Here is a 121,401-nt window from a genome sequence, read left to right as displayed (position 1 = left end):
TTTATAAAAATAATATTTCAAGTAAAGATTAAGAGTAAAGAAACAAATTATTTAATAAACTATTTTTATTTTGTTAAATAAAATTATACAAGTTTTCTTACTTCTCTAGTAAAAGGTACATATTCTACAATACGATCATGAATTAATAAACAATAAGCAGTTACGCCTGTAAGGGATTCCGATGCTTCAATTTCCAATTGAACATCCACTGTTGAGGCTGTTGCCGAATTGTTTAATGAAAAAATATAAAATTAAACATTACAGTTCATTTAGTGTCATAAAGTGTTCAATTTGTGAGCGTGTGATACAAACTCTTAAAAATAAAATATATAAACATTTTATTGCAACAGGTACATGGAATTAGTATAATACAATATAAAAAATTGTACAAAACTAAAATAATACAAAACATAGAACAATTAAATGTACACCAAGTGAATATATATATATCCAGATGGATAAAACAAAATTGAACTTAATACGTATAAAAATATTAAAACATTATACAAACCAAAATTTAAACTTGATGATAAAGTAAGAATATCTAAATATAAATATATATTTAATAAGGGATACACACCAAATTGGACAACAGAAATATTTACAATTTCAAAAATTTTACAAACCAATCCAGTAACGTATCAATTAAAATATGAATCAAACAATATAATCTTAGGTGGTTTTTATGAACAGGAAATTAAACTAACAGATTTTCCAGACACCTTTCTCGTTGAACGTGTTATAAAAAAAGTTGAGGATAAAATGTTTGTTATGTAGTTAGGTTTAAATTCAAGTCATAATTCATAGATAACATTGTAGCTTATGAGTTATAAGCATTTTAAGTTTATATTGGCGGAGTGTAGTGGTGCGGGGTTACCCCGCAAAATTTTTGTCCACTACTCTGCATGTCTAAACTTAAAATGCTTATAACTCATAAACTACTCGTCCAAAATTCGATTTTTACGTATCAAAATACTTAGAAAAATATTCTGCTTTGGAATATGAAATTAAAACTTTAGATTGTCATTCAAAAAAGTAAAAAATTGATAAGGATAAAAAATATTTAAAAATATAATTTTTTAATAAAAACGTTGGTTTTTGAACAACTTGAAACTATGTAAAAAAATATTTTCAAAAACATTAGTAATTTTTTAATAATGAGTGTTCAATGATAAAAGAATCACCCGGTATTATTTTTTTATCTTCTTATTATATTTTACCTTTTCACTGTTTTTTTTTTTTTTTTTTAAACAATAAAAATCTGTTTATTTATATGAAACGTTTAACAATTAAAAACATTAAATAATACCTACTGATAGATAGCGCTTTTTGTTTATTTCGATTGTGGATATATAAAGTTTTTTAATTTATAGTGACCATAAGCCAATGTATTAATCCCATCATCCATTATATAACGTTTATCATCGTTGGCGCTTAGAACAAGCTTAGTCATAGTTTTTGAATGAACAATATGTTTATTTGATTGAATAAAATTCATTTTTCTGTGAGTTTGTTTATCATCAAAAGTCAGATGGTTTATAAATGCGTTTAATATATTCATGTAATTTTCAAATTTCATATAATATTTAATTATATACTTTTTGACACCTTTTGCTTTTTTCCCCTCCACACCATGTATAGTTTTATACGCATATAATTTCGGTCTTAATGAAACAAATTCTTTTAAAATTATTCCTTTCGTTTCATCCTTAAAATATCCCGGGTTGATTTTAAGACTCTCGCTAAAACAATAATAATCTTTAGGATAATCAGATGTATCAAAATATGGAAGTAAACTATTTTTTAAATCATCGAAAAAATTTGTTGCTTGGATAGCGTATATCAATGAATCTGTATCCGAATACAAAGAACTAATTTCAGTACCATATTTTTTTTTCATTACATTTTAATGAAAGTCATACATAAATGTTTTTGAAACATCTAAAATTGCAAATCCTACATAAATTGCCTTGTCAAATTTAATGATTTCCTTACGCTGATGAATAGACATACAATTTTCAGTATATATTGTTCTGTCTTTAAAATTAGTTTTAGCCATTAATTTCCTAGCTTTTTTTTCTGATGAAACTTATAGAAATTTATAGAAGTCCTTGTGCGAACATTTTCCATACATTTACCGAAAACGCTATTAATTAACAACTTCCAAAAATTTTTTTTAAACTCGTTTTTAGCTTCAACTCTCATAGTTGTACACAATTCAATGAATGACGCCATCCATTTCTTTGTGAAAAGCGGATAGCTCGATGAATTTTCGTTACCTTAATACCGTTTACAATCACCTGTAAAAACACTTATTTAAGTCAAATGGCTGATTTTTTACAATTTTTTTAAATATCAATATTTTTGTTAGGTAAATTTTATTATAGTAATTTATAGTTTATACCTACATCACATATTATAAAAATAAATACAATAAAAAAAATAATTAGATTTTAACATGCACTTATTTAAAAATGTTCGTATAAAATATTTTTAAAAAACTTTATTGTTATTTGAAATTACAAGGTTCCTAACATAAACTAGATCGTAATTTACTTAACGAAAATATTGATATTTAAAAAAATTGTAAAAAATCAGCCATTTGACATAAATAAGTGTTTTTACCATATCAATTTTTCTAAAAATCATATTTACAAATTGGCTATATTGAATATTTTGAAAAATATTTTATAAATTACACCCTGTATATCGGGTAGATCTCAAAAGGCTCCACGGTTATGTTTCTAATAATATTTCCATCCTGTCAGGTGTCCCACAGGGTGGTCATATTTCACCACTACTTTTTACTTTATACATGAATGATGTTGGGTTAATTATTAAACATGCACAGTTAAGTATGTTTGCAGATGATTTAAAGCTATATTACAATATCAATTCATTAAGCTCTAAACTACAAGAAGAATTCGACAATTTTAAAGTCTGGTGCTTTAATAATGGTTTACAGTAAACATTAATAAATGCAATTCTCTTTCTTTTTATCGTAATATCAGAAATACTCCGTAATACTCCGCTCAATATTATTTACTATTCCGATAATTACCCTTTACAAAAGTCGACTCTATAAAGGATCTTGGAATTATTTTTACAAGTTCACTCACTTTTTCTGCTCACATTCAATCAATTATAATTAAAGCAACCCATTCACTTGGCTTTATTATCAGAAACACACGTGATTTTAATAACATTGTATCGTTAAAAACTCTTTATTTTGCTCTAGTACTTCCATCACTTGAATATTGCTCCATTTTGTGGAACCCTTATTAACTTGTATGGATAACTAAAATTGAAAGAGTTCAAAATAAATTCCTAAGATTTATTAATACAAAAATTCCTAATAATTGCATAATAATTGATTATTGGTATGTACCCCTTAGAAGACTGGTTAATAATATCAATTCCCTAAGCTCAAGACGTTTATATTTTGACGTCATATTCATTTACAAAATCTTACATGGCACAATAAAAGATAGCTTTCTGCTCAGCCAAATTAATATATCAGTTCCCACTTTTAGTTCTAGAAGCCGGCCGACGTTTCACATTTCTTATCACAAAACACTATACAGATTTTTCTCCCCTATTAACAGAGCACTAGTCTCCTGTAATAACTTACAAAATAAATTTGATATATTTCATTCCTCTCAAAAAGCGATACAAAATAATATATTTTCTTTCTAATAATTTTTTTCTATTTAAATATGTCGAATATAACTAATCAAACCAAAATGTAAATATATTTAATTAATATTGTTGTATTTAATGCTATGATGTTTTATGTAATATGTTTTTTTTTTTTTTTTGCTCAAACTTATTTAAGTATTTAATTCATTTTGTACTGATTGCCTTCGGTCGTGTATTTCAAACAAATAAAATTATTCGTCCCATTAGGTTTAGTGGGGCCGATAATTATTAAGGCAAAATTTTTAATGCAGGAAATGTGGAGGTTAAAAATTGACTGGGATAATCCAGTACCAACTAAAATGCACGATAAATGGATAAAATATTTATATGAATTGGAAAGCATACCGAAATTGTGTTTACCGTGTTTTTTATGTACGGGGTATAATTGTGATATTGAGATTCGAACTGCCTGCCTTGATCCGTGGTGATAACGTCGGGAACGCCGAAACGCGGTATGTTTTCTGTCCAACCCGTGGAAGTCGGCCAGCAGTCAACTGTGTTTGGGTTTTTTATTATAGTTAATAATGTTATATCCCTTTATGTTATATACACATCGTATTGATTTGGTTATCGCAGTTTGGCAGTTAAGATAGGTGCGTTACCTATACAACATACATGTATATAATACGATGATAATCTCACGATAAATTGAAGCGCGATGAAATTAAACGAGCGACGTATTGCTCACGATGAAATAACCACGACGAAATATTCGCGATATGATACTACACGATTATTAAGCCGGGATCCCACGACTCGTGTATTTGACGAATATCCACGAATACTCAAATAATCGGAAAGTTATACGAATAGCCAAGTAGACCATTCCCACAACTCGTACATTTAACGAATATCCACGAATACTAGAATAATCGGCAAGTTATACGAATAGCCAAGTAGACCATTCCCACGATGTGTTTTATATTCCCGCAAACGCACCTTCCGCGACCGCCACGAACGAGATAGCGGCAGTCGCACATGTTCGGCTCCCGGAATTCTGGAAGCATTCCCCCAAACAGTGGTTCATTCATGCCGACGCCGTGTTTCACTCGAATCGAGTGCGGAGCGACTACCCTCGCGTCAACTTCGTGGTTGCCGCACTCGACGAAGACGGCATCCGTGCGATCTCCGACCTCCTCGGAGAGTCAGCGACATACGCCACATTGCGTACAAGGTAGGTGAACACGTACCTCATTCCACAATCAATGCGCCTACAGGCCATCATCCAAACAGGCGGTTTGGGTGACCGCACGCCATCACGCCTGCTGCGAGATTTGAGGGCCCTCTACCCGGACGACATGAGCGACGTCCTGCTCGAGCAGTTCTGGCTCCAGAAACTTCCCTCGTCAGTCCGCACCGTCATCGCTGGGCTGTCGGGGTCTCTCGACGGGTTGGCCGAACGCGCGGATCGCGTGATGGAGGCGGCCTGGGGCAGCGAGCTTGCGGACATCCACGCACCGCCTAAACGTCGTTTAGCCGCCATCTTTCCAGCTTCAGGCGAGCTAGAGACAGAGCCGACCCGCGAGGTCACGGCCATCCATGCGCAACGTGACACAGACGCGCGTCTTGGCGCTATCGAGAGTGCGGTCAACACCATCACAGCACAGCTGGCCAATCTTGCAGCTCAGATTCAACCAGCACACGCGTTCCAGGGATACGCGCCGCAAATTCGGGCGCAATCGGCACAGGCGCCTCAGCCACCCGCGCAAGCACCCCGCGCTGTAAAAACACCAGGCTGGTGTTACTATCACGTGCGTTACGGCCAAGAGGCACGTAAATGCCACGACCCGTGCACGTTCACCCCGTCTACGCGGAAAAATCCATAGGGCGGCGGTGTTCGCACAACACCTCGCCGCACGACCCCCCCCCCCCCAAATCACGCCGACTCTTCGTCACAGACACCCGGACCGGACGTCGATTTTTAATCGACACCGGCGCGGAAATTTCGGTCGTCCCCCCGAACGCAACAACATTTCTACAGCTTAGAAGCACCGACATCAAACTAGTAGCTGCAAACGGCACACAAATCAAAACATCCGGGCCTCAAGAACTACATCTCAACTTCGGTCTCAAACGACTCTACACTTGGTCGTTCGAGGTAGCCGATGTAGCCCGACCGATCATAGGTGCTGATTTTTTGCACTACTTTGGTTTACTCATCGACATACGAAACAACCGACTCGTCGACCTCAATCAAAAAACGTCCATCCAAGCAGTCTCCGTCATCGACATCGCAGACACCACCGTATGTACAATCGCGCGAACATCCCAATGGACGTCGCTACTGCTGGACTACCCCGAGGTCATGCGATAATCGCCGGTCCCGACCAAGTACACGATGTCGTACACGAGCTTCACACGACCGGCCCGCCACTTTTTTCACGCCCGCGCCGTCTACCTCCCGACCGTCTTCAAGTGGCACGTGCCGAATTCGAATTCATGCGACAGAAAGGTATCTGTCGGCCATCGTCGAGCGCGTGGGCCAGCCCGTTGTTGCTGGTCGCCAAAAAAGACGGCACGTTCCGACCGTGCTGCGACTATCGCCGACTCAACGCGGTCACGACACCCGATCGCTACCCTCTGCCACACTTGCATGATTTTACGGCCTACTTGGCCGGAAAAACTATTTTCACCAAGCTGGACCTCGTGCGGGCATATCATCAGGTACCGATCGCACCAAAAGACGTACACAAGACCGCCGTCACGACCCCGTTCGGTTTGTTCGAGTTTCTCGTCATGTGTTTCGAATTGCACAACGCCGCGCAAACTTTTCAACGCGTAATTAACGATATTTTACTCTGGCTAGACTTCGTTTTCGCGTATATCGATGACGTATTAATCGCCTCACGCGACGAGGGCGAAAATTGCCAACACGTGTGCACCGTGTTCGATCGACTGCAAAAGTACGGCATTGCGATCAATCCGGCAAAGTGCGTTTTTGCGACGAATAGTGTGCTGTTTCTCGGGCACGTCATCGACAAGGACTCGTTCCGACCCAACGCGGAACGCATTGCCGCTATACACGAGTGGCCACGACCGAACACGAAAAAGGAGCTACAACGGTTCTTAGGGTCATTTAACTTCTATCATCGCTTCATTCCTAACGCCGCCGAAACCCAAGCACCGCTATACGACCTCGCCGCCGAAATTAAAAAACGCGACGGAATACTCCAGTGGACGGACGCAATCCGCGCCTGTTTTGACACATGTCGGCAAGCGCTCGCAGACACCGCGCGGCTCGCACATCTACTTCCGAACGCGCCTCTACGTCTTAGCACGGACGCGTCAAACGCGGCCGTCGGAGCCGTGCTCGAACAAAAATCCGGCGACCAGTGGCATCCGCTCGGGTTTTTCTCTAAAAAATTGTCCCCCGCCGAACGTAGATACAGCACATATATGACAGAGAATTACTCGCCGCGTATCTGGCCACACGGCATTTCATGCACACAATCGAGGGACGAAGTACGACGCTCCGCACGGATCACAAGCCGCTCACGTACATGTTCACGCTCAAGACTGAAAAAATTATTGATCGACAGGTACATCAAATTTCATTTCTGTCGCAATTCCTGAACGCCGTCGAACATGTACATGGTGACGAAAACGTCGTCCCTGACGCGCTGTCGAGGCTCGAGATCGCCGAAACGACCGAATTGCCGTCGTTACAGCAGTGGTCACGTGATCAGGCCGATGAACCGCAACTGCAACACCTGATCACCGACAGTTCAATGACCTCGCTCCGGTTGCTGGCACGAGCTACGCGCGACGGAGTGCTTTTTTCCGACTACTCTACGGGCAACGCGCGTTTATACGTGCCGGACAAACATCGTCGACTCGTTTTCAGCGCCATACACGGACAAGCGCACGGCGGATGTCGCGCAACGTTACGACTCATCAAGTCACGTTACTGCTGGCCGGACATGAACCGTCAGATCACGCAGTGGACCCGTTGTTGTGAACCATGTCAACGTGCAAAGGTAAACAAACATATTTCGTCTACTATCACGCCTTTCGCGCCGCCCGAACGACGTTTCGGTACATATACATGTCAATTTAGTTGGCCCCCTCCCGCCGTCCAACGGTGTTAAATATCTACTAATCGTTGTCGACCGATTCACTGATTCACACGATGGCCCGAAGCTTGGTCGATCGACAACATTTCCGCGCACGCAGTCGCGCGTCTCCTCGTCACGAACTCGTCACAGCAGAAAGAATTATTAGGATTGTAGATGACTACTGAAATAAACCAATTTGGTTCTATTTGCCTTCAATTTTGATGTCCAAAAACATTGAATATTTTTATTTTTATTTATTTATTATTGTATTTTATATTTTATATTATTATTGTATTTAACGATTGAACTTTTTTTTTAAATTATTAAAGTAATGAAGCTTAATAAACATTAATAAACATTTTATAAGAAAATCTAATTTATTTATTTATTTGATACGATGATGAATATTGCGATGATGTGTCATACACGATGATATGCCACGCGATATAACGTATTCGATAAACTGTTACACGATGAAATGTTGGCGAGGATGCTTAGAGCGATGAACTAGTGGCGATGAATTGACGCACAACGAATAGGCTCGCTATTAAATAGCCACGATGAAAGGACGGTGTACCGATAATCCAGTACCAACGAAAATGCACGATGAATCGATAAAATATTTATATGAATTGGAAATCATACCGGAATTGTGTTTACCGCGTTTTTTATGTACGGGGTATAATTGTGATATTGAGATTCATGATTTCGCGGACGCCAGATTAGAAGCCTATGGCAAGTCGCACGTGTATATACGTACGCACGACGAGTATTAGTGGCGTTTGTACGTCGCGTGAATTTAAAGATGCGCCCTTATTACGTATTATGACTATTTTCATAATATATTATGAGAATTATTTATTAAACCTATTATAATACCAAAATATAAAATTCCGTCAAAATAAATAAAAATAAAAAATATATTTTACTGTCCATCATTTTTCGTGCCCATGGCCCTAACAATAAATAATTAAGTTACATTTTAAAATAACTGTTCGCTAATAGTTTTTAATTTACATAATATAATATGAATACAATTTAAGTTCTATTATTTAATGTCAGTCGTCAATGTAAAAATTACATTTTTTATAATTTCTTTATTATACTAATCGTTTAAACTGCCTAATATGTCTAATGTAAATTTTAGTCATACTCATACCTACCATGTTTTCTGTCTATTAGGAGATAGTAAGTTGATTTAATTTTAAATAATTATTTAATTTTAATCGATTTATAATTTTCATTTTAAATATTTTAAATTTAAATATTATGTTTATATTGTATACAACATGATTGAAATAAGTAGTGTAATTTTTTTTTTTAAATAACTGTTTCTATTCAATTTTCCGATTGTCTAAAAAAAAGCTGTTGGTTATAATCTATTATAATTAAATATTAACCTTAAATTATGCGTTTATAATGTTTAATTCTATGCATGGCCTGATAGTAGACAATATATAAGTATGAATATGTTATAAGTATAACTATGAACTCTGTTTCAAATTGAGTTCAAAATATTATTCTACCCTTATTAATATGTTTAGAAATTTATATTCTACCGAAAAACTTGATATTCCATTGGTATAAGTGTAATAATGCATGAAATGCCTATAAAATTAAGGAGACTTCCTTATTATAATGAGCACAAACATCGAAAAATAAGTAGGTACAGAATGTCAGTAGCAAATTATTAAAGTAAGACTCACTTTTAGTCGTTTTGCTGGCACCCCCAATAAAGATTCCTTGTAGTTTATTAGGATTGTAACTTAAAATATGATCCATGAATCAGCACAAACGAAATCTTTAGTAGTTATAATTTTTAGTCTAGAGGTGGGATGCTAGGAAATTGAATTTTTTTAAATTATTATTTTGTAAACTAAGTGCAATCAACCGGTACTACAGCTATTGAAATCTGTTACTGTTACATTCCGTTATGGAAAAGAACCCATATCTTTATATGTGATAGTGGCCATTTATGTTTATCTTCTAATTTAATACGAGTTTTAGTGAAAAAAATACTATTATGAACTAAATATTTTAATTTTGTTCATATTTATTTGCTGTAATTAACTAATAAATTATGAATAACCTAATCTTAAATTGTTTATATCAATCGAATACTTATACCGTAAACCTAAATTTAAATCATGCGTTTGCTTGACTTCCATCGTTTGATCGTTGTAAAATTCTTCGAAATTAAATGTCATATTAGGTCAGTAGAATGTAATTGTATGTTCACAGCCAGCTTTTACACGGTAAAAAAAATTGTTCAAGAAATGTTCCGCTCCGAGATCACCGATTTACCGCGTAACACAATACGGTGATTACACAAAATTGTCCGTCTGTTTGCCGATTGCACAAAAATATTTACCGTATCAACTATTTTTTCTATTAAATGTTCCGTTTTTTTTTTTTAATGTTTCAATCAAATTTTGATAATTTTTATAAAAATAATATTTCAAGTAAAGAACACAAATTATTTAATAAACTTTTTTTATAAAAATTTAAAAAAAACTGAGTATAATAAAAAAAATAGTTGATGCGGTAAATATTTTTGTGCAAACGGACAATTTTGTGTAATCACCGTATTGTGTTACGCGGTAAATCGGTGTTCTCGGAGTGGAACATTTCCCCTTGAACAATTTTTTTTACCGCGTAAAAGCTGGTTGTGAACATACAAATACATACTGCTCAATTGTTTACCGTAAATATTATGTTTTCTGTTATAACCAGGTCAATTTTTAGTTTGAATTGTATTATTTAAAGCTATTTTATAGCTATTATCTAAATAATTATTCGTATTATATTTTGTCTAACGTTGTTTAAATGCCCTTTGTAGTTTTACCACCATGTATTATTTGATTTGTTATTCTGCTTTTATATTTTTATAACGTAATTATTATGATTCTTATTGTTCATACGACACCGCCGTCACATCACTCTCAGCACCGCTCTTGTGTGAATAATTGTCAATCGACGAATCCGCCGCTTCATCGCCGGAGCCATCACCATGGTCGTGTGAGACTGCGCCTCCCATGGGGGGAGGATGTTTATCCCCCCGCGATTTCGCGCCATTCATGGCACTACCGGTTGGCACAAGTGCACGTCGGGTGTGAACTTTACGTACACGTCTTCCCCCCACTGCCACCCAGGGCTATCCAAAATTCCAAAAGCGATACTAACGCTCTGGGTGGCCGAATTTCGTTCGGGCTTCTACAACTATTTGCCGCGTAAATTAATTTCAAACATGTTGTTATACGAATATTATTATTTCTCTTTTATATTATGTTAAATACGTATTTTTGAAGAAATAAAATACGTAATATTACAGTGCATGCAATTTATTTATACAAATTTATAAATATAAAATATAAATGTTATATTATTACACAAAAAATAATAAATAATAAATAAAAATACTTAAGTTTTATACAATATTAATTGTCATCGTCATCGTCACTTGAACTATCGTCGGGATTTATGGTAAGAATGATGGGTTCCATAATTTCATCACTTATCCCTTCCTTCACCAAGTCTTTGTCTTGAATTTTTGCACAATATTCACCGCATTTTGCCCAATTTTCTTTCGTCACCCCATCTATGGCATTATTGACCAACACTTCTACGTCCGCAATTTTGAAGGAATGATTTTTTTTAGCGACTTCTACCTTGATTTGTGCCCAAATCATTTCAATAGGGTTATACTGGCAATGATATGGTGGTAGTCTCACCACTTCATGACTCATTTGTAAAGCTATCTCGTCTAATTTATATTTTTTTTCTTTTGGCATCGACAGTTTTACTTTTTCCCGTAGTTCACACAATTTTTCTTCGAGAGAAAATTGTATCGATTTTTCTTGTAGCCATTTTTGAACATCTGCCTTTCTAGTATTAGTCTTAGGGTAGTCTTCAGCTAACATTGAATGTTATGAGGCATTGTCCATGACTATAATACACGGTTCCTCCAAATTACCTAACATTTCAATGAACCATTTTTCGAACACTGTGGCGTTCATCTGTGAATGATAGTCTTCCGAACTACCTGACTTGCACCGAAATACCAGTTTGGAATTTTGAAAAAAACCAAATGACGGTGACCCAGCATGGTACACAATGATTCTACCACATTTCCCTATGGGTACCTTGAGTCCTTCAGTATTATCTGAATTTTGCTAAATGTACCCACGGGTATGGTTTTGATTCACCCACGTCTCATCCAGATACACAACTGGTCTAGAATCGTTATTACGTCTAAACGCATTCATCTTTCTTAAAAATTTTACTCGAGAAGCAACAATGTCAATTCGTTCCATCAAAAATGTACGTCCATCATTACACTTTTTGTATTTAAAATATAAATTTTTTAAAAGAACTTTCATGGAAGATTTTTAACCCGGGTAGTTGGTTTTTTCGCGCATTGCTGCTAATATTTTTGAACTTGTAGGAAATGCATGATTGTCGTAGAAACTATGAACGGTTCTCCTAACAACTTCGTTGTCAAAATCATCTAGATTAGTAGCATACTTTACTCGTTTATAACTTTTTCTAGGCAGGGATGAGCAAATTACCAAAAAAAAAGTAATTAAGTATAGTGTCCGTCATCTTCTTCTAATTTTTTTCCTACTGCACAAATTTGCTTGACACTAGCAACGCTTACACTACATGCTTCGGCAGTTACTTCACGAGTTTTATGGAAAAAATTAACGAATTCAGGAATATTTTTGTCAATAGCCAATACTTTTAAGTAATTGTAAACACTAAAAATTACTTTTTTCGTTTGGGAATGAATATCTTGTTTAGATTCCATTATAAAAAAAAAAATGTTATAAATTTATAACAAACAATATAACACATTTTTTAAAAAAAAACACGCAAACTCGTAAAATACTTATAACACAGGAAAATCGATAAAACGAACACACAAACTCACAGGTCAATGGTTGTGGACATACTAGCCGCTAGCGTATTACGACTACTACTCCTATTGTCCTGAAACATCCGGCAGGATTACCCACTTTTTTTTATAAAGGAATGCAGCTGGCTATATGTATAATTCAAAAGGAAGGATCATATTGTTGACGCGCAGTCGATGATCAGTGTGATTTTATTTGCATCGCGGGTGATGAAATTGTATGGCCAGATAGTGGTCATACTGATTTGGTTGTGGATCCTTATCATATAGTCAATGCTACAATAAAAAAAAAAACGTGTTGCTTAAAGAGATTTGAAAAATCGTAGGGACGGGCGTAAAAAAACGTCAGCTGGCTTTTTGAAAAGCGCGCCAATAGCTTCAAACGGAGAGCCCCTGATTACACTAAAATACACCACTAGTAACGTTGCCGTCGCGGCTCATTTTTCGCTGGCCGTACTACAGTTCTTCGATTAATTGTCGTTTACGAGCAAGGTTTTTGATCAATTGGCACGTATTGAACTCGGAGTTCAGAAACATTAGAGTTCCTACAATATTATGTTGTTAGTAAAGTATTTTTTATCACTCAACAAACATACATTTTTGCAGGTTACATCTTCTATTTTTTCACGTCATCTCTGAAGATCCATTCTGTGTTTCCAATAATACCCTTCACTTTGACCTTAATTTACCCATCGTTACTGAATTAGTCATGCTTCACTATAAACGATTTAATAGCAAGCTGATCCATAATCTAATTTCCCTTGTCGTCCAACCATCACGGAAAATCCCCATAAAAAACTAAAAAGACAATTGTGTCGTGACCTGCTTACCTAAAAAAGTGCATTACTACTATTCTTGCATAAAGTGTTTAATAAATAAGTTTATAAACTTGATTATAACTTAAGTTCGTTATACCAAAATAAAAAATACTTCTTTCATGAAATTGTTTTCGTAGAATAGTATGGTTGTTGCACAGATATCTGCATTATCTTTCTATATTTATACATCGCATATGTATTAATATGTTGTCAACTAAATTATTTCTAATATTTTATAGCTCCGTCTACATCGTATTTCATAAGTACGTAATTTTTGTGTTTTTTTTACATTGCATTAAATACTTGTGTGAAATCTCGGACGAAAAGTCAGAGGACAAAAATTCCATTTAAAAAAATTCTAAGACACATTTCTATTGTCAGATTAAAAGTCCAAAAATATAAATTATTATTTATAAAAACAAAAACATTTTTAAATAATTATTTATTTATTTCATTTGATAATTATTTCTTCTAACATTATATTTTCTTAATATTTATAGAAAAATAGATCGATAATAATTAAAAATAAATTTGTTTTTATTAAGCAATGACATACAAGATGTGCGGCTGCGGATTCCCCTGATGGCACGTAAATGGCGCGGGATATTGCCGGCAACCTGTAAGGCCGGATAATTACAAGGTGGTGGATGGATTTGTAAGGAAAAAGACTCGGATATTATAATTTTAGTGGACTGTATTGAAACTAAAGATTATTACTAAATTTACAGATAACGGGACGGGGGGGTCCTTAAATCTAAGACTATATTAACAGAATGAATTTTACAAAACATCGATATTTTTAATAATGACATAAATACAAAATGAACATCACCGGATTTATCCCTGGTTGACCTGACGATGTCCGACGATGTAGTTCATGAATAAGCATGGAGAGCAGGCGGCGAGGGCACACACGAGACGCGAGTACAAATGGCGACGGGCCGTGGACGTCGGTGACGGCGAGTGGCGCACACACGACGATAGTACAAAACGGCGATGGGCCGTGGACGTCGGTGACGGCGAGTGGCGCACACACGACGGTAATACAAACGGCGATGGGCCGTGGACGTCGATGGCGGCGATGGCGCACACACGACGTGAATACAAACGGCGATGGGCCGTGGACGTCGGTGGCGGCGAATGGCGCACACACGACGTGAATACAAACGGCGATGGGCCGTGGACGTCGGTGGCGGCGAATGGCGCACACACGACGATAGTAAACGCGACGTTTTTAATAATACGACAACGCGAGGTCGATGGCGGCGAGGGCACACATTACGACGACAGTAAACGCGACGTTTTTAATAATACGACAACGCGAGAAACAGACAAAAACGTAAAACGAAAATTAAAAAGTAACGTTTCACATTTTAACAAAAGAAAACACGAGAGCGAACGAACGTACACACGAAAAACAAAAAAAAACGATATCTTATCATAAGATAAGAATATTGTTAAGAAGAGGCAACGCCGGGTGCACGGTAATGATTAACGGGTGAAACGACGTAAGCGCGACCGGTTCGTTGACATAAACATTGCGGGGCGGGATCACAAGTTCACCGCGACACTCGTCAAGCGCTGATATTACCGTACCCAACACAAGATTTAAAAATTCTTCTATATTGTCAATTCATACTTAGTATTTTTTATTTATTATATTCGGCATCAACAACGAGGGTATTAGCCATCGTTACATTTTTTTGAATTTGCATTAATTGCTTATCAATTGACGCAGTCCTGTTGTGTTGACAAAATTAAAAATTCGTTGTTCGTCTCAGGAGTGCTAGCATCTCGTATAGTGCCTCCGGAAGTTACAGTTCGAAGAACCTTTCAATGAATTGTCGACATTTTGTCAGTATATGCATGACTGTAATGATTGTTCCACACGTTGCGCATGATTGGGGGGGGGGCCTTCATTGGTCATGAGGTATCCGTGAGTCATGCGGGTGTGGCCTATTCATAGGCTAGGTGGACGAGTATTACCTCGTCCCTTCTGGACATCATGAATGGTTTGTGCCATGATAATATAGAAGGTTTTATCTCTCTGAATTTATTGTTGTTACATTTAGCCCAGAAGTTTTGCAGTTTTGCTATTCATCGATGTACAACAATATCTAACTTCAATATTGATAATGCTGTCATATTAGAATCAACAATAACAGATCATTTTCCTTCATTTATTCAAATTACCCCTAATAATATTTCAAAAAATAAAAGTAAAAAAACTATAAATGAATCAGATTTATATAAATCATTCAACAAAAACACCTTTAAATCGCTAATAAAAAAGGTACAATGGCAAAATATGCTTAATCTAACTTCTTCTGATAAAACAATTGAATCTTATACTAATATACAGTAGAAAAGGCGTATAATAATTCAACCCGAAATGGCATATTTAAAATAAAACCATGGATTAAAACTCAAATACTGAATAGCATAAGAGAAAGAGATATATTACACGCCCAGTCGAGGATAAAACCTTACAATTTACAATTAAAGGAAAAATTTAAAAAATGTAGAAATTATTTAAATAGTGCCATCAAAAAAGCTTAATTTGATTTTTACGGTGAAAAAATTAAAAAATGTAATAACGACCCCAAATTGATTTGGAAAACTATTAAAGAAAACACACAAGGTAATCCAAATACTAAAATTAAAACGTTACATATCATAGATATAAATAATACTACATACACAAATAAAACGCAACCTTTTAAAATAGCAGAATATTTTGCGAATATAACCTCAAAAAGTGCAAACAATTACATTAATACAACCGAAAGTTTCTTAGAAAATATAGATCCATCAGGATATCACGGCTAATCCTGACCTTTGTTCGATTTTCGATGCGTCAGAATATATCTGTATGTGTTGCGGGCAAGATTGCAGCAGTTCGCAATGAAGACCATTATAAATATTATTATCTGTAGTATTTTTGTTGTGTAATGATAGACTTAGGTGTATTATATTTTTATTAAAGCGCCATGGGAGTACGTTTAATACAGTGCTTAGAATTTTATTGTTGATTAAGGTTTCGTTTTTTATAATGAAATTTTGTTGTCTTTCATATAGTGGTCTGAGATGAGATGAATTAATTGGCTTTGCCTGGTAGATTTTTTCGAATGTTATTAGATCGCCTATGTTATTATTATTTTTTAAATTTTTTAAATTTTCTAAATGCCTTCTTATTTTCTTTCGCTATATTGTCGCATTCTGCGTTCAACCATGGAACAGTTGATCTTATTCTTTTGTATTGTGTTTTACCTATTGCTGAGTGAGTGGTGAGAATTAAAGCATTGGTAAATGTTGCAATATCGTCATTAATATTAAAGAGAAAAGGTTGCTATTATTATTACTTAATTTTAAAATGAAAGTCTAGCAATGAAATTGTTGAATACCGTTTTCTATAATAACTAATTTATTATTATTATTGTATATATTTTTCTAGGAACTTTAGGTACGTATATTTTTATTTGGATTATTAATATTTTATTTTGTTTGAGATTTAAATATTGTATTTGTATTAATAATTTCATAAATCAGCTCCAATGTCAGGTTGTTATACCCAAATAAAATGAATTATCTTTCTATCTATTTGCGCGATCGATAAACATAGAAGCGGCGCGACAAAAAAATAAAAAAAATAGTTGGTACCTGTAGCGGTCCGGGACGAATGCCGCGTGGTAGTTGTGTCGGGATGGGGAAAAAAAATAATAAACTAACACGATTCGATTTGTGGTGGTGTCGACCGTTTATTTTCGAGTGTAAACAAAAAAATAAACATTCGTAAATCACAGTACCGCGTGAATGTGTAACACACACGGGGGTATCCGAAACGTGAAAAGAACTCTCGCTCAAGAGTTTCGGTTATTGTTTTGGTAGTGGCTGTTCCGAGCGGATATGCTTCGGTCCATCTACTAAATAAGTCCGTGGCGACCAGTAAATATTATTTTCCCCTACTCGTACATGGGGCTGTTCTTGAGGCCAAATGGGAGGACTCGGAATTGATACAGACCTCGATGCTTTCGGAATGCGGTGTATTTTTGAGCGTTTTGGTTAAGTGGTACTTGCCAGTATCCCGACTTAAGGTCCAAAATACTGAATATTTTTGCACCACGCATTTGACGTATCAACGTATTGAGGTGCAGCATTGGGTAAGCGTCGGACTCAGTGACGTCATTGAGTCGTCTGTAGTCGATGCACAGTCGGGATGAACCGTCTTTCTTTTTTGATAAGACGACGGGAACGGTCCATGGCGATGTGCTTTGCTCTACAAGTCCCTGTTGTTCCATATCCTGTTCCGTGGTATCAATTATGGTTTGTTTTGCCTGTGGGTAGGGATATGGTTTGAGCGCTATTGGTGTTTGGTTCTTTAGGAGTATATCGTGTTCGATTAATCTGGTGCGACCTACATTACCGCTGAAAACGTCCGAATAGTTGCAAATTACTTCGGTTATTTTCGCGTGCGTGTGTGTGGGTCTCCGAGTATTACCAAATTATCGATATCTAGTGTAGGGCGGGGGTGGATAGTCCGGCCCTTCCAGCATGCCGTTGTTCTCCTATGAGAACCTAAGTGTATCGTGCTTGTTGTGTAGGTTAGGTTAGGTTAGGTAGTCCCAGGTGACTTCATTGTGGCTGCGTTCGCCGATTCCTTGGGGCTGATAGAGGGGCGGGAACCGACGTTCTTCGGGAGGGGGTTGGGGTCGTGTATTAACGTGACCTTCGCCTCTGAATCCGCCGCGAGGAAGATTCGGGGTTGGACCGTGCGTACGGACGTGGAGAGGTTAGGTTAGGTTAGGTCGCGCGTCCTCGGTGATCCCCCGGTGGCGGTGGCGGGTGGTCGGCGGCATCCGGGTTGGCGCACTACCCGAGTGGACGCTGACTTCCTGGCCGCGGCCATAATTACCGCGGAATGGACGGGAGTGACTCTGCCCACGGCGGCTCCAGCCGCCTCCGTGGACGCCGAGACCGAAGCTGAGAGGCTAATCGGCAGCGTGGCGGCGGCCTGTGACATGGGTCTCCCCCGAAGGAACCCCCATCCTCGGGGGAGACAACCAACTGCCCGCTGGTACTACTATCATCGGATACGCAGACGACACGCTCGTCGTGTCGGAGGGGAATATGCTGTCAACCTTGCAGGACCGTGCGAATGAGGCTCTGGCCATGGTCGCCCGCCACATCGGGGACTTGGGGCTTCAGCTGGCCGTCGACAAGACGTAGGCTGTGGTCTTTAGGGCCCAGTACGGCCCCGCCGACCTGGGGCTGTGCATTGGGGATCAGGCCGTCCAGATGTGTGCGACTCTCAAGTACTTTGGAGTCGTGCACGAAGCTAAGGGGACGTGGTACGGCGCGCACTATCGCGCCGCGGCCGACAAGGCCAGACGCGTGATGGCGGTTCTGCGCGAACTGATGCCAAACATTGGTGGCCCCCGCGAAATCAGGAGGCGTCTCCTGTTGGGCGTCGTACACTTCAGTAATGTTGTACGGCGCTCCGAGATTCGGAAGGTTAGGTTAGGTACGTGATTCGCGTGTCACGGGGTAAAGGTGGATTCACACTGCTCCGTAGTCCGTTATCCGTGATTTCCGGAAAAACAATATCTGTGATTTCTCAAAATTATAAATTTTTCATTTTTGAGGTGAACATAACGATAAGTAGTGGTAACTGGTAATTTCAGATAAATTTAATGCAAGTTTACTTAATGATTCACTCATGAACCGGAATGTATCAACGAATTTAATACTATATCTACGTGCGATTTATTTACTAAAGGATATATATTTTTCTGACGAATTAGCAATAACGTGAATATCTTTATCATTACAACCAAGTTCCCGAATTATGAAATGACTATCGTACGATAAATTATGGAAGAAAATTGGTACGAATGAGGGGTTAGTTATTTCAAAATTACATTGAAGACAAAGACATTGTCTATATTTACAAGTAAAATGACAGTGATCTTGAACTTTAATTAAATTATTATTTTTAAAATGTCTCGATCATTTTCCACAAAACTTAGTATTTTTAAAATTACTTTCTTCTTCTTTAGTTAATTTATTCATCGGTTTATTTGTATGATAAATTTTATTAATATTATTTCCAATAACAATCATATTTTCCATAAATTTTTTGCAGCATTTTCACCTCTATAAATTACCACCTTTCTCGGAATTTTGAACTGTTTTACTAGTTCTTTTGATATAACATCATAGTTAACTTTGACATAAAACCCATAGTTCATAATTTCATGTAAATGTGTAGCATAAGTTTTAGATTTTTCGCATCTATTTAATTCACTAGACTTCTTTTTAGGAGTTAAAATACATTCAAAATCTGCATAAATGACAATTGGTATTCTCTGTGTATTTTTATAGTTTTTAAAATAAATAAAATCATCATCCCCCTTTTCAAACATTATTGGTCTCTCTAATTGGTTCTTTCTACAATTATGCTGGTGTTCACTTAACCCTTTCTTACCCCAAAGTTTGCTTTTACATGGCTTTTCACTAAAAGTAGTAAAGCATCTTTTACATATAATTAATCTGGAACAGTTTTTAGTTTTCTGACTTCTAATAAATCTTGAAAAATTTTTATATAATAATAATGTGATGTGTTATTATTATTAAACAAAATTAAATCAAAATGTTTTTTTATTTCAGTATTACAAATATAAAGAGGGAAAATATGTTTTTTATCATTTAAACTATAAATATTAATTGATACATTATTTATACGTTCAAATTTTTTTATCTGACAGATTGGTGTAGGAATTTAAAATCTAACCCACTTTTTTTTTCTAACATTTCAAAATATTTCTTATTAAAATAAGTTTTTTTTGAACGATTATCAAACTTTGATAGTGTTGAATATTTAAAACATTTAACATCATTATTTTTTACATTTATGACTGCTTTTTTATCTTTGATATATTCAGGAAGATCTAGATACGTTCCTCCTCTGAGAGGATTTACTATATTAATTCTCAATTGTAATGCATCTATTGTTTTAAGTGACCAGCCAGAAGCTTTTGCTAAAAATCATCTTCTTCACTTAATAATTTATTGAACATCCCATTCAGTAATTTATTAAAATCAGAGAAATTACATGCAAGTGTATTAGAGGTTTGAAATGCTATGTCCTGTACTTTTTGTGTGATAATTCGTTCGTATACATTATCTACATGCAAATTAAATTTTATAGATGTTTGTAGACATGATTCCTTTAACTTTGGAATTATTTTGTCTAATGTATAGTTAAAAAAATGTGTAGTCTAAAATTTTAAATTATTCTTAACGATAAAAGTTATTGAACATTTTTTAAATCGTTCAATTTCAAATAGTCCTTCATCAACAGATGTCATTCGCTGACGTTTTGTAACCATTTTTCTTTTCATAATTAAACTGAAAATAAAATAAATGAAACAAAATATACAATAATAAACAATAATAATATTATAATCACTTTATTAATATAAATCAGAATTTTACTAAATATAACAAGCCTAAGCAACTAATTTTTGAAAACAAAAAAGAAATTAATTAACTTAATTATTATTTAATATATCATATAAATACGACAGATGAGAATTAATGCTTTGTTGGCATCGATAACCAATATAATTTAATTCAATCAGCTTTAATTTCTTTTTTTTTTTCAATAAATTTACTCTCGTTGACTTTAGGTTTGATTTTCTGATTTTGATATTAATGTCATAGATTAATTTTTTAAATTTTTTTTCATCTATCTCCGCATGTTTTTCACTTTCAGCAATTTGCTGTAATATTATTTCAAATTCATTAGTATGTTAAATCATAGAAACATAGACAGAAAAAATCTAATTATCAAATATGTTAAACAGCTGTATTGTATATAATTTAATTTTTATCTGAATTAAATGAACTTTATAAAAAAATAAAAATGAAGTTTAAAATGTAGGTACGCATATTATATATTACTTATAACTGTGTATTTGTTGTATACTAAATTTATTTTTTCTCCTGTCTAATGTTAAATGAATATATACAATTTGTTATAGATAGATATTTTTTTTATATCTAATAGCAGCCAGTCTTATTGAATACTTATTAGAATTAGAATATTATACTACCTATTTAAATTATTAAAAGTTAACTCAAATTGAGATATTTTTATCTAAATATTGAATATTATACTATGATAATCATGAAGTTTAAAAAATATAGGTACACACATCATATATTACTTATATCTGTGCATTAGATTTATATAATTTATTTATTTATTTTTCCCTTGAATAATGTTAAATGAATACATACAATTTAATTTTTATCTAAATTAAATGTACTTTATAAAAATATAATCATGAAGTTTAAAAATGTAGGTATACAAATATATATTACTTATAACTGTATATTTGTTATATACTAAATTTATTTTTCCCTTGAATAATTTTAAATGAATACCTACAATTTAATATAGAAAAAAATTTAATAATCTAATATATTATTAAGCAACTGTATTGTATATAATTTAATTTTTATCTAAATTAAATTAACTTTATAAAAAAAACATAATCATAAAATATAGGAACACATATCATATATTACTATAACTGTGTTCAATGTTATATACTAAATTTATTTTTTCTCCTATCTAATGTTAAATGGATACATACAATTCGTTATAGATAGACATATTTTTTATATCTAATAGCAGACAGTCTTATTGAATACTTATTAGAATAAGAATTTTATACTACTTATTTCAATTATAAAAACTTAGCTCAAATTGAAATATTTTTATGTAAATATCGAATATTATACTATGATATTATAATATTTTTTTATATTGTGGTGTTAATGGAGGAAAACCGTCTCAACACTAACAGCCAACGTGTCTGACAGAAAATCGGAAGGTTTAAAAAGAAGCAAAGAACGAATTCAAATAACAATAGTTTATTGCACAGCGAACAAACAATACTTTATAACCATATAATTATTACTAACGCGCGAGTCGTTACGACAGCGGTAGGTACTAGGCAGTTCGATCGAGAAGAACAACTTTAAAGCATACCGGTCGCAAGAAAGGAAGTGAGGAGCCGCGGCGAGCGATGGTGGCTTCGAGCCGGTAACGGCGAAAAAGCTATCGCGCGCGGCGGGAGAAAAAGTGTACGAAAAGTCGTCGCGGGCGACGTAACAAAGAGAATAAATATACAAATACAATAAGTTAAAATAATTCACGCAGTGAATAATACAAGGAACATAGACAAAAAATACAAGTACAAATAATTCAATGTTAGGAACAACATGGTAACGACAATAATAAACGGACGCGCTAGCGTAAGTGGTGATAACACGTCGTAATCACCACATTACTCCCCCTCGGCGAGAAAAAAACGGACTCGTTTTTTTTGGGGAAATTCGATCGATTGCGCGGCGTATGAGTGGTCGGCGACTGGGTCTTCACGCGCAACAAACGCTGGTTTGAGCCGGTCGATGGAAACCCACGTCGTTGATCGGTGGCGTTGTACCTTGAACGTTTTTTCGCGGCGTTCCAAAACTGCGAAAGGTCCCTCGTATCGTGGCTGGAGCGGCGGCTGGACGGAGTCGATTCGAAGAAAAACATGACTAACTTGGCTCAAGTCGTCTGGTACGAACGTAGCTCGTCGTGTGTTGTGGTTGGTACCGGGAGTGAAACGTACCTGAGCCATGTAGTCGCGGAGAGCTGCTACCAGTCCGGGCGGAGTAGGTTCCGCGGGCGCGGCATGAAACATCTCGCCGGGAAGTCGAAGTGTCGTGCCGTAGACCAACTCGGCTGGAGCGTATTCGAAACCAGCCTTTACGGTGTTGCGTAGAGCGAGCAGAACGATTGGCAACTTCGTTAAGACCACTGCGCCGATCCGTGCGCGGTGAGCGCGGACTTGAGCGTCCGATGAAAACGTTCGACCATACCGTTTGACTGAGGGTGGTAGGGCGACGTTCTCGAGTGCTGAATGCCGAATGTCGAAAAAAGTGAGCGTAACAACTCGGACTCGAACTGTCTTCCCTGATCGGTCGTGATGATGTCGGGAACGCCGAATCGAGCGATCCAGTTCGTGGTTAGCGTCTGTGCGACAGCGTGAGCTGACATGTTCTCGAGTGGCCAGGCTTCCGGCCAGCGAGTGAATCGATCGATGACGGTAAGCAGGTACTTACAGTTGTTGGACGGCGGCAACGGTCCGACAAGATCGACATGAATGTGACCAAATCGTCGTTCGGGCGGCGCGAAAGGTGTGATCGGAGAAACGACGTGTTTGTTTACCTTTGCGCGTTGGCATGGTTCGCAGCACCGTGTCCATCGCGTGATGTCTTTGTGCATGTCCGGCCAGCAATAACGAGACTTGATGAGACGTAGAGTGGCGCGGTTTCCGCCGTGCGCTAATCCATGCAGCGCGTTAAACACTCGACGTCGAAGTACGGACGGTACAAACAAACGAGCGTTGCCGGTCGAGTAATCCGCGTAGATAACACCGTCGGGTGATACGCGCGGTTGAAGGCGGAGGGAACTCGTATTGGTACCTGTGATAAACTGCTGTAGCTGCGGGTCGGCAGCCCACTGTTGCATCGTCGGCAGTACAGCTGTTTCGGCGATTTCGATTCGTGATAACGCGTCTGGTACGACGTTATCAGTGCCTTGAATGTGCACGACGTCGTGTATGTGTTGCGATAGAAACGAAATTTGACGCACCTGTCGATCGATTGTTTTTTCTGATTTGAGCGTGAACATGTACGTCAGCGGCTTGTGATCCGTACGCAACGTTGTTCTGCGCCCCTCGATCATGTGAATAAAATGCCGTGTGCCCAAAAAGGCAGCGAGAAGCTCTCGGTCGTACGTACTGTACCTCTGTTCGGCCGGCGAGAGCTTTTTTGAAAAGAAACCGAGAGGTTGCCACTGATCGTTGACGCGTTGCTCGAGAACGGCGCCCACTGCCACGTTAGATGCGTCGGTGCTGAGGCGAAGGGGGGCGTTCTGATCAAGATGAGCGAGCTTGGCGGTGTCGGCGAGAGCCTGGCGACACGCATTGAAGGCGGTCCGAGTGTCGTCGGTCCATTGTAGCGGTCCATCGCGATTTTTGATTTGCGACGCAAGGCTGTAAAGGGGCGCTTGCATCTCGGCGGCGTTCGGAATAAATCGATGATAAAAATTTATTGAACCCAAAAATCGCTGGAGCTCCTTCTTGGTGTTGGGCAGCGCCCATTCGTGTATCGCGGCAACGCGTTCGGCGTTCGGACGGCACGTGTCTTTGTCGATTACATGCCCGAGAAACAGCATTGAGTCGGTCGCGAAAACGCACTTCGCCGGACTGATTGCGACGCCGTACTTTTGAAAACGTTCGAGAACGGTACGAACGTGTTTAATGTGTTCGGCTTCGTCGCGTGAAGCGATTAACACGTCGTCGATATACGCAAACACGAAATCCAGTCCGCGTAGTACGTCGTTGATAAAGCGTTGAAACGTTTGCGCGGCGTTGCGCAGTCCGAAACACATGACGGGAAACTCGAACAAACCGAACGGCGTCGTGACCGCGGTTTTGTGTACGTCGTTCGGGGCGATAGGCACTTGATGATAGGCCCGTACCAGATCGAGTTTTGTGAAGACGGTCTTACCGGCGAGATTTGCCGTGAAATCGTGTAGGTGCGGCAATGGGTATCGATCGGCGACTGTTACTGCGTTAAGTCGACGGTAGTCGCCGCACGGTCGGAACGTACCATCTTTTTTGGGCACCAACAGAAGTGGACTGGCCCATGAACTCGATGACGGCCTGCAAATGCCTTTTTGCAGCATGAAATCGAATTCTTGACGTGCGATCCTTAGTCGATCGGGCGGAAGTCGGCGTGGTCGGGCGAAAAGAGCTGGTCCCGTGGTATGCAGTTCGTGTACCACTCCGTGTAAAAAATCTGTCGGCACAGGCGATTCACGCGTGACTTCGGGGTAGTCTAGAAGTATGGCGGTCCATTTCGACGGTCTGGCGATGGCACATATCGTGGCACGGGGCGATACGGTAGCGGGCGTAATTTTCACCGAACTCTTTACCGCGAGGTCGACGAGGCGGTTTCGGCGGATATCGACGAGCAACCCGTAGTAGTGCAGGAAGTCGGCTCCGATAATCGACCGTGAAACGTCGGCCACTTCGAAAGTCCAGGAAAATAGTCGTTTGAACCCGAGGTCGAGATGTAGTTGTTTTGGCCCGTAGGTTTTGATTTGTGAGCCGTTTGCGGCGACGAGTCTTATGTCAGTGCTCGTATTTTGGCCGATGTTTGGCCGTAAATTTGTGGGGCGAGGCAACACCGAAATTTCCGCGCCGGAGTCGATTAAAAATCGACGTCCGGTACGGGTGTCAACGACGAAGAGTCGATGTTGCGGTCGCGCGGCGAGGTGTTGGTGTAACACCGCCGCCTCATGGATTTTTCCGCGTCGCGGGCGGGAAAGTGCACGGCTCGCGACATTTACGTGCGTCCGCGCCGTAGCGATCATGATAGTAGCACCATCCGGTCTTTGGGTTTCCCGAACGTGATTGTGACTGTGATCGGGAACGATCTCGTTGATGACGCGGAGCGCGGTCGGCGTGGGCGTGCGTTAGAGCTGCGGCTTGCGACGTCGCGAGGGACGCGACTTGAGCCGTGAGCGCGTGTATCGCGTTCTCCAGCGCGGTGAAACGCGCGTCTGAAGACTGCGCCAGGACTGGCGCGACTTCCCGCGGCTGGTCGTCCCGCTCGCATGATCGTGCGACGGCAAGGAGCTCGGGGTCGGCGCATGCTTCCCAAATCCGATCGGCGCGCTCGGCGAGAAAATCCGTGGTGCCTGACAATCCGGCGATGACGGCCCGTACAGCGGGGGGTAGCTTGCCGAGCCACAAGGCTCCCAGAGTGCTGTCCATCATGCCGTCGGGGTAGACCTCTCGCATGTCACGTAACAGACGAGACGGTGTGCGGTCACCCATGCCTCCTGGCTGTATGATGCGTTGCAAACGTGTCGCCTGTGGAACGGTGTACGTCGTGATCAGCCGTTGTTTGAGAGCGTCGTACGAGGCGTCTGCGCCCAGCAGGTCCATGACCGTGCGAACGCCGTCTTCGTCGAGGGCCTCGAGCACGTGGTTAACGCGCGTCAGGTCGGAACGGATTCGTTTGTTTGCAAACATCGCGTCGGCGTGCACGAACCATTGCATCGGGGACTGACGCCAGAAAGGTGGCAGGTGTACGCTGCTGACTGCGGAAACCTCGCCACCGGACGCCACCGTCGTGGTCATGAGCGACGAACTCGTGGTCAATGCCGCCGTTGCCGTATTAGGGCCCGAAATCGGTAAAACGGTGGACGGTGCGGTAGTCGACGCGCCTACGTCGGAGAGCATGTCAGATTACTCGGATGACGACGGATAAAAACAGAAGCACAACGGAAAGACGGTCTGTCTAAACCTCGGAACACGAGATCACCAATGTGCGGAATGTCGCGTAAGAATCGTGGGGGCGAAACACGTGACACGACGTCGAAACGCGGGCGAGAGCCAAAAAACGATGGGACACAAGGCGTGTGTACTCGGCGGCGGTTTCGACACGTGCGTCGTTTGTTGCGAGGTCACCAATGTGGTGTTAATGGAGGAAAACCGTCTCAACACTAACAGCCAAACGTGTCTGACAGAAAATCGGAAGGTTTAAAAAGAAGCAAAGAACGAATTCAAATAACAATAGTTTATTGCACAGCGAACAAACAATACTTTATAACCATATAATTATTACTAACGCGCGAGTCGTTACGACAGCGGTAGGTACTAGGCAGTTCGATCGAGAAGAACAACTTTAAAGCATACCGGTCGCAAGAAAGGAAGTGAGGAGCCGCGGCGAGCGATGGTGGCTTCGAGCCGGTAACGGCGAAAAAGCTATCGCGCGCGGCGGGAGAAAAAGTGTACGAAAAGTCGTCGCGGGCGACGTAACAAAGAGAATAAATATACAAATACAATAAGTTAAAATAATTCACGCAGTGAATAATACAAGGAACATAGACAAAAAATACAAGTACAAATAATTCAATGTTAGGAACAACATGGTAACGACAATAATAAACGGACGCGCTAGCGTAAGTGGTGATAACACGTCGTAATCACCACAATATTATTGATATCAAATATTATAAAATAATAAATATCGCTTTCGGTGATAATATTAAGCGGTGATAGTACTGTTCTATGGTGATAGAGACGGTACTGAGATAGATAAGAATATACTGGAGCGCGGACTCGCCCATGCTCGTATGTTACGAAAAACGGGCCGACGTATTTTTCGTTACCCCCACTCCTGTATGGCAAGAAATTGAACTTCCATACCAATAACATTGAAAGACTACACACTTTAACTTGACATAACTTTGGGATAAATGGTCGTTACAATTACATTTTATTAATTATATAAAGTAATTGAGACTTTAAGTTTATTTCCATATAAAAATGGTTTCGTCATGTTCGGCCTTTGGGTGTACAAACAGATGGAACAAGGAAAATAAATTAAAATCTATTCAATTCCATAGGTGAATATTATCTAATTATTATATTTTTAATTTAATGTAGGTAGTCTTGATTAATATATTTTTAATTTTTTAATTTAAAATGATGCTGTTTATTTCTGCAAGTAATAGGTTCTATTACTGTTGTAATAAAATATAAATTTGTATCCAATTGAAACCCTGATTTTAATATCTAGATTTCCACTCAAAAAACCTGAGTTGCTACAAAAATGGGTGAATATGATAAAAAGAAAAAATTTTATTCCTACAAAAAACACTTTTATATGTAGTGAGCACTTTACACCCGATAATTATCGAATTCGCCCTGGAGCAAGTGTAAGACTATTGAAAGAAAATGCTTATCCTACAGTATTCAATAGTTTTCCTAAGTATTTACAAAAAAAAATGCCTGTAAAACGCCGTCTATTAACCAAAAATAATGTAAGCTTTTAAAAACAAATTGATATATTTTTTTAAATTATTAGTTTTAATTATTTTATTTATTGCTTAGTTAACTGAAAAACACAATTTAAATAGTACTTCATGTAGCTCTACATCAATGGAAAATAGAGAAGATATTGTTGATCATTTTCCACCAGAGGTTGAGGTGTGTAGTTCCTTTATTAATTACTTTTTACTGTTCTTTTAATTATATTATAAACTAAAGTTATTATATATAATTATTACAATGCTCGTTTAAATTGTTTTGTAGAATTTTGCTGATAAAAGTGTACAATGTGTAATAACTTCTCCAACAAAACAAAAATTAAGACAAAAAATCAAATCTTTACAACAACGTTTAAAGCGAAGAAATTTGAAAATTAAGTCCTTGAAAGGTCTTATTAATAATATTAAAAAAAACATCCCTACATCTGATGAGATAGCTTCACAATTAGATGATAGATTTGGTGGGTACTCATTACATATATTATTGCATGAACGCAAATGCAAAACGCTTGGTAAAAATGCTGTACGCTATTCCAAAATTATGAAAGACTTTTCAAAAACATTATTCTTTTATTCGCCTAAAGCTTATGCTTATGTAAGAACACTGTTTACATTACCACACCCTTCTACTATTCGTAGTTGGATGAGCTCTACACACTGCGAGCCAGGTTTTTTAAGTGAAGTTTTTAATTATTTAAAAGAAGAAGTGAAAAAATTTGATTGGCTACAAGATTCAATGGCAATTAAGAAACAACTTATCTGGGAATCAAGCACAGGAAAGTTTTTAGGAAATATTGAATTTGGTGATGGATCAGAAAATTCAGAATTGGCTACTGAAGCATTGGTTTTTCTTGTTGTTAGTTTGACAAAACGTTTTAAATGTCCTATAGCTTATTTTTTTGTAAACAAAATTAACAGTAGTGTTTTAAGTACACTAATTACTTCGGCTGTTTCAAAGCTTTATGACATCGGCATACGTATATGGAGTGTTACTTGCGATGGGGCATCATCAAATGTACAGTGTTTTAAAAAGTTGGGATGCAATTTTAATGTTAATGAAAATGATTTTAATTGTAAATTTACAGTTGGTGGTAAGTTAGAATGTAATGCTATGTTTGATGCATGCCATATGTTAAAGCTAGTAAGAAACTCTTTGGCTGATAAAAAGCTCTTTAAACATAGTGATCATGATGGTATTGTACAGTGGAAATTTATAGTTGCTTTAAATAATTTTCAAAATGATATTGGGTTAAAATTTGCAAACAAATTAACATCACAGCATGTATATTACAGAAACAGCATTATGAAGGTAAAATTAGCAGCGCAGTCCTTAAGCAGTGGTGTGGCAGATGCGATTGAATATCTACAACAAAAAGGTGAAAAATCATTTCAAAATAGTGAATCAACTGTTTACTTTATTAGACAGATTGACAGGCTTTTTGATATATTAAATTCTAGAATTCCCTTTGCAAAAGGGTACAAAAGTCCAATTAATGCTAGTAACATAAAGTCTATTGAGTCAGTTTTTAATAATACTATTGATTATTTAAAAACATTAAGGGTTGAGGAATCCCCTGTATATTTAAGTGGTAGGAAAATGTTTGTCATAGGATTTATTGTTAACATGAAAAGTACCTTGGACATGTCTTATAAACTATTGTATAAAAATCAGAACCCATTAAAATTTATTCTCACATATAAAGTCTCTCAAGATCATTTAGAGCTTTTTTTTGCTTGTGTGCGTTCTAGAGGTGGTTGTAACAATAATCCTAATTGTATTCAGTTTAAACATACTTTGAGGCAGCTATTATTTACAAGGAATATTACTGTTAGTAGTGGTAACTGCTGTGATTTTGATGCACTCGAAGATGACATTTTAGAATTTCGCTCTGAAAAAAGAAGTATGGTGAGTGTACAGGAAGAAACAACATTTGATGATGATGAAAGTGAAATTCAAACTTATTTAGATCAACTTGATAATTTACAGTTAGGAGAATATGTTAATGATATTTTAGATTATATTTCAGGATATATTATAATTCGAAGCATGGTAAAAAAAATATCTTGTACTTTTTGTATTAAAGCATTAACAAACCATCAATCTGATCATACATATGCAAACTGTTTAACATTTACTTCTTCTGTTAATAGAGGCAAACTGTTTATTGTTTCAAAGGCCATTTCTTTAATTGTTCAACATCTAGAAAAAGCATTTCAAATTATTGTTGTGAAAGAAAAAGTGTTACATAAAAATGTATCCTTAAATATTTTTGAGTGTGCTAAGAAAAGTATTCTAGCTAAGAGTAATAATTTCTTTTTTACTGGATTCCATCCAATCAATGTCGATCTTGGTGCTCCTAGTCATGAATATACATTATTTAAAGCAATTAGTAAAAAGTTTATTAATATAAGAATGCGTCACCATCAAAAAGAATACAATATTCGTGAAGTACAAAAAAATAAATCTTCATTAAGGGTTAAGCTTTCTAAATTAGTATTATTTAAAAATTTATAAATGTTTATGAGCACAAGTAAATTTATGTACTAATTAATATTTTTGTATAAATTACCTGTACAAGTTATATGTACCTATATACCTAACAATATTAAAAATGTTACATTATTATTTTGTTATTAATAAAAATATTGTTCAGAGTTTTTATTTTTATTTTTTGCAAATATGAGTTTGAAGTACACATGAAAACAAAAATTTTGATACCAAAGTTAACGTAATACGACCATTTATCCCAAAGTTATGTCAAGTTAAAGTGTGTAATCTTTCAATGTTATTGGTATGGAAGTTCAATTTCTTGCCATACAGGAGTGGGGGTAACGAAAAATACGTCGGCCCGTTTTTACATCAAAGTCCGCACTCCAGTATATTCTTATCTATCTCAGTGAGAGACGGTATATATTTTAAGGTTATGTTCGTTAATAGTAGATTGCTGATGTGTAATAAAATGTAATTACTATCTAGTGATTACTATCTTATAAATATGATGTTAACATTTTATCATATAAACATAGATAATATTATCATAAAAACTATATTATTATAATGATGATGTGTTTAAATCATTGTTATTCTGTTTCTAGTTTTTTTTTTTTTTTAAATAGGAGTAAGATTAAAAGTTTTAATAAAACAATAAAATAGGTAACTTACATAGTTAGTATTGGAGTATTCTTAGTCTGACTGATGACTGTTTTCTGAGTCTGGCTGGCGGTTGCTCTTCACTGTTGTTGAAGATGTTTTTGTGTTTTTGAAGGTCGGCAACTGTTTTGCTGGAGAGTCGAGGGACGAGGATGGTTGCTGTTCTGATAGCTTCTTGGTCTGTTTGAACTGTTAGAGCTGCTGGTGAACTGATGATTTTATGATTAAAAATTGGGTGTTTTATACTAGAGTTTAACCCTCTCTTTGAACGTTGAATATTAGATACCTCTCATAATCCTGAGGTGATTGTACATTATATTAGGTACTTAATACCAGTTTATAAAAATACCATTCTCTTTTGTCCATGTAAGAACATGTTTGTAGTCTTTCATGCAAATTCTTATTACATTATTATATGAGAAGTCTGTTTGAGTATATACATTCTAATTTATTTTAGATTATATTTGATATTATAACCAGTCCATATAATGTCATGTTCATATATAATCATTTTTTTTTTTTTGAAAATGTTTTTCAGGTCATTGCTATTAACCTTTAACGTTTTTATATCTGAAATCCGGTTCTCATGAGAGATGTATATATACATACTAATTATTTTTTTCATTCTAATAAATGTTAATATTATATATTATACTATTATTATTGATTATATTATTAAAAATGTTTGCTGAAAAGTCTTTTGAGGTCATTAACGTTTCTATATAAAATCTGATTTTCAAGGTGGTTGGTGGGTGATTATTTTAGATCCTGTTTCTTTAATAGTTCATATAATGCCATTGACTTGTGTTCATGTAAAACAAGTTTGTATAAAGGTTTTTCAAGTCATTGCTATTAACATTAGCATTTTACATATCAAATTATTGTGGTAGTGGCTAATATCTGTGTATAAAAAGCTAGTGTAAAATCTTTAACGTTTATCAGTCTTCAAGATTTCAATTCAGTCCTCAACACAGTCTACAACGCAGCTCAAAAATGTCTTATAGAACATCAATTATTTCTTCAGAATCAGAGGTAAGTAAAGTTTTTTTAAAAAACCAAATAACAAATTGGAGGTCAGTCGTAACACTACTCAACGTTATGGTTATAATTATTAAGAAACATACATAAAAATAAAATATATTTCTTTTAGATATCGGTTATAAAACCACTTGTACATTTTTAAATAAAAAAAAAATATATTATTTTTTATGTTTCATAGAATGAACATTTCAGTGGATCCGTTGACTCTAAAGTTAAACCGTTAGCATCAACATCTAAAACAAAAACCACTTTAAAACGTGGTGTTGAGAAGACGAATGAAAAAAAATCTACAAATAAGAAGCAGATGAAAATGGTTGGTCAAATTATTTTTTATTATAAATAAAATATATATATATACAGGTGATTTTTTAAGCATGCTCACCCCACTTTTATGCTTAAATTATGCATATATTCAAATTCTGATTTCTGGAATTTTTAATGAAATTAAAGACGATATTTTAGAGTACTTAGATTTTTCACAACATGTAAGGAGTATCCTGTGGCGATACCAACTTTGGTTTTTCAAATGAGAACATATATTTTTTAAAGCAAAACACGAATCAGGTAATTTTTCTGAAAATTTTGACGTATTGTAATCGAAATTTGAACGAAAACTTCCAGAGTTATTCTACTTTAAATACTTAGGAATAAGGATAATAGTCTATTATACTAAATAATTTGTAAATTAATACGAGCTCGATCATTATAATTCGCTATGCAATATAAAATATGTGTTAATAATTAATACTTATAACTAAATGCTTATGGATTGAAATTACACCTCAAAATTTTCAAAACAAAGGGATTATGTAAAACAATAAGTATCCTTTTTATTTTATCGAGTATGATATCTAATAGGTTAATTTTGTTAATTTTCATAGCATGGCCATTACCTAGAATAAAATATCAAATAATCGTCAGTAGTCGGTAACACATGTGTGAAATAATATTATGAACATGATTCCCAGTTCTAATATGTAATAAATCAATTAGAAATACATATTGTAATACAAATAAATATGGCTACCTACTACACATGTATCCATATTTTCACTTGTCCGGTTAATTGCTTCAAGATTACGCACGGGCTATAAATTTAAGATAAGAGATAAAAGGAAATGAGTAATTGCCGTAAAATATAAATATATAATAAATTGGAACAGACCACAATTAAAGATATTATACAGGTAACACATCCGCCCTATGATAAACGACTTATCACTTATAGTGATATTAAACAGCTGTAAAAAATACCTACCAGCGCCCATGTGGATATTTATTTCTAAGGAATATTTCCGCTTGGAGCGCTATACCTCATGTTTTTGCTAGTAGTGTGCTAAAAATAAACCACAGAGTAAGATAGATAATATTTTCTATTTCCCCTTATCAAAATTTGATAGGGCTGGTAAAGTTTTATCAAGTTATCATTGATTATAATTTACCATAATGTCCATAGACCATAATACAATACAATACGCATTATGCATGCAGGCATGCTATATAGGTCTATGTACTCAGTCTTATTCACATGTGCACATGTGCTTAAAAGTGATTCACTAATTTACAGTAAAATATGATTTGCAAACGGTTCAACTTAACTTGAGTTATTTCAGTAAAGTATCAACATTTTGATATTTTCAAATAATTTTATAATTGTGTGATAACCAGAAAAAAAAATAAGTTGATACTCATCTTTTTGAGTAGACCTAATTTACCTGCAAATTCATTTTAAAGGGTGAGTTATTATACCATTATAAAAAGGATTGACTTAAATGTATTTTGATAAATTAACTTCATTATTTTTAAATTTAAATTTATTTTACTTTCAGTAATGTTAATATTATCACTGCCAACATTGATATTGCTATTATCTTGATCAAAACTTGCATTTTACTACAAGCGACTGTAGAGAAGGTTTTCTGAAGAATTTGATCGCATGGCGTTTACAAAGTTAATAAATTGTGTTTGATGTGTACACATATATTGCACTTTGAAGATGATTACCAATGTTTCTTCATGTATTTGCATATAGTTGTAAGTAAAATATTTTTATGCTTTTTTTCAATTAATATCAAACATAATTTTATCTTATATATTTGATTTCAGGAAAACATAATACCTAGTTGTTATTTTTTTTTTTTTGCGAAGCTCATACTTAAATCTTCAATTAAAATCAATATAATTATGAATATTTAAAAACTTAAAAAAAAGTATTGTTACTTTTTAACATTTTATTAAGTAGGCACTGTATTGCAGCGTTATTTTAAAATGTAAGTAGTTTTACCTAATTTTATAAAAAGTACATTAGCTTAAAGACTTAAATAAATAAATTTTAGTTAATTATATTCATTGTTTTTACTTTCAGAATGGTTAAATGTTATCTAGCAACGTGGATTCACTATTATTTCACTAAAATCTTGCACGTGACTACACTCTACAGTGATAGTTTGAAAGAAAACTACTAAGGAATTTAATCTTGTAGTGTGTTAACAATGTTCATTTATTTCTATATTAATGTATATTGCACTTCAAAGATGATTATCAATGTTTCTATGTATAATACATAAATAAGGAAAATAATTTTGGTAAACACAAGTATATTTTCATTTTCAACTAATTCTAAGTTTCATTTGAAATTGGAAATCTTTTTATAAAAGTAGTTATCATATTTTAAGTTGTGCATTAATATCAGAATCTACATAAGCAGAATATTGTGGTTTTTTGAATTTAAATTTTTTAGTTGATTCATTTAAACAATTGTTATATTTTCAAAGATATCATAGACCATAAACAGCTTTATCTATAGCTATTGAAATTGAAATAGTGTATCACATTAAATTGTAATTATTAAACTGCACCGTAAGCACAAAGGTTTATATTATAGTATTAATGTGGTCACTTTTTGATATTTGGTAGTTATAGGTTTTGTTAGTTAATGTTACTGATAAATGTATTGTTTACATATATTTAATATTTTTAAATATTTATGACAATTAATTAATGACAAGAGTTATATTAAACGAATATATTTTTTCACTAAATAAAAGATAATAATATTTAGTATTATAATTACTTATATTTTAACAAATGTTCAAAATTTTGACCATTTACTTTTAAGCACATTTCCATTCGTTTCAACACTTCATGGTGGGTTACTTTTAATAACATTTCTCTAGGAATTGAAGCACAGGCGTCTACTATTTTATTTTTAAGTTCTTCTATAGTAGCCGATGGGGTTATATAGACAACTTCTTTTAAGAAACCCCAAAGAAAAAAATCTAGGGGAGTCAAATCTGGACTACGGGCTGGCCATTTAATTTCTGGACTATATGCACCTATTTATTAAAAGAAAAAAAAATTCTGAAATAATTAATTTGTCTTTAAAAACATGAAAACATGATTACCGATCCAGTTGACTCCAAACATTTCTGTTAAACATTCTCGAACTATGTTACTAAAGAAAGAACCGTGTAAAAGTAAATTCTTTTGAATCCTTGAAAAAGTAAAACGGCTAGGAATTGTACGGTCACCATAAAGTTCAGTATATAACCTAACTGCTGCTATAGCATTATTATTACACTGTATAACATTTAAGCATATCCATTTTTTTCTTCGTTAGAATATGACATGATTTAAATTATATTGAAAAAAATGAGTATAAGCTCGTGATGTTACTGATATTAATGCTCAAAAAAAAAAAAAGGTATCTTGTAAACCAAATGTCATTGAACCATGGACACAAATAAGTTGCACCAATAAAATTGCTTGGGTGCATTACAATGTAATCAAAGTGGTGTCTGCTATTAATTGGTAATTGATATTTCCCCAAAATTCTTTAAATAAAATGAAAATATACTTGTGTTTTGTTTAGCGTGTAAATACATTTTTTTGTACTTTTTTCACATTTATTAGAAAAAAAACAATTTGTTAATGATTTAAATTTGTATGTAAAAATGTTTATATTAAAAAAAAAATTGTTTTTATTTAAATTTTAAAGTATTATTCAATACTAATACATATTGCATCTAAATTGTATGTTTGGGTTTTTTCTCATTTGTAAATTATTACTCCATAGAAGCTGTATTGTGTATTATAAACATTGAAAGATAATAAAAAAAAATATTTAGATAGAAATAAAATGGTCTATACTTTGTTATACATATAGAACATAATCTACCCAACCTAACCTTTCAATATAATGAAAATAAGTAAAATAAAGAATCTAAATACAGAATACAGACAAGGAACTAACAATCATAAATGATGAATTGTATCAGGTAATTATTTTATTAAAAATAAAAGTGAAATAAAAATAAAAATAAATGGTATTCAATAGCACAACATATAAACTTGTCAGGAACTTCATACGGTGAAAAATAAGCTCGAGCTTAAGACCTTGGAGTTGAATGATGCTTCAAGTTTAGTGGAAGATTATTTAATATTTTAACTTTTTTAAATTGAAGTCAACGAGGTAAAATCTCGAACAATTTTCTAACTGTTTTTTATTTGTGATAACAACTCTTATCATGGCGACACATTTAATATAATCACAGAACAATAATATTCAGTTCTTGAATATAATACAAAATTAACAAAATTAAAATAAAACACCACAGCTTGTGGTGGGTGCATAGAGTAATCTCTATGGGTGGGTGTAACATATTTTACTGTTTAATAGTATACATATATCTTAGTCCGTGCGTATATCTTAAATCGTGGTCCGCGGTGTTATCTCCACGGTGATTGTGGAGATAATATCATGTGGTAGTGGTCACGGTTTAAGATATACCGTGGTAGTGTTATCAAAATAAAATTGATATTATCATTATTTTAATTTTTTTTGTTTGAACATAACCCAACAAAAGTCCACCTTTCTAAATTTTGATTTGATTGGTGGAGTGAATGAGTGATAGAAAGGACAAAACATTTGATACCAATCACAGATATATGTATTATGTACACAATATGTATATGTATACAACAAACTAGATAGCCATAGCCGACAACTTTTAATAACTGAAGTCTGGTTCGTGGCTTATCGCAATTATTATTGGCAATTATCTTTTATCTAAACGCCGATATCTAAATTTACTTACCTTACCCGATCTTCGAGCATGTGCGTAATCTGGAAGCATTTTCCTGGATGTGTATAAATATCGATAAGTACATGTGTAATAGCTAAGTAATGCCTACGATATTACAATATGTATTTCTAATTAATTATTACATATTTTAACTATTTTACACTCGTTTTACCTACTACTTACGATTATTTAGTATTTTATTCGAAGTAAATAGTTATGCTTATACCTATAGGCTATAAGATAACATAGGTAGACGATAAAATAGAAAAGAAATTATTTTATACATATTTCCTTTGTTTTTGAAAATTGTCAGGTGCAATATTAATCCATAAGCATTTAGTAATAAGTAGTAATTATTAACTAATATTTTATATTGCATACCGAATTATAATTATTGAGTTCGTATCCATTTACGAAGTATTTAGTATAATGGACTATTATCCTTATTTCACAGTATTTAAAGGAGAATAACTTCGGAAGTTTTCGTTCAAATTTCGATTACAATACGTCAAAATTTTCAGAAAAATTAGCTGATTCACATTTTGCTTTAAAACATGTATGATCTCATTTGAAAAACCAAAGTTGGTATTGCCACAGGATACTCCTTAAATGTTGTGAAAAATCTAAGTACTCTAAAATATCGTCTTTAATTCCATTAAAAAATTCCAGAAATCAGAATTTGAATATATGCATAATTTAAGCATAAAAGTGGGGTGAGCATGCTTAAAAAATCACCCTGTATATATTTTTTTTTTTATTATATATATATATATATATATATATATAAATTATATTTTTCTTTTATAGAATGCATCATACAGAGACAATGTTGGTGATCGTTTAAGATCAGAAGAATATGATGAGGAAGTTTTGAATTCGCTAACTTTTCGACAAGTTGACGGTTTAATTACGATAAAAACTACATTTGAGGAGAAGCCAACAGATTACTGGGTGATAACACATTATAAATGTTCAAATATTGAAAATGTTCCAGTTAATGATAGGTAAATAATTTATCATTAATTTACTATTTTTAAACTATTGTTAATCTTTTTCAATAGGTATTTTTATTATCACTTCTTTTCATGTTTTAAAAAAAATAAATAATTATAGGTGCAAGTTTAGTGAAGCTGGTGTTAAGTTGTATACAAGCGAAAAGTCAAAAGACCAGACATTGAATGTTAGCTTGAATCAGACCATGCAGTCAATATTTGACACGACGCTACAAGACCCAGGACGTCGTAATAATAGGCTAATTATTATATGTTTTTTTTTTTAAAAATGAGTTTTTTATTGAATAAACAATACAATATATTATATAAATATTTATTTTATACTATTAAATCCTGAAGTATTAAGTCTGACATTGTATTAAAATGGTATTGTAATATTTAATATAGGAATGATGTGTCATCGTTTTGCAGATGAGTGTAATAACTAAAATCATAGTTTTGTATATACAGTAGAACCTCGATTATCCGAACCTCCGTTATACGAACCCTCTATTATCCGAACTATAATTAGTGTATCCGAACATGAAAATTCATATCCGGCCTGTCGGCCGGTTATCGAATTTATCATAACTATCGTTTTTGGATTATTATTAGTACAGGTTATGTATGTATTTTACGTGCGTCGATCATTAGTAGATAACCAAAACGCAACGGTCTTATCTAAACGACGTCCTCGTGTTTTAAATCCTCGTGTCAAATAAAAATTGATAATTTTGTCAAAAAAATATAATACATACATATGTAAATAAAATAAATGTAATGTACCTATTTCTTATAATGTATGATAATGTTTCTGATAATGTAATGTATGCAATTCTAATAAAATATTAATAACAATAATAAATATTTAATTATAAAAATAATAAATAGTTAATACATACGTAATTCCAATTTTTTTTTTTTTAATTTCCAATATCCGAACTTTTGCGTATCCGAACTAGGTGCGGTCCCAATAAGTTCGGATAATCGAGGTTCTACTGTACTGGTTTGTGAATTCATTTCTCTGACAACTGATAGGTAGACCACGGACGTCGTTTTTTATGAGATCGTAAGCTGTGTTAAATGTAGCTTGGTAACTTGGTAGACGTTTCTGTTTTTCTGCAATGTTTCTTTCATGCTCCGGTGTTGTCCTGATAACATCTTGCTGTGGTGGCGGGACGGTGATGGAACCTCCGGTTGCCGTTCCGGTGTTTGTTGAGACATGCCCATCTCCAAACGTCTCATCGTCTCTGCTATGCGACGCTGGTCGTCACCAAAACGCATTATGCAGCTCTCGAGCATGGCCAGTCGCGATTCCAAACTGTCTGCACGCGGCGGGGTCGTTGCCGATTGCTGTGCCTCCTGCAGTATGCCGCGGGCCCTTCTGATCAAGTCTGTGGCTTGTTGGTTGTTTGGTGGGAGTGGCGGGTTGGTGATATTCTGCGGCTGGTGGGTGTCCGTGTGGTCGTCCACTGTGGTGTCGGTTGGTCCGGCGTGGTGCGCCTGACTCGAGTCCGAGTCACTTCCGGTCGGCCTCGTGGTCTCCATCGGCTGAAACCGGATGGCGATGGCCTGCAGATCCATGTCCGCGAAATGCTGGGACAGTCGGATTTCGAGGGCGTCTTTCGCACCCCCTTCCGGTAGCCCGCGCTGTTTACATTCGTAGCGGAGTTCCGCAACGGCCAATTCGTCGATATATTTTCCCGACATCTCGTCCGGTTGTGTTTCCGGTGTTGTTGATGGGGAAAATAGTAAACACAATATTCAGCAATTGTTGTTGTTGTTTTGCTGTTGACCGCTTATCGGTGCTTATTTCCGTACGAATGTAGGTCAGTGGGTCAGTTGTTGTTGTGCGTGACGGGTGATTACACTTACCGGTTTTCGTGGCGTATGTCGCGGCTGCGCGTGTGTGCGTTGTCCGGTCGACTATCGCGATTACGAATGCGGCGGTCGCTTTGAGCGGCGGCGGTGGCAGTCCGGTTGTCTGTATTTCTGTCCAAGGGTGCTCGTGGGTTACGTTGCGGGTGGTGGTGCTGGGTTATGTGACCTTATATTATTACAATTATTATTTTTAAAATTATTAAATTGATAATATTTATAAAGTAAATTATTAAATATTATAAAGAATTATATAGAATATAGAATAAAGGGTTAAAATGTATGACAGTATTATAATATGATATATCATTATAACTAATATCATATTGATAATTTATAATATACTTAGTGTAGGAACTTACTCATGTACCTGCTTTTCACTGTGTAGGAACTTACACATGTACCTGGTTATTACTGTGTAGGAACTTACATATGTACCTTATTTTATCGTGTAGGAACTAACATATGTATCTTGTTTACCTGCTAGGTCTCGTGTAGGAACTTACATTCGCCCGGGTCAAGAACTAGACTCGTGTCGACCGGTTCCGAGTCTCGGCGGCTCGGTCGCTCCAGGCGCGCTTATCGCGCGTCAGTGTCGTCCGTCGTCGATTGAGAAGAAAAGTAATGGCACGGATTTCCGCGCAAAGGCTGTTTTCAAACGGCTATTGCGCGGGACTGTGTCATACCTATGTCTATGTGTGGTTCGTGCGTTTGAAATTAAACTTATTTCAATTGCGGAATACATGTGCTACACCTATACCCTCCTTCAAATATGAAGCATATTAAAATAAATGTCAACATTATTTTTAAAAATACTTGAAAATATGAACGTAGAAACATAATAATTGTCATACTATATAATATTATGAATGTTCACATATCATACGTAATTAATATTTTATACTGTTTCACTATCAGTGTAGGTAGATAAACCTGCAATGACGAACATCTCTAACATTTAAAATTTAATATAATTTATTTATCAATGATTTTTGACGTATATTATGTATATTTTCTATAGCATTAGGTCGTAAGTATATTTTAAGTTTAAATTTCACAATACTATTTAATAAAATAAAAAATTATAACTTTAATCAGTAAATGGTTAGAAAACATCTGCAACAATCGAAATACTTTTCCCCCAAATATCTATTCATTTGTAATTAAATTAATCATAGTATGCTTGTAATCTATTTATGAAAAATATTATGTATCTTCATAGTTAAAAATTAATTGAACGTTATCATTAACAGTCCGGAACCGTACGTATTTTTTTTTTTAATGTAAAGAAGGAACTTGGTTATATTTTTTAGGGTGGTGTCACACTACGACGGTTACGCCGCACGGCGAGAACCGTACGGCATTACCGTTCACCAAGAATGCATACTTATTAACGTGTAGTGTCACACTTATATGGTTACACCGTCGATGACCGTCCGACAAGCCTGGAAACCGTTGTGAGTCACGGTTTCACGGAGCTACCGCCACGCTGTCGGTAAATGTAAACACATTGTTTCATATCAGGGTTGTCACACTACAACGGCAACGACGTCCGGTAATGGACTTAAACATATTTTATCCATACACTAGCCCTCCGTGCTAGCTGAGGGAGACCCCCAGACCACCCTGGGTCGGCGAAACGTGGGTACCAAAGGCGGAAACTGAGTCGTTGGAATTATTAAAGTCAAGGCTGTAGGTAGGTACTCGTTGGTCAAAGCTCAAAAGTCGTGGGAGGTGATAAGGATTTCTGATAAGTCATGGAGGTATCGTTTCCAAGAGGCAACGTTCGAAATTCGAGTTTCATGGTCCACAAGACCACAAATCCCTCATGTCCCTAGACAGGATAGCATCGATAATCTATATACGGCCCAATCTTGTCCTTTTATCAAAGTATAAACGCAAAGCGTAAATATTTTTGAGTGTCTAGCAAGTCAGTCACGTCAAAGTACAAATCGATAAACGTTCCACTTGGATATATTTTTATACCATGAACAAATCGTTTTTTATTTAAAAAAAAAAATTTAATTAATATCTATTGTACATATTATACCCTCGGGGCCTCGGCAACATGGGCCATTGGGCTTAAACTGAAATAATTAATTACATATTGAGGTATTGTACATTTATATTTGTCAGTATTATACAAATTTAAAAATTTAAAATAATCCAATGATTCACAATTTAAACACCAAATAATATTTATTTGATAACAATTATTAGTATATAGTGATAATGTGATGATAAGAAATTGGTACTACTTTAACAGTGGTATATCTGCCTTCTGGAGCATAGGTATATTTTCTATAATTATATCTTCTTCAAAATACTGCAGTACTGAGTAGTAATTATTAATTTTAAAAAAATAGGTTAGGTTGGGTCGTTATGTGCTGTTTATAGTAGCAACAACGTAGCGTAGAGCCGTAGACTCGTAGTATCTTTCTAGTTTTTTCTAGTTCTTTTAATAACTATTCAAATTTATTTAACCTGTCTGTATCCTAAAATGAGCATGTTTGACACCGAAATGTTCATTAATGAAATTGAAAAACATGAATGCATTTGGAAAACGGATGCTAAAGAGTATTCCAATAGGAATGTTAAGGCTGCAGCATGGAATGAGATTGGTGAGACCATGTACGATGACTGGAAGGAGCTCAACTATGATGAACAAAGAATTAAAAGTGAGTCACTCTGTAGATTTTATGCCCACTCTCAGTTTTTCAGTTTTGCAATAGCTAAATTAATACCAATTAACTATTAAGATTTAAGATTGAATAAAAACATATAATATTACATACATTGCTATAATTTAATAATTTATACCTACCTTATGAATTATGATATTATATCTATCATACATTTTTTATTCTGTTTTATTTTGTACTCATTTTAGTAGGTACTTAATATTATTTATTGATTATCAATATTAATGATTAGGTGAAGATTTAAAGAAAAAATGGATTAACATAAGAGGCAATTACACACGGTTTTTAAATGAAACCCGTAAAACTAAATCTGGAACTGAAGCCAAGTCAGTCCAAAAATATACGTATGCTGACATTTTGTCATTTCTAGCACCAGTGATAAAGAAAAGAAAGTAAGTGAATTCTACAAAATGTACATTTATATTATACTATATTATACATATTGTATTATACTTTTATTTTTGATAATCACATGTGTACAATCAAATAATACTTTTTTACATTTAATTTTTTGCAGTTTCTTACAATACTTCTTCAACTGGGTTGGACACATTGTATCATACCTCTGGAAAGCAACGAGTAGTCAAAATTTGTAGTAAACTGCATATTTAAGGATTAATGTAATAGACTGAGAGTTACCTAATTGTTAAATAAGAGTTTGGTAAAAAAGTTGAATGAAGTTGAATTTTTAAACAAGTCCTGTAGCTGTAGTGTTATAGCTGTGTTTGTAGTGAATATTATATTTTAAAATTTAAATATTAGTAGGATAAGTTGTTATGGACAGAGATGAATGTCTGACATATTGAGTGTTTGAGTTTAATATCATATTATATTTACATAACATATTAGTATAATAAATTTAACCTTAGGAAAAACTAGAGTGATATAAGTTTACTTCGTAAAAAAATAATAGATCAATATTGGAAATGCCTACTACAACACAATCAATTTAAATTTTCACTTTATCGTTCATTTTGTAAATACATATTTCAGTAGAGCAAGCTCAATTATAGCTACAACACCAATTATTTACAATTATTAATAGTTAATGTTAAATTTAAATTTTTTAATTGGAATACCAAGTTAATGTATTACAAGTAGTAATCAAATAAATAAATAAATAAATAAATATTATATAAATTATTGTTATATTTTAATTTCTTTTTTTTACATATATTTTTTTATGAAAACTACTAATCTTGACCAAAAATTTTGTTGTAGTACTACAAAGTACAAATGTCATAATTTGTGAAAATTAAATCTAAAATTCAAAATAAATGAATAGATAATAATATAAAATTCAGAGAATAGGTAAAAAAAGCTCCTTTATATTATAAGTTATAGTCTTATTCTGAAAATATAGAAAAATGTTTATTGTTAGAACTGTTAGAAGTGAATAAGTAAATGTGAGTGCAGTTAATACAGATTAATATTCATAGTAAATGTAGGAAAAAACTTAAATGTAAGATTAGATAGACTTAGATAGTAAAGAAGAATTTTATTATGACTACTTTTTTAGATAAGTATAATTTATATATATATAATTTATTTATATATATTATTTTAACATTGTAATATCTTATTATTATGTATTGCTGTATATATACTGTATTATTTTATAGGACATCTGGTAATGTACAAAGCGTTCAACAAGATGATGAAAATTGTGAGCATCTCATCAATCAAGTTGAAGATCAGGTTGATAATGATATATCTATCAGTCAACCTTCTACATCTCAGCCTAAAAAAAAAAAAGAAAGAAAATGTGACTCCTTTCCAAAATTCTTTGCTATATGCCTTAAACAATCCTCCAACTACAGTAGTCATAAAAGTTGATTCTGATAAACAATTCCTGCTTTCATTTTTGGCAGGTATTGAACGATTTACAGAAGATCAAAAGATGGAATTTAAATTTCAATTCCATCAGTTGTACAGAAACTTTATAAGAAGTATTGCAGCAGTACCTCAAGTTACTCATATTTATACTAATTATTCTAATTCCACTAATATTACTAACACTCCATATCAAATGCAACAACAATATTTTTCTCAAAACATTCCAGCTCGACCCCAACAGTCTACCGGTCAACAAGATAATTATCAAACTTCAACACCACAACCTTCATCATCAACACATATATTAATGTAATCAACAACCATATCCACCTCCAGTACATACGCCTTCGTTCTCGTCCTTCCCACGTTTACCATCTGCATTTATATCTCCTCAACCTAATCAGTCAGCTCCATATTCATCTGTGCCAATAACTCTGCAAGATAATTTTCATAACAACGATGACACAGTTGATAGAATTTAACTTTTATTGAATACATATTATTATTAATTGGTTTTAAAGTGTAAAATAATGATATAACTATTTAAAAGGAACATATTTATTTTTTTAAATTTTAACTTTATCCTATTTTAATGCAAGGTACTAGGTATATATTTGATAAGCCTCAAAAAAAGATTTACCCATGTACAAATTGTATTGTGTTATGTTGTGTATTTTAAAAATTAAATAAAAATATACATTAAACTATTTAAACAGTGTTTATTGAATATAATATAAGTATAATATATAAATATAAAACAGATTTATTTTCAAACCTCTATTTGAAATTAAATAGAAATAAATACTAGTACTTCAGATAAAATAATATCAACAAGCGGCATGACTGTGTTACCTCAATTTATAAAAGAAATAAAAATTTATGTAAATGTTAATAAAAAAGTTGTATTAATATTAATAATATTATAAAATATTATATAAAAATAATTGATATTTTTTTTTTTAACAAGTAGCGTTGTTGAAAATGAATGGATCCAGCGTTGACAAAATAATCAGCAAAATATTCACGTACTATAATTCCTTCTTGTCGAGCTCCTGCAGTTCCATTCATCTGAAATTCGTCCAAATTATTGGAAAGTGAATCTTCAAATTTATACCCGTCCCGTCTTCGAACGAAATTATGAAGTACACAACAAGCCTTAATAATATCATCAGTAAATTCTGGGTGTACTAAAATGGCTGTGTGAAGCACTCTCCACTTGTTAGCTAATATTCCGAAGGCGCACTCAACAAGTCTCCTGGCCCTGGATAGTCGATAATTAAAAGTCCTTCTTTTCTCAGTTAGTCCGCGACCTGGGAATGGTCTTAGCAAATTTTTATGAAGCCCAAACGCTTCATCAGCCACAAAAACAAACGGTTGAGGAGTGTCAGTTGTGTTAGGAAGGCAAACTGGTGTAGGGAGGTCTAACTCTTCAGAATATAATTTTAGGCCGAATGGGTTCTCTTTGAAAACTGTAGAATCTCCTTCTCTTCCGTAGGCACCAACGTCAATGACAACAAAACAATATTCAGAATCCACCACAGCCATAAGTAAAATAGAAAAAAATTTTTTATAATTATAATATATTGAACCTGCGTTATGTGGATTTATACACCTTATATGCTTGCCGTCGATAGCACCAAGACAATTGGGAAAATTAGTTTTCAAATAAAATTTTTCAGCTATATCAAACCACTTGTTTGAAGTTGGAGTAGCCATTTCTTGTGGTTGTAAGATGTTCCATATTATTTGACAAGTCTCCCGAACAATCATAGTTATTGTACTTCGACCCAAGTAAAATTCATATTGCAATGAAACAAATGTGGAGCTGGTGGATAAATATCTAAGTACGGGTATAATAATAATAAATAAATAATAAGTAGGTGTGAGAAAAATTTTGTTTTATCCGATAGTTAATTAATTATAAAAACAAACCTATAAGTAACAGTCAGCCTTTCTTCGGCGGAAATTGGAGTGCGAAATGTAGTGATTTGTTTTGTTAACGATCCTCGAAGTTTCATTAACAACTCGTCAAACGATGTTATACTCATTCGGTAGTACTCAAAAAATTTCTCTGGGTACATCCTAATTTTGGAGTAAAAATCAAAAAATCGGCCATTATCTTCTCTGTCGACAAAAAACGGATGAATCCAAAATCTGCGTTTATTCCTGGGCGGGTTTAATAAACCGAATGCTTCTGCCACAGCTATAACTTTCAAAGTGTGTTGGCGATCCATACTTGAAAAATTATATTTTCATTGAAATTTATATGCAATTTTACAACCCTGTATTAAAAAATTACTTACCTTAATATTTTTTAATAATAACTACCTATACTTTAAATAATATTATAAAATATTTTAATTTCCAACACAAGCTGAACACAACACAAGTTACTTCAATAAAAGCACAGTCTATACTGACTGAGTACTGGCTGGAAAGTGAGTGTTTTCTTTCTTTTGATGGGTAAAACCGTGGTAGTGTGACACTAGTATATTTCAGACGGTTTGATGTCGACGGTTTAGCCGTGCGGCGTAACCGTTGTAGTGTGATACCACCCTTAAATGAAATTTTTCATTAACAATGTTAGATTTTGACAGGAGCGTGGACGTGTTAACGATATAATCTGATTAACATTTTTATTTTTATATTTTCAATTGAAGACTGATATAACTGAATTATTATTTTTTAGATTTTAGACAATTATAAAATGATTATAATATTGTTTGTTAAAAACAAAAATGGCACACATATCCCTCTATCCATCACTATTTCTGTCTTTAGTTAACATAAAATTTCCTTATAATATTATAATTTTTTTTTTATTAAAATTGAGACGGCACGGTCACAATGGACCGGCATCCGAAATAATAACACCTGAGTTTTCGATATTATGTATTGTTCTGTATTTTCATATAGATATATTATTATAAAATTTGGGGGCAGCGAGGATCACGGGTGCGACGGTCGGTCTATGAAGACGGTCCGTGGCGTTGAGAGCTCGGCGCGGCTGACAGTTGCCAGGCCCTAGTTACAAATGTGGAATGTATCGGGGGAACGGTTACAGCCGCGGCGTGGACGAGGTCAGTATACCGCGGCGCGTGACTCGCAATAAGCGGATACTGCGGAATACTAGACCCGGGTTTCGACACAACTCGATTAAGTGGTCGTCGGGGGACGAGGGGGTGACGTGTCAGTCTCCGAACGATGGAATTGGCGGCGGCTGTGGAAACCAGCGTCTTGATTGTCCGACGGAGCGCGGTTACTGCTTGGCCCAGGATCCTTCGTGCGGCTGGTGCTCGTAGACGGGATGACGTGTATGCGGCTGATTACCCCTGCACAACGCCGTGGGCTGCTTCCTTCAACTCTGCTGGTTGTTGGCTTCGTGGGTCGTATGGATCGTCAGGTCTTCTATAGTGTTACGTCCCGACTGAACGTCGATTCATACATCAATGTAGAGATAAAATACTGATGTTCACAATGTAATAATGTCTTTATTTTCACAATTTATTAATACTTGATACAAAAATACAAAAATACAGTTTATACGCTATAAAGGTGTTGGTGAGCGGTGTTACGACCTTACTCTGAAATATTGTTTTAAATGACAATGAGTGGTTTTACGACCTGCCTCTAAGTGTCTTAAATGTCCCTAACAGTCTGATTCAAATTTAAGAACCGTTTGGCTCACATTTTAGAAAAACCCGTCTGGCTCACATTTTAAAAACCACCTGGCTCACATTTCAAAAACCGTCTGACGAGCTCTTGTCGTGGTCTCCCTTATATATGCTCGTATCCGTAGGAGTAGGTGGTCGTACGTGGTGGTGAAATTTGGCACAAGGCAGAATTTGAGTCTCCTGGTGTAATTGATTATTCTAGTTGATTCACATCCTTTCTTAGTAACAGTGACTTTTTCCGAGAAGAGACATGTGACAATGCTTTTATAGCTTAATTATATACCCTTTTTTTACGATGACCTCAGTATGTTATTTTATAACATTTGTGACTATGAATTTATTTTATTTTTCAACTACTATTGTAACAATATGTTAAGAGCCTTGTATTATTTTTTCAAGCTTTTCTGTCTAACAAATAAATTTTTATCGATATTAATTTAAAAAAAACTAATATTGATCGAAAATTTCAAATGCTATGAATAGTTTAACTTAAGTCGAATTTTTTTTAAAATTGCATAGTGGATAGAATATACTTTTATAAACATTCGGTGAAAATTCCATGTCTCTATGGTCATTTGTTTTAAAGTTACATCAAAAACCAAAATCGATTTTGTCGAAATCTGATTGTGCGTAAAATTTCCCGTTTTTCCATTAATTTTTAGTTTATTTTTCTCGATTATTTAGAAAAGTATTAAGAATTTTTTACTTTTGAACCCCCAAAGTACCATCTAGATTCACTTTCTGATCGAACGAGGTACTGAAGTCAAAAATCGAAACATTTTTACTGCCCAAAAACGTGATGACAGACATAAAAAAAAACACACACACATCATGCTAAAATCAATACATTCATCGCTCCGCTCAGAATCTAAAAATTAAATTTTTTTTTTTTTAGTGGGCAAGTGGGTTTTAGCTGCTATGAGCTATAATATTATAATCAAAATACAATAAAAAATAAAATTCCAAAAAATCTAATATACATTTAAGTTTCTTTTAAAAATAGTCAATAATAATAATAATATAAGTTACAAATACAAAATATACGTAAAAATGTTAAAATTATTGTTTTTGATAATAAGAACATGCCGATTTTAAAAAAGTTAGGGAATCTATTTTTTTCTAAAAAAATGTTTTAACATTTAAAACAACTCGGGAGAGTTTACATACTTCCTACAGGTGACTATAAAGTCATTCCTGGAGAATTTACACATTTAGGTAAACATAATTTTATCCCAGGAGAGTTTACATATTTACTTCAGGTAAACATAATATTAACCTGGGAGAGTTTACCACCATCCAGTAGAGATGTAGAGTAGGTAGGTTCCATAGGTGCACATTCAGTCTTAAACTCGGGAATACTAAAATCTTTTACCTTAAAGTGACTAGTGGGAGACCTTGCTCTCCACACACCACCTATACGGTTACATTTATTATTTCAAAAAATTACTTCATTAAAATTCTCAAATTAATGAATCTGATTTTCAATAACCGATTATTATTATAACGACTGTTATAATGTTATTAAATGAACAAGACTTAGTGTTGCAATCAGGATCGTCTACATTTTCACTACTTTCATTATTTTATTTTATTTTTTTACTCAATTTAAATGTACTGGAAATAATGATAAAATAAAATAATTTAATATCAGTGATGTTTTCACTGAATCAAAAACACCATATTATTAAAAAACTACCAACTAAGTTTAAATCATTATTTTCATATCAATAAATCATCATTCCGATAGACATTACGAAAACAAAATGTTTAGTAAAAATTAGTGCATTACCTATATAAACTGGAAATAATTCATTCTAAATGAAAAATTACACTTTAAACAACATTTTTAATTCAAAATAATTTGGGGGTGCTAATTTAAGACTTTGGGGTGCTAAGCACCCCCTGACACCCCCATTTGTGCGCCAATATTACCTACCGTAGGTCACTATGATGGATGTGTTACACTTTATATTATACCTACACTTAACACACACTATATGATTGACTAAAACATAATATACACACTCAACACTTTTCTACCCATGCACATAATTACTGATTATTAAAATGGCACACAGCAGTTAGTTCGACAGTCACCATCAACAGGAGCGAACTCACCAATACACTTATTAACAGCCATCTACATTAGTAAAGTATTATTTTTAATGTAATAATTAATATGGATCAATAAACCAAACAAGTCTTAGTATTGATAAAATACCTCATACACAGTGCTCTAACTCCCAGCTACGGAAAACTTATCCATAAGGAATAGAAAACCTTCCCTGGATAACTAATATCGTAACAAGGTCCCCCGACTACGTTGCACGAAAAACGATTCTGAACGGAGATGATTTGTCAGTCTAGGATATATTACGAGTACCTATATTACCTATATTTAAATTATAATATATTTTCATACACTCACAAAATTTTTTCTACATTGACCCTAGAGTTTTTTTTTTGCAGTTATTTAAAGGAAAACTTACGGAGATCCTTGTGTTGAGTTTTTTAACCACATGTATAAATCACAACAATTTTATGAATTTTAACTTCATAATTCCATGCAAATTTTCGCGATTTTTACATATTTCGTAAACATTTGTACTTTAAATGCTTATAAACAAAAATGGTGACAAACGATTTTTGATTTATTTTTATTACGATAAGTAAGACTTATAATAAACATTATCTTAAATTGTTAAGAATTTTTGTAGGCACTAAAAGGAAAAAAAACTTATACAAATCGAAAATTTACAGATTTACAATAATTCGTATTTGAGTTAAGGCAAAATAAAAAAATCGATTTTGTCGAAAACTGATTATGCGTAATAAAATTCCCGTTTTTTCGTTACTTTTTTGAATTTTCACTGAAGCTTTTGAAAACTACTGTACATTTTTTACTTTTGACGGCTCCAAAGTACATACCTACCAACTGGATAAATTTTAGTTTTCAAAGAGTGGCTGATGTCAAAAATCAAAGCATTATTTCTACTTCAAACGTGATGACAGACCCAAAAAAAAAAAAAATTAAATAAAAAAACATAACTCATAGTAAAATCAATACATATAAGATTTCAATATCAATATTTAGATTGTATTTTCATCAATAAAGTTTCTTTCACTAGTTAATAAACTTAATATGTAAAATGTATCGAAAAAGTGTTTAAGCTAATTAGCAACAAGATCAAATGGATCTAAATCCCAACTGGAAACTACACTCAAAATAAAAAATCATAGAGTTTTGTGTTCTATAAGACCCGTACATTTTAGATTCACTGACAAAAAAAAATATGTACATTAAACTCATTAAAGTAAAATCAATACCTCAAAGGTATTACCTTTCAATGCTCTTGTCGGAGTTTTAGCAAAAAAGTCTTATACCTGTCCTTTAAAATAATTTGTGGTAGAGGCTAACACACCAACTCTATTCAATATTATTAGTCATTGATTAAAAATTGCTTACTTAAATTACACCTTTCAATGACGGAGTACCTCTACTGAAAGTCTTCTAAACACTACGGCTATGAATAGGTTCACTTTTTTATTATTTTTTGAAAACTGAAAATATTGCTCTTATAATTTGACATATGTATATACACATAATTTCGATTAATTTTACTGTGAATGTATCCATTATTTAAAATTAAAATCTAGCTAGTTCAAATATAAAAACATACCTAAATGATTGACAAAATTATAAAAAGAAAGCCTACATTCTAAATACTTTAAAATCATTAAATCTATTGTTCATAAAAAACCATAAGTTAGGTATCATATCAATTGATAGGTAATTTTTATGTTATATGGCTTTATTAATATTGGAATTATTAAAATTAATTTGTGTTAACGAAATGCATTTGCTTGTAACTAAAATGTGCTAACCTGTGAAAATATTTTTTAAAAATAAAAATTAAATGGGTGGATGACTGATAAATCACTATACAAGTTAATTTCAAATTATTTTTCGAAATATTCTACCGAAAAACTTGAAAATTCATTGCAAACATTTCAAATCAATCACTTGATTTTCACTTTAATCATAAGATTTGATGAATATTTTATAGTTATAAAATATATACCATACACTTATTAATTATTATCGGGTATTCTCTGTCCATTATAGAACAACGTAAGTTGATTTAATTTTAAACGATTTATATTATGCATCTTAAATTCTTAAATATGTTTAAAGTTTAATCTTGTGTTTATATTATATCCAACATGATTGAAATAGGTAAGTAGTGTGATTTTTTTTTAAATATCTGCCTTCAATTTTCCGAGTTTCTAAAAAAAAAGCTGTTAGTTAAAAGTTATAATCTATTACAATTAAATTAATTTGAAACTACGTGTTTATAAAGTTTGATTCAATTCATGACCTTGTGGTAGAAAAAAATTATGAATATGTTATAAGTTATAACTAATAAGAACTCTATTTCAAATTAAGTTCAAATGATGTTTCTACCCTAATTATTATGTTTCGAAATTTATACTCTACCGAAAACTTGAAAATCCATTGCAAACATTTCAAATAAATCACTTTATTTTCCACTTTAATCATAACATTTTATGTCATATATAATTTGCGAATTTTCATGATTTTTACGTATGTAGTCAAAATTTAAACTTTGAATGCTTATAAAAAAATTATGGCTATGTACTTATTTTATTTTTAAACTGCTATAGTAAAAATATGTTAGGAGCTTTATATTAAATTATCAAATCTTAGATTCAGAAAGAAAAACTTTTATGAATTTCAATCTAAGATAATTTGAACATTGTCACGTAATTTTTACGTATTTAGTCAAAATTTGAAATTTAAATGCTTATAAAAAAAAAAATCGTGCCAATGTATTTTTAATATTTTTCAACTGCTATTGTAACAACATGTTAGGTGTCTTGAATTAAATTTTCAAACTTTTCTACCCAACAAATAAATTTTTATCGATAATTATAGAAAAATTAAAATGTCAGTAAACAGGTCAAAACAAATCAAATACTTTGAAAATTTTGAAAATATATAAAATGCCTTTATAAACATTGAGTGAAAATCTCAAGTATTTGCGATCATTTGTATTAGAGTTACACCAAAAAAAGAAAATCACTAAATGAGAAGTCTATTGAAAATCCATTAAGTAAAAATTTAATTTTCAAACGTTTGAAAAAATTGAATTTGAATTTCCGTTGGACATTTTTTTGTGATAAAGATTGAGATAATTGTAAGGAATCTTGTATTAAATTTTCAAATTTTAGATTTAAAAAAAATATTTTTTATGAATTTCTAGCTTAAAATAATTTGCGATTTTTACGTATTTTGTCAAAATTCAAACCTTGAATGATTATAAAATAAAATTGTGACCAAGTATTTCTTTTATTTTCAACTGATATTGTAACAATATGTTAGAAGCCTTGTATTAAATTTTCAAGTTTTTCTACCCAACAAATAAATTTTTAACGTTATTCATTAAAAAAAAAACTAATAATGATTGAAAGTTGCATATGCCTACAAGTAGTTCAACTTAAATTTAAAAATTGCACGGTGTATATAATATACTTATATAAACATTCTTTGAAAATTTCATGTATCTAGGGTCATTTGTTTTAAACTTACATCAAAAACCAAAATTGATTTTGTCGAAAATTGATTGTACGTAAAATTTCCCGTTTTCTCCTTAATTTTAAGTTTCTTTATCTCAATTATTTAGAAAAAAATTTTTACTTTTGACCCCTCCCAAAGTACCAACTAGATTAACATTCTGATCTAAAAAGGTACTAATCGAAGCATTTTTACTGCCCCAAAACGTGATGACAGACACCAAAAAAAAAATTTAAAAATTTAAAAATTAAACATTAAAAAGACCACACACATTATGGTAAAATCAATACATTCCTCGCTCCGCTCAGAATCTAAAATTAAGTCGAATACCTGTCCTTTAAAATACTTTATAGTAAAGGTTAACACACCAACTCTATTCAATATTATTAGTCATTGATTAAAAATTGCTCACTTAAATTACGTCTTTCAATGACGGAGTACCTAGTACCTCTACTGAGTCTTCTAAACACTAGGGCTATTAATAGGTTCACTGTCTTATTATTTTCTGAAAACTAAAAATATTACTCTTTTAATTTGTGATGACGTATGTATAAACACATAATTTTGATTAATTTAAAATTCAAATCGTGTAGGTAGTTCAAATATAAAAACACAAATGATTGACAAAATTACAAAAAGAAACACCTACATTCAAAATACTATAAAATCATGAAATCTATTGTTCATAAAAAACCATAAGTTAGGTATCATATTTTATAATTTATATTATTAAAATAATTAAATAACCATAAAATTATTTTATTTTTTTTCTAGTAGATGGTAGTAGGTATTTTTTATGTTATTTGGCTTTATTAATATTGGAATTATTAAAATTAATTTGAGTTAACGAAATTCATGTGCTTGTAACTAAAATGTGCTAACCTGTGAAAATATTTTTTATAAATAAAAATTAGATGGGTGGATACTGATAAATCACTATACAAATTAATTTCAAATTATTTTTCGAAATATTCTACCGAAAAAATTAAAAATTTATTGCAAACATTTCAAATAACTCATTTGATTTTCCACATTAATCATAACATTTGATGAATATTTTATAATTATAAAACGTATTATACAGTCATTAATTAGTATCGGATATTCTCTGTCTATTATAGAAATACGTAAGTTGATTTAATTTTAAACGATTTATATTATGCATCATAAATATCTTTAAAGTTTAATCTTATGTTTATATTATATCCAACATGATTGAATTAAGTAGTGTGATTTTTTTTTTAAATATCTGTATTCAATTTTCCGAGTTCCTAAAAAACAAAGCTATTAGTTATAATATATTATAATTAAATTAATCTTAAACTACGTGTTTATAATGTTTAATTCAATTCATGACCTCATGGTAGAAATAGAATCATGAATATTTTAAAACTAACAACTCCATTTCAAATTAAGTTCAAATGATTTTTCTACCCTAACTATAATGTATCGAAATTTATATTCTACAGATAAACTTGAAAATTCATTGCAAACATTTCAAATAAATCACTTGATTTTCCACTTTAATCATAACATTTGATGAATATTTGTTTTTTATTATTCATGGTACAGCTTAGAGTTATTAGCTTGTAACAAAATTAGGTATTTAGAACATACTAAAATATAGTTATACAATAGATTCTTAAATTAGATTATACATATCAATTTGTTTTAAAAATGAGGTTATTTTGTTGGTGTTGTCATAGGTAGGGCTGAGGGCTTTATAGAGGTTTTCGGGTAATTTTAGATTTTTTCTGGTATCTATATGAGTAGTATAGGAGGGGGCACTTGAGCACACTTTTCCTAAAAATATCAGTAAAAGATCACAAGATTGATTTTAATCAGAAAATCATCACAAACAGTAAACTTTATCAGAAACGCTAGCTTAATCAGAAATAGAACACAAAATGAAATAAAACATAAAAAGATCAGTAAACTGTAATTAAACATAAAAATATCAGTAAACTGTAATTAATTATAAAAAGATCAGTAAACTGTAATTAATCAGAAATAGAACACAAAATGAAATAAAACATAAAAAGATCACTAAACTGTAATTAAACATAAAAATATCAGTAAACTGTAATTAAACATAAAAAGATCAGTAAAATTGATTAAATCACAAATAGATCACAAAATGAAATGCAATAATAATTAAAATATTTTTCATAGAACTTATGATATTAATAATTGAAAATTGAAATGCAATATTTCAATATTAGAAAATATTGAAATGTAATATACAATCGTAAAATATTTTAATATATTATTATATTTACTATTATAAATAATAGAAATGGAAAATAATAACGATTGTGAATTTTTTAAACTGTTAGAAAATCAAATCAAAGAACGTGAAATACAATTATTTTAAGTATGTGTAACATTTTAATAATCATTATTTTTAATAGAAATATTTCTATTAAAAATATTTTAATATATTAGATATATTTAAATACATTTTTTATAATTTTCAATAAATTCTAAACACAAATGACCACATATAGGAGGATCATTATAGTTTTGAAACTTGTCATTGTTATACCACAGATTATCATCACCTAAATAATTTAAAATTTCAGGAGGAGGAGTACTCGAAAATGAAACAAAATATATTTTATATTTTTTATTTTTTTCCATGCAACCCAATGAGAACCATGTTGAGTAGAATTATTTAAATTAAATATCCCACATTCATTTAACCAAGGTTTTTCAGGTAATTCATTTATCATGAAACAACCTCTAAAATTTTTTATATTATTTCCAAATTTAATTATATCAAAATTACTTAACGGTTCAGTATTTATATTTTTTATTTTACTCCAAAAAGTTGTATAACAACCTGGATAATTTTTAACGTTTTTTCTAAATGTTGATATATCGAAATTAATCATTTTTTCGATTTTTTTTTTTTATTTGTCTTCAATCCAGAACCTTTATTTTTTTCCATTTCTTTATTGTGTCGAATTATTTCCTCTTCTATTTTTTTCTTATGTTTACTATCTTTATAACTATCATACAATGCAATTAAAGCTGGAGTAGCTACTGCTGCAGCTTCTAGATAAGGTAAAATGAATGGTAAAAATCCACCTTTAATTTGCTTCGATGTAATCTCCAACCTTACTCCAGAATTTTTTTCTTCGCATTTTTTAATTTATCTATTTGATTTTGATCTAAATAATATTTATTTTCTCCTTTATATATTTTATCACTAGCAATATAAATTGTTGCATTAGAATTTTTTTTATGAGCTTCAGCCAACTTTTTTTTATGGTTTTCAGTTAATTTAAAATGCATTTTATTATACAAAATATTTATTTAAAAAATATTAAATTTTATTCAAATATTAAATTCATTCCTAAATATCTTTTTGTTTTCATTACATTTGCAGATGTCAAAGCAGCAATTTTTTCATTCAAAGAACTATCAGAAGCATAAAATCTTTCCATTGCTTTTTGTTGTAAATTTTTATCAGTGATATGTCTTGTTTTAGTATCTTTATAAAAATAATCATGTTCTCTTGCATATTCGTCTAACTTGTTAATCGGGGGAATATTTTCATCTAAATTTGTAAATGGTCCTAGATAATTATATCCAGGCCAATGTATCGGAGGTAATTTTGAACAATTTAAAAAATCATTAAAAAACCCTGAACCTTTTATAATATCCTTTAATAAATGTGAAATATACGACATTAAATATTCTACACCATTAACGGGAATATCAATTATCTTTTCTATTTTTTTAATACAAAAATTAAGAATTTCAAGTTTTTCATCATGATAAGTGTTTTTCCCGATCTTTCTGCAGATGATATAACATGTAGTCTGTCAATTAATTGTTTAATATTATATTCTAACTTATTTGTTGTTTCTTTTGGTAAATTTAACAAAGATTGTAGTAAATATTCAACACCTTTTTTGGGATTACCAATCAGTGTTTCCATGTTTCGTTTAAACAAATGAACAATACCAAGTTTTTCATTATGAAAACCATAATTTCCCGCTATTTCTTCAGCTAATATAAAATATAGTCTGCCAATTATTTTTATTATATTATCGATATAAATAAATTCAATAGGATTATTTGTATATTTTATTAAACCTTCTCCTTTGGGTAAACTTTGTGATTCTTTCAGTGTTGGTGATTTATCTTTTTTTGATGTTTTTGGTTTATTTTCTTTAGTTTTTGTTGTTGTTGTTAGTTTAATTTTTTCCCAAATAGGTTTAATCATTTCATTATATTTAGCACTTACACTTGATTTAGGTTTTCCTGTGTTAATATAATTATTTTGGTATATTGAATCTGTTTCAATTAATATTTTTTCATAATTTTCAAAATCTTCTTTTGTATAATATTCTGGTTTTGTAACATCTGTATGAGTTAATAATCTCCACATACCTGGGGTTAGTATATGTTTTTTTCCATTTAAAATTATATCATCAATTTCAAATATTATAGGGTATTTTCCGATCATGAATTCATCAGTTTTACTAATATGATATATTCCAAATGGATTAATACCTTTAGCTTCATTTGGTAAAGTTGGTAAATATTTTTGTGCATTTTCACCTAATATTATTATATTTTTAGGCATAGGAGATCCATTTGTTGTTATTCGTGGAGAACTTTTAAGTTTTTTCATAATATCTTAATCTGTTAGTCGTAATAATTCTGGATTACGAGGTTTATAAGGAGTTGTATAAGTAGGTTTATAAGGAGTAGGTATTATCATTTTTTGAATATCATTATCAGTTTTAATAGCAACCTCTTTAACATCATTAACAGATGATTCAACATTTGATAAGGCTTTTAATATTGGTTCATAATGTTTTACTTTTTCTTCTGATGTATATTTATCGTTTAAAACTGTTTTTCTAAAGTTATTTTGTAAATTTTTTTTAAGATTAATTATTTTTTGGATTTCTTTTGGTGTATATTCAACGTGTCCCTGAATAAGGCACGCGTTAGTATTGTCACCTTCATCTTCATCTTTTTTTATAAAATTTAACTTTTTTTCGGATTGTTCTAAATCTGATTTTTTTAAAGTTTTTTGTAAATTTCGTCTAAGATGAATAATATGTTTCATTTTCTATGTTATTTCCTACCTTGGAATTGTTTTGGTCTTCAAATGTTATTTTTTTTTAAATTTTTTTTTAAAATTAATTTTGAATTTGTTTAATATACATTTATTACATAAAAATAAAAAATAATTTTCATCGTTCGTCAATACTTAAAATATCATTACCTTTATTATCATAGATAAAATTTTTTATTTTATTTTTTTTTTTTATTATGTCTATTGTTATGAAACCATATGTTTTTATTTTATTTTATTTATCATATGTTTTACAATAAGTTTTAAAAATGTCTTTAAATTTGTCTAATGGTATAATTTTGCTAATAAAATCGGACCATATTTTTTCAATATAATAATTTGACTGATTAAAAACAATTATAACAGTTAAATTATTTCTTATTGTTTTTATATCTACTGAAGTATAACTTTGTGTTAAATAAATAACACTAATATTCTTTGATCTCGATCTTATAAAATATTCCATTATCAACTTTTGGTCTTCTAAAAGAAAATCATCAATAACCACTACACTATTAGGTTCACAATCATCAACAAATATTATATCACCATCAGAAAAATGAATGTTTATAGAAGATAATAAGATATTCCATCAAATATTTTTTTAAATTTTTTATAAACTGGCTGATCAATATTTTTTGTAAATATATATAGATTTTTATATGGAATCCAATAACTTATAATCATATTATACAACAAAGTTGTTTTACCACAGCCAGATGCTCCTACCACTAAAACTCTTGAAGGTATTTCAAATAAAGATTTTTCTTTACTATCATCTTCAATATATTTTTTACCATTAATTTATACATTTATATAAAAAAAAATATGTATATTTGCTATTATAAATAATAATGTATAATATTTAAAAAAAATACGATCAATATATTGAAAGATCTCAATATAAAACTTTTTTACCTGTGAATAATTCACAACTTAATACACCTAATAAAACTACAATTTTTTGAATAGATAATATGGATGATTTTCTGAGCATTAAAGATGCAAAGTTTTATATTTATGGTAGATATTTGCAAAAAGATGGAAAAGATTATCCTAAAGAATCAAAAATACAACTAATTGATAATTTTCCTGCATTTTTATTTACTAGAAATGAAGTTATAAAACATGGTAAAGTCTTGGATGAAATCAAAAATCCAGGAGTTGCTAGTATAATTAAAGGTGTGTTAGATTTTTCTGTGGATCCAAACGGACCAATTATAAGCTCAGGATTTTCGAGCAAATATAAAGGCGGAGGTCGTTTTAATGTTATGGGTAAATTATCATAATTCGGATTAGGATGGTTTAAAGACCAAATATATCCTGTTTTCCAAGGTGATATGGAAATAATTTTTACGAGAAATACATATGATGATGCATTGTTAAAAAAAGTTGTTATAGGAACAGAAGATGGAAAAATTATTATTGATGAATTTACACTTAGAATTCCAATTTTAGAATTCAATCCTATGTATAAAGTTTTATTGTTAAATGATTTAAAAACAATTTCTCAAGAAAAAAAATTTATTTTTAATTTTAAATCATGGCAATGTATTGAAGAAAGAAATATATCAAGAAAAACTATAAAACTCGATTTAACAACTCAATATCGAAGTCTTAATAGTTCTTTGTTTTCCGGTGTGGTATTTCAAACAAACAAGTTAAATACTCAAGAACATGATCCTTGTAATGTGAAAAATTTTAGGTTTGAAATAAATGGAAGACGTTATCCTGAAGAAACTCAAGATCTAGATTTTAAGAATGAAAAATATTGTGAAGCTTATGATAGTTTGATGGATTATAAAACTCATCAAGAACTTCCTTTGATGTATAATGATCCAAACGATTTTAAAACATTTAGAACAATATACCTTGTAAACATGACTAGACAACCAACAAATATTTCTGCAACTAAACAAAATATGATTTTACATGTGGATTTCAATGAAGATTTACCTAAAAATACAATTTGCTATGTGTTTTTCGTCAGAAATGATGAATTTTTATTTGATATTGAAAAAGGAACAATTGAAGAATCTTTTACTGATTAAATTAGATAATAGATTTACACTTCTTTTAAGAGAATTATTTTCATGTCTTTCTGACAACAATAATAGTACTCCACCTCTTTCTGGAATAAATTTTTGTGTTTTCAATAGAAATATTTCTATTGAAAAATAATTTTAATATTTATTTTGTTTTTTTTAGTAGGAAATGAGGGGTGGGTGGGTCCAATACAGCCAGCCCTTTCTTTCTATTGAAAAATAATTTTAATATTTATTTTGTTTTTCTTCAATTAGATCAAGATAAACAATAAAATCATCACCAAAATTAACAATATCACCATTTTGATCAAGAATATATATTTTTATCTTTTGAATTGTTCTTACATTTACTTGTCTGTACATTATTGGATTACATCTTATAAAAGGATTATTTGAATCATAATAAAAAACAAACAAAAGTTCCTCTTCGATAACTTTTTCATCAATAGATGAAACAGACTTTTCAATTATGTTGCAATGTACTTCTAATAATTGTTTATTTATATTATTATCTAATTTTTCAGAATCTCCTACATGTTTATATAAAAAATTATTATCAATCCCTAAACTTAATTTTAAATTTTCGTCTATCAAACAAGTATTTTTTGAAGTTAATTTAATAAAATTATTATCATTTAGTAATTTGATATTTGAAGGTAATATACTATTCAATTGATCAATTGAATAGTTACCTTTAATTTTAGTTTTATATATTTTATCAGATTTTTTTGTTTGGCTAAATATAACACCGTTTATATTTTTTAAAAAACATTGTGTATAAAAAATTGGTTTGTTTGATCCTGTTATTGTATATTCAATATCAGGACCTAGTTTCCATGAATCAGGCCATACCCTATTTATAGGGATTAAATATCCCATATAATCAAAACCTAAACAATTTGATAAATATTCATCAAAACTTAGACCGATTGAGGCTGTAATATTTAAAAAATCATCAATTAATTCAAGACTTATTTTAGGAAAATCATAACAATTCATTAAATTTTCAATTTCATTTATTGTGTATATTCCTATTGGAATTTCAATCTTCGGTATTTCACCATTTCTACCTAATCTAATTATACATTCTTGATCTATATTTATATATTTTTCTTCAGAAGTAGGACAATACATTAAAGTATTACCAACTAATGAAAAATCAAATTCTGTATTTTCAAATCCTAAATTTTTTTTAAATTTTTCATCTAATTTATAATAACAAGGAGATTCAATTTGAATTTTTTTATTATTATAAGATAAGAATACCGGTTCAATTAATTTATTTAAATATGAAATGCTATATATACCTTTTTTTATATATATTTCTCTATGTTCAATTTCTATTTTACAATCTGATTCAATATTAATCAAATTTAAACTTTTTAAATACATTGATTCGAGACCTATTTTGAATTTATTATTATCATTGAATTCTGGTTGTGGTAAATGAATATAACCATTTTTTTTTACTTTTATAAATACCATTTATAAAAGTTTATATATTTTTTTTTCTAATTTATTCAAAATCAATCAAATGCATTGATTTTCCTTTGTTTAATTTTTTCATTCCTTTATAAATAAGATTAAATTTTGTTTTCGAATTTTTATATAACGATATATTTTCATCTGTCATTTCATCATTATCTAAATATCTATTTGGTAAAAATACTCTAATTTTATTATCTAATACAACAGTTATTGTTTTACCATGCTCTGTATCAAAATATTCGAAAAAAGTCACCTCATATTTTTTTCCTTGTTCTAATGTATCTAATTTTACAAAATCATATTGAGTGTTGCCGCATTTATTTAAAGATGCTTTAAAATTTTCCATTTCTATTATTTATTATAATAAAAATAAAAATTTTTAAACATCGAAACATTAAAACATACATTTAAGCATGACAACATAACTATGTAAATCAATTAATTATATTCACGTTGTCGTTGTTGATTTTCATATGAAAAGTTGCCCTGCAGATCTGAAGGGCAACTTTTTATATAATTAATTATGTTCACGTCGACGTTTTGTGTTTTTACGTTGTCGTTATTGATTTTTACGTTCACGTTCACGTTCATGTTCACGTTGTTCTATTATCTTTATTGTCACATTGCGGAAATAAAGCATATTCTTAAGTTTCTTAAGTTTCTTGATTTCATGTTCATATTCTTCACACTGTTTTTTACGTAGTTCGATTTGAGATAATACCAGGTTAAATATATTATATTCATTATAATCACTATCACTATCATATTTACCATTTTCACGTAGACATTGTTTATTTTCATGTTTACATTCGATGATCAAATTAGTAGGTAATGAAAAAACAACATAACTACGTTGAATAATTACGTATAACTGTATAAGTATAAGATGAATAATTACGTATAATAATAATAATATATAATATATCAACGTTTGTGTAGCTAGACTGATTATTTTTTTTTAACATCCGGTATTGAATATCTTATCATATATACATATATATATATATATATATATATATATATATATATATATATATATATATATATATATATATATATATATATATATATATATATATATATATATATATTATGAGGTTTTTATTTATCGAATTATTTAAATAGTGTTTAAATATCATTTATACATGTCCAAGTGTTGTAGCCTGGTCAGTTAATGCGTTTGTTTTAAATGTGTTCTTAGTAAGATCGTAATTAGTGGGGAATGTGTGGCACCGCATATTCTCCTGCTAATTTAATCATGCTTTGAAGACGTTTACAGTAAATTTGATAGGTGTAGGCGCCCACCTATCTAGTTCTACTGAAAAACTGTAGTTGACGATCAACAACACTTGGATAATTTCTCCCTCCCACGATAGCTTTACAGATATCTGTAAAAGAGTTCCGGCCTCCTTTTTTCATAACGGGTATCTGTAAAGCTGGGAATGATTTTACCGATTTTTTGCATTTTTTTTCAGATTTTTTTTTTCAATTGAAAATATTTGTTATTATTATTATTATTAAATATTTTAAAGTCTGATAATTCATTTAATAATTGATATTATCAAGTCGGAACAGCACAGATATTATTTATTATACTTATCTACACTATATACTAAAAGTTTACCCCTCACTTCATATTTTTGATTTAAGTATAACTCCGGTAATATTTATGTTAGAAAGTTCATTTTTGCTTTAAACATTTTTAATTTTAATTCTCTTTAAGTCCCCCTCGTAGTCTGATAGTCTAAAATTATTTCCAAAGATTTTTGGAAAAATCAAAAAAAAATTTTTTTGCAATATAAAATGAGCGATGAATTATTACAAACTATACATTGTCTTAAATGTAAAAAAAGAACAAAAAATTTAAATCCTATTAAAATGCAAACAGTTAATGGTCGATGGAGAATTTCAACAAAATGTTTGGATTGTAAAACAAATAAAAGTAAATTTACAACATCATCTGAAATTGAACAACCCGTCACCAATAAATCTATAAATCAAAATATTTCAAATAATACAGACAAATTTTTATTAGCTAAAGAACTTCATAAACCAGTCAGATTAAGATTTCCTAAAAGAAGGATTATCACTAAAGGTATTGATGATCTATGGGCTGCTGATTTAGTTATAATGAGAAATTATTCAAATGAAAATAAAGGTTATTGTTATATAATTACTGTTATAGATACTTTTTCAAAATTTGTATGGGCATTACCACTCAAAAATAAAGATGGTATTAGTGTTTCAAAAACATTTGAAAAAATAATAAAACAAGCTAAATCACAAAAACATCAACCACCAAAATTACTACATGTAGATAAAGGCTTGGAGTTTGTAAATAAACATTTTAAACAAACTTTGGAAAAATATAATATTCATATGTATCATACTCAAAACGAAGAAAAATCTGCAATTATTGAGCGATTTAATAGAACATTAAACGGAAAAATGAGAATAAAATTTGAAATGCAAAAATCTAAAAAATGGTTTAACATTTTACAATCTTTAATAGATGAATATAATTTTGATGATATACATAGATCTATTGGTATGAAACCTTGTTAAGTAAATAAATCTAATGAAGACCTTGTTCTACGCAAATTATTTTATACAAAACACAAACCTAAATTAAAAATAAAATTTAGCGTGGGTGATAGAGTCAGAATAAAAGCATATAAAAAAACATTTGCTAATAAATATAGTAATAATTGGACAACAGAAATATTTATAGTTAATGAAATTTTAAACACAAATCCTATAACCTATAAAATTATAGATTTAAATAATGAAGAGGTTGAAGGGAGTTTTTATAACGAAGAAATGCAAAAAACAAAATTTTAATTGTTATTTAAAAATTCTATAAAATGTTTTTTTTTATATCTAAAATCGTGGCCGGAAATTCCGGCCACGATTTTATTATCATTATCATTGAGAAATTTATTTATTTACATTTATTTATGATTTTAAAAATCATAAATAAAAACATAAACAATTTCTTTTAATTGTAACCGTATGGTATTGTATCATAATCTGGTAATATTATTCTTTTATCATAACCAAACGAGAATTTTTTGTAACTTTTTTATTAACTATAGTTTTAGTTAGTGTATCACGTGTTATTTGATTGTATTCTAGTTCTATATTATTATCTTTATTTTTTTGTTCAATTAATTTTATCATTGATTCACCGTTAAGTTTTAACAAATTTTGATAATTCAAAGTAAAACCCTTTATAACCGTTATAAATTTATTATTGTTTAGTTTATAATAATAACATTTAGGACCTGTCGATGCCCAATCTGTTATATATACATTTTCACCTAATTCATCAGTCTATTCTCCCAACATTGTTCCTGTTTTAACTTTATTATAACCGTTATCAATATAGAAAATAGAATCTGTATCAAAATAAACTACAGCTCTACCTAATTTATCTAACATTTCATATAATTTTAATCTCGCACTAGAAGTTGTAAATAAAGCTATTAAAATATTTGTATTATGAAAATTTTCAACGTAATAATCTTTATAATTATAACACATTTGTATCATATTGTCGTTTAATAATTTTATATTTATATTTTCTAATCTATCGTCTAATAATATCTTATAGAATTGTTGTGGGTTTGCAACAAACTCAGTTTTTTTCATATTTTGTCTTTGTCCAAATTTTCCCCATAAACTATTTAAACACAGTTTTGCTACAGCTCGTCTACCAGGATTATCACCTAAATTATCTTTATCTAATAAAATACCCATTTTATCGAAAATTGCTTTTATATACTCATCATTAGAACTATAATTATGTTTTGAATTTTCTAATTTTATTTTCATAAAATTATCAACATACTTACTCTTTAAATAAATCTGTTGTTTTTTCTTCAAAATTCCATACTTCATAAATTTTTGTTATAATGTAACCTTTTTCCAAAGCTTTATTAACTTCGTCTGTTGTCCATGTTCCTATAAATTGTCTTTCATTTTGAGAATGATTACATTTTTGATTTTGATCTATAGAACATTTATAACACAATGGAGGTAAAATTTTACATTTAATTATTCCAAACCAATTTTTATCATATACTTTTGGTTTCAATGTTTTTTCAGGATGTCCAACAGGATAATAATCATAATAATTCACAGTTGGATATAAACTACACACATCAATATAACGCATTTTTGTATTTTTTACTCTTAATTTTGTAGCATTTGTTCTACCTCCAAAGAAAGCGTCTCTTGGATTAATAGGTTCAGCTATATCAGCATTTCCATTTTTTTGTATGTATTACTATTTATCCAATCACATTCCCATTGTTCAACAAGATTATAACCTGCTTTTTTTATTGATGTACTTCTTTCAATTGTTTTTTCATACAAATCTTCCATTGTTGCATGATTTACCTATATTATTTATAGTTTCTCTATCTTTATAACATTTAGTACAACCGTGCCAATAACATCCATAATATTGATAAACTGTTTTTGATTTATTATCAAATCCGTCTACTTTAGCTCCTGCTATTTTTTTTTCACCGCCGTTTAATGCATATAAGATATTTTTATTATCATAGTGTTTTAACCACGTTATCGATTGTTTTGAATATTTTTCATTTTTTTCTTTATCTAAAACAGCTATAGTATCTTGTAACAAATATTTTGATTTATAAATAGACATACAAACACCTGCTATAGTCGTATATCGAAAAGGATCTATATTAGCTATTTCCAAAAACTGTTTTCTGAATTCTAAACCACTTCTTCGTAAAATATCTACATCTGAATTACAGTAAGACTCTAATTCTTCTTTAAAATTAAATATATAATTTTCCTTAATTTTACTATCATACCATTTTTCAAATTCTTGTTTATTCTCTGTTTTCATTGTCTTGTATCCGTAATATTCTTTATCAGGTAATACGCCTATATAATCTTTATTTTCCACTGTATTAAAGAAATGTGGGAAGTAACCTTTTTTCAACTCTTTAAGACCAAAAGTTTTGGGAAAACTACTAAGTGGAGCTTGAATAAAATTACTACTATCTTTTATTTTTATATTTAAACATTTAATTTCTAATAACATTAGTTTTGTACCACTATAAATTGTAAATGGTTTTAGAGTGTTATCACCCGAGTATTTTAATATAAATTGTGAATCGTATCCTTTTGCGTAATGAGCTATGAATGTATAACCGTTATATTTAGAGGATATTATATGCTTACAAAATTCTTCGTTTGTATCAAACATAATTTCATTTCCATCAAAATCATGTGCAATTATTTTATTTGCGATATAAGTTCCTGTTTCTTGTTGAGCTTCATAATCAAAAAACATATATTTTTCTGTGTAAGTACAATCTTGATATTTTTTATTACCTTTATAACATTTATAACAATCATCACGATCAATACATTTACCTCCTTTTGATATTCTAGGTTGCATATAACATTGGTGTTCATTTATTTTCACTTCTTGTTTACAATTTCTACATTCATTATAACCACATAAATGTTCCTTATTTCTTAATGCTATTTTATTACATTCAATACATTTGTAAACATATTCACATATATAATTATGTTTATCTAAACATTCTTGATTAAAACAATATCTATAACATTTTTCACAATATATTCTATTTTTCGTACTACTTAAATGTTCAAATCTCGTACCAAAATCTGTACATAATTTACATACATTGTATTCTTTAACACATTTATGTTTATCTTTATTTTAATATGGTTTATCACACTTTTCACAATAATAAGACGATCCGTAGAATCCTTTAGCTAATGTAATAACATTAAAATGATTACCATTTTTATACAAATAAATTTTAGTTTCTTTATCATCGCCCTTATAAATTAAAGTATTTAAATTTTCAGCACAAATAACATTTATTTGTATATCTAGTGCAAGTTCCACATTCTTAATATCATTCAATGTAAAACCTTCTTCGTTATATTCTGTTAACATATTACATAATTCTAATGCTAAATCTTTTTGAATTTTTTTACCCATCTTCAATTGTTTAATTTTATTGGAATCGAATTCATATCCTAAAATATTATTTGTTTGAGTAGATAATGCAACAACAATAGCTCTGGGACAACATAAATTATCATTGTTCTTAATCTGAATAATACTATTTTTCGTTTTTATATTTTCTGATAAATTTATTATTTTAGTGCGATTTGAACCTCTTGGTATTTTTACTAATTTAACTTGAAAAGTAGTTTCTATAATATCAATTGTTTCAGCTGAAGTTAATGTGTTACCAATTATTTTTTTTAAGTTTGATAAAAAATTGTCAGATTTCATTCCAGTAGATCTAGTATTATTTAAATTTGAATTCATTACTATAATATTTATTTGATCACCTTTTTCGTAATTTGAATTTTTTTGGAAAAAAGTTTAACATCTCCTCTAGAGCTTTATGTGTATAATCAATTTTGTATTTTGTATTACTTAGTTTAAGATCTTTTATTAAAGTTTCTCTAAAATAAATTTTATATTCAGCTTCATGTATCTTAAATTTCTTTTGCACTTGTTTATTCAATTGAATTACATCTATCAACTCAAAAACCTCTGGTGTTTTTTCTAATGAACTATTAAAATAATTTTCTTCGGTGAAAAATGTTTTTTTCTAACTTCTGAAACGGATTATTGTTTAAAACACGTCCAATGCCGACGTCGGATATGCTTCGACACTGGATACCGACGCGCCTGGTCGGTGTCGGAGCGTGTCCGACAAACGTTATATGTATTATTATAGTGGAATAATATATTCGGCTTTGAGTGTATGACTATAATATTTGTGTTGGCTACTCAGTATATATTTTTAAATACGTTGGTACAATTGGTTTTTAGTTTCCGCCTTTTTGTTGATTGTGGGAAGGTTTTATCTATAACCATGTATTGATACAAAACACTTGTTATTTTCTATCGTCCAATGCTATCAATATTCTTTTTTTTTTTCAGAAAAATGTAATAAATGCATCGACAAAACAATATATACGTCAATACTTCCACAATTATTGTTCGTATGTCATGTCGTATGTATCATAATAATTATATACATGATTAGGCGAACGTAGATTATTGAAATAATATGATAACAAATTCGTAATTCGTTAGCACCCGACCTTATTTTTTTAAATTAACAAATTTAATTAACAATAATACAAATGGATCTTCCTCCTGGTCCATCTAGAGAGCGATCTCGAAGTCCTATATATAACAAAACAAAAAAAACTAAAATATTAACCGACAAAGAACTCTTATTACTTTTGGAAAATGATAAATGGTTATCATCGGAGGATGATTTTGATGGCAGTTCTGATGATAATTTTGAGGGCAGTTTGGTTGATGATTTCGATAACATGGCAGAAGTTGAAGAAGGTAATTCAAATAATGATTCTCATTATATGTATTTAGATAGTAGTACGATGAATGAGATGTCTGATAACTCTAATAATAGTCTTAAAAAAGAGCCTAACAATTATGAAATTTCCTGGTTATCTGATCCTGCAAATGCAAACTATATTCCATTTACAGCTACACCAGGTTTGAAATGTGTACCCGAAGGAAACGCTCCTATTGATTATTTTAGATTATTAGTTACTGATAGTTTTTTTGATCTTCTTGTTGAGGAAATAAATGCATATGCACTTGATATTTTTTTAAATCAAACACACGAAAGTGCAAGAATAAATAATTGGGTAGATACCAACAGAAAAGAAATGGAAATTTTTATTGGCTTATTGTTTCATATGGGAACAATTAGATTAAGTAGATTGGAAGATTATTGGAAAACCAGTCGACTTTTCAACATTCCGTGTTTTCGTGAATATATGAGTCGTAACAGATTCATGTTAATATTATGTGCATTGCATTTCACTCGTAATCCGAAAGAAGGAGAACCTACTCCTCATAATAGGTTGTATAAAATCCAGTGTTTTGAATTATTTTAATTCAAAAATGGAAGAAGTTTATGAACCATCTAAAAATTTATCTATAGATGAATCTATGATTTTATGGCGTGGGCGTTTGGTATTTCGCCAATACATTAAAAACAAACGACACAAATATGGCGTAAAATCATATATGTTGACTGAACCCTGGGGTTTTATACATAGGGTTATGGTTTATTCTGGACAAGGTCATGATATATCTAATACTATGAGTCATACAGAGTATGAGGTTTTTATACTTATGAATGGATTATTTTATGAAGGCCGATCACTATTTATGGACAACTATTATAATAGTGTCCATCTATCAGAACTGTTGTTAGAAAAAAAAACATTTGTCACAGGAACTCTACGATCAAACCGCAAAAACAACCCTAAAGATGTTATTGATAAAAAATTGAAAAAAGGAGAGTCTATATATCGGTATACAAAAGAGGGTATTTATGTCTTAAAATGGAAAGACAAGAGAGATGTTCTGATGATAAGTTCTGAATTTTCTCACTCAATGTGTGAAGTTAGTTCTAGGACAGAAGTAAAACAGAAACCTATAATCGTAAAAAAATATAACGAAAATATGTCAGGAATAGATCGCCAGGATCAAATGGCATCATACTACCCCTGTGAAAGGAAATCCTTGAGGTGGTATAAGAAAATTGGTGTGCATTTTATGCACTTATTGTTAATAAATTCATATTTTCTATATAATAGAAACGTAAAAAAAATATCACTGTACGACTACAGGATCTCAGTTATTGAAAGTTTATTACCTAAAAAAGACAATAAAACACAGAAAAATTCTGAGGTGAAAAAAACTGAAGCACATTTACCCAAAAAAGTTGAAAAAAACAGATATTATAAAAAACGCTGTAAGGTTTGTGCTGATAAAAAATACGAAAAGAAACTATATATTACTGTGATCAATGTGAGGATGAACCAGGGTTATGCTTGGAACAATGCTTCAAAGAGTTTCACAAATAATCGTTATAATTTTGTTTAATTATTTTTTACTTTTATTTTTTTTATTATTATTTTATTACTTATAGACGAAGGCTAGACTGCTTTGCATTTGAAATGATTTATAATATTTGTTTTCTCATTATTTTATTACTTATAGACGAAGGCTAGTCTACTTTTCATTTACAATGATTTATAATATTTGTTTTCTCATTATTTTGTTACTTATAGACGAAGGCTAGTCTACTTTTCATTTGCAATGATTTATAATATTTGTTTTCTCATTATTTTATTACTTATAGACGAAGACTAGTCTACTTTTCATTTGCAATGATTTATAATATTTGTTTTGATATTTATATTGAGATCATATTGTTATATTAATTTGTTAACTATTAGAATTGTTATTAAAACATTATAAGTATTTGTTATTTGTTATGTGTCTTATCATTCGTTATATTTTATATCAAAAAATAAAACCATCATGTTTTAGATTCTAATAATAATTTACCTTTCATGATATCAAAATCTTTAAAATAATAATTATATATTTATATTGATAATTATACTAAAAATAAATATATAAGTATAATATTATATGTATTATTATTTACAATTCAAAAAATAAATGCTTTAGCATATAGCGTGTCGGATGCGTGCCGACGTCGGCCATATGATGCATCGTCACACCGTATGGCCGGCGTCGTGACGTATCCGACGGCGTCCATGTTTTTCAAATATTAGCGTGGCGTGTAGCGTAATACGCCAGAATAATGTTGGCATTGAACGTGTTAATGAACTATTATCAGTCTTGAAAATATCTCCTTTAAATTTACGAAAAGGTTGTTGCTTTCTTTTATTTATGATACTTGTTATTAAATTTTCTTTATTAAGTTTGTAAATTGATCTTATATCATAATCTCTTGCTAATGACTTAAGCTCAGAGATTTTTAAATCACGAATTCTATGACCTTTCCTAATTTTTGATATAAGATCATTTTTTTAAAGGGTACTATATCCTTAGTTTATTCTCTTTTGCTATTGACTTAAGCTCAGAGACTTTCATATTTTCTAATATTCTTATGGAATTTATGTTTGCCATTGTTTATTATAATTTTTATTTTTTTTTAAATAACATATTCAATTTCTTTTGAAAGATTTTATTTCATTTTGTGATCTATTTGTGATTTAATCAATTTTACTGATCTTTTTATGACTAATTACATTTTACTGATTTTTTTTTATGTTTAATTACAGTTTACTGATCTTTTTATGTTTAATTACAGTTTACTGATCTTTTTATGTTTAATTACAGTTTACTGATCTTTTTATGATTAATTACAGTTTACTGATATTTTTATGTTTAATTACAGTTTACTGATCTTTTTATGTTTTATTTCATTTTGTGTTCTATTTCTGATTAAGCGAGCGTTTCTGATAAAGTTTACTGTTTGTGATGATTTTCTGATTAAAATCAATCTTGTGATCTTTTACTGATATTTTTAGGAAAAGTGTGCTCAAGTGCCCCCTATGGCCTATACTACTTATATGTATACGGCAGTGGATAAGGAGATGCTTGACTGTGAGAGGTTCTCCGCAGGTTAGGCAAATTGTAGGTTTTTCTCTGCGCATAAGATGTCCATAGGACATCTTTGAGTGACCTATACGTAGTCTGTTGATAACTACTTCATCTTTGCGATTTGATGAATAACCAAACCTAACCAATATGCAGTAGTATTTTTTATTTCTCTTGGTTTGTTATTGGGTGTGTGCCGCTATTCAGATTCACATAAATTGGAACAAAAGGAGTTGATATTTCTATGGATGTCGATGAGTGATGAGTGCGTGCGTATTTCGGTCAGAGGGTTATTTACTGCTTCACGAGCTACTTTGTCAGCTTTCTCATTGCCATCTATTCCACAATGACCTGGTGTCCATATAAACCATATGTTCTTGTTGGCTTTTTCAATGATGTTGCTTATTTTGATTGCTAGGATGCCTGAGTGTAAATTTTTATTTCAGATTGTTTAGAGCGCTTAACGAATCTGTAAAAATGTTAATGATGGAATTGGGTAGTTGAATGGCAAGGTGGATTCCCTCCAGGAGTGCAAAGTATTCCGCCGTATAAATACTGTTAAGGTCTGGCAATTTGTACGATATGGATTGCTCACCGTTTATGATAGCGATCGCAACACCCGAGTTTGTTTTGGAGGCATCGGTATATATTTGTGGTCTAGATGGAGAAGAGTCCATGATTTCATTTAATACATTTTTATATATAATATTTAACTTTTTTTTTTTATTATGATCCGCTAGACTGGTGTTCACAAGAAATGTTGGAACCCTCCAAGGAGGCACCACACTGCATTCTCGTTTGATAATTAAATTTGGATCAATATGAATGTGCGACATTTCATACAATATTCTTAAACCCAGTGGTTTTTTTAGATTGGGATTGGAGCAAAATGTATTTGCATAACGATTTTAAGTTAAAAATGGTAATGTTGAGTTTTCTGGGGAAGATGGGATGTGAGCAATATAATTTAGAGCTAATTTAATTCTACGAATGTGGAACGGAGGTTCTCCAGCGATAGATAAAATGCTTCGAATGCGGCTGCTTCCAATTGCTCCGGTTGCAACTCTTAGACCACTGTTGTGAATTATATCAATTATTTTATGAATATTGGGGTTTGCATTGGTATAGCAGATGGATCCATTGTCTAATTTGGACCTGACGAGAGATCTATATAAGTTGATTAATATATTACTTTCAGCTCCCCATTCAGAATGGCTCAACGTTTTTAAGATGTTGATACTTTTGGTTGTGATTACTTTGGTCTTACTTATATGAGGTTTCCAAGTAAGTCTGCTATCAAAAATCAAACCTAGAATTTTTATGTTGTTTACAAAGGGCACACCCTGTGTTTCCCAAAAATAATCTTGGTTTTGAACTTTGTTTCTTTTTGGTAAACATTATAAATTTACTTTTTTTCTGGTGAGAAAATAAAACATGAGTGGAAGCACCACTTGGAAAGATCGTTTAACCAATCTTGGTGTTGACGAGTCATTGATTTAATGTGCCATAAAAAATGCCTTTAAGATAAATATGTGTGTCATCGGCAAACATAATTGATTTGACAGGATGTGAAATTTCATCAGTTAAGTTGTTGATTAAAGCATGAAAAAGTAGAATGCTAAGGAGGGATCCTTGTGGGACTCCGTTCTCGAGATCAAATTTATCTGACATTTGTTCATTTATTCTTACTTGGAAGGAACGTTCTTTATGAAAACTTGTTATAAATTGTAACATTTGTCCATTAATGTGCCATTTGCTCAGTAGATTTAAGACTCTATGTCGCCAGATTGTGTCATAAAAGCTTTCTGAAGGTCTAGACTAATAATGAGTATCATGGTTTGTTTGTTGGCATAAGATTCTAGTATTTCCGTTTCAATTTTAATATGGCAATCTGAAGTGGAGTGAAATTTCCTAAATCCGTGCTGGTTTGAAGATAAAAGAATGAATCTTTGTACATACCAATTAAGCCTGTTATAAATTATTTTTTCAAGTGTTTTGCTCAGGTTGCATAAGACAGAAATAGGACGATATCCTGAAGGTTTATATCTGTCTTGCACTTTCTTAGGAGTAGGGGTAATACTAGCGTTTTTCCATAATGATGGTATAATACCGGACAACCAAACATTGTTGTACAACTCGAGGAGTAAGCTTTTACCTTTTATGGAGATGTTCTGGAGAAATAAGTACGGTATATACTATGGTCCACAACTGTTATTTTTTTTCCTCCTAAGTTAGAGTTAAGTTCTGACATTGTGATAGGATCGTCGAGAATTGAACCTTGACTTGTTGTTGTTGTGGGGTTCGGTAAGGTAATCAATTCTTAAGTTTCTTTAAATTTCAAAAAGTCTGGATTCATGCTAGAGTTGCTACTGTTAGAGTAAAAACTGTCCTGTTTGATTGGTTATCTCTTTAGGACCTATATAAACGGTTTGGCATACCAACAGTGTTTTAATTTGTGTAAAAGGAACTCCTTTTAATGTTTTAATTTTATCCCACATTATGGTTGGGGAAATATGACTGTATAAGCTACATGTAAAATTTTTCCATGACTTTTTTTCGATTTTAATGAAGTATCTGACTAGCACATTGTTTTTTTTTTTAAATTGCATAAAATATTGTAGGTCTAAAGTTTGTTTGTATCTGTTAAAGGCAGTCTTTTTTTCCGTATAACTTGTTTGATAGTTTTATTCTACCAAGGGGCTGGATGTCTCTTTCCAGAGTAACTAATGAATATTTTATAATTATAAAATATAAAATACACTAATTAATTATTATCGGATATTCTCTGTCGATTATAGCATTTCGTAAGTTTAATTTTAAATAATTATATAATTTTACACGATTTATAATATGCATCTTAAATATATTTAAATGTTTATCTTATGTTTATATTATTTATTTATTTATATAAAAATCAACGGGCCAAAGCCCTTTAACAAAGAAAGAAAAACAATACAATATAAGAATCAATATTATATTGAACATGATTTAAAGAAGTAGTGTGATTCTAAAAAAAAAAAGCTTTTAGTTATAATCTATTATAATCAAATATCAACTTTAAACTAGGTACGCGTTTATAATGTTTTATTCTATGCGTGGCCTGATAGTAGACATATAAGTAAGAATATCTTATAACTATGAAATCTAATTCAAATTAAGCTCAAATGAAATTGCTACCCCAATTATTACTATGTTTTGAAATTTATATTCTACCGAAAAACTTGAAAATTCATTCCAAACATTTCAATTAAATCACATGATTTTCCACTTTAATCATAACATTTAATGAATATTTCATAATTATAAAATATATTATACACTTATTAATTATTATCGGATATTCTCTTTCTATTAGGTGATGGTAAGTTGATTTAATTTTAAATAATTATTTAATTTTACATGATTTATAATATGCATCTTAAATATGTTTAAAGTTTAATCTTATGTTTATATTATATCTAACATGGTTTTAACCATGGGTTCTCAACCTTTTGAGGTCCACGCCCCCTTTCAAACTATTTTATATGTTCACGCCTCCCCCCCCCTCACTACTATAATATTGATATATGCATAACATTTATATGTTAACTATACTTTAATGTTGGTTATTGGATCAATATGAATACAACTTGACGTTTTTTTAATATTAAATGAATTTATTTTCACAAAAAAAATATTTTGTTATAATTTAAAATTAATTTTAACTATTATTAAATATACAATTAATGAGAGGGTTGGCCCTGTTTATTTTTAATCAATTTTTTTATGTTTGTCGACATCTGTGATAATGCGCATCTCAAATCAATCTCCACGTCCAATCGTGCTCGATATTTCGATTTTATATAAGCAAGCACCGAAAAGCCAGACTCGCAGAGGTAGTTGGAAGAAAACTGAGCCAATAACTTTGCAGCTTCATTGGCAACTTCCGGATATATAGCGAGATAACACAGCCAAAATCTTCAACAGTCTTATTTTTAAAGTCTTCTTTTGCAAGTGAATCATTCTTAAGGTCAATGTTTTGCTCTGGAAGATAATCTGGAAGTATGTCCACATCAATTTTGAACGGATCTAATACTAATTTAAATTGGCAGTTCTCTGTAGAAATATCAGGAAAATACTTTGATAGTTGGTCTTTTAAAGATACCAGATGTGCTGAAATCAATTTCTTAAACTCATTCTCGATATTTAATATGTGATTTTCGGTATCATCAAGAAGTTCATTAAGCCGTGGAAAAGATGAGAAATTAGGTTTGGTCGCACAAAGACGGCGTTGCCACAATGATATTTTTTCTAAAAAAGCTTGAATTGTATCGTACGACTTCAGAATATTTGTATGTCCTTGAAGTTTTAAATTTAGAACATTTAGGAATCCAAAAAAGTCTATTAAATATGCTATATAAAAAATAAATTTCACATCTGTAAACTTGTTGTATAGATCTATTTTCCCAGCACTCATTAAAAATATTTCAATCTCTGACTTTAAACTGTACATTCTATCAAGCATATTACCTTTAGACAGCCAACGAACTTCTGTGTGATAAATAAGAGTTTGATGGTCACTTTGCAACTCATTACACAAAACATTAAAAATTCTAGTATTTAATGCACTAGATTTTACACAGTTGACAATTTTTATTGCCAAATTCAAAACTGAGTTTAGTGATTCAGGTAAAGTCTTGCAAGCTAAAGTCTGTCTTGAGTTCCTATTAATGATGCAGTGTGAACCAATTATGTTAGGGTTTTTTCCTTGACTAGTTGAATAAAACCATTTTTAAAGCCAGTCATAGCTTGTGCTCCGTCGGTGCATATACCAATTACTTTCTCCCAAGGAAGACTGTTAGATATTAAAAAATCAGAAAGAACAGAAAATACATCAACCGCCTTTGTTGTTGTTTTAAGAGTTTGAGAGAATAATATTTCTTCCTTGAATTTTTTATCATCAATAAATTTACAATAAAACAGTAATTGAGAATTCTGCGAAATGTCCGTTGTTTCGTCACACTGGAGTGAAAAGAATGGAGACTTCTTTAATTTTTCTTTTATTTGATTCTTCAAATCGTGAGCGATTTCATCGACTCTGCATTTTATTGTACCGTTTGACAGAAAAATTTTTGCAACTTTAGCACAACTTTCTTCATTCAATATAGTTTTACAAGCAGTAAGTAAACAAGGTTTTACCAGGGACTCACCAATAGTGTGTGGTTTCTTGTCTTGAGCTATCAACAAGGCATTCTCGTAAGAAGCTTCCATAAGCTTTTCATTTTCCATTACAAAATGACCAGTTGAATCAAGTTTCAATCGTTTTACCGAGTTTATTTTAGCATGAAAAAATCGATCGGTTTGTCTTTTAAACTGGGATTATTAGTGATTAAATGACGTTCCAATCGTCCAGGTCGCATTGCAAAACTATGTGACAAATAACGCACTGAGGTAAATGACTTCCATTTTTCTCAATTACATTAAATTCGTATTTAATAAAATCGTCATTATACAATCTTTTTTTTTAATTTTGACATTTTTAGTTATGATATTATATCAAATCACTGCCAGTAATAATATTAAAAACAAAATTATTAAATGAAACAAGTACGTACGGCACGAAAGCGACGACACAACTAAATATTAACAATACAAAATTATAGAAATTATCTGAAACGTTGTACAAGACTATTAGAGTAATCGTAATATTTATTTACGCACCAATACTTGCTCTTATCGCGTCGAGTGGCGGTTTTTCACCGAAACAATGCTTCTATTAATACCGTAATTGTTATACGATAAAATCGTAATAATCGCTCGGTGTATAATGTATATCTACAAATCGACCGCGGAGGCGACCAACACACCGGCAAGGCACGGCGTAGAAAACGGCAACGTTTTCATTTTTCGTGTTTTTTTTCAACATTTCCATGCCCTCCCCTGAAACTTTGCCACGCCTCCCTAGGGGGGCGCAGACCCAAGGTGAGAACCACTGATTTAAATAAGTAGGGTGATTTTTTTTTTTTAATACCTATCAGAATTCAATTTTCCAAGTCTCTAAAATAAAAAGTTGTTAGTTATAATCTATTATAATTAAGAGGACACTACACCTAAAGCAAAACGTATACAATGGTCGAGAGAACGCGCTGTTAATTGTTTTCGCGATGCGCAGGCACGCGGCGTTTAAGCCGCGCCCATTACTCGTAGGTCGCCGACTGGCCGACGATTTTGCTCTTTCGGGAGCGACGTTTATTATTTTCTCAACCTTCGTTTGTGACGGGTCGAGTATATATATCTATACAATGCATACACGTATATTATGCCGCATTGCCGCCGCGGCGCGCCGTAATCGCGCGTACCTACGTGGCTTGTATTTATTGCATTTTAAATACTTACTTCATAAAAAATATATTAAATACAGTAAATAATATTTAATTTATAACTGTAACCTAAACTAGTATTACCAAAATATCTAAATATTAGTTTTTTAGTAGGTAAATTAGTTGAATATATTATTTTACGTTATACTGCTACCACATAGGTATATTTTTTAAATGACATTTTTTGCGTATTTCTAAACATTATACATTTTTCATACATCAGTCGTCTATTATTTAAAAGGTCGTACCTTTCTACCTATCTTACTAATTATAATAAATTGAAACCTACAATTTACTAATAACTAATAAGTTTTAACAAAGATATGAATTACGCATGAATTCAATAATACATTTATTAGCTTGTAATTAATAATTAATATATTATATAGACACTGGACAAGTAGGATAGTAGAATATTGTTCAAAATGTATTTTAAAAAAAAAAACAACACTGCTTTACTTTTTCATATCTGTCAATCGTATAAAAAAAATAATTCATTTTTTAATATATTTTTTTTTTAAATTGTCGTTGATGTTGAGCGTTTAAGATATGTAGTGGCTCTCTAATATCACTAATCAACAACCTTTTCCCATAAAGATGGTCTATAATTTCGGGCAACAAGCAATCCAAATAAAATCTAAAACAAATAAAATATTTATGTCATAGATATCACAGACACCCATGTATTACGCATATGAATAAATAATAATTATAGGTTCATTTTAATACTACTTATATATATATATCACTTATTTCTTACGACTGAAGTTTTTAGACCATTTTCATTTCCCAGAAGGAAATATCAAAATGTATTTCTTCGACATTTATCCAATTTTTCGTGTACTACATAACGAAATAACACATCTTCAACTGACCCATTACTTGAAAGTAATAGGCATGATCTTTTTTTAACATAATTTTTCCTTCATTAACCGAACAATATGGCAACTATAACATATTCCCCACATTTTAATACCAATTCGTTTACGTATAGGAATGCTTGTAATATAATTTAATAGCATTATACAAACCAATTTTTTTTCCATCGCTTCAATAGCACTGATTGTATTTTTGCGGCGTATGGACATTTGATCTCCAAAACGAAATGTTCACTAGTCCATCTATAAGATATTACATTTTGAGTTAAATACAATTAAAGAAACATTAATTAATATTTATGTACATAATACGTCCATATTTTATAAATAATTAAGCACCTGGGCTAGCTGCTAAGTATGGATACTCTCGATCGATAAACAAACCACACAACTGGACGGAAACTTGAAGTAATGCTTCAAAACTCGATCTGGCTAGGGGTACAATTTCAATACCGTAAGCCATTGATTTGCACATAGCAGATGGTTTGTACAGCATTCCATGGACTTTTATCTTACAGCTTGTAGAGTCTCTCATTTTACATATCTCGCCGAATTTTGAAGCTGTCAAACGTACTCGCCTTTCTTTAAGCCATATCTTACTATGACTTTGATTCTAAGTGATAAATTTACGAATTATAGCTGGATATTCAATTTTTTTCGATAGAGCTGACATTTTCATTCTTCCGTAAGGAGGAGGTGATTCCTACATTCAATTTTTTTTTATTTTAAACTCTGGTCCATAAGGCATTACTTCGTTTAATTTATTAGTGACACTGCTATCAACGTCACCTGAAATACATAAAAAAAAACATTTTACAACGAGGTGTGTTTTTTTTTTGTTTATACCCTTTTAAAGTTTTCTAACGATCTTTTACAAAAACTAATGATCAATTTGGATTTTTCTTAAAAACAATATAACAATCCTATATTTAAACTAGCTGAAATTAATTATTGCCTACCGATAAGTTTACTATACTTTAGTCTATGCATATTTAAACTATTGAAAAACCCTTCCAATATACTATCCACCTCCATGGCGGTGGATGGTTTTTTCCAATTAAGGAAACAAACGTGGACAGATGGCTCAGTTTTTCTGTTTGTTGCTCGCTGAAAAATAGAACAGTAACTATTACGCACACCAACAAATAGTACTTTTTTTGTGTTGAACCCAATAATAGTCGCCTGAAATAAAATTGAATGAGATTTATTTGAAAATTATTTTTATACATTTTTTACGGCTCCAGAAAATGAATTATATTTTGTCTTATATGATCTCTTTGACCATTGGCCATCATTTATCACAGTACACATTGGTATACCATTTTCATCGACATTTCCATTTTTAATAGCTATTTCCCTCTCTTCTTTACCAGCTTTAATCATCTCATCAATGCACTGAATTGCTTACAGTCGATAAATGACTAATGTATGAAGTAGACGAGATAAATGGTTATTCGAATGAAGCCGATAATTCGGCGAGTTGTGTTTGGCCTATTCCTTTATAATAATAACATTTATAGTTAAATTTAAAAAAAAAATACCCAATAATAAAATGTACATACCAATAGCTAAGCTACCATTTACTATAGCTTTATTTATGGGCAAGTAAGGTGCAGTATTATCTAACATTTCTGATGTAATTTTTGAAATAATGTTACACATTTTACATTTAAATGTAAAGACAGACATATACCCCTTACGAGTTTCTGATATAAATACCATGTCCAAAAATGAGCATTTGAATGGTTCAAGTCGGATTTTTTTAATTTGCTCGAATAAATTATTGATATCCACAATTCGTCGACCTTCGAGGCGTCTAAATTTATAAATAAATACTAAAATAAGTAATGTTATAATACACAATACTTTTATTTTATTTTATCATACTCAAGAACGACAGATTCCTCATCATTATTTGATTCTACTAACAAATTATGATCCATAAAATCAGCTGAACAAGGTTCAGAAATTTCAAAATTTATTCGTTTATCTGTATTCATTGATACTGGTGTACTACTCGATACAGGAAAAAATGAATTAGTTTCCACGTCCGGTATAGTAATTTCAGGCATTGTGAGATTTTAAACTGCAAATATTAAGGTCATATTTTTGGTATTTTATTGCACTATTTTAAATTGTGTAACTCAAAGTTTAGAAATAATTTCAAGTAAAATTTTGAAAAAAAGAACATAATTAATTTTTAACTGAACACAATTATTATTTAACATATTTTTTTAAACATGCGAATGTAACACCAACTTTGTGGAATCTTGCATGTCAATGTCAATCTTTAACAATCCTATAATAATTATTTTCAGAGTTACAATCAAAAAGCTGAAAATCGAGCGCATTTTTTTCTATTTTTTTTTTTTTTTTTTTGAATTGCTGTAACTTGGTCAATTTTGGACTTAGAAAGTTGACTCAACTACCAAAATTCATTAAAAAAATAGGCAAAAAATAATTAGTGGTTAAAGCAGGGGGTTGCCATTTAAAAAAAAAAGTTGACATGCGCATGCGCGTGACTAGTTAAGTAAAAAAAAAATTCAAAGACCATAAAAATGTGTATTTTTATGTCATTACAACTGCCAAAAAAACAGAATTCAAATAGCAGGTCTCTACGCAAAGATATTGAGTGTTCTCGATTACCGTTTACACACTTTAATATTTTACGCAAAACCAGTTTTCGAGACAATCGATTTTTCTATATTGTTGTAACTTAAAAAATTCATTGTAAATAATTGAAATTTTCACCAAATGTTTATATTAGCGTTATCTACAAACGGTTAAATTTTCAAAATATTCTGGATTTTTTTGGGCTATTTATAAACAGCTGAAATTTTTGATTTTTTTAAGTAAACTTTTTTTGAAACGACGATAAAACAATTTTGGATGCCCAAAACAGCTTGAAAATGTGATACAAGATTTTTTTTTAATCATATTTATTGTAGTTAAGAATAATCAAACATCGTAAGTCACTTTTTTTTTAAAAAAGCGTTTAAAGTTCAAATTTTTACAAAATATCTCAAAATCACGAAAATTTAAAAGTTATTTTGTAGTTGAAAATTCATAAATTTTCTTGTTATTATGTCTAAGGGTAGAACATTGAACACTAAGTTGTCCATATGTTTTGCTTCAAATAACCATAAAGAAAACCCGAGAAAAAATCATTGTAGGAAAAAATGTTATGAGCTTTTGAATTTTAAATTTTTACGAAATGTATTATAATATATAATAGCGATTTAGCCTCAAACGATATTAAACATCTGTTCAAAGTTTGAATTTCGAAAAAATACGTAAAAATCACGAAAATTCGCAAATTATTTTAAGCTAGAAATTCATAAAAAAATTTCTTTTTAAATCTAAGATTTAAAATTTTTTAATAATCTATAATTTATCCTAGACAGATAAACCATCTCCGTTCAGAATCGTTTTTCGTAAACAATGATACGTATCATTGCATTCAAATTTCACCTACCCTAGTCAGAGGTCCACAGCATCAACTAATGTACAGCAGAGCGACATCCACTTACCCGCTTTTTTTATATATATTTTTTGATAAAGGTAGGCAATCTTATGAGAAAACTTGTGTTACATTTCAAATCTTAGATTTAAAAAGAAAATTTTTTATTAATTTCTAACTCAAAATAATTTGCAAATTTTCGTCATTTTTACGTATTTTGTCAATATTTGAACTTTAAATGCTTATAAAAAAAAATTGTGATAGGCTTTTTAATATTTTTTATCTACCTTTGATATAACATATTAGGAGCCTTGTATTAAAATTTCAAGCTTTTTTACCCAACAAATAAAATTTTATAGACATCTATAGATAAAAAACCTAAAAAAATTGGAAACTGAAAATGAGATCCGTGAAGTTGGCCGCATAATGTGAAAATTTTTGCCTTAAATTTTGTCAAAAATTTGTAAGTCATTTGTAAGTTTCAGTAAGCATAAATTCGAAATTTGTAACTACAGCCGTTATCAATTATCCGCAAAAACTTAAATCACGGCTAACTTCCGCGAAACTTGGCCGTTTTGGCATATCAAAGTTTTTGTAAGTGTCAAACTGTTCTGCGCAATTTGTAAGTATTTGTAAGCACAAATTTTAAATTTGTAAGTAATTCCCCACCTAATTATCCTTAAAAAGAAGTTGGCCGGGCTTTATCGAGCTTTTTAAACTTTGACCGTGCCAAACTATCCTGCGCAATTTGTAAGTATTTGTAAGCACAAATTTTAAATTTGTAAGTAATTCACCACCTAATTATCCTTAAAAAGAAGTTGGCCGGGCTTTATCGAGCTTTTTAAACTTTGACCGTGCCAAACTATCCTGCGCAATTTGTAAGTATTTGTAAGCACAAATTTTAAATTAGTAAGTAATTCCCCACCTAATTATCCTTAAAAAGAAGTTGGCCGGGCTTTATCGAGCTTTTTAAACTTAGACTGTTCCAAACGGATACCCATCGAGTTGATTATACAATTTATTGTTGATACTTAATTTTATGTCGATATTCACCAATTGTCACGTTAGTTTTCTTTTGACGTTGACACCAGAACATCCATAGGTAGTTATAAAGTTTTTAAGTTAAATTTAAGCATTTGGGTTTTATTTATCATCATTTATGCGCATTATAATTACCTTTTATTTTCCGGAAACACGATGGAAAATCGCCTTTCTTTAATATTCTTCATTGTTATTATGAATGTTTTTATCATTATTATCATTTTTAATAATCGTATTATTATTCTATTTAGCTTGGTATTTTTATTGTATTTTATTAAATAATAACATTAATAAAAATTTTCATTCTTACTTTCTATTGTTTTAGTTGTACAAAATATATTAAAATGTTCACGGTCTTTATGTATGGCAATAGACCCAGTTTTACCTGTATTGAATAGAATATCCGATATCATATTATGTTAAATGTTAAAATTAACAAACAAAAATTGACGAGTGGGTTCCACTAAACTGTTTAGTGTTAAGTGGTAGGTTACTGCAATGGATGTGTGCTATTTTAATTAAATTATTTATCATTGTTTTAGATATTATAATAATAATGGTTGATAAATGAAAATTAAAAAAACATTATTCTTTGACTTCTTTTATTTTAACTTTTTAAATATTTTCCCTGTATTGATCTTTATTGATCTATAATTTACAAAATGTATACAATATATAAATTTATAGTTTTATTGTTTATAGTTTATTAACATGTTTCACCTTAAAATTTAAATTGTATAGATGAATGCGTTAAAATTGTGAGACACAATTGTTCTTGCAACTGTTACTTTATTTTGCATGTCATTGTATGTCTCCCATGCTCCATCATTACTTCGACAAACAGCGTAGTAGTGGCCAATAGTGTTTGGTGTTCCACTATATATGATGGCAGATCTTAATGTTAATTTAGTTTTTAAATTTAAGACGATAGGTAACTCCGTAATTGATGCTCTTATTAAATCACAATCTATAAATATTTGTTTCCCAATGTCCACGGATAATTCGTTATCGAGAAAAATTTTTTTGGTAATTTAATTGGTAAATGGTGGGTGGCCTGGATAAATTTCAATCTCCCGGCCTGAATTTTGTTCCCACTCCGCCCCTGCTTGTAACCTACAGTACAGTAAAACGACATCTACTTGACCCCTTTTTTTCATTTCAATTTGTGTAATTGTGTCGAATCAAAATATCAATAGGTACACATTTGAGGATTGATTGCCGATCTCTAATTGTATTACCACAAATTCTATATTAATGAAATTATATTAATAGACAATAGTTATTAGGTGTTTATTGCTGATTTCTAAAGAATTACAATAATTGGAACGAAAGTGCGTAAATCGGGACCTTAGGTAACAGATGGATAAATATAATTTAATTATTTGGTTGGATTTCATCACTGAATTAAGTATAAAAGTACAAATAAGCATAAAAAAACAAAACATTATACATTTAATATATACTAATATACTATAATCTACAATACTCACCTTTAAATATTTCAAAATTCTTGATAAAATACTGTTAACTTGTTAACTGTGGAACAAATATAATTCAAAATTGGTAGTGCGAGTACCACCTTGACTGTACGTCTTTGAATGAATAATAAAATTATATAAAGCACACAATAATAATACCACAATGTTGAAATAATAATAAAAATCCCAAAATAAAATAACAATATCAGCCTATACAACACAACATTATAAATAGCATCCATCTAAAATATATGATACTAATTTTATCGTACATTGTACGTTATAACTATTATTACTTATAAAGATGTATTTTTACGTGATGTATCATTAATAGATATTTATGGATTGTGATTTAATAAAAGCATCAATTATGGAGTTACCTATCATCCTAAATGGGTCTATTGCCATACATAAAGCCGTGAACATTTTAATATATTTTGTACAACTAAAACAATAGAAAGTAAGAATGAAAATTTTTATTAATGTTATTATTTAATAAAATACAATAAAAATACCAAGCTAAATAGAATAATAATACGATTATTAAAAATGATAATAATGATAAAAACATTCATAATAACAATGAAGAATATTAAAGAAAGGCGATTTTCCATCGTGTTTCCGGAAAATAAAAGGTAATTATAATGCGCATAAATGATGATAAATAAAACCCAAATGCTTAAATTTAACTTAAAAACTTTATAACTACCTATGGATGTTCTGGTGTCAACGTCAAAAGAAAACTAACGTGACAATTGGTGAATATCGACATAAAATTAAGTATCAACAATAAATTGTATAATCAACTCGATGGGTATCCGTTTGGAACAGTCTAAGTTTAAAAAGCTCGATAAAGCCCGGCCAACTTCTTTTTAAGGATAATTAGGTGGGGAATTACTTACTAATTTAAAATTTGTGCTTACAAATACTTACAAATTGCGCAGGATAGTTTGGCACGGTCAAAGTTTAAAAAGCTCGATAAAGCCCGGCCAACTTCTTTTTAAGGATAATTAGGTGGTGAATTACTTACAAATTTAAAATTTGTGCTTACAAATACTTACAAATTGCGCAGGATAGTTTGGCACGGTCAAAGTTTAAAAAGCTCGATAAAGCCCGGCCAACTTCTTTTTAAGGATAATTAGGTGGGGAATTACTTACAAATTTAAAATTTGTGCTTACAAATACTTACAAATTGCGCAGGATAGTTTGGCACGGTCAAAGTTTAAAAAGCTCGATAAAGCACGGCCAACTTCTTTTTAAGGATAATTAGGTGGGGAATTACTTACAAATTTAAAATTTGTGCTTACAAATACTTACAAATTGCGCAGGATAGTTTGGCACGGTCAAAGTTTAAAAAGCTCGATAAAGCCCGGCCAACTTCTTTTTAAGGATAATTAGGTGGGGAATTACTTACAAATTTAAAATTCGTGCTTACAAATACTTACAAATTGCGCAGAACAGTTTGACACTTTCAAAAACTTTGATATGCCAAAACGGCCAAGTTTCGCGGAAGTTAGCCGTGGTTTAAGTTTTTGCGGATAACTGATAACGGCTGTAGTTACAAATTTCGAATTTATGCTTACTGAAACTTACAAATGACTTACAAATTTTTGACAAAATTTAAGGCAAACATTTTCACATTATGCGGCCAACTTCACGGATCTCTGAAAATGTCCGTAAACAGCTCAATATAAATCAAAATATTTAAAAAATGTATGGTGTATATAAAACGCTAATAAAAACATTCAGTCAAAATTTAATGTATCTAAAGTCAATTCTTTTAGTGTTATACCAAAAACTAAAATTGATTTTGTCCAAATTCGGTTTTGCGTAAAAATTCCAGTTTTTTCCTTAATTGTACATTTGTTTTTCACGGCGCTTTTGAAAACTCCTTTTACTCCTTTTTACTTTTGACCCCCCCAAGTACCAACTAGATTCACTTTCCTATCAGAAAAGCTACTGTTGAAGAAAATTGAAGCATTTTTATTGTCCTAAAAGGTGATGACAGACACAAATAGAAAATAAAAAATAAAAAAAACATACATCATTGTAAAATCAATACATTCTTTCGCTCCGCTCAGAATCTAAAAAATACGTATAACCGCTCTGCTGTATAGTAGGTATCGCGTTGGCCTCGTCATTGAGTTGTCGGATATGTTAAAAAATAAACTTCAAAGTTCAAACGCATTTTTCAATTGCAATAAGTTTTTTGTATTACATTTTCTAAATTTTTTGGGTGGCATAACATTATTTTATCGACATTCCAGAATCAGTGACTTTCTCTATGACGAGGTACAATCAAGACTCGACACTATACAACAGAGCAATTTTTTCGTTCTAGACTAAGTTTTTAAATTTAAAATTAAATTGGCAATATGGTTATAATTTTAAAAATAAATAATATGTAATTTAGGGCACTCGCCTAGGTTTTTTGATCGTTTTTGTGAAAGTGTCTTAGTTACCATATTTTTAGTTGACTGTTTACGCTTTAGCACATTTTTTTTGTTTGCCATAATGTACAATGTACAACAACCGCATGATTGTAAAAAAATCACAAAAATGTTTACAATTTATGTGATCACGTTGAATCATCCAGAAGGAATGGTTATTTTTCAGAGTTTACTTTATGATAATATTTTGAGTATTACAATATGAAGGTATAGTTATACAGGGTGATTATTTTAAGTGGGTACACTAATTATCTCGAAAAGTATTTACTATTTTCAAAATATTTTTTTACATGATTTCAAGTTGTAAAAAAACCAACTTTTTTATTAAAAAATTATATTTTTAAATATTTTTTAAGTTTTTTTACTTTTTTGAATGACAACATGGAGTTTTAATTTCATATTCCAAAGCAGAATATTTTTCTAAGTATTTTGATTCATAAAAATCAAATCTAGGACAAGTAGTTTTTGAGTTATAATTATTTAAAGTTTAGATTGGCAGAGTGGAGTGGTACGGGGTTACCCCACAAAATGTTTGTCCACTACTCCGCTTGACTAAACTTTAAATACATATAACCATAGGCGCAACTAGACCAATAATTTTGGGGATGCACAAATAGTGAAGAGCTCACTGACCCGTGGGGGCAAAGCCCCCACACCCCCAAGCTACTAATCCAATTACTCTTCACATTATACTTATGAAAAAAATAACTTCTAATTTCAATATAAATACATTGTTTTAATATTCATAATATAATTTATTTAACAAAATTAAATGAACAGAACTACCTATCTACCTATATTAACATTATTTTTCTCGAATGCAAATCAAATTTGTTCACTTTTTAAATTATTTGTGATGTCCCTCTCAATATTTAAAATTGATAAGTTGCTAAATCTTTGCTGTAGCATACTCGTTCGTAGCCAATTTTTAATTCGGCGCATACTGGAGAAACTGCGCTCACAGATAGCAGAACTTATCGGAATGGTGATACCTACCTGAATAAATTTGTACAAATTAGGATATGTTACTTTTTGTATGTTTTTTTTAACATCATCAAAACTGAAATTTGTAGGTAAGCAATTTTTAAAGACCATCATTTCAGCTTTGAGCATATCTACTAAAACATTCATAACATCCTAAAAATAACAGTTCAATTAATATATTAAGATATAATATTTTTTTTAAATATTTTTTTCAAATTGTATTAGTTCTTGATGACTCACCTTAAAATGATTTATAAATAAAGAACTTCCATTGAAATCAAGATTCAAAAAACAATCAATAGATGATGCCATTGATAAACTTTCCACAGAAAATCTTTTTTTTAAATTGATAATGATACCATCAATTATTGGGAAATAAAGATTTTTTTTCCAATAATCTTCAACTGTTAAGGAGTTAATATTATTATCTTCCCTAGTGATAGTATCCACATGAAAACTGTTCAAATATTTTGGTTGTGTTCTTTTGCGTTTTCCTGGTAGGTAATTAAAAACAAATTAGTTTAGTTTTAGATAAAATAAATTTGAATAGTTAATTGTATTATACTTATGTCAGGTATATCAAGCGTAATATCATTTTGTGCTGCCAATGATTCAATTTTTTGCCAAAATATAAAAAATTCTTCATCACAACGTAATTTTTCAAATGATAGTATTACACCATTTATAATATTTTTAGCTTTACCCAGAGTGCCAGTTTTTGATTGTAATGTGGTACTTAGTATGTTAATAATACTAAGAACATCTTTTAACAAAACAACCCCAATAAAAAATGTACACTTCTGTAATTCACTAAGAATACCTGAAATTAAAAGTGTAGTTAAATATTAATACAAACAAATATTGTACCCATATAATGAAAATGCACATTGTCTAAACTTTTATTATGTTATACCTATCTGAAAAAAACAAAATTTTTATAATTTCTATAATGAATAGTGAAAATTTAAAATATTTAATACCTATTGCTTTGACAACATCTTTATCAGATTGCTCTTCAATCTCGTTGCTTAAATATTCTAATATAGCAGTGTAATTACTTATCATTGCTTCACAATTTTAAAATCGGCACACCCATCGAGTGTCGCATACTCTGAGGATACTTCCTTTTTTTTAATCCTAGATCCAATTGAATTTTAATAAGTTTCGTATTGTTAGATGGACGAGCAAAATGAACGTATACCATTTCTAACGTATTAAAAACACAACGAGCATTCTACAAAAAATAGGTTGTAATATTATACAAATTAAAAACTTCAAATACCTAAATTATATTTTAGTTAAAATAAATTAATAATATACTTAAACTTAAACAATTACCTTAATTTCTTTACAAAAGTCCACAACAACTAAGTTCAACCTGTGGGCCATACAATGTGTATATATTGCATAAGGATAATCTTCTTTAATTTTGGCTTGGACACCTCCGATATGGCCGGACATCACACTGGCACCATCATACGATTGTGCCACAATATTTAGTGTGTCCACTGTCCATGTTTAAATTACAATTTTTAAAACTACTGTAAATAGCAGAAACAATTTGATTGGCATTCTGGCCACAAGAAACATCAACAAATTGTAAAAATCTTTCATAAATGTCGAGGCCAACTGCATAACGCACACATACAGACAATTGTTCTTGTTTATGAGACTTAGCCTCATCAACCATTAGAGCAAAATGTCCAGTGTCAAGAATTTGTCCAACAATAGTTTCTGTTACCAAGTCAGCACTAATTTTAATAAGTTCTTCTTGAATTTTCCAGCTGGTCAAGTTTATTTTTTTTTTGATAAAAGCTTTGAAATTCTGGCATAAACTTTGAAAAAACTACATTGCATAATTCTTTAAAATTACCTATATTATATGTTTAAAATAATGTTTATTAAACTAAGTTCAAGTACTAAATATTTTCAGACACCTATTATTTACCTTGATTTATTGAATCAGTTCCTTCATTATGTCCTCTTACTGCAATGCCTTGTTTTGAAATATACAAAATTATTTCAATTAAACTCGACATATACTTGCAATTTCTTGCGACTTTTTCTTTCTGAAAACTAGACAATTGAGTAACAACTGATCCAGTTTTTTCACCAGACTTATATGCCATCATCTTCGATTCATTTGTTTTATGGTTGATAGTAGCTAAATGACTTTTAAGTTTCAGTATAAACTGACATAAATAGGTAGACATAATAGGTATATCAAAATATTTTAAGTGTTGTTTTTGGAATTATTAAAAGCATTATTTTGATGTTATTTGAAATAATAATATTTAATCACATTATACACAAATACAAAATATGCAAAATTAAACTTAAAAATGTCTTCCATTATCGGTAATTAAAAGGACTTTTTAATAAATTGTGTGCTGTTGTTGTACAAATTGCACAAAAATAGGTTTTAGTATACAGATATTAAATATATAGATTATAGGTTCTATACATAGGTAATAAGTACCTAAGTATTCGGTACTCCCAACTCACTATATATGTACTCAAATGTATTAGTTCCAATAGGTACTAGGTAGGTAGCCTTAAGCCCTTAAATAAGTATTTTAAGAAGTAGTAATAGTCAATGGTAGTATACTAATTACTAGTATACGATTTATATATAAAGGTACCTATGAGTACTTACTTTTTGCCAATTGTTGAAGCCAGTCCTAGTCCATGCATCTTCAGTATTCTCTGGTCCAAAAATACGAGAAACAAAACAGAATGCAGCATTACGTGCAACACTATACTCTAACCAATCACATTCTGTATACCACTGACTACGAAATGATCTAAGCTTTTCTCCGAATTTAGTTTTTTTGTAAGCCTAATGAGGAAAGTGTACAAATTATTTAATTATTTTACATTTAATTATTAATTATAAAATTAATTAAGTATTAATTATAGAAATTTCATTCAATCAAAATGATAGCAAAAGAATACTAAATACCTACTCAAGTATTAATCTCAAGAAAAATTTGCTTAAGCTTAAAATAGAGAATTATAAAATAATTTACTATTTATAGTACAGAACACAGATTACTTACTGCTAAATCAGGACGTCGTGGTCCACTCTCTCGATCACCCAAATCGGCCAAATCATTAATGCCATCAGTATTTTTATTACACTGTGGACTTTTGAGATCAGGCTGATTTGAACAAGTAGAAGCGCTTGAAACTTGAACAACACCTGGATCGTCAACTCGTTCTTCAGTTTTTTTTTTGTTTTTTAAATATAATAAACATTTTTATGTCTTATTACTTATTGCCTACTAATTATTGTTTCAAATAATATTTTATAGAAATATAGAATGCAGTTAATTTTAAACGTAGGTAAACGTGAAATTTTAATTTCAAAAACCATAAAAAATGCATGCACACAATTTAGCAATAAACTTCTATTACAACACTTAAACGAATTATTTTAACATAAGGAACAATGTACAAAGTAGATGCGGTCGTATTCGTAAATAAAATAAAACCGCGTATGCTGTATGTAATTGCTCGCAAAAGCCAAAACATGAAAACACCGTGTGACACTGTGACAAGTTTCAACTGGCAATGAGTGTACCAATGTTCTAAGTCATTTTGTCTTTGCTAACAACAACAACAACGTTGAATGACTGGAAGTGGGAAGTCTGGCTATAAATAGCTCCCAGCGACCCAGCTTAAGATATTACCAAAAAATTAACGATAATAATAAATTATCAGAATCGACAGAATCTGATAAGCTTATTATATAAAATAATAAATACTATAATTATGATTATACCCGGCGAGTCGGGTGGCGGCGAGAACGCTTGGCAGCGAAACGAGTAGGTTCGGGATTATTGTTCCACGAATAACTACGTTTATGAGATCCGTTATAACTTACACTTACAGTTCGGCTCCCATGTAGTGATTAACGTGGAACAAAAAAAAAAAAGTTATAACTTATAATATTAATTATTGGTATAGTAGTATACAAATATTAGATATTATCAAATTTTTTTTGGGGGTGCACAAGTTCCCTGTGCACCCCCCTAGTTGCGCCAATGCATATAACTCATAAGCTACTCGTCATAAATTCGATTATTATGAATCAAAATACTTAGAAAAATATTCTGCTTTGGAATATGAAATTAAAACTCTATGTTGTCATTCAAAAAAGTAAAAACTTAAAAAATGATAAGGATAAAAAATATTTAAAAATATAATTTTTTAATAAAAACGTTGGTTTTTTAACAACTTGAGACCATGTAAAAATATATTTTGAAAAAAGTAAATACTTTTCGAGATAATTAGTGTCCCCACTTAAAAGAATCACCCTGTAGTAATAATATAATTATACTTCAATATTCAGAGGCGCCGACTTTTTGATATTAGCACGGGGGCTCTATATTTCGGGAAAAATTGAAATGACAGATGTATTTTTAGACAAAATATAAAACCAATTAGTAGTGAGCGTCGAGCGATCGATAGTATTTATAGATCATATTTAGGTAATATACAAATATACAATCGTCGATGTTCTAATGAATATTTTCATGTTATAATCTGGTATTTTAACCAAATAATTATTATTGCACACAACAGGGCACGGGGGCGAAATAATACTTTTGCCCCCGTTAAATCAATGTACGGAGGCGATCGCCCCCTTTGCCTCCGCGGAGTCGGCGCCTATGTCAATATTTATTTTTAATTGTCATACACATTTCTGGTAATACAGCTATTAGTAGGTATTCTCGTATTGTTACTTCCGCTGTCCGGAATTCGTAATCAATAATTAATGTACGGTGTGTATATTTATTACTCAATTTTTTTTTGTGGGGTATAGTCATAATAGTCATACTTATAATATAATAAATTATAATAGGTAATTATTTCAATTAATTTGAATATTTATTTTATATGATTAGGTACTTGTATTTATTATTGCTGGATGATGCATATTTTTAAGTTTGATGTACCTACCGTCTGAAAATATTAGAATGTCCGTAGTAATTATATTATAAAAATGATTGAACAATGAACACAAATCAAAGAGTTATCCAGTCGGTCAGTGTTGAAATGTAGTCTATGATTGTGAACCCTTAATTACAATAATTTTATGTTTACATTATTGTCATTACTATAATGTCAGTAATTCATATTAGGAACAATATTGTGGTTTGGTTCATAATCGGCGCATAATCTATTCTCATTCCTCAGAAGCGTCTGTCCACTGTCGTCGCCGATAGGCGATAATCGACCCACGACCGACCGCATGAGACATTCATTGTTAAATTAACTTTTTGGAGGAAGTGGGGGAATTAGCGGCCGCCGCCGTCACAACAAGTAGGGGGCAGCACATGATGGCAATGAAAAATCAAATCTAACGACGTAAACCTGCTGTCGAAAAACAAACGAAAATCCATTAAAAAGTGATTTTAGAGTAAATATACCTATAATACATTTTATAGAAAATAATATTTCGGAGGGAACCTCATTGGGGTTTTGTATTAATCTAAATACACAGCTTGATATTAAAGGGACAAAAACCTTTTTTTTTTTACATTTTTTAAATAACTGTAACTTTTTTATTAATTCATATTTTAAAAAACACCGATGAGATTCCCCCATAAATATTGTTCCCCATAAATTTCGTTATGAGTAATTTTCCTATAAAACCATTTTTTGTTGCCATTTTGTTTGTTTTTCGTAGACGTGTTTTACCGCTGAAAATGACCAGTGAAGCGTCCTCTTAAATATTAACCTTAAACTTTGCGTTTATAATTTTTAATTCTATGCATGGCCTGATATTAGACAAATCAATATGAATATGTTATAACTAATAACTCTTATTTCAAATTAAGTTCAAATGTATTTTCTACCCTAATTACTATGCTTTGAAATTTATATTCTACCGAAAACTTGAAAATTAATTGCAAACATATTATACACTTATTCATTATTATTGGATATTCTCTGTCTATTATAGTATATCGTAAGTTGATTTAATTTTAAATAATTATATAATTTTACACGATTTATAATATGCATATTAAATATATTTAAAGTTTAATCTTATGTTTATATTATATTGAACATGATTTAAAGAAGTAGTGTGATTTTTTTTTTTAAATATCGGCATTCAATTTTCTGAGTTTCTAAAATAAAAAAGCTGTTAGTTATAATCTATTATAATCAAATATTAACCTTAAACTACGCGTTTTTATGTTGAATTCTATGCATAGCCTGAAAGTGGACATATAAGTATGAATATGTTATAACTAAGAACTCTACTTCAAATTATGTTCAAATGACATTTCTACCCTAATAACTATGTTTCAAAATTTATATTCTACCGAAAACCATGAATATTCATTGCAAACATTTCAAATCAATCACTAGATTTTCCACTTTAATTATAACACATTTTGATGAATATTTTATAATTATAAATTATATAATACACTAATTAATTATTATCGGATATTCTCTGTCGATTATAGATCATGGTAAGTTGATTTAATTTTAAATAATTATTTAATTTTACATGATTTATATTAATATGCATCTTAAATAAATTTAAAGTTTAATCTTATGTTTATACTGTATACAAAATGATTGAAATAAGAAGTGTGATTTTTTTTTTTTAATATCTGCACTCAATTTTCTGAGTTTCTAAAAAAAAAAGCTGTTTGTTATAATCTATTATAATTAAATATTAACCTTAAACTACGTGTTTATAAAATTTAATTCTATGCTTGATAGTATACATTCTCTATTTCAAATTAAGTTCAAATGTCTTTTCTACCCTAATTACTATATTTTGAAATTTATATTCTACCGAAAAACTTGAAAATTCATTGCTAACATTTCAAATAAATCACTTGATTTTCCACTTTAATCATAACATTTGATGAATATTTTATAATTATAAAATGTATTATACAGTCATTAATTATTATCGGATATTCTCTGTATATTATAGCAATACGTAAGTTGATTTAATTTTAAAAGATTTATAATATGCATCTTAAATATATTTAAAGTTTAATCTAATTTCTATATTATATCCAACTTGATTTAAATAAGTAATGTGATTATTTTTTTAAATATCTGCTTTCAATTTTCAGAGAATACTAATATGATAATCAGTACGTTAGTTATAATCTATTATAATGAAATATTAACCTTAAACTACGTATTTATAATGTTTAATTATATGCATGGCTTGATTGTAGACATATAAGTATGAATATGTTATAATTAAGAACTCTATTTCAAATTAAGTTCAAATGATTTTTTACAATAATTTCTATGTTTTAAAATTTATATTCTACCGAAAAACTTGGAAATTCATTGCAATCATTTCAAATAAACCATTTGATTTTCCACATTACTCATAAAATTTGATGAATATTTTTTAATTATAAAATTTATTATAGTTATTATACACTCATTAATTATTATCGGATATTCCCTGTCTATTATAGGACTACGTAAGTTGATTTAATTTATTAAAATTATTTAATATAACACGATAGTAGGGTAAAAAAGCCACTACTGGAACCACCGCCACCGCCACCACCACCGCCACCGCCACCACCACCGCCACCACATCCCACCGCCACCACATCACACCGCCACTACATCCCACCGCCACCACATCCCACCGCTCCCTGCCCCGCCATAGGTGCCGCCGTCATCCGACGAAGATTTATAAATACGTATATATTTTTTGTTTTTATTTTTTATTTTTTATTTATTTTTTTTTTTTTTGAGAAAGAAAAGGTACAATATTTGTTTAAGGCAAAAGGTTACAAAAATATATAATATATATTTTTCTAATGTAAAATTGATAGATTAATAAATCATGTTATATATATGTATAGTTTTTTTATTATAATGAATTTTTTATTTAACAATTAATATATAATAGGTGTTAGGTATTAGATTCAATACAAGCTTTTAGTAGTAATTTTTCATCATTTGCGTATTCTTCACCCCAGACAAATCTTTCCAGTGCTTCAAGACAAATATCATCAGCCTCTTCACAGCCCCAAAAGTCGATATCATTTTGTTTATCTATGATAATAGTACATATTTTGTATACTCAATGCATAAAACAATAATAAAATGAACATAATACCGTTTGTTTGTTGTTGGACAACACAATCGTCAGATTTATGCCTAGCGTCGTTTCTAACCTAAAACAGCATAATATAAAGTTGGTAAGTACTACAATAATATTTTGTCATACTAACTTCGGCAACAGAAATATTGTCTTCCTGGCTTAATAAATGTTCATAAAACACACGTCTCGGTGTATTTGATAGCTAAAAAATATACATAGATTTATATAGATATATATTATCGTATGTATAAATAAACTTGCCATTTCATCAAACTCTCCATTCGCTAAAAAGTCAATGAAGCCCACTGAAACGTTAGGTGTGTTTATATCAGATGCTTGACTGTTGTACGACATTTTAAAAAAAATCTTGGAAACGTTGAAATTTTTTAATGTGTATAAAAAATTATTAGGCACATGAAAAGTATTCACGATGAACGCAAATGATGCATATACTCAGTACCGTGGATTCGATTAACATGACTGTAGTGACCATGTTTGTCTACATTATTTTATTACACGGGGTGTGTGTGTGGGTGTGTGTGTGTGTGTGTGTGTGTGTGGGTGACACAAAGTCCATGCCGGCATTGTGTGCAGGCATTTGTGACTTTGTGTGGGTGACAGTATGCCACCGAGATGTTTTCGCACACTCAAAATTGCAATTCGACACGTGCACCAGGTAGACAAAGAAGCTGCTATCATTTTTTTTTTTTTAATATCCAACACTTTAAATCCCTCCCATTTCAATATGAATTAAAAATAATGAAACATTATCTTATTAAATCAGTATAAGTCGTAATTTGTACTAAAAAGGTTTTGTGTTATTAAAAGATGTTTAATTTCAAAGTGATATTTTTAAATTTTTTCATAAATACACTAGGATTCGATCGTCGCAATCGTCCTCAAAATGAATTCAATATTCCTTTCTTATTTCAGCCGTAAGTTTAATATTATCATTGTTATTATTATTACTATTATTTCATTAACCATATTTGATGTTTAGTATTGAACCAATCATACCGCCACCACCAATCGATTTAGACCATGTTTTCTGGATGATAGAGCAGATTATAGCCGACGCTAATGCCCAAACAGAAAATACACAACAACAACATTTTTTTATTTCGTGAGTTTTATATTATTATAATATTTTTTTTTTTTCTAACATTTAAATTATTTATAGTAGTGACGACGAAGAAATGTCAGAAGTGTTTTCTCCAAACATATCATCGGATGAAGATTTGTAATAATAAATGATATTTTAATGAATTTTTTTTATTTTTTCAAATATTATATAATACAAGTTAAAAAAAAAACTTAATCTACGGCTTGATTTATATTTCTCTTTTGATATGATTGCCTTTGGTCTGTAGACATCAGGATAAAACTACTCCGGTAAGGCTGATGCTCTTAACCATCCCCTTGCCAGCTGTTCAGTTGCATTAAGTGTCAGTTGGGCTACAAAACACGGCTTTCTTGTTGGTATAGCGTCACTGATTGTCGCCGGATCGATGTGCAGCAAATAGTCTGCCAATACATCTAATTTGGTATTCTTGGGTATTGGCATTAAAGTTCCGAGAGCTCCACAAATTTCACATGCCTGTAGTAATACTTTACCCCGTATTTCATTTATTTTTGTATTAATTACTTCTTGTATGTTGTCCTTTATGTGCAATAAACGAGATACATTTTCTTCACTCAGCTGAATGCACTGGTCATCGAGTATGCATTTAATTGAAAAATAGTTGGATACACGGCATTTGACTACCGACACGACCTTGTTTTCGTCTGAATGAAGATACTTTGACTCCATGAACGTTTTCTTCTCGAGAACAGGTATAAGCGATTCAAAAAATTCGGTACTCATTTTCACGCATTGAGAATTTACGTTAATATGAACAACACAATTCATTAAAGAGGCTGGATCGATCCCTATATTTAAAAACACGTTGTCATCCAAGAAAAAGGTTGAACAGTCAATAAGTTGATTAGACATTATGAAACACTGGAGGTTATAAGCACCAATTCTGAGAGACAAGGCTACACTGAGATTTATAATAAGTACCTATTACGTTTCATGAAAAATTAAAACACTATTAAGCATTTTTTTTTTTTTTTTCTGGTAATACGAGAATGCTGACATATTTTTTTTTTCTCTCTCTTCGTTATATACGGGTATTGTACAGTATCACTGATTTAGTACTGTTTTCACAGTGATATCGCTCTGGTGTGTTTATTGAAATAATAATTCAAAATGTTTAAATGTGATCAATGTGTTTCTATTTTCTCGCGGAAAGATGCTTTGTTCAGGCATGTAAAGTACCATAGTAGTACTAAACAATTTAAGTGTACTATTTGTCTAAATAATTTTACTAGAAACGATTCTCTCCAACGACACATGAAAAGTATTCACGGTGAGTAAATTTTATACAATATTAGGATTCTATCGGTGAAAATATTATTTTTATCACTATGCTTATATTATTTTCAACCGCTCGCGAGCGTGTGTGTGTGTGCGCGAGCTCGCGCGCTATATTCCAACCATATAACACTGATTTTTATTTTTCACTTAATAAATTAATACTCGTATAATAAAATATGCTATCCGAGCGTTAAAAGGGGTTTAGTATATACAACCCTACGTACATGATAGTAGTATTTAATTCGCGTTTGAAATAACAGTATTGTTCCATTTTAGGTATTTTAAACAGTAATGCACAGACTATTACAACTACAGCTACAAGTAATGCACAGCCAATTACAACTTCAGCTACAACTACAAGTATGATTTATATACATATTTATAGTTAAATAATTTACATAATTTATATTTTACAGATGATACAACCTTTGAAGATGATGATGATTTTTGTATTGCAGTGTTAGATGAGACCGAAAAAAATGGATTGAGTGAAAGTATGTATATTATATCAAATGTTTTGATCTTATACTAAATTAAAATTTTTAACATAGATGATAACAACGGGTTTGATGACGGCAACGATGATGTATGTCTTGAAGCGTTGGACAGGGCCGAAAAAAGTGGCTTATTTGAAAGTACGATACATATTATAATTTTATGACAATATTTATTTGTTTGTTTTTTCAGATCGGTCTAGAATGATTGAAATATCTGATAATATTTACGTCGAGGATATACCACCTGGCTCTTCGAACCAATGTATGTATGTATAATATTATCTTTAGTTATATGACCCGTTTATTCAATTAATTATTTTAGGTACACCCAGGCGAAATCATAAGCGTCCAGTGCCTGAACAATCGAGATACGATGGTATTTATAGTTATAACTTTTTAGTTTTAATATTATACTTATATATATATTTTTTTTTTATGTAGTTAATAATTCCGAAACATCGACCTACAATATAAGAACAAAACGTCGTAGATTATTAGAAGTTTTACAAGGCGGTTTTAATTTAATCAATTCTTCTTTAAACGAGATATGCAGAGAATATTATACAAGAAATTTCGACACCCAATTATTAAATTATAAAACATTTTTAAATAACACTAAACCACATTTAATCTAGTTAATTAACAGTTTTGACGGCGAAATAAAATACAACCTGAAATTGGAAGCGACATACCACAATCCTAAAATTCCCGAATCTGATGACAACAGGGCTTTCAAAACTGCGGCAAAAGAATTTTTTCTGGCTAATGATATTCACAAACAAATAGAACAAGATTATAATAAATTACTGGAGGAACAGGAAGTGTATAAGTCAAAAGGCAGTGGACTTACACTTAAATCTATTGATGGGCTGCTAGTAGGTGTCTATAAATATATTCCGTTAAGAGGGTCGTCATACATACAACTTCCGAATGACATAAAATTAAAAAAGTGTGTGATTAATTGTCAAAACAGCGATGACATGTGTTTCAAATATTCAATTCTATCTAGACATGTCAATCAACACATTGCTCATAGAGTAGGAAAACATTACGACGATCTCGAAAACCTCTACGATTTTTCTCATTTAATTTATCCGGTAAACTATAAAGACATAAAGAAACAATTTGAAAAATTCAATCCGACAGTTTCAGTTAATGTTTACGGATTAAAAAACGGATCCCGAACAATACAGAACAAACATGCATCAAATAAACCTGATATGACTATCGTATATCCCCTTAAAACATCTACGGAAAAAGATAACCACTACGATTTGCTATTAATATCTAATAACACGAAACATCACTTCTGTTTGATAACCAATTTTTCGAGACTTATTAATAATCAAATGACGTCAAACAAACATTATTCGGAGTATTGCAAAAGATGTTTATCTAAATTTAACAACACACCAGCAAAAACCGCTATTGAGGGCCTGCGTTACCACAAGCAATTCTGCGGGGATCATGAATCAATTTCGCCGATTATGCCAACACCTAACACAAAAGTCAAGTTTGATAAAATGGAACATACTCAGTTCCACCCGTTCATAATATTCGCTAATTTTGAAAGTATACTAGAAAAAAATAATGCTAATGCAGGTCCTAACACTAAGCTTATTCAAAACCATAATTGTATGAGTTATTGTATACATGTAGTATCAAATAACGTTCCTGAAGCGCTGTTGAAAAAATTTAAAATACCTAGGAAACCTATTGTTTATAGAGGAAATGAAAATACGAGTTACGATTCGATAGCTCTGCGATTCGTGAAAGATGTAACCGAAATTGCAAATCGAATTGATATGCTTTTATGTACAAATATAAGTATTAAGATGACAGCGGAAGACATTTTAAAACACTCTAAAGCAACAAAATGTCAGGTGTGCGATAAATTGTTTGTTTTAAACGATGTCACTAAAGTTGAAGATCATTGTTACTTAACTGGGAAGTTTAGGTGTACATTGTGCAGTTCGTGCAACCTTAAACTGAAGCGTCCGGACTTTGTGGCATGTGTGTTTCATAATTTATCAAATTACGATGCACATTTTATCGTTCGACAACTTTGGTTTGACAATAAAAAAATTTCAGTCATCCCCAACAGCGAGGAGAAGTATATTTCATTCACAAAACATATTAATAACCGGTTTAGTATTAGATTTATAGATTCGTTGAGGTTTATGAGCTCGAGTTTGTCCAGCTTGGCAAATGATTTAGTTGCGGCAGGTCAAGACAAATTTAATGAAACGTCGAAAGTATTCACAAAAGATGAATTACCATTAACAACGCGAAAAGGTTGTTTTCCTTATGAATATTTGAGCGATTGGGGCAAACTAAACGAAACATCTCTTCCGGCCAAACATACATTTTATTCCTCGCTTCAGGATGAGCACATTCCAGACGAAGATTATGAACATGCACTTAAAGTATGGGATAAATTTAAGTGTAAAAATCTGGGTGAATACAGTGACTTGTATTTAAAAATTGACACCCTCATACTGGCAGATGTGTTTCAAAATTTTAGAAATTTATGTTTTAAAATTTACGGCCTCGACCCGGCTTATTATTACACTGCCCCAGGGTTTTCTTTTGCATGTATGTTAAAACATACTAAAGTCGAGATTGAGTTAATATCTGATTATACGATGTTGCTCGCGGTGGAGAAAGGAATCAGGGGTGGAATGACGCAGGCTAGCAAACGATATTCAAAGGCTAATCATCCTGACGCAACCAGTTACGATTCCAATAAAGAACATAATTACATTATATACATTGATGCATGCAATTTGTACGGGTGGTCTATGAAGAAAAAATTACCTTTAAATAATTTTAAATGGTATGAAGGCGACGTTAATTCGGCGTTATCATTGTTAGAACAACTGGATGAAAATTCAAATATGGGTTTGATCTACGATGTTGATGTGTCATATCCCGATACTTTGCACGATGAGCACAATGATTTACCTTATTTACCGGAAAGAACAAAACCTGATGGCAGCAATGTTACAAAATTATTTGCGACGTTCCACGTCAAGAAACATTATGTTGTTCATTATATGGCACTCAAACAGTCAATTTCGGCGGGACTAGTAGTGGATAAGGTACACAGAGTCGTACAATTTAATCAAACTGCTTGGCTTGCACCGTATATAGATAAGAACACAGAAATGAGAAAAAATGCAAAAAATAAATTCGAGGAAAATTTTTTTAAGCATATGAATAATGCCGTAAGTTAAGATAGAACTAATTATTATTATTATTATTAATATGTAATGATTTATTTATTTATTTTTACAGATATTTGGAAAAACGATGGAATCTAAACGCAATCGCAAAAAAATTGAACTCGTCACTGACGCCTTGAGGATGCAAAAACTTGTTAACAAACCTACGTTTAAGGACGTCACAATATATAGTGAAAATTTGTGTGCTGTACACCTGAAGAACATAGAAATAACATTTGACAAACCTATTGCATGCGGGATGGCTATATTAGATATTTCAAAAACTCTAATGTACGACTTTCATTATAATGTCATGAAAAAACATTACAAGAATAATATTTCTTTAATGTACATGGACACAGGTATTTTTATTCTTTGTATATAAATACTAAATATTCAATTACATTATTAATTTTTTCAGACTCATTCGTATATGATGTTGTAACAAACGATTATTACAATGACCTCGCATCCAATCCCGATATATTACATCGCATGGACACGTCGAATTTACCAAAACATCACCCATGCTATCGAGAAGAAAGAAAAAAGGTTCCCGGGATGTTCACCGATGAAGTTGAAGGGGAATTCATTGATGAGTTTGTAGCTCTTAGAGCTAAATCGTATGCCTTTTCAGTGTCTGGATTAGAGACAATCAAAGCCAAGGGTGTCAAAAAACATGTAATTAAAAATAACTTGACGTTAGAAGACCATAAGAAATGCCTGTTTAATGAAATCGGTCAAGATCCATTCAGAGAGATGTATTCTATACGATCATATAAACATAGAATCCATACTATCTTATCTAAAAAGCTCGCACTGAATTCTTATGACGACAAACGGTATGTGCTCGAAGATGGAATTAACACATTAGCTCATGGTCATTACAGAATCGAGTGACTTGAGCTATATAATATATATCATTAAATAATAATTTAATTATATGTTTTACTCAATATGATGGAGAGCCTACAACAAATAAAAACACGGAGTCTTCATTATATTTTTTTTTTCTTTATTTATAAACTTGCAATTTTAATCAATTGAAAATATGTATATAATATATATATATATATATATATATAGTGTAATTTTACAATGTAGAAAAAAAAAATTATAATCTTAAAAATTATTAACATACCATTTTTTTAATGCAAATACTTTATACAATGTACATTGTTTTGGATTGAAATCCTTATGAAAAATACAGCATGGTAGTGTTTCTCCGTTCAATTGACAAATCCGTGGACATTCCAAATTTTCAAAGTTGAATACTGTGGCATGTGGCATAAACTCGTTGATAATCTGTTGTTTTTGAGAGCCCTTAACGTAAATTCTATCGAATTTTAACGATTGAAATATTTTCTGTATTTCTCCATACTCTACATCACCATATTCCAACGTTAAACCGTGATATAAACGCTTCAGCCAACTGTTTACGCTTCGACTTTTTGCATCTTGTTTTAAAGATGTATGTTTAAATATCCAGTGTTGGTTGGACCATGTTTCAGTATCTACTATAGACATTTCTTTGATAAAATACTTGTTGTTGACTCCGAGAATGCACTGAACGTCCAAGATAGCCGACGACATGGTGTGACATAAAATGGAATTTTTTAAATAATAATAATTCGTTGTACCGAACGGATTGACTTCTGAACAACCACTGAAACTATTTTTTAACATCGTCCTTATGTATCCATGAATTATGGGAATTGTCAAATCCCACCCACTTGACATATATCTGGTCCCCCTTCTTTCGTACAATTTTTTCAATTAAATAATCATTTGGATAATTGGTTTTAGATAATTCTTCGGTGTAAAAACAGCCGGCTATTGGGCCATCATTATAATCGTGTAACTGATAAGTTGGTGGTATTGTTTTATTTATTTTTACTATTGTAAATATTTCTGTTGACCAATTGGGTAAATACCCTTTTGTGAAAACTCCTTTGTGAATGCTTATTCGAATTTTATCGCCGACATGAAATTTTACTTTTCTATTAGTGATTGTACGTTGTTTCAAAGTAACTAGTGAAGGATTTTCGTCTGCCTGCAATGGTGTCATCCCAATCGTTCTGTGTTTCGCATTGTTGTAATTATTGATTAGGTCAGGTAAAATTGATATCCATTCTTGTGAACCCAGAGCAGTAAATTCTCTATACATGTTTGTTTTTAAAGTTCGATTAAACCTTTCCACAAAACAGGCTTTTGTCGTGGAATATGTGCTATACTTTTTTATATTATGCTTAGTCATTAACATGTCAAACTTTGAATTATAAAATTCTTTGCCATTATCTACCTGCAACAGTTTGGGCGACCTATCTACAAGTATTGTAGACATGGCTTTGGTCACTTCACACCCTGTTTTTGTTTTCAATGGTACGGCCCAGGCGAATTTCGTAAAACAATCAATCACACAGAGAATATAATTATATTCTTTGTTTTTCTTTGAAAGTGGAATCATCTCGACCAAGTCAGCCTGCCACAAATCGTTTTTTCCATACACATTTACTCTTCGCCTCGTATAATTTTTCCTAGCCGGTCTGTGAAGTTCGATAGCTATGTTGCGTTTATACATTTGGTATTTTCCTTGTTATACCAGATTCGTACAGTTCTTCAAAAATAGATAATATTTCGTTTGAAACCCCAGTGTTTCCAGCAGATTGAGAGGCTAAAAGAAGTCGCAACCTATCAACCAGCTCATTTGGGTCATTCCAATATACTAAATTATGTGTTTGTAATTTCACTCCCATTCCCGATGGAAATAGCTTGCGAATAATTTGTGTATATTTTGTACCACCTTTCTTAATTTTTGCACCGTCCTGTGTCAAATGTGCTGAAGTTTGTATTAGTATTTCTTTATATGTATTTAAATCATTATCAGTATATTGCATTGGATATCTGAAACATAATAACTCAACAAGTCCAGGCGTTAGCTGATAAGACGTATCTTTGATAATTATTGCGTTGTTTTTGAATTTTACTTCTTCTTGACCTAACTTGCTTTTTCCATTAGAATATTTTTTTGGACCATATATTTTATCTTTTTCCTCTTCTTCTAATGTACGAAAAATTTCAGACTGGCTATCGGATGCTATATATGGGGTACCTTCAGCTATAATTTCATTATTACCGGCTTCCGAATTTTGTAATTTGTTCAACGGTTCGATTATTGGTTTAAATGTTTGCGTTACATAAGATTGAATATCAGCTTCACCTCTTTTCAATGCTTCAAATTTACGTTTAATGTTTTTCTTGGCAATAACTAATTCGTTCAACACTGCACTTCTGTCTTCCATTTTTGAGAATGAACTACATTGTTTTATACAACGACAAATGTGTCGAAACCGTGTCGATACCGTCCGTTGTCACGTTCACAGTCTTTACTTATCACGACGAAATTAAATCTCCCCCTACTCCAACACAAAGTACAAAACTCTTTAAATTCAGAATAGTTCATATCACCCGAACAGTGTTCCATATAAACGTGTTTTAAATTAGTCTCGTCTTGCTTGAATAATATAATCATGTTACTATTATCTCGAATAAGTTGTTTGGGTATGCGAGCGAATGATTGTGCTAGATAGAACACGTCGATATTGTTGTGTCTACAACGCGTGTAGTAAGAACGTACGATATTTTGATTTTCACATAAAATATCGTCAAATATAAAAACAGAATCTGGTAATGCTTTTTCTGGTGGGATAACCTCGTCGTTTTCGTGAAAAGTGAATAACTGAACGCCCTCTACATCTTTTAAAATTTCACAAAGCATTTTATATTTAGGTTGATCGAGTGTTTTCGAATATATATAAACGTTGTGAAAACGTATACCATTGATGGTAGTCAATAAAGCATAAATCAAATTTGTCTTGCCGCATCCGGAAGGCCCGACAACTAAAGCACGACAAGTATTCGGTAAAAGCTTCCCATGCCTCGATTGGAGACTCGTAGGCGGGTCGACATTTTCCACTGTGAGTTTTATTTCTTGATCTACAAACTTCATTATAAATACTTGGGTAATCTCTGTAATCTAATCATTACACGATGTCACCCGTTCGAAGAAACAACAAGAATAAAGGCGGAGGTATCGTGAACACTCTTATAAACAAATTACCATTTGAACTTCATTTACCGGGTAATTATAAACCATACAACACACATAACATTCAATATAATCAACTCATAATTTTAGGTTATCAGTACTGCGGCCCAGGTACAAAATTGAAAAAACGATTAGATCGCGGCGATAAAGGTATCAACCCCCTAGACTCGTTGTGTAAAGAACACGATATCGTTTATGATCACAGCAACTCTTTGACTGATCGTCAAAAAGCAGATTATATATTAGAAAACCAGGCTTGGAATAGATTCAAGTCAAAAGACTCTAATTTAAAAGAAAAGGCAGCAGCGTGGTTGGTCACTACTGGCATGAAGGCAAAACGAAAAATGGGTGCTGGATGTGGATTCAACGCAGCAGTCAAGGCAGCTAAAAATGTATTAAAAAAAAATATGAAAGAAAAAAACATGATGAAATTAACAAAAAAATGTTTTGTGGCAGCTAAAAAAATATTTCTTAAAAACAGCAAGAAAGCTCGGGTACCTCGTGTTATACCTTTACCGAAAACTGGAGGAATGTTACCACTGATACCAATTTTTGCCGGTTTATCCGCACTCGGAGCGCTGACGGGGGGAATTGCTAACGTCGTAAAGACCGTTAGCGAATTCAATAGAAATGAACCTACACATTTGGGCAGAGGTTTATACCTCGCCCCTAATAAAGGTGGCTCGTATAAGATCGAGAAAGGTAAAGGACTATATCTCTCTTCACAAGGAGGTAGTTCGTATAAAAGAAAGGGAGTCCATAAATCTGTGAAGAAAACCGTAAAAAGGAAAAAAAACTAATTACTACGTTACCCAAAAGAGCTTTGTACGATTATGAAATTATAAAACACGCGCACATAATGAAAATACCTCATTTCATCGGAGTGTTTTCCAGAGATAGGTTACCTAAACGTCCTAAGCATAAAGAATCGGCTGTTATCAATTTGGACGTTGAAAAAAGTACCGGAACTCATTGGGTAGCGTATAAGAAAATCGGAAAACAAGTAGAATATTACGACAGTTTTGGAAATCTATCACCACCACTGGAACTACAATCGTACCTCAGCGGATGTAAAATACAATATAATTACACTAGGCATCAACGTTATAACACATATAATTGTGGTCATTTGTGTTTGAAATTTTTATCATGTACACGATAACATTAAACGGTAATTCCAGCGAAATGTCTTGTGATATTTTCTCGCCGTTAGAAGTACAAAATACCTCTCAGCTGTGTCTTTTAAGCCTGCAAACACATAATTCTATACCAAACGTAGAACCGGATTGCAATACAATAGGTTTTCACGATTCACTCGGAAAATGTGTGACTGTGACTATACCTACGGGATCGTACGAAATAATTAACTTGGAGCCGATGATTCAAAAACTATTACCGAATCATGTTACTTTGTTTCAACTCAAGGCCGATGGAAGCACATTGAAATGCTCGATGACGTGTAGTCATGATGTTGATTTCACTATTGAACATAATATATCGAAAATATTAGGGTTTGAGAATAAAGTTTATTCTGCCAAGACACTACACGAATCTGAACGGATAGTCAACATAATGAAAGTTAACTGTATAAAAATAGATTGCAATCTAATTTCTGGTTCATTCAGTAATGGTATACCGAGCCAGACTATACACAAGTTTTTCCCTTCTTCGCCGCCTGGACATAAAATCATAGAAGTCCCAAAACATCTAGTTTTCTACCGGCTTAATTCTTCGTCTATAAGTAAAGTGAATATAGTACTAAGAGATCAAGATAATAATTTGATCAATTTAAGAGGGGAGCCAATCACAGTTCGTATACAAATTAAACATTAAAATGGCTATTAAGTTCAACAGCTATATAAAAAGAAATGCTATCAAGAGTCGCTACAGTTCTACTAACAAGATTAATACGTCGAGACGTACGCCGATTGTAAAGAAACTAACAAAGAACAATCTATCATTTCTACGGTCTTTAAAAGTTCTATAATCATGGATGACATGTATTTGGACGTGGCCGGCGGATATGAAGATGAATGCAAAATAACTCAAATGCAGTACCACTCTTTCCTCCCCTATTCTTCAACAGCTTTATCCAATAACGACGAAATTAGAATATCCATTCAAAATATGGACGCTTACACTCTCCCCTGCGAGAGCTATCTCTATATTGAAGGTAAATTAAATATACCGGCAGATATTGCATCACATGCGAACGAAATTAATTTTACAAATAATGGTTTGGCGTTTTTGTTTTCTGAAATCCGGTATGAAATTAACGGTGTTGAAATACAAAAATTAAAATCTCCTGGAATATCATCGAGTCTTAAAGGGTTTTGCTCACACACACCGAATGAATTGAACAATCTAAAAAATGCTGCTTGGGACGTAGAAATGAATGTCAGTGAAAATAAAAATTTCACGTTAAATAACAAATTTGCTGGTTGTATCCCGCTCAAACACTTGTTAGGATTTTGTGAAGATTATAAAAAAATACTACTCAACTGCAACCAACAAATCATTTTAAACAGATCGTCTACGGACTCTGATGCGTTGTACGTTTCCGAGACCACTGCGAATGACAATAAAGAAAAACTCAAAAAAGTAGTGATTGAGCTGAGTAAAATTATTTGGAAGATGCCGGTTATCAGGGTGAGTTAGGGCTGTTCGATTATTTCGATTAATCGATTATAACGATTATTATTTTTTCCCATCGATTATTATACGGTTTTTATAAAATTCGATTAATCGTCAAATAATCGAAATAATCGAATTTCCGATTAATCGAAAATCGAAATAATCGAATTTCCAATTAATCAAATAATCGAAATAATCGAATTTCCGATTAATCTAATAATCGAATTTCCTATTATAATCACGATTAAAGATAAGATTATCTTTAATCGTGTTTCGACGGTTCGAATTAATTTCTATTTTTAGCACTTTTTACATTTTGTGTGTTTGTGTTTACTTTTATATGGCTGCTATGCGTCTATCAGTCTATCTTATCTTACGTCTGCATTCTGCTAACAAGAAACCAACCATAACTGTAAGATTTTGTCATTCGCAAATCGTATTAATATTTAATCGTATTCCGGTATTCGTGCATTGAGTTAAAAGATAAATATTACTACTTTTGCCATTTAGTCATTATTGACTATTGTTTTATTCTCGATTTCCTTCGAAGATGAGTTTAGTGTGGAATGTTTTCACTAAATCTGAATGTGGATACAGGGCGACTTGTGATATGTGTTATAAAAGTTTTTCAAACTCGGGTTCAAACACTACAAATTTGTGGAACCACATCAAAAAATCGCACAAAGGAAAATATAATGAACTTGATAAACAAAAACGAGGAACTGAAAATTGTGAACTTCTACCGTCCGACATGCTTGAGCTTGACAAGTAAGTATTTTGTTCCTAGATAGAAAGAATACAAAACAGCTTACAGCACACATTGTAATAAATAATACACATACAAATAAATTATTAAAATAATGAAAATGTATTTTATGTTATTAAAACTATATTAAAAGAGTAACAATATAGATATCTGATAGGTATATAATAAAAAGAGCAAATATGTACATTTTATATTATTTAACATTTAAAATTATTTATTAGTAATTACTAGGGCAGAGGACAGTGGCGCAACTAGGTTAACTGAGGCCCCAGTGTCACTTTTAACGAAGGGGCCCTAATTAAAATTATTATTTATGCTTATGATAATATTATTGTGAACAAAATTTGGTCGATAAAATGATAAATTTCCAAAAGGAAAAAAATAGGTAATGTATTTAATGGTATAACTTATACTTATACACTTGTAAGTTGTAACAACTGTTTCTAATCAGTTTACTGAAATGGAAGTGTTAATTACTATTCATTATCAATATTCAATACCACATATTTAAATTAAGTTAATATAGATTTATTAAAAGTTTTACCAACCAAATAACAACATAAATCATAATATTCTAATAAAAACAAATAAAAATTATAACTTTTAAGACTACACTAGTCATTTATATACTATATATTTTAATATTTTATATATTTAGAGTAATATAATGAGGTTGTATAAACAAATAAATAAAAACGTCGACGAAAAAATATTGATAATATGATAAATTATTTAAAATATGCATCTAAAAGTATATAATGGAAGAAATATGCCCTAAAAACTGAAAAAACTCAACATATGCATTTATATGCACAATACAATATTAAAACCAGCTTTGTGAAAGTATGAAATGTATTTGTTTAATACTCTGCTATTTTTGTGACTGTGCAGCAAAACAATTAATATGCAAATGCTACAAGTCCTCTGCCCTAGTAATTACTAATTTGTATATTATGTTTATAAAGTTTGTTATTAAATAATATAATTATATTTATTTATTATGTTTACTAAATCTATTACATTTCTAACACAGACATTTGTTTCATACTACCTATAAGCAGTTTATTTAAGCATTCTTAGCCTCACAGTTGCAATATTTTATAATACTAATATTTCTTTTCAGTTTGACCACTTCACAAGACACTGACATTTTAAATGCATCAACATCAACTTTATGTTCATCACTTTCATTACCATTGGTAAATGTTTGTAATGAAGTTGGTAATTGTTCTACTACAACAGAGAAAACCAAACTACATACAAAACAGACTGTGATGACATCATTTACTTTGACACCGTCCAACAAACTTAAGCTAGATAAAATTCTTGCATATTTTGTTGCTGTAGATATGATGCCCTATAATTTAGTCGAAAAAGAAGGTTTCAAGGCTTATACTCGTGCTTTAAATCCAAGTTACCGTTTGCCTAGTAGGAGTACCCTTACCAACAAAAGAATTCCTGATCTTTATCAAGAAACAAAGTTGATAGTACAAAATATAGTATCAACTACTATTTTTTTGTCATTAACCACAGATTGCTGGACATCAGTATCCAATAAGCCTTTTTTGGCATTGACTTGCCATTTTTTGGACAAACAATTTAATCTAGGTAAATAGTAAAGATTTCTTAGTTAAAATTATTTAAAAATTTACTAATTGCTAATGCATTACTTTTATGTTACAGTTTCTATATGTTTGGGTTGTCAAGAGCTATCTGAAAGTCATACGGGAGACAATCTAGCAAGTGCTATTCAGCTACAATTGTTAGAATACAATTGTGATGTTGATGCTAGCATTGGCGCCATATCAACAGACTATGGTGCAAATGTACTGAAAGCTGTTGACAACCTGAAAATACCACATGTTCCTTGTTTTGGACACAGTTTTAACACAGCGGTCAAAAAAATATTTGAGTTGGATGAAGTTAAAGTTTCCATTACCAAAGTTAGGGCAATACAAAATATTTTCGCATACAGCTGGAAGGCAGTTAAGGAGATGGCTATAGAGCAACATCGATATGGGCTAAAATCTGTGAAGTTTCCATCATACTCAAAGACTAGATGGTGGTCTTTATTGGACCTCATAGAAGTAGTTTTATCCCAAGAACTTCCTTTAGCTTCATTTTTAAGAACGTACAACAAAGGAGTGTTTAAAGATAGAATGATCGATGAACACCAAGTCAAAATTCTCAAAACAGTAATTTCAACACTAGATCCAATTCGAAAAATTTCGGATAATTTAGCAGGCGAGTCTTATGTTACAGCATCAGCTATATTACCTGTTGTTAACATGATCCTGAAAAAAATATTAGAAGTTGACGAACAAGTGCTTACCGAAGAAAATAGTGTTTGCTTAGTTTTGAAAAAAAAAATGCTAGAAACAATGATGACAGTTTTCACTAATCGTTATGGGAATAATGTTACATTAAAAATGTGTACTGCCTTGGATCCACGATTCAAATTGGACAGAATTGATATTGAACATACTTCAATTGATTTAGAATCATTCAAAGCAATTTTAAAAGAAGAATGTATAAGTACATGGCAGTATTCTGTATCAAAATTAGAATTGAGTTCAGAGTCTCCACCAAAAAAATTAAAATCAACTGGGCTCTCTGCAATTTTTGATACTAGTTATGATGTACAATCGACAGAATCTACTTATACGGTAAGGAAATTCTTTTATAATAATATAATGTATGTATTATTTATTACAATGTGTGCTGTTTTGTATTGTTTCTATCCAGGAACTATCTATTGGCGATAAAGTAGAAAATGAGATAAATGGATATTTCAATCTACCGAAAGTTGACTATGAACAAAGTCCAGTTACATGGTGGCATCTAAATGGAACAATGTTTCCATTTTTGAAAGTAATGGCAAATAAATTAATGTGTATACAAGCCACTAGTGTGGCCTCAGAGAGAGTGTTTAGCCGTGCAGGTAACATAGTTACTGATCAGAGGGCATCACTTACTGAAGATCATTGTTCTCAACTCATATATTTATCGATGAACAAAAAATTTGTTCTAATTCCTTTTAATTTATAAAATATTATTATTGTTATTTATTTGTTTACACTCTAAAGACTAAAGGGAAAGTTTTAATTATTTTTATTTAATATTAAATATTATTAATATTTATTATTATATTACTATAAAGATAATTTTTATATTTTAATTTTTTATTACTATTCTATATTTCTATGTATGAATTAAAAGAAGTCAAAATGACTGAAAAAAAAACAGTCTTATTTATTATGATAAGCTATTCCTGTACCTAATAATTATTCTCATAATATAGCCATAGTAGCAGAATGTATTGATGTCCCTAGGGCCTAGTGCCTAGACCCTATGTACTAAGCAAATTATTTTTTTAGATTTTTAATGGAAAAAAGAGGCTGTTACATATAATATAAATAATAATTATATTATTATACATTATTTAATTATTATATGATAACAATGAATATTCACAACTTATTATTATTTATAATTTATAATTTATATTGTTATAGTTATTGTTTATTCTTATATATTTTACTCTTATACACTGTAAAATGCTTTGTTTAACTTACAAATATGCTCAGACTCAGATTATCCTTAAAATATGTTCTCAATTCATACTAATAATATAGAATATAGATTACCTGATTACATATTTAAATTTTACATCTGTACTAATTACTAATATGAAGTTTTGAATTCAACGATTCGGAATGTATTAAGGATAATATTATAAAAGTAAGTGGACATCTACATCAATATGTCATAATCATCCTGCAAATCTTGTCTAAAATTGTGTAGAAGTTAAGGAATCAATTTATCCATGATAAAAAAAATTGGTTAATTAGTCATTAAAAAAATCGATTAATCGGTGAATAAAAAAATTGATTAATCGATTAATCGGTTAATCAGACATTAATAAAATCGATTAATCGATTATTTAGTCATTAAAAAAATCGATTAATCTGTCGTTAAAAATCGATTTTTGGAATGACAATTAATTTTCGATTAATCGAAGTAATCGATTAAAACGTGAAATTAATAATCGAGTGGTAAAAAAAATAATCGAACAGCCCTAGGGTGAGTGACAAAGAAAAAATAAAACTATTAAAAGTATTAGACTCTCGTAAACAACTCTCGTGTGCGTTCAGAAATTGGGACTTGTGCGAATATCCGGTTCTCCCTCAGAACACTTCTCATTCGTGGACGATCAAATCGAGCAGTTTGCTCGAGAAACCCAGATTTGCATTAATTGGCTTTCAAACAGATCGAAAAAATAATTTATTTAATCCGTCTGGACGATTCGATCACTGTTACCTGAAAAACCTTAAAATACATCTAAATTCTGAAGTGTATCCATACGAAGATTTCCGTTCAGATTTCACAAACAACGTTACGGCCATTTTATATAAAGCATATACAGATTTCCAAAAATCATACTACGATAGAGAATATAGTGAGCCTCTACTGTCAAAAACCATTTTTGAACAATACGTACCATTCATAGTCGTAGATTTATCACGACAAAACGACAACGTAAAATCGTCGACTGTTGATTTACGCATCGAGTTCGAAACAGGCAAAGCCATTCCAGCGAAGACTGCAGCTTATTGTCTCATTTTACACGATCAAATTATAACTTATAACCCTTTTAATGGTGATGTAAGGAAATTGTAAATAGTTTGTAAATAAAAATACTTTTTTTAAACATCACGTTGTTTTTTTTATTATCATCGACCAAAGCCACAATAAAAATGTAAGTTTAAAATATTACATTTTTTTTTTTTTTATTTATGTACCAAAGTCACAATAAAATATTACATAATTAATTATTTTCCAAAACTCAATCTACGGCTTGCTATTTCCCTTTCACGTGCTACGAATGCTCTTGTCTTAGGTCTGCTGACTTCAGGCTAAAAAAAAAAATGTTTTTGTTTAGTATAAAATAATATGCAAAAATATGTTTGTATTACCTCAATTTTTGCCGAATAAGATAACCAGCCTCTTGCTAATTGTTTGAGTGCTTTGATTTTCAAATCTGCTATTAAGCAAGTACCTGCGACTGGAATACATTCTTTCAGTTTCCTAACTTCGATGCGGTTCAAATAATCTTCAACATCGGTTATGGCTGTATCTTTAGATAACGGCATTTCCTTTCCGAGAAACATTGAAATCTTACATGCCTGATCCAATGCAGTGGGCCGTGTGTACATTGTTTTCATCTGAATAACTTCTTCAATGGCACCACTTAACTGTAAGATCCTTGCAACATTCCCTTTTGTCAACTGCACATTCTGGTCTTGAAGCAAACATTTGATTGACAGTATGTTGTTGCCGTTGCATTCTTCGATTGACATCAATTTAAACTCCTCTAACAGTAAATGTGATGGTAGTGAAAAATTGATGTTTTTAAGTAATACATTAAGCGATTCATATAAGTCCACACTCATTTTTACACATTGCATGTTACTTGTAATACATACAACACAATTTAACAAAAAATCCGGATCTAGACCTATATTTATAAAAATATTATCGTCCACGAAAAAAGTCGAACAGTCGATAAGTTGACTAGCCATTATGATGGATCAAACGCACAAATTGTCACTTCTTGAAGAGCGGGTTACGACTGACTTGTCCTATGCTCGTGTCACACGTTTTATGCAGTGCTGCCGTGTGGAGCGGGGATTAATCCCTACTCTATCCTTTATGGTGGGAATATGTATAACGAAATGAATAACACACATGTTATGATATAAAGAATATTTATTATCATCATTAATAAGATATTATTAAATAAAAAATTAATTTCGTATTCCTCTGAGTTGATTGAGACTTGCCGTCTGTTTAGTCAAACAAAGATGGTGGGGATGGTGAAAATCTGTTAAAGTAAGTCGGCCCATCGTTCTCGTCAACAGCCTGTAATAAAAATTTATCAATATCCGTTTATCAAGTAAATAATGTGTGTATTACCATAGGTTTGATTTTCCGAATTGGTGCCCTCGTTGGTAAACTCGAACGTGTTGAAAAGTATTCTCGAAACCCCCTTTCCTCGTCAGCACCCTAAAAATAAAATAACGGTTAACTCGAGAAAAATATTTTTTTTTAATTTTTAAATTACCCGTGACTGTGATAAATCGTTTTCGTCATGTATAATCGACGGTGACAAAATTGAGTATCTTGGTGGCGATATGTCAACGTTAAAAGCTTCCGTTTTATTCTGTAATAAAAATAAGTAATCATGATACGAAAATTTTAACTATCGAAATATTTAAATAAATTTTCATACATTTATAGAGTTATTCAGCTTTTCCATCCATTTGATTGCCAGCTGTTCAGTTGCGAGTAATTTTATCTGATGTATGAAACTCTGTTTGTTTTTCGGTATATGGCTTGTGATTAATTCGGCATGAATTCCTTTTGTTATTGAAACTACTTCTTCAAGTTTCGCTGATTTATCAACATTAAAATCGGTTTTAAGGCAGTCGGTTATTTGATCGATTTGATTTAAAATAATAGGTCGTGTGATGGCGATTTTCATTGTTATGGTTTCAAGAATTGTGCTCTCTAAATCTTGAATTGTCATAAGATCTCTTCGACTTAATATAGTTCTACATCCGTCTATTTGTTTAGACTCCATGACCAAGACATTATCTCCCTTATATACCATACTCGTGAGCAAAACAAATTCATCTTCCAAAAAAATAATTTTTTTATAACGTACAGTAGTATCCAGAATGTAAGATAAAACATGGCCCATCACTGAGTAAATACGCCTCAAGAAGTCTGGAGAAATATTTACATAGCGCGACGGTGTAATTATTTGCACGATGATATTGAACTCATCTTTTGAATCGAAACCAACGTTTAAAAATTTACGGTTTTCAAAATCTATTGTAAAATTAGTGCAATCGATAAGTTCAGTCGGAGATGTAGGCGCAACATATTTGTACAACCGATTCATTTCACTGATTGATCCACCCATAATAACACTGTTATAAAACTCGCGACTTGACACTGTTAAAACAAAACTAAGACTGAATGTTCATACACTGAATTATTAACTAATTGTTTCGAGTATGGTGAGGATAATAACTTATAGTGGGGAAACGGTTCTGTAGTGGGAGACTATATCAAGTATACCTAATATGAGTGTTTTATATATGTATACCGTGGGTTAGGTCACGTCCGACGGCGGCACCTATGGCGTGGCAGGGAGCGGTGGGATGTGGTGGCGGTGGGATGTGGTGTTGGTGGGATGTGGTGGTGGTGTGATGTGGGGGCGGGGCGGGGAGCGGTGTACCGACGGCGGCACCTATGGCTGGGCAAGGAGCGGTGGGATGTGGTGGTGGTGGGATGTGGTGGAGGTGGGATGTGGTGGCGGTGGCGGTGGCGGTGGCGGTGGCGGTGGCGGTGGCGGTGGCTGTGGTGGTGGTGGCGGTGGCGGTGGTTCCAGTAGTGGCTTTTTTACCCTACTCACGATTTATATTAATAAGCATCTTAAGTATATTTAAAGTTTAATCTTATGTTTATATTATATCCAACATGATTTAAAGAAGTAGCCTTCTTAAAAAAAAAACCTCGTATTATTTTTATACTGAACATGGTTTGTTTCAAGGTGTTCCAATGTCATACTACAGATAACACATTGAGGAACATCAGTTTCATGGGATGTAAAACCATATTCAATATAACTATTATTATATTTTAATATTTTTACCTTTTGGGGTGTTGGTTCATTATTTTCGTCGGTAGTATCCGAATTATGTATATTCGAATTTTGATTAGTTGAAGTCGATTTGTTTGGCGGTCGTTTGAAAAAAATCGTCAATTGTGACTGTTTAGTCATATTATTTATATTTTATATTTATCATTAATTAATGTTGTCAAATTAAAAAAAAAAGTATAAACAAATGGAAATCAATTTTAAAGTGCGTTTTATATGCGTATGCCTAACTTAACAACAGCGATGTGAACTGTGAACGATGAACAGCAATCGATATAATTGAGGAAATCATGAAATTATCATTCAGCTACAGTCCACTCGCATCTCACACGTACGGCGATTATCATAGGTTGATAATCAATTTCATCTATAATAAATGGCTTAAAAATTAGACCTGTTGTTAAAAGTGTGTTTTCCGATTTAAATTATAATTAAACTCGTTATACATGATAACATAACATGTTTTATTATATTATTCTGGTATTATTTAATATTATAATAATTATTGATTTTATTCTTTGAGAATTTAAATTTATTAAAATGATTTAAATTTTAAATACTATGATCGCGACCAGCGACCCTAAATGGTTAGTTAGATAGTAGACATATAAGTATGAAAATGGAAAAACTAAGAACTCTATTTCAAATTATGTTCAAATGATTTTTCTACCCTAATAACTATGTTTTGAAATTTATATTCTACCGAAAACCTTGAAATATCATGGCAAACATTTCAAATAAATCTCTTGATTTTCCACTTTAAAGATAACATTTGATGAATATTTTATATTTATAAAATATATTATATACTTATTAATTATTATCAGATATTCTCTGACTATTATAGATCTACGTAAGTTAATTTAATTTTAAAAAATTTATAATATGCATCACAAATATGTTTAAAGTTTAATCTTATGTTTCTATTATATCCAACATGAATTAAATAAATATTGTGATATTTTTTTCTTAAATATCTGTTTTCAATTTTCCGAGTTTCTATAAAAAAAACTGTTAGTTATATTCTAAAATAATTAAATATTATACTTAAACTACGTATTTATAATGTTTAATTCTACGCATGGCTTAATAGAAGACATATAAGTATGAATATGTTATAATTAAGAACTCTTATTTCAATTTAAGTTCAAATGATTATTCTACCCTAATTACTATTTTTCAAAATTTATATTTTACCGAAAAACTTGAAAATTCATTGCAATCATTTAAATAAATCACTTGATTTTCCACTTTAATCATAACATTTGATGAATATGTTATAATTATAAAATATATTATACACTTATTCATTATTATTGGATATTCTCTGTCTATTATAGTATATCGTAAGTCGATTTAATTTTAAATAATTATATAATTTTACACGATTTATAATATGCATATTAAATATATTTAAAGTTTAATCTTATGTTTATATTATATTGAACATGATTTAAAGAAGTAGTGTGATTTTTTTTTAAATATCTGCATTCAATTTTCCGAGTTTCTAAAATAAAAAGGCTGTTAGTTATAATCAATTATAATCAAATATCAACTTTAAACTACGCGTTTATAATGTTTAATTCTATGCGTGGCCTGATAGTAGACATATAAGTAAGAATATGTTATAACTAAGAAATCAATTCAATTTAAGTTCAAATGAAATTGCTACCCCAATTACTATGTTTTGAAATTTATATTCTACCGAAAAACTTGAAAATTCATT

The 121,401-nt window shown here is 31.2% G+C and overlaps 11 protein-coding genes and 2 pseudogenes across 11 annotated transcripts; 6 read left to right on the top strand and 7 right to left on the bottom strand.

Annotated features, from left to right (window-relative positions):
* Positions 1 to 4,904: 4,904 nt before the first annotated feature.
* Positions 4,905 to 5,525, top strand: LOC149062863 (uncharacterized). Its single transcript, XM_089215429.1, has one exon. The coding sequence runs from the start codon at positions 4,905 to 4,907 to the stop codon at positions 5,523 to 5,525; it is 621 nt and encodes a 206-aa protein (XP_089071555.1).
* Positions 5,526 to 11,191: 5,666 nt separating this feature from the next.
* Positions 11,192 to 12,704, bottom strand: LOC149062862 (uncharacterized; annotated as a pseudogene).
* Positions 12,705 to 32,268: 19,564 nt separating this feature from the next.
* Positions 32,269 to 39,004, top strand: LOC149062861 (uncharacterized). Its single transcript, XM_089215428.1, has 4 exons — positions 32,269 to 32,632; positions 32,820 to 32,954; positions 38,533 to 38,729; positions 38,839 to 39,004. The coding sequence occupies exons 1-4, from the start codon at positions 32,594 to 32,596 to the stop codon at positions 39,002 to 39,004; spliced, it is 537 nt and encodes a 178-aa protein (XP_089071554.1). The 5' UTR covers positions 32,269 to 32,593.
* A 3,817-nt stretch (positions 39,005 to 42,821) lies between these two features.
* LOC149062860 (uncharacterized) lies at positions 42,822 to 44,259 on the top strand. Its single transcript, XM_089216933.1, has 3 exons — positions 42,822 to 43,273; positions 43,530 to 43,689; positions 43,815 to 44,259. The coding sequence occupies exons 1-3, from the start codon at positions 43,096 to 43,098 to the stop codon at positions 43,891 to 43,893; spliced, it is 417 nt and encodes a 138-aa protein (XP_089073059.1). The 5' UTR covers positions 42,822 to 43,095; the 3' UTR covers positions 43,894 to 44,259.
* A 33,114-nt stretch (positions 44,260 to 77,373) lies between these two features.
* On the bottom strand, positions 77,374 to 78,039 carry LOC149062859 (protein ZBED11-like). Its single transcript, XM_089215427.1, has one exon. The coding sequence runs from the start codon at positions 78,037 to 78,039 to the stop codon at positions 77,374 to 77,376; it is 666 nt and encodes a 221-aa protein (XP_089071553.1).
* A 224-nt stretch (positions 78,040 to 78,263) lies between these two features.
* Positions 78,264 to 78,803, bottom strand: LOC149062858 (protein ZBED8-like). The gene has a single exon (XM_089215426.1). It carries the CDS (start codon positions 78,801 to 78,803, stop codon positions 78,264 to 78,266), a length of 540 nt encoding a protein of 179 aa, XP_089071552.1.
* A 12,708-nt stretch (positions 78,804 to 91,511) lies between these two features.
* Positions 91,512 to 95,017, bottom strand: LOC149062857 (zinc finger MYM-type protein 1-like; annotated as a pseudogene).
* A 3,089-nt stretch (positions 95,018 to 98,106) lies between these two features.
* Positions 98,107 to 98,652, bottom strand: LOC149062856 (uncharacterized). The gene is made up of 4 exons (XM_089218908.1): positions 98,560 to 98,652; positions 98,429 to 98,500; positions 98,314 to 98,371; positions 98,107 to 98,249 (listed from the first exon to the last, which is right to left on the bottom strand). Exons 1-4 carry the CDS (start codon positions 98,650 to 98,652, stop codon positions 98,107 to 98,109), a joined length of 366 nt encoding a protein of 121 aa, XP_089075034.1.
* A 9,752-nt stretch (positions 98,653 to 108,404) lies between these two features.
* Positions 108,405 to 109,346, top strand: LOC149062855 (uncharacterized). The gene is made up of 2 exons (XM_089215425.1): positions 108,405 to 108,579; positions 108,637 to 109,346. The coding sequence occupies exons 1-2, from the start codon at positions 108,489 to 108,491 to the stop codon at positions 109,344 to 109,346; spliced, it is 801 nt and encodes a 266-aa protein (XP_089071551.1). The 5' UTR covers positions 108,405 to 108,488.
* Positions 109,347 to 110,535: 1,189 nt separating this feature from the next.
* LOC149062854 (uncharacterized) lies at positions 110,536 to 111,204 on the top strand. The gene has a single exon (XM_089215424.1). It carries the CDS (start codon positions 110,536 to 110,538, stop codon positions 111,202 to 111,204), a length of 669 nt encoding a protein of 222 aa, XP_089071550.1.
* A 526-nt stretch (positions 111,205 to 111,730) lies between these two features.
* LOC149062853 (E3 SUMO-protein ligase ZBED1-like) lies at positions 111,731 to 115,033 on the top strand. Its single transcript, XM_089217066.1, has 4 exons — positions 111,731 to 111,948; positions 113,070 to 113,554; positions 113,630 to 114,612; positions 114,692 to 115,033. The coding sequence occupies exons 1-4, from the start codon at positions 111,731 to 111,733 to the stop codon at positions 114,992 to 114,994; spliced, it is 1,989 nt and encodes a 662-aa protein (XP_089073192.1). The 3' UTR covers positions 114,995 to 115,033.
* A 1,699-nt stretch (positions 115,034 to 116,732) lies between these two features.
* Positions 116,733 to 117,615, bottom strand: LOC149062852 (uncharacterized). Its single transcript, XM_089216197.1, has 2 exons — positions 116,923 to 117,615; positions 116,733 to 116,862 (listed from the first exon to the last, which is right to left on the bottom strand). The coding sequence occupies exons 1-2, from the start codon at positions 117,526 to 117,528 to the stop codon at positions 116,779 to 116,781; spliced, it is 690 nt and encodes a 229-aa protein (XP_089072323.1). The 5' UTR covers positions 117,529 to 117,615; the 3' UTR covers positions 116,733 to 116,778.
* Positions 117,616 to 117,697: 82 nt separating this feature from the next.
* On the bottom strand, positions 117,698 to 119,134 carry LOC149062851 (uncharacterized). Its single transcript, XM_089216228.1, has 4 exons — positions 118,239 to 119,134; positions 118,071 to 118,169; positions 117,923 to 118,012; positions 117,698 to 117,868 (listed from the first exon to the last, which is right to left on the bottom strand). The coding sequence occupies exons 1-4, from the start codon at positions 118,932 to 118,934 to the stop codon at positions 117,797 to 117,799; spliced, it is 957 nt and encodes a 318-aa protein (XP_089072354.1). The 5' UTR covers positions 118,935 to 119,134; the 3' UTR covers positions 117,698 to 117,796.
* Between the last annotated feature and the right edge of the window lie 2,267 nt (positions 119,135 to 121,401).

Source organism: Diuraphis noxia, unplaced genomic scaffold (genome assembly GCF_037042655.1).
Source record: "Diuraphis noxia isolate RWA-SAM2 unplaced genomic scaffold, SU_Dnox_SAM2 contig0001, whole genome shotgun sequence".
Taxonomy (NCBI): domain Eukaryota; kingdom Metazoa; phylum Arthropoda; class Insecta; order Hemiptera; family Aphididae; genus Diuraphis; species Diuraphis noxia.
Note: the sequence above shows the minus strand (reverse complement) of the source record. Positions and strands in the feature narration are given on the sequence as shown.

Coding starts and splice junctions, on each gene's coding strand:
- LOC149062863 (XM_089215429.1), top strand. CDS start 4,905: ATGCGCCTACAGGCCATCATCCAAACAGGCGGTTTGGGTGACCGCACG.
- LOC149062861 (XM_089215428.1), top strand. CDS start 32,594: ATGTCTTATAGAACATCAATTATTTCTTCAGAATCAGAG. Junction 32,633..32,819: donor TTATTTCTTCAGAATCAGAG/GTAAGTAAAGTT, acceptor TATGTTTCATAG/AATGAACATTTCAGTGGATC. Junction 38,730..38,838: donor AATGTTCCAGTTAATGATAG/GTAAATAATTTA, acceptor AAATAATTATAG/GTGCAAGTTTAGTGAAGCTG.
- LOC149062860 (XM_089216933.1), top strand. CDS start 43,096: ATGAGCATGTTTGACACCGAAATGTTCATTAATGAAATTGAAAAACAT. Junction 43,274..43,529: donor TGATGAACAAAGAATTAAAA/GTGAGTCACTCT, acceptor ATTAATGATTAG/GTGAAGATTTAAAGAAAAAA. Junction 43,690..43,814: donor CCAGTGATAAAGAAAAGAAA/GTAAGTGAATTC, acceptor AATTTTTTGCAG/TTTCTTACAATACTTCTTCA.
- LOC149062859 (XM_089215427.1), bottom strand. CDS start 78,039: ATGCTTGATAGAATGTACAGTTTAAAGTCAGAGATTGAAATATTTTTA.
- LOC149062858 (XM_089215426.1), bottom strand. CDS start 78,803: ATGGAAAATGAAAAGCTTATGGAAGCTTCTTACGAGAATGCCTTGTTG.
- LOC149062856 (XM_089218908.1), bottom strand. CDS start 98,652: ATGTCGTACAACAGTCAAGCATCTGATATAAACACACCTAACGTTTCA. Junction 98,501..98,559: donor ATGGAGAGTTTGATGAAATG/GCAAGTTTATTT, acceptor TATATTTTTTAG/CTATCAAATACACCGAGACG. Junction 98,372..98,428: donor ACAATATTTCTGTTGCCGAA/GTTAGTATGACA, acceptor ATGCTGTTTTAG/GTTAGAAACGACGCTAGGCA.
- LOC149062855 (XM_089215425.1), top strand. CDS start 108,489: ATGTCACCCGTTCGAAGAAACAACAAGAATAAAGGCGGAGGTATCGTG. Junction 108,580..108,636: donor ATTTGAACTTCATTTACCGG/GTAATTATAAAC, acceptor TCATAATTTTAG/GTTATCAGTACTGCGGCCCA.
- LOC149062854 (XM_089215424.1), top strand. CDS start 110,536: ATGGATGACATGTATTTGGACGTGGCCGGCGGATATGAAGATGAATGC.
- LOC149062853 (XM_089217066.1), top strand. CDS start 111,731: ATGAGTTTAGTGTGGAATGTTTTCACTAAATCTGAATGTGGATACAGG. Junction 111,949..113,069: donor GACATGCTTGAGCTTGACAA/GTAAGTATTTTG, acceptor ATTTCTTTTCAG/TTTGACCACTTCACAAGACA. Junction 114,613..114,691: donor CGACAGAATCTACTTATACG/GTAAGGAAATTC, acceptor GTTTCTATCCAG/GAACTATCTATTGGCGATAA.
- LOC149062852 (XM_089216197.1), bottom strand. CDS start 117,528: ATGGCTAGTCAACTTATCGACTGTTCGACTTTTTTCGTGGACGATAAT. Junction 116,863..116,922: donor CTTATTCGGCAAAAATTGAG/GTAATACAAACA, acceptor TTTTTTTTTTAG/CCTGAAGTCAGCAGACCTAA.
- LOC149062851 (XM_089216228.1), bottom strand. CDS start 118,934: ATGGGTGGATCAATCAGTGAAATGAATCGGTTGTACAAATATGTTGCG. Junction 118,170..118,238: donor AGCTGAATAACTCTATAAAT/GTATGAAAATTT, acceptor TTTTTATTACAG/AATAAAACGGAAGCTTTTAA. Junction 117,869..117,922: donor TTCGGAAAATCAAACCTATG/GTAATACACACA, acceptor TTTTTATTACAG/GCTGTTGACGAGAACGATGG.